Source organism: Oncorhynchus tshawytscha, linkage group LG19 (assembly GCF_018296145.1).
Source record: "Oncorhynchus tshawytscha isolate Ot180627B linkage group LG19, Otsh_v2.0, whole genome shotgun sequence".
Classification (NCBI taxonomy): domain Eukaryota; kingdom Metazoa; phylum Chordata; class Actinopteri; order Salmoniformes; family Salmonidae; genus Oncorhynchus; species Oncorhynchus tshawytscha.
This window is the reverse complement of record NC_056447.1, coordinates 34,579,924-34,724,102: the sequence shown is the minus strand read 5'-3', so window position 1 is coordinate 34,724,102 and position 144,179 is coordinate 34,579,924. Positions and strand designations below refer to the sequence as shown.

Here is a 144,179-nt window from a genome sequence, read left to right as displayed (position 1 = left end):
ACACTTTGTTTTTGCATTATTTAAACCAAATTGAACATGTTTCATTATTTATTTGAGGCTAAATTGTTATTGATGGATTATATTAAGTTAAAATAAGTGTTCATTCAGTATGGTTGTAATTGTAATTATTACAAATACATTTGAAAAATCGTCCGATTAATCGGTATCGGGTTTTTTGGTCCTCCAATAATCGGTATCGGCGTTGAAAAATCATAATCGGTCGACCTCAAGAGCATTCATCAACCCGTACGGCATGACGAGGTAATACTCATAATGCCCCGAGGTCGTACTGAACGCCGTCTTCCACTCGTCTCCCTCCCGGATACGCACCAGGTTGTAAGCACTCCTGAGATCTAATTTGGTGAAGAAGCATGCCCCTTGCATTGACTCAATCGCAGTGGTGATAAGAGGTAGCGGGTAACTGTACCTCACCTTTATCTGATTTAGGCCTCGGTAGTCAATACACGGGCACAGACCTCCCTCCTTCTTCTTCACAAAAAAGAAACTCGAGGAGGCGGGTGAAGTGGAGGACCGAATGTACCACTGAGGCAGGGATTCGGAGACATATGTTTCCATAGCCGCCGTCTCCACCTGTGACAGCGGATACACGTGGCTCCTGGGAAGTGCGGCGTCTACCAGTAGATTTATCGCACAATCCTCCAGTCGATAGGGTGGTAATTGAGTCTCCTTCTTTTTGGAGAAGGCGAGAGCCAAATCATCATATTCAGGGGGAATGCGCACGGTGGAGACCTGGTCTGGACTCTCTCCCTGAGCACTCTCGCGACCACCCCGTGAGAGCCCTCATGAGGAGCTAACCAGGGAAGGCCTAGTACCACCGGAAACGCAGGAGAGTCAATGAGGAAGAGACTGATTCTCTCCTCTTGACCCCCCTGCATCACCATGCCCAGTGGAATGGTGGCCTCGCGAATCAACCCGGACCCTAATGGTCGACTGTCCAGAGCGTGAACTGGGAAAGGCCTAACCACTGGAACAATAGGGTTCCCTTACCTAATGGCGAAATGCTCTGTCGATAAAATTCCCAGCTGCGCCGGAATCGGCCTTATACTGGGAATGCAGGTCCACCAGTTGTTCGAAGGTGAGGGTGGTATCCCAGCAGGCCAACTCCCAACGGACATCCTCGCGCAGGCTGCAGTGGTAGTGGTCGATAAGGGCCCTGTTGTTCCATTCCGCTCCTGCGGCCAGGGTCCGAAATTCCAGGGTGAAATCTTGGGTGCTCCTCGTCCCCTGCCTCAGCTGGAAGAGACGTTCACCCACTGCTCTACCCTCGGGAGGGTGGTCGAAGACTGCCCGGAAGCGGCGGGTGAACTCCTCGAAGTCGTCCAACGCCGCATCTCCTTCTCCCCAAATGGCGTTAGCCCACTCCAGAGCTCTCCCCGAGAGGCACGAGACAAGGGCGGACACCCTCTCTTTTACCTAGGGAGCCGGGAAACAGTGCCCAGGTATAGGTCCAGCTGAAGCAGGGACCCCTGGAAGCGTGCCGCTGTCCCATCATACTCCCTGGGAATGGTGAGACGCATCCCACTGGGACCAGTAACAGAAAGGATGAGTAATGGTAACCCCTGTTGTGCTGGTGGAGGCGCTGTCTTCTCCAGCGGTCCATGGTCTGAACGACGATGTCCATTCCGACGCCGAGATGTTGTAGCATCACCGCGTGTTCTCTGACTCGCTCCTCGACTCCTATAACTGGGGTACCTGCTCCTGCTGACTCCATGGTCGGGTGTGGAATTCTGTTAGATATGCGTAACTGGCTGTAAGGAGTCAGGCGCAGGAGAGCAGAAGTTGGGTAGCCAAAGGAGACTTTTATTTCGGCGAACAAAACACACGGCACTAAGAACCCTAAACACAATATGGGTTGACATAACCCAGCGCAAACCAGTCTATCATGCACATAAATGAAACAACAAACAATTACACACAGACACATGGGGGTAACAGCGGGTTATATACACATCTAATACTGAGGGAATTGAAACCAGGTCTGTAGGAAAACAAGACAAGACAAATGGAAAAATGAAAGGTAGATCGGCGATGACTAGAAAGCCGGTGACGTCGACCACCGAACGCCTCCGTATAAGGAGAGGAACCGACTTCGGTGGAAGTCGTGACAGTGTGTGTATGTGACCAGGAGTGTCTTGGAGCCTAACAGAATGGAGAGGTTTGAGTACAGACCCAACGGGGAACATGCAGGTGAGGCAGGCTACTTATTCACTGTTGTGTGGGCAGTGGAGGAGGAAGGGTGGGAGGTATTGATTCAAAATTCTGACTGGAAGGAGGGTGAGAGAGAGGGGTACAAACTCCTTCACTCTACTCAATACTGCCCTACCCCATCCCTCTCTCTTCCTCTGCCTTACTCCTCCTTGTCCCTCACCCATTGAACTTTATCAAGGCAGTGAACCATACATTCCTATCTTAAAAGCCCAGTGCAGTCAAAAATGTGATGTCCCTGTGTTTTATATACAGTCAGAGGCCACTTTATTAGGTACGCCCAATAAGCTCCTGGTCAGACACCCCTCTGACTCCAGAACAGCCTGAATTATTTGGGGAATGGATTCTGCAAGGTGTGGTGTTCAAACATTGCTCAATTGGTTTCAAGGCACCTACCGTGTGCCAGGATAACGTGCTAGGTTTATATAAACCTTTAATATCAGGAGGTCCACTCTAGGTTTATCCAAACCTATAATATCAGGAGGCCCATGCTAGGTTTATAAAAACCTATAATATCAGGAGGCCCACGCTACGTTTATAAAAACCTATAATATCAGCAGGTCCACGCCACATTTATATAACCCTATAATATCAGAGGCCCACACTAGGTGTATATAACCCTATAATATCAGGAGGCCCACGCTAGGTTTATATAACCCTTTAATATCAGAGGCCCATGCTAGGTTTACATAACCCTGTAATATCAGGAGACCCACACTAGGTTTATATAAACCTATAATATCAGGAGGCACACGCTAGGTTTATATAAACCTAAAATATCAGGAGGCCCATGCTAGGTTTATTTGAAGCTGTAATATCAGGAGGCCCACGCTAGGTTTATATAACCCTATAATATCAGGAGGCCCATGCTAGGTTTAAATAAACCTACAATATCAGGATGCCCACGCTACGTTTATACAAACCTATAATATCAGAGGCCATTAAAACCAGACAACGGAACAGTTCGTTGTAATATTGGCAGGTTTGCTAGCAACAAACTATTTAGCTAGATCCTAGCCTAGTGTTTGATATGCAATCTCCTCATAATTAATAATCATTGTTGACGAGTAGGCAACTTTTTCAATCTTACATACCACAGTTGCCACAGAAAACAATATGAAAGAACGCATTTATCAGTAAAAAAATTGTAATATTTAAAATTTGCCAGAGTCGTGTCCATACATATAGAACTAATCCAACGAGCGATATTGCCTATATTGTTTTTGTTTTCAAATTGTTTGCTTAGACATCTTTTGTAGCCAGCTCGCTCTGTCTCACACACACACACACACACACACACACACACACACACACACACACACACACACACACACACACACACACACACACACACACACACACACACACACACACACACACACACACACACACACACACACACACACACACACACTCCTCTGGATGAGCAGGCTTTGTGAATGATCATCAGACTTGGTAAAAGGCCAACTCCCATTCACACTCACGCTCACGTTTATTTAACCATTGTGGACAGGATTTCCTCTGCCCTCCCCCCACTACTTCTGCTTCCTTAAAAAAAAACACTTCCCTTTCTATATTGGTGTGTCCCTTCTTAGTAATTTCTTTGTACAGTCCCCTCAACCATACCATTTCCTTATTCATTGGTAGTGGATGGGAGGGTTTCTGGTTTGGTGGCTCCAAAGGTACAGTGGCATTTAAGCGCTATACCACTGCACCTGTGGGCTTACCTGTCATGACTCACTAAGTCTGACAAAAGCACATTGTGCCCAAATATTGTTGCGATTGGTTCACCTGTGCATCAAATAGGAGTGTAACAGTGAGTGACTTTCTTTGTTTTCCTCTGAGTATGTACTGTATGGCCCAGAGGTGAATGACACCGGGACATTCCAGCTGGTCATACAGGAGACTCACCTGGCTGCCCGAACCGAACCGTCCCATCACCCAAACACCAGCCAAGCCCCTCGCTCTCTCTGTTTATTGTAGAGCAAAGCCAGGCTTTTTGAAGCAGCCCAGTCATGCTCCCATGATGCTCTGCCCAGTCGGTTCATTCTGGCTCTGACCCTGCTGCGTCAACTGAGCAGGGGTGAGGTAGGTTGACCTATCCCATTCTCACACACAGAGGTACACACACACAAAGACAGAGGGCCGCATGTACACACACACACATATACACACATACTGTATACAAACATATACACACATATACACACACACACAGAGGTACGCACGTACACTCACAGATACACATACACACACAAACACACACACACACACACCATTCTGGCTCATTCTGTAAACATCACATCATGTTTAAGTGGTTGTAGAGAGAGGTTAACCAATCCCCACAGGAAACTGCGCCACTGCAACCAACATGGTTCCATTTCCTCACCATCGTCCTTAAAGCTCACATTTTTACCAGAAAGAGAAAATACAGATCAAATGATAAGTTTGCTTTGATGGTTTTTAGATATAACAGAATCCGAGCTCTTGATGGTATTTTCTAAAGAGTTGATCTCACTGAGGCTTGTCTAGGTCATGTCCTCCTTACTTATTCCCTCTAACTGATTAAATGATACCTGTTTAATGAAATCAAATGTATTTATATAGCCCTTCTTACATCAGCTGATATGTCAAAGTGCTGTACAGAAACCCAGCCTAAAACCCCTAACAGCAAGCAAGGCAGGTGTAGAAGCACGGGTATGAGTAGCCTGTTTAAATCACCACAAGGGCGAATATCATCTGCCCATACACTACTGACAATGTGACAGAGGTATAGTCCACTACTCGAACTCTAACTTACAGTTCATCCTCACCAGAGTCTTTGCCCTCATAGTTTAATGATTTTTGAAACCAGCTTTCTCATCCCTCTGCACATATATGGACATCTTGCAATCGTGTCAAGCCACATTCCTCTCAATGCGCTGCTCCAAGGGAAAAAGGCACGTTGCTGGAGAAGAATGCTGAGGAAGTGCCATTAGTCGGCCAGGCCGTTACCACAAGCAGTTTTGACCACGAGGGTGGGTGGGTGTGTGTGTGTCTGTCTGTGTCTGTGTGTGTGTGTGCGTGCGTGTGCGTGCTTGTGAGCAAACCAATGAGAGCGGTGGAAACTCTTACTGGGTGTGTACTGGCTGACTCAGCCAGTACATTTTGTGGGTTTAGGCTTGCCTGCCACACACCAGTTAACCTCCTGTGCTCCTATTCTACTCATACTTACGTCATGTGGAGAGCCAGAACAGAACCATGTTGGATTTGTTGGGCTATTGGTTAAATTATTGAGAATGCTCACAGACAGCTCAATACATTTTTCTTTGTCTCTGATTGTCTGCTTCTCCCTCCTATATCGCTCTCTGTGTTCTCTCTCTCTAGTTCTATTGACTGGCTGTCTGTCAACCTGTCTCTCATTATTCCTTAAGGGTTTATATCCCAGACATCATTGAAATGAAACTGACCCCTTTTAAATAAATATTATCCTCTCAGTCAAAGGCCATGTTCACTCTTGAGCAAGTTCCTGTGTATTTTTGACTAAGAAACAGGTAAGCACAAGTGAAATGGTTTGCTGTTTGAGCATCTGAAGTATTCCATTGTGCTACGCTGTTGACATTTTGTCAGACATTTTTGTCTCTGCTACATTTGGCCATGACAGTCGCTGTGTGCCTAAGTGCTTTAAAAGACCTTAGTTGACAACAGCAAATATGACACAAAAGGCCCAGCGCGCCCATGAAGGACAGGACCGTCTTTTCCGTGTGGGTCACTGTTGTCTCCCCACAGAAAGAAACTAGGACAGCCATTGTTCTCTGGAGGGTAACTCAACTAGGCTTGGTGGTCTAGAGCTCAGCCTAGCTCGCTCTCCCTCTTTGTCTTTGTTTCTGTCTCTCTCTATCTCCGATACATATTCAACACTACATGCTAGTTTATACAGATTGTATATTTAATCTTCATAATTCTTTGTCTTAACTCCAGTCCTGGGAGTCTTTTCATGCATGTAAGTGCACTTTCATTACCTCCAGCTCTTTTGATGAGAACACAAATGAGTGTTTTGTGTGGGCATGTGGGCGTCTCGTTATCTGCTTTTGCTTTGTACCCTGTCATTACCAGAGAAAACAAACAAAAACGTGTTGCCATGCCAACGGCTGAACAGGAAATAACATGTTGAGGAAGTGTGAGGTAAAGTATGATACAGAGAAAGAGGGAGTGGTGGAGACGGATGGAGACTGCTTTAGTCACTGTGGTTTATGCTAGTTCCTCTTTATCCTACAGCACAGTATGCCTCACTCAAGTTGATCCCATCATTAATCACACTTTATTCACTCTCTCACATCATCTTCTTGTGTATTACATCCAGGGGTTGGAACGGGAATTATTTTCCAATCAATATTTCAATATCAATATCAATTTTTTTCATTCCGTTCCACTGTTCCACCATGAAGGCCTGATTTACGCAGTCTCCTCTGAACAGTTGATGTTGAGATGTGTCTGTTACTTGAACTCATTTATTTGGGCTGCAGTGCTAACCGTGGCGGGCGTGGTACTGGTCAGGCACCGTGTTATGCGGTGGAACGCACGGTGTCCCCAGTACGCGTACTTAGCCCGGTACGCTACATCTCAGCTCCTCACATCTGCCGGGCTAGGGTGAAGATCCAGCCAGGGCGGTTGGTGCCAGCCCTACTCTCAAGATCTCCAGTATGCCTTCACGGTCCGGTCCATCCAGTGCCACCTCCACACATCAGCCCTCCGGTGGCAGCTCCCCGCACTCGCCCTGAGGTGCGTGTCCTCGGCCCAGTACCACCAGTGCCGGCACCACGCACCAGGCCTACAGTGCGCCTCGCCTGTCCAGCGCTGCCGGAGTCTTCCGCCTGTCCAGCGCTGCCGGAGTCTCCCGCCTGTCCAGCGCTGTTGGAGTCTCCCGCCTGTCCAGCGCTGCTGGAGTCTCCCACCTGTCATGAGCCGCCAAAGTCTCCCGCCTGTCATGAGCTGCCAGAGTCTCCCGCCTGTCATGAGCCGCCAGAGTCTCCCGCCTGTCATGAGCCGCCAGAGTCTCCCGCCTGTCATGAGCCGCCAGAGTCTCCCGCCTGCCATGAGCCGCCAGAGTCTCCCGCCTGCCATGAGCCGCCAGATTCTCCCGCCTGCCATGAGCCGCAAGAGTCTCCCGCCTGCCATGAGCCGCCAGAGTCTCCCGCCTGCCATGAGCCGCCAGAGTCTCCCGCCTGTCATGAGCCGCCAGAGTCTCCCGTCAGCATGGATCCGCCAGAGTCTCCCGTCAGCATGGATCCGCCAGAGTCTCCCGTCAGCATGGATCCGCCAGAGTCTCCCGTCAGCATGGATCCGCCAGAGTCTCCCGTCAGCATGGATCTGCCAGAGCCGCCAGTCAGCCAGGATCTACCAGAGCCGCCAGTCAGCCAGGATCTGCCAGAGCCGCCAGTCAGCCTGGATCCGCCAGTCAGCCAGGATCTGCCAGAACCGCCATTCAGCCAGGATCTGCCAGAGCCGTCAACCTGCCTGAGCTTCCTCTCAGTCCTGAGCTTCCTCTCAGTCTTGAGCTACCCCTCAGTCTTGAGCTACCCCTCAGTCTTGAGCTACCCCTCAGTCCCGAGCTACCCCTCAGTTGCACCAGATAGGGCTGTTTCGGTTTTTCAAGTTTCTTGTTTTTGTATATTGTTCATTTTTCATCTTTCATTAAAGATGTATAAAGATAACCACGCTGCATTTTGGTCCTCCTCTCTTTCACCAGAAGAAAACTGTAACACTACCATGTCACAACACAACTGGTTGGCTCAAACATATTAAGGAAAGAAATTCCACAAATTAACTTTTAACAAGGCACGCCGGTTAATTTAAATGCATTCCAGGTGACTACCTCATGAAGCTGGTTGAGAGAGTGCCACGAGTTTGCAAAGCTGTCATCAAGGCAAAGAGTGGCTACTTTGAAGAATCTAAAATCAAAAATGGATTCAGATTTGTTTAACACTTTTTTGGTTACTACATGATTCCATATGTGTTAATTTCATAGTTTTGATAGAAAATAGTACAAATTAAGGAAAAGCCTTGAATGAGTAGATGTTGACTGGTACTGTGTACATACTTAAGCAATAAGGCCCGAGGTGGTGTGGTATATGGTTAATATACCACGGCTACGGGCTATTCTTATGAACGAGGCAACGTGGGGTGCCTGGAGACAGCCCTTAGCCGTGGTATATTGGCCATATACCACAAACCCCCGAGGTGCCTTATTGCTATTACCAATGTAATTAGAGCAGTAAAAATAGATGTTCTGTCTTACCCGTGGTATACCGTCTGATACACCACGGCTGTCAGCCAATCAACATTCAGTGCTCGAACCACCCAGTTTATAGATATATTTCCCAAGATATTATTATATATAATTTTCCCATCACCCTACCACCCCTCCCCTAATTGGAGACAACTAATGAACAACAACACTTAGGCTTCTACTTCCATCTTATACAGTACATACTTTACGCACACAATGTATTTTTACAATAGTTATTTTTTTTCTTTTTTGTTCATCCTTCAACTTCCATCAACCCCCTCGATCTATCTCTGAAGACCATCAAGTTTGATTTCTATTTTGCCATATATATTTTTAACTGTGCTGTTTCACAAAAGTTCTGAACATATATATACATATTGTACAGACACAGAATATTTTACATTACTTATCCTGTTGTTTTTAATCCCACCCTTCAGCTCCACTCAACCCCTCCTTTTTAGTAGGCTCATTTTCCATCTGTGTGACAAGAAATCAAAGCCTTATTCAAACCCTTTGTTATGGCAAGCCTAAATAAGTTCAGGAGTAAAAATGTGCTTAATAACAAGTCACATAAGTTGCATAGACTATCTCTGTGTGCAATAAGTGTTTAACATGATTTTTTAATGGCTACCTCATCTCTGTACCCCACAAATACAAGTATCTGTAAATTGAGCAGTGAATTTGAAACACAGATTCAACCAGGGGGGTTTTCCATTGCCTCAGAAAAAAGGGCACCTATTGGTAGATGGGTAAAAATTTTAAAAAGCAGACATTGAATATCCCTTTGAGCATGGTGAAGTTATTACTTACATGTTGGATGTTGTATCACAATACAACCACGTCTTTACAAAGACACAGGCACCCTTCCTAACTCAGATGCCAGAGGGGAAGGAAACCACTCAGGGATTTCACCATGAGGCCAACGATTACAGTTACAGAGTTTAATAGCCGTCATAGGACAAAACAGAGGATGGGTGAACAAGTTACTCCACAATACTAACCTAATTGACAGAATGAAAAGAAGGAAGCACTAAAGTTATACTGCAAAAAATGTGGCAAAGGGATTCACTTTTTGTCCTGAATAGAAAGTGTTATGTTTAAGGCAAATCCAATACAACACATTACTGAGTAACTCTCTCCATATTTTCAAACATAGTGGTGGCTGCATCATGTTATGGGTATGCTTGTAACCGTTAAGGACTGGGGAGTTTTTCAAGATAAAAAAGAAACTGAATGAAGCTAAGCACAGGAGAAATCGTAGTGGAAAACCTGGTTCAGTCTGCTTTCCACCAGACACTGTGAGATTAAAACACAAGGCCAAATCTACACTGGAGTTCCTTACCAAGAACACAGTGAATGTTCCTGAATGGCCAAGTTACAGTTTTGACTTAAATCTCTTTGAAAATATATTGCAAGACCAGAAAACGGTTGCCAAGCAATGATCAACAATTATTTATTTTTTTAACAATAATGGGCAACAGCAATCCAGGTGTGGAAATCTCTTTGAGACATACCCAGAAAGACATCTGTAATAGCTGCCAAAGATGCTTCTACAAAGTATTGACTCAGGGGTGTAAATTAGATATTTTTGTATTTCACTTTCAAGAAATTAGCAAAGATTTCTATAAACATGTTTTCTGTTTTCATTATGGGGTATGGTGTGTAGACGGGTGATAAATAAAATCAGTTTAATCCATGTCGAATTCAGGCTGTAATACAACAATATGTGGAATAAGTCAAAGGGTATTAATACTTTCTGAAGGCACTGTATTCACTGTGTAATGCAACACCTTGCACACTTTGTTTTATTGCCATATTATTGCTCTACACAGTCCTGACTGTTTTACTGTTAGCATGTCAAAACGTTAGCTTTTTACACAGCAAATACCTAGAGGGCGATTTGCCATTCACAACACTCCCACGCTGTTTCCTCTCACTGTAACATCGCCAATCCTCTAGAGCTGTCATCAAGATGGTGGGAGTTCCAGCCATATTTCTCTGTACCATCATATTTTATTTGGTGTGATAAAGATAAGCCATAACAATGCTCTCTTTATCTCTCCCCTAATGAACTGAACACAGTGGTTTATTTCTCACTCGTTCCCTCTATTGCCTCACATAGATAGATTATGTATTGTATATAGGATAAACGAAATAGAGATATAACAAATCATACCTCACCTAAAATGCTACCCTCCAACGTTATTGGCAATGGTGAGAGATTAGCATATTTTCGGGGCATGATCTTTGTGCATCTGTAACTTTCTCACTCAACATAATTCACGATTCAGTAATGATTATCTGTAATCATGGAGGCATCCACATTAATGTAGAAGTGTTCAGAAACATATTGTATTCTTATTTACAATAAAAGTGACTCCAAAATTACACAATACATAATTTACCGTCAATTTCTATTGGGTACAACATAATCTGAAGCACAACCAAAACAAACTGCAAATGCATCCAACAAGTTTGTGAGTCACAAGCTTGATGTAGTCATTGAATGCTAGGAATATGGGACCAAATACTAAACATTTTACTATATTTAATACACTATAAGTACATTTGTATCAACACTTATGACACATTGAATAGGTCGTCTAGATACATAATTTGCATTAATTTCTAAACAGATATGTATGAAAATACCCTAAAATAAAAGGTGACATTCTGTACTGTCGCCACATATAAAACATTTGATCTCAAATCCAAAATGCTGTAGTATAGAGCCAAATTAAACATTTTATTTTCACTGTCCAAATAAATACACAGGGGAATGTACCTCATATGAATGTAGAATCACATTTTCAAGGTGTTTCACATAACCTACTTTATATACACGTGTTTAGTTGATTATCTTGAAAGGTGCAATGGATTACTGGAAATTATCGGCTGCGCCATTACAGCAGTCTCTATACGTGTTTGGTTGAGAAGCAGAAAACAAGACAACTACAATAGGTCCTCCACCTTTCATGTTGTTGACCTGCTGTAGGTACTTACTTGGAAATGTACAAAGATTTTGCCAGAGTACTTTCCTTTAGAACTGAAAGGACCAAGGACTTGAACATGAACAAAGATTTTGTCTGATTTCTTATCTTTAGACCTGAAAAAACCTGGGTCTTTTCAGTTAGACGCTAAATATGAACATAGTGATAATATTACTCCCATTGACAGGTTCCTTAATCATCGCATAGATGCCATCTAAATTCCATCTAACATGAGGTCAAAGCTATTTTTGGCCCTTCACAGCTGAGACTAGAGCTGGAACAAATCTTCATGAACATCAATGTAGTTTCCTTCATGCTTATTTAGTCAGTCAGTTCATGGTTCTGTCTCATTAGGCTCTCCTTGAATTCTCATTGACCACTGATCTATAGGACTTTGCTAGGTGAAAGCAATATGAATATGGCTGAAATACCTCCAGTTCACCTACCAGTGAAAAGAGACTAGGATAGGTAGGGGCTTGAAATAAAGCCCCTAGTAAGAGTAGAAGTGATCTATATTTAATCCGATGACATAGTGGCACTCAATATATCATTCTGGTTGTTGAGATTGGAGGGGGGGGGGCTGCTTTTTTTTGAGAGAGGAGAGGGGAGGAGGATATTCATTGAAAGCAGAGCAGGGAGAAAACAAAAGACCAGATGCGCTCTCAGCAACTGTTGCTGTCATAGACAGAATGAGAGAAAGGTAGAACATGGATAGAAGGGGGAGCGGAAAGAGGATAGTTAGCAAAACACAAGAGGGGCACCTTCCAAGCTCATAAAAAACTGAAGAAGCAGACAGTGACAGGAAAGAGAAAAAAGAGCGATTGAGAGAGACAAAATGGAGAGAGAGGCTGCGCAAGGTAGGGTGGGAGGGAGCAAGAGAGGGAGAGGCAGAAGGGTGTGTACACACATGCACCACCCTCTTCACCATTCTGCCTGTCACAAGGCTCAGAAACCCTCTCTCGCAGAGAATAGAAAAAAGTTGGGCAAAGTCTGTCTCAGCTCCAATAGCTACCAGACACCCACTCCCTTTAGAGGACCGGACTCTCCCTCTCTCTCTCTTTATCTCTCTCTCACACACACTCACTCACTCACTCACTCACTCACACACACACACACACACACACACACACACACACACACACACACACACACACACACACACACACACACACACACACACACACACTCACTCCTGACACAGAGAAGATAGGATAACTGGAGAGACCATACACACTTCCTACTCATCCAGTAACTCACCCAGCCATCGCCAGACGCTAAGACCAAGATGTGGACTCTGCTCTTGGGGGTTACCTTTGGATTACTGGCCTCCTCCAGGTTGGAACCGGCTCAAGGTGAGGCTGTGCATCTCTCTCTGCCCAGCAGACACCTCTTTGTCTGGGGCTTTTTTTCTCTGCTTTCAACCTGGAAACACTCTCCTTTGTTGGTAGATTTTATGGCGAGACAGTGTAGTTTTTTTCATTATCAGCACTTGATGAGCATGTATAGTGTGTGTATGTGTGTGCGTGTGTAAGAAGAGAGTAGGATAGGCTGAGGCAGTGCCTGTGGAATGGATGAGTAGACGCCAGTAAAGCAGCGTGTGCTAGGCTACACTATTACAGACAGGCTTATGTCTGGCAGTCTGAGACTCATGACAGCACAGACACAAAGGAGAAAGTCCCTCTCTCTCTCTCTCTCTCTTTCTCTCACACACATGCTCACATACACACTCACCACTGAGTGTGTTAGGGAGGAGAACAATGAGCCCATGCCGGGCAGCTGCTCATTTCTCATTCCTTCAGCCGGTTATCTTGGTATTGTATGGCCACTGTAGCCTTCAGAAAGCATCTATCTGCACTTCAATCAATGTGAGGATACGAAAGAGCTCTATTCAATTGTCTGACCACAGCTGAGAGCTATGCTGCCGTGCTTTTACGCTGCATTTTCTAAGGATATTCATTAATTCCTCTACCTTTCTCTCTCTTTCTCTCTCTCTTTCTCTCTCTCTGTTTCTCTCTCGCTGTCTTTCATTTTCTTTGTCTCTCGCTCCCTCATGCTTTCAGTAAAGGCTCTTGATTGGATTTGTGTCTCAGAGCGGCATCTTTCTGACAAGGGGAAGTTGGTGCTGAATCAAACAGGTCTGGGTTAGTCTTGCTCTCTTTGATTTGGCTGGGGGGGGGGGATCTCGCTGTGCCTCCTCTCTGGCTCTGTGCCAAAGCACAGCCAGCGTGGAGCTGTAAATCTGACCGGTTTAAAAACAAACAAAGAGGAGCTATAGTATGTGTGTTCACATTTCCCCTGTGTATTCCTACAAGTTTATGCCTCTTGGTTTAACCTTAGGGAATGAAGGGTTGTGTGACGATAATAGCTGTGTGTGTGTGCATCTATGTGTGTGTTCACAGTAATTGGGTGTCTGGTGAGTTGAGTCCTGGGGTAGTTACAGCTCATCCTGCCCAGTCTTTGAACCCTAAATGTGCTGCAGTCCAGACATCAATGTAAACCAATAACCCATTAACAAGGCCTCTCCCATGACTGGAGATCCAATCCACATATGGTTCTGTAAATGACCAAAGCAATAGGATCCTGAAATTTGACCTTCAGAAAATACTTGCTCTCCTAGCCCCTCTGGCTAATGCGGCCGTCCAATGGATATACTTTTTCAAAAGCAGGTTTTGCTTTAGACACACTCGCTCACAAATACATATGCACATAACGACATCCATGCATAATGCTTACGTTACAGAAATAAGAGCTAGGCATTAATACGGCTGTTCCCATTGCTGGGTTGTTTGCTCAGGGTGTCTTGGCAGTTGGCCAGCTTCACTCCGCTCCTTAGAGCACGTTAGACAAGGCCTGATTGATCAGATGGCTACAGGTATGCACAGGGCCAGAGCAGGCTGTGTCCGTCCAGGCTGGACACATGCATGCACGCACACACACCTCACAGAGACTAGCCCATGCCAGTGGCTGTATTTGCTCCCCTGGCGTAAAGACCCCTCCCGTACCTCTGGGTGTCCATTTCCAAGGTGAGGGGTTCCTGTGGACCAGCACTAGGGCCTCACAAAGAGGCCTTGTGCCCATGCACGCTTGGACTACCGTCACCTGCCATCTGATCTGCGTGGGCACTTGTTTGGCCCCTGTCCAATACCCTTCTACCCTCCTATTCCCTTCTCTACCCTTCTCTACCAACCAATCACACATAGGCCTTACAGCCGGCCACCACTAAGTTGAGCCGTTCCTCTCCTCCTTCTCTCCCTTTCTCTGCAGTACTTTTGGTGGCCCCTTCACTCAGTCAAAAGCTGATTGGCTTTTAAACTGATCTTAAACGGGGGGTACCTCGTATTTCAGCACTACTGTATTTCAAGAATGCTGTTTAACCTATTGATTATGATTTAAAGCCTCTCTGTGAGTCTTAGGTTCCCCAGTAGCCAAGCTGTACCCCCGCCCCCTTCCTTCTCTTCACTGTTCATATACACTGAAGTCTTTGTAGCCAAGGGAAAGCTGCTCCAAAGGCCTCTTTCTGTAATGTATACAGACCCTTACTGCATGAGGCAAGCCTGACCATCTCTATTACCCAACCAGACTACATTTTGTATCTGGGACCAATACAGCGGCTGTAACTAAGTCTATTTTTTCACAGAGATGTCTGTGAGCTTTCACTGCAAGTCGATAATCATGTAAGTGTTCAGAGGTTAGGATAGACACATTTAAAAGGTCATATTGTGGATTTATCCACTAAAAGGTTCTCTCAATTTTGATGTAAGATTTGTGAGCCTTTAAGCTAAAAGTCTTTGAAAGACATAAGGGGGAAATGAATGGGTGACTGAGAGAGAGACAGAGAAAGGGGGGAAAGAGGGGCAGGAGTTAGCCTGGAGCTAGGCCCATCTCCCAGCTAGCTGAAGAGATCCATCAGACAATTCCTGGGCTTCAATATCTCTTTTGCCAATTGGCCTGGACCCTTTGCTGCCGACACAGAGCCCCACGAATCAATCTCGACTAGTCTGCCGACGTAACCATCCGAGGGGGTTTCTACAGGCTCTTCCATTGCGACGTCCCTCTGAGGCCCATCTGCTAGCCTGCTAGCCCCGGCCTGCTAGCTGTCTGAATCTCTGTGCCTCCAGCTCGCCTAGCTACTCACTGGATCCTATGATCACTCGGCTACACATGGCTCTCCCTAATGTCAATATGCCTTGTCTATTGCTGTTTTGGTTAGTGATTTTTGTCTTATTTCACTGTAGAGCATCCAGCCCTGCTCAATATGCCTTACCTAGCCGTTTTGACCTCACTTGGCTTAAATGGTGCCTCTAGAGACAAAACCTCTCTCATCGTCACTCAACGCCTAGGCTTACCTCCACTATACTCACATCCTACCATACCCTTGTCTGTACATTATGCCTTGAATCTATTCTTCCATGCCCAGAAATCTGCTCCTTTTACTCTCTGTTCCGAATGCAGTAGACAACCAGTTCCTATAGCCTTTAGCCATACCCTTATACTACTCCTCCTCTGTTCCTCTGGTGATGTAGAGGTTAACCCAGGCCCTGCAGCCCCCAGCATCACTCCCATTCCCCAGGCGCTCTCATTGGTTGACTTACGTAACCATAAAAGCCTTGGTTTCATGCATGTTAACATTAGAAGACTCCCTAAGTTTGTTTAATTCACTGCTTGATTCATCTGCCAACCCGGATGTCCTAGCCGTGTCTGAATCCTGGCTTAGGAAGGCCACCTAAAATCCTGCAATTTCCAACCCTAACTATAACATTTTCAGACAAGATAGAACTGCCAAAGGCGAAGGAGTTGCAATCTACTGAGGCCTGCAGAGTCCTGTCATACTTTCCAGGTCTGTGCGCAAACAATTTGAGTTTCTACTTAAAAAAAATCACTTTTCCAGAAACAATTCTCTCACTTTTGCCGCTTGTTATAGACCCCCTGCAGCCCCCAGCTGTGCCCTGGACACCATATGTGAATTGATCGCCGCCCTCTATCTTCAGAGTTCGTACTGTTAGGTGACCTAAACTGGGACATGCTTAACACCCAGGTCCTACAATCTAAGCTAGATGCCTTCAATCTCACACAAATTATCAAGGAACCTACCAGGTACGACCCTAAATCTGTAACCATGGGCACCCTCTTAGATATCATCCCGACCAACTTGCCCTCTAAATACACCTCTGCTGTCTTCAACCAGGATCTCAGAAATCACTGCCTCATTGCCCGCGTGCGTTATGGGTCTGCAGTCAAACGACCAGCCCTCATGACTGTCAAAACGCTGCCTAAAACACTTCAGCGAGCAGGCCTTTCTAATCGACTTGGCCCAGGTATCCTGGAAAGATATTGACCTCATCCCGTCAGTAGAGGATGCCTGTTTGGTCTTCAAAAGTGTTTTCTTCTCCATCTTAAATAAACACGCCCCATTCAAAAAATGTATAACTAAGAACAGATATACGCATTGCTTCACCCCAGACTTGACTGCCCTTGACCAGCACAAAAACATCCTGTGGCATTTTGCATTAACATCGAATAGCCCCCACGATATGCAACTTTTCAAGGAAGTCAGGAACCAATATACTCAGTCAGTTAGGAAAGCTAAGGCTAGCTTTTTCAAACAGAAAATTGCTTCCTGTAGCACTAATTCCAAAATAAGTTGTCCATGGAGAATAAGATCACCTCCTCCCAGCTACCCACAGCACTGAGTATAGGAAGCACTGTCACCACCAATATATCTGCGATAATCGTTAATTTCAATAAGCATTTCTTCTATGGCTGGCCCTGCTTTCCACCTGGTTACCCTTACCATGGCCAACATCTCAGCACCCCCTGCAGCAACTTGCCCAAGCCCCCTGCTTCTCCTTCACACAAATCCAGACAGCTAATGTTCTGAAAGAGCTGAAAAATCTGGATCCCTACAAATCAGCTGGGCTAGACAATCTGGACCATCTCTTTCTGAAATTGCTGCAAACCCTATTACTAGCCTATTCAACCTCTCTTTCGTATCATCTGAGATCCCCAAAGATTGGAAAGCAGCCGCGGTCATCCACCTCTTCAAAGGGGGAGAAACTCTAGACCCAAACTGTTGTAGACTTAAATCCATCCTTCCCTGTCCTCCTAAAATCTTTGAAAGCCAAGTTAACAAACAGATCACCGACCATTTCGAATCCCACCGTACCTGCTCCACTATGCAATCTGGTTTCTGAGCTGGTCATGGGTGCACCTCAGCCATGCTCAAGGTCATAAACGATATCATAACCGCCATCGATAAAAGACAGTACTGTGCAGCCGTCTTCATCGACCTTGCCAAGGCTTTTGACTCTGTCAATCACCATATTCTTATCTGCAGACTCAATAGCCTTTGCTTCTCAAATGACTGCCTCGCCTGGTTCACCAACTACTTCTCAGATAGAGTTAAGTGTGTCAAATCGGAGGGCCTGCTGTCCTGACCTCTGGCAGTCTCTATGGGGGTGCCACAGGGTTCAATTTTCAGGCCGACTCTCTTCTCTGTACATATCAATGATTTCGCTCTTGCTGTGTTGATTCTCTGATCCACCTCTACGTAGACAACACCATTCTGTATACATCTGCCCTTCTTGGGACACTGTGCTAACAAACCTCCAAACAAATCAAATCAAATCAAATCAAATGTATTTATATAGCCCTTCGTACATCAGCTGATATCTCAAAGTGCTGTACAGAAACCCAGCCTAAAACCCCAAACAGCAAGCAATGCAGGTGTAGAAGCACGGTGGCTAGGAATAACTCCCTAGAAAGGCCAAAACCTAGGAAGAAACTTAGAGAGGAACCGGGCTATGTGGGGTGGCCAGTCCTCTTCTGGCTGTGCCGGGTGGAGATTATAACAGAACATGGCCAAGATGTTCAAATGTTCATAAATGACCAGCATGGTCGAATAATAATAAGGCAGAACAGTTGAAACTGGAGCAGCAGCACAGTCAGGTGGAAGTTGAAACTGGAGCAGCAGCATGGCCAGGTGGACTGGGGACAGCAAGGAGTCATCATGTCAGGTAGTCCTGGGGCATGGTCCTAGGGCTCAGGTCAGTTGAAACTGGAACAGCAGCATGGCCAGGTGGACTGGGGACAGCAAGGAGTCATCATGTCAGGTAGTCCTGGGGCATGGTCCTAGGGCTCAGGTCCTCCGAGAGAGAGAAAGAAAGAGAGAAGGAGAGAATTAGAGAACGCACACTTAGATTCACACAGGACACCGAATAGGACAGGAGAAGTACTCCAGATATAACAAACTGACCCCAGCCCCCCGACACATAAACTACTGCAGCATAAATACTGGAGGCTGAGAGCTTCAACGCCATACAACACTCCTTCTGTGGCCTCCAACTGCTTTTAAATGCTAGTAAAACTAAGTGCATGCTCTTCAAACGATTGCGGCCCGCACCCTCCCGCCCGACTAGCATCACTACTCTGGACGGTTCTGACTTAGAATATGTGGACAACTACAAATACCTAGGTGTCTGGTTAGACTGTAAACTCTCCTTCCCAGACTCACATTAAGCATCTCCAATACAAAATTAAATCTAGAATCGGCTTCCTGTTTCGCAACAAAGCCTCCTTCACTCACGTTGCCAAACATACCCTCGTAAAACGGACAATGCTACCGATCCTTGACTTCGGCCATGTCATTTATAAAATAGCCCCCAACAACCTACTCAGCAAACTGGATGTAGTCTATCACAGTGCCATCCGTTTTGTCACCAAAGCCCCATATACTACCCACCACTGTGACCTGTATGCTCTCGTTGGCTGGCCCTCACTACATATCAGTCGCCAAACCCACTGGCTCCAGGTCATCTATAAGTATTTGCTAGGTAAAGCCCCACCTTTTCTCAGCTCACTAGTCACCATAGCAACACCCACCTGTAGTAGGTGCTCTAGCATGTATATTGCACTGGTCATCCCCAAATCCAACACTTGCTTTAGCCGCATTTCCTTCCAGTTCTCTGCTGCCAATGACTGGAACAAATTGCAAAAATCACTGAAGCTGGAGTCTTATATCTCCCTCTCTAAATTTAAGCATCAGCTGTCAGAGCAGTTTAACGATCACTGTATCTGTACACAGCCAATCTGTAAATAGCACACCCAACTACCTCATCCCCATATTATTACTTACCCTTATGCTCTTTTGCACCCCGGTAGCTCTACTTGCACATCATCATCTGCACATCTATCACTCCAGTATCAATGCTAAACTGTAATTATTTCACCTCTATGGCCTATTTATTGACTACCTCCCTACTACTCTACATTTGCAGACACTGCACATAGATTTTGATATTTTTATTTTCTATTGACTGTATGTTTGTTTATGTGTAACACTGTGTTGTTGTTTTTGTCACACTGCTTTGCTTGATCTTGTCCAGGTCGCAGTTGTAAATGAGAACGTGTTCTCAACTGGCCAACCTGGTTCAATAAAGATGAAATAAAACTAAATTAAAAGGAGAAACAGTCCTTCAGGTGACTTTGCCTGGGTGAGTTTTGTTTGAGGGGGATCTCATGTTTCACCTGTACCACCGGTCTATTGGCTCTGTGGATCTTGTGACCAGCAGAGTGAGGGCAAGCCATAACAAACATGCTGGCTCTGCACTATCTTGACAGAGAGCGAGAAAGAGAGAGATTTTGCAGAAATGTATGGTGACAGTCTATATTTGTGGCTGTGGCATTGTTTCTCAGAGAGAGTTTAATAAACACATACATCACACAGAGAGAGAGAGAGAGAGAGACAGAGAGAGAGAGAGAGAGAGAGAGGGGTGTGTGAGAGGGAGAAAGATAGTAAGAGAGAGATTTGCGTCTGAGAAAATCAGACATAGGTGATAAAGAGCAAGCTGTTTGGCTTACAGGCCTGATAAGATGTACGTAGCTAGACAGAGCACAGACTGCAAATTGACTGATGTCTTGGATTTGAGGCCAGTGTATCAGTTTGTGTGGTAGTCGTGGTGGTGGCTAGTGTTTGGATGCCAGTGTATTAGTGTGTGTTGGTTGGAGGCCAGTCTATCAGTGTGTTTTGGTTTGGAGGCCAGTGTATCAATGTGTGTTGTTTGGAGGCCAGTGTATCGCAAAGTGCTGGTTTGGAGGCCAGTGTATCAATGTGTGTTGGTTTGGAGGCCAGTGTATCAATGTGTGTTGGTTTGGAGGCCAGTGTATCAGTGTGTTTTTGTTTGGAGGCCAGTGTATCAATGTGTGTTGGTTTGGAGGCCAGTGTATCAATGTGTGTTGGTTTGGAGGCCAGTGTATCAGTGTGTTTTTGTTTGGAGGCCAGTGTATCAATGTGTGTTGGTTTGGAGGACAGTGTATCAGTGTGTTTTTGTTTGGAGGCCAGTGTATCAATGTGTGTTGGTTTGGAGGCCAGTGTATCAATGTTTTATGGTTTGGAGGCCAGTGTATCACAATCTGTTGGTTTGGATTCCAGTGTATCAGTGTGCGTTGGTTTAGAGGCCACTGTATCAGTCTGTGTTGGTTTGGAGGCCAGTGTGTCATTGAGTGTGGTGTTGGAGGCCAAGTGTATCAGTGTGTATCAGTGTGTGTGGTGTAATTTGCTGTGTATAGCTACAGGAGAGAGACGAGAGAAGAGCCTGTCTGTTCCAGTCAGTGCAGCTGGAGATTCTGGCATGCACTGTGTAAAAGCTCCCTTTTCTCCCAACTAGTAGCCTCTGTATATCCAGACCCTCTGTGGTCTCTGGCCCTTTCAAGTCCATTAACTGACAATAGCATCTTTTCGAGAGTCACTGCCTTGGAATAACAGGATCTTGGAGTGACAAAGTTGTGCATGGCCACTCTCCCTGCATGCTAATGGTAACACCTCTGATTCATTGGTTACCCTCTCTCTTCTGCCATCCAAATGCTGTGTTCACTTTGATCCACTCTGGGCAGTGTATGTGCGGGTGCGTGTGCGTGTGCACGTGCATGCTTGTGTTTTCCTCTAATGCAGAGTTCCATGGTAAACACACAGCTACAGCTACACCCTCCGAGCCCAACCGTCACTAACGGTAAAGTAACTTCCTGCTCAACCTCCTCTCTCTGCCAGTACTATGGTATTCACCAAAGTGCTGGGTCAGGCAGTTTTACTGATGCCATAAATGTTTAATGTTCATTTTCAAAGTGTGATATGTCATCGGTTAACATTCCAGGTTGATAAGTGAACTACTTCAATACTATGACTCTCTACAACTCTGTGCTGTTGTCAAAGCAGACTGCAGTCAGACAGGTAGAAGATCAAAGCAAATTGTCAGACACACAAGTGGTGAATCATTGAGACATCAAAACATAGAGCAATGTCAAATAGTGTAGGCATTGAGACCATGTTACTCTGGTACACTTACTTGTCAGCAATTTGAAAACATAAAATATGCATGTGTCTTGTTCCGTTTATAGAGTTCTGTGTTAAAATCTTTAAGTGTGCGTCAGTCTAAGTAACATAATAAAAAAATCCCTATCAAAATCGCCAGCTGGACGGTGTCCTCCAACACATTGGTGAGGCTGGCTTCCGGGTTAAGCGAGAAGTGTATCAAGAAGCAGTGTAGCTTGGCAGGTTTGTGTTTCCGAGGATGTATGGGCTCTCGACCTTCGCCTCTCCCGAGTCTGTAGGGGATTTGCAGCGATGGGACAAGACTGTAACTAGCAATTGGATATCACGAAATTAGGGTAAAATGGGTAAAAGTAGAAATAAATCATAATAATAACAATCTGTCCGTTTAATCTAGAGATATGTTTTTTTGCATGGGATGCGCCTCAGTCCAATGCATCTGTTTGTCAGACCATGAAATATTCAGTATATCGACCACCACAAGCCCCAGGGGACTAGTCTGAAGTTAGTAGCGCTGATCTGCCAACTTCCGAACGGTTTCGCCTACACAGTAGTATGACCACACTATGGTAAGATGAGACTCACAAACATGATGGCGTTCTGCATTTTGTGTCACGGGACTCGTCAGAAGGTGTCGTGGAAATTTCCTGTATTACCAAATCACGAGAGAGCAATTAAGAGTTATTATAAAGTCCATCTTTAATTATATGAGCTTCACCATAACCCTGTGACTCTCAGATCAATTCAGTGTCTATAAATTAATTCTCTGAGAGTGCTTACAAAACAGTTCTTAGTATCATTTATAGCCAAGACACACCCATCAAAACTCAAAACATGACAAATAACAGATCTTAGGAACATTACACAAAGAACCTTTTACCAGAAAAAGGAGTATCCTATAGCCAGACAGCATTAGCTATAAATTATTGTTCAGTTTGCCCTCTTAGACGAGGTTCTACTTCTCGTTCTTGGTACCACTTAGGACCAAAACATTACCTCATCCAATGGCATATATCGATTGTCAATTCTAGATACTCCCATCAAAAATACAATTCCTCCTGGACTAGCTTACGGAGAGGAGTGACTGGCACACAGACATTGTGGAGCCAACTAACTGGTTCCCTATTATTCACACCATCCCTTCACATGGTTTAGGAATAGTTACAGACACATTCACAGATAAGACAACCTGACCTCTCCCCTCTCTGGGCCCCAAGTAACTTTCCGCATAAGCATACTTATGAACATTGACAAAAAAATCTTCTTTATCAATGTTACCTAAAGAATTCTGATTCTGCCACAACAAAGGTAAACGATACAAATGAATGGAAGTATAGAGATAGTTTTGTGCCAACAAAAAATAAGGGGTCAAAAGTTACAGGCGGAGTCAGAAAGATGGATGTCAGAGGTATTGCAATGTAATTGTAAATGTAATTTTAATTCCTCTGTCTGTATATTTCAAGACATAACATATGAGGGTGCAGTGAGATACTCGATGGGTTGGACGATACTCTTCTTACAAGGTATCTTTAAAAAACATATACTCAAACTGGAAATCAACCAATCCTCAATAGTTCACACAATGGAACGGTCAAATTCTTTATTATCTGAAAATTTCAAGAGCCTGTTAGACAGAGAGAAACAAAATGGTGCAGGTTGAGGCCATGTGAAGAAAGTGATATGGGTGCTGGAGATAGGGGTGGGGGCTAGTGGGTTTGGGAAGGTGTGATGTTTGTGTACTGATGTTTGTGTGATGTAGTAATTTGTATGTGTATGTTTTGCATACAATTCTAACTTAAATGAGTGTAAAGAAGGAAGCCTGTACAGAAAAAAAATATTCCAAAGCATGCATCCTGTTTGCAATAAGGCACCAAAGCCAACTTTAGGTCCTGAATACAAAGAGTTAGGTTTGGGGTAAAAACACAACACATCACAGCTTCATATTTACAGCTTCATATTTTCAAGCATAGTGATGGCTGCATCATGTTCTGGGTATGCTTGTCATCGGCAAGGTATACAGAATTTTCTACGCAATAGAGCTAAGTGCAGGCTAAATCCTAGAGGACACCTGTCTTAGTCTTCATTCCAACAATTATCGGGAGACAAATTCACCTTTCAGCAGGACAATAACGTAAAACACAATGACAAATATACACTGGAATTGCTTACCAAGATGAAATTTTAAAAATAAATGTGTATAATCCAGGTGTGCAAAGTTCTTATAGACTTACCAAGAAAGACTCACAGCTGCCATCACTGTCAAAGCTGATTCTAACATGTATTGACTCAGGGGGTTGAATACATTGGTTGTATCATTTGATTTACTCAATATGCCTACCACTTTGAAGATGCAAAATATTTTTTTATTGTGAAAAAAAACTTGAGCGTGCATAAATATTAACCCCCCAAAGTCAATACTTTGTAGAGCCACCTTTTCCAGCAATTACAGCTGCAAGTATCTTAGGGTATGTCTCTATAAGCTTGGTACGTCTAGCCACTGGGATTTTTGCCCATTCTTCAAAGCAAAACTGCTCCAGCTCCTTCAAGTTGGATGGGTTCCGCTGGTGTACAGGAATCTTTAAGTCATACCAGAGATTCTCAATTGGATTGAGGTCTGGGCTATGACTAGGCCATTCCAAGACATTTTCTTCCCCTTAAACCATTCAAGTGTTGCTTTAGCAGTATGCTTAGGGTCACTGTCCTGCTGGAAGGTGAACCTCTGTCCCAGTCTCAAATCTCTGGAAGACTGAAACAGGTTTCCCTCATGATTTTCCCTGTATTTAGCACCAGTCATCATTTCTTCAATTCTGACCAGTTTTCCAGTCCTTTCCGATGAAAAACATCCCCACAGCATGATGCTGCCACCACCATGCTTCACTATGGGGATGGTGTTCTTGGGTTTATGAGAGGTGTCGGGTTTGAGCCAGACAAAGTGTTTTCCTTGATGGCCAAAAAGCTCAATTTTAGTCTCATCGGACCAGAGTACCTTCTTCCAAATGTTTGGGGAGTCTCCCACATACCTTTTGGTGAACACCAAACATGTTTGCTTATTTTTTTCTGGCCACTCTTCCATAAAGCCCAGATCTGTGGTGTGTATGGCTTAAAGTGGTCCTATGTACAGATATTCCAATCTCCGCTGTGGAGCTTTGGTCTCTTTGTTGCCTCTCTAATTAATTAATGCCTTCCTTGCCTGGTCCGTGAGTTTTGGTGGGCAGCCATCTCTTGGCAGGTATGTTGTGGTGCCATATTCTTTACATTTTTTAATAATGGTTTTAATGGTACTCCGTGGGATGTTCAAAGTTTCTGATATTTTTTTGTAACCCAAACCTGATCTATGCTTCTCCTCAACTTTGTCCCTGACCTGTTTGGAGAGCTCCTTGGTCTTCATAGTGCCGCTTGCTTGGTGTTGCCTCTTGCTTAGACTCTGGGGCCTTTCAGAACAGGTGTACATATACTGAGGTGATGTGACAGATCATGTGACACTTGGATTGCACACAGGTGGACTTTATTTCTAATTGTGTAACTTATGAAGGTAATTGGTTGCACCAGATCTTATTTAGCGACTTCATAGCAAAGGGGAATACATATGCAAGCACCACTTTTCTTCTTTTTTTTTCATTTTCTTATTTTTGAAACAAGTTATTTTTTTCATTTCACTTCACCAATTTTGACTATTTTATGTAGGTCCATTACATGACATCCAAATAGAAATACATTTACATTACAGTAATGCAACAAAATAGGGAAAAAGCCCTGAGGGGTGAATACTTTTGCAAGGCACTGTATGTATCTAATCAAAATATATTTGTGTTTTACTTTACATTAATTAAAAGAACATTTAAGAATTTTTCTTCGACTTTGACATTACAGAATATTTTCTGTAGATATTTGACAAAAAAATAAATCCATTTTAATCACACAACAACATGCGGAAAAAGTCAAGAGGTATGAGTACTTTCTGAATGCCCTGTATGTTATAGCCCTGAAGCGACAATAAGCAATGACATGACAGATAATCAGAAACTTGTGCTCATGATTTATTTTATGGTTGTGTGCATTCGTGCATGTGCGTATGTGTGTGTGTGTTTACTCCAGTGAAACAAAATATTGTGAAACCGAACCATTTTGAGGTTAAAACACATTATACGAGTGATATATTACATGATATCTTACAGCACTTAGACTGCATCGAAAGCATTATGAAATGTAATAACTCATAGGAAAATGTATGAACATAACTAGCTTGAATACATTTGTAAGATGAGTTTTATTCGTCTGTATGCTGTCTATTGTTTAGGAGCATAGTCATATGTATGCTGAGCGACACAATGGCAATCAACGACCTCAAAAACTTTATAATGGCAGTTAGGGTTATTCAAATGTGCAAAATATGTTTAATTTCACAGTTAAACAGACTCAAAATAGGCCTCTACAAAGCCTTGTAAAACCAAGCATGAATGAACTGTAAAGAGACTATTAAAGGAAACTATTAAAGGAGACTATTAAAGGACAAAGCTAACAGACATGACTATTTCCTTTATTTCCATGACTATATCCGACGCTATCCGAAGCGGTGCAGCCAGCGGGTTTCTCCACGCATCGCGCCGACAGAAACAAACATCTTTCTGGTAAGAAGAGGGGCGGGGGCGTATGCCTTATGGCCAACGTGACATGGTGTGATGAAAGAAACATACAGGAACTCAAATCCTTCTGTTCACCTGATTTAGAATTCCTCACAATCAAATGTAGACCACATTATCTACCAAGAGAATTCTCTTCGATTATAATCACAGCCGTATATATCCCCCAAGCAGACACATCGATGGCTCTGAACGAACTTTATTTAACTCTCTGCAAACTGGAAACGATTTATCCGGAGGCTGCATTCATTGTAGCTGGGGATTTTAACAAGGCTAATCTGAAAACAAGACTCCCTAAATTTTATCAGCATATCGATTGCGCAACCAGGGGTGGAAAGACCTTGGATCATTGTTACTCTAACTTCCGCGACGCATATAAGGCCCTGCCCCGTTCCCCTTTCGGAAAAGCTGACCACGACTCCATCAAGCTAGTTATGTTCATACATTTTCCTATGAGTTATTACATTTCATAATGCTTTCGATGCAGTCTAAGTACTGTCAGATATCATGTAATATATCACTCGTATAATGTGTTTTAACCTCAAAATGGTTCGGTTTCACAATATTTTGTTTCACTGGAGTAAACACACACACACATACGCACATGCACGAATGCACACAACCATAAAATAAATCATGAGCACAAGTTTCTGATTATCTGTCATGTCATTGCTTATTGTCGCTTCAGGGCTATAACATACAGGGCATTCAGAAAGTACTCATACCTCTTGACTTTTTCCGCATGTTGTTGTGTGATTAAAATGGATTTATTTTTTTGTCAAATATCTACAGAAAATATTCTGTAATGTCAAAGTCGAAGAAAAATTCTTGTTGTTGTTGATCCCTGCCTACAGACAGAAACTAAAACAAGAAGCTCCCACGCTGAGGTCTGTCCAACGCTGGTCCAAGCTGACTCCACACTCCAAGACTGCTTCCATCACGTGGACTGGGAGATGTTTCGTATTGCGTCAGACAACAACATTGATGAATACGCTGATTCGGTGTGCGAGTTCATTAGAACGTGCGTTGAAGATGTCGTTCCCATAGCAACGATTAAAACATTCCCTAACCAGAAACCGTGGATTGATGGCAGCATTCGTGTGAAAATGAAAGCGCGAACCACTGCTTTTAATCAGGGCAAGGTGTCTGGTGACATGACTGAATACAAACAGTGCAGCTATTCCCTCCGCAAGGCTATTAAACAAGCTAAGCGTCAGTACAGAGACAAAGTAGAATCTCAATTCAACGGCTCAGACACAAGAGGCATGTGGCAGGGTCTACAGTCAATCACGGACTACAGGAAGAAATTCAGCCCAGTCACGGACCAGGATGTCTTGCTCCCAGGCAGACTAAATAACTTTTTGCCCGCTTTGAGGACAATACAGTGCCACTGACACGGCCTGCAATGAAAACATGCGGTCTCTCCTTCACTGCAGCCGAGGTGAGTAAGACATTTAAACGTGTTAACCCTCGCAAGGCTGCAGGCCCAGACGGCATCCCCAGCCGCGCCCTCAGAGCATGCGCAGACCATCTGGCCGGCGTGTTTACGGACATATTCAATCAATCCCTATACCAGTCTGCTGTTCCCACATGCTTCAAGAGGGCCACCATTGTTCCTGTTCCCAAGAAAGCTAAGGTAACTGAGCTAAACGACTACCGCCCCGTTGCACTCACATCCGTCATCATGAAGTGCTTTGAGAGACTAGTCAAGGACCATATCACCTCCACCCTACCTGACACCCTAGACCCACTCCAATTTGCTTACCGCCCAAATAGGTCCACAGACGATGCAATCTCAACCACACTGCACACTGCCCTAACCCATCTGGACAAGAGGAATACCTATGTGAGAATGCTGTTCATCGACTACAGCTCGGCATTCAACACCATAGTACCCTCCAAGCTCGTCATCAAGCTCGAGACCCTGGGTCTCGACCCCGCCCTGTGCAACTGGGTACTGGACTTCCTGACGGGCCGCCCCAGGTGGTGAGGGTAGGCAACAACATCTCCTCCCCGCTGATCCTCAACACTGGGGCCCCACAAGGGTGCGTTCTGAGCCCTCTCCTGTACTCCCTGTTCACCCACGACTGCGTGGCCACGCACGCCTCCAACTCAATCATCAAGTTTGCGGACGACACAACAGTGGTAGGCTTGATTACCAACAACGACGAGACGGCCTACAGGGAGGAGGTGAGGGCCCTCGGAGTGTGGTGTCAGGAAAATAACCTCACACTCAACGTCAACAAAACTAAGGAGATGATTGTGGACTTCAGGAAACAGCAGAGGGAACACCCCCCATCCACATCGATGGAACAGTAGTGGAGAGGGTAGCAAGTTTTAAGTTCCTCGGCATACACATCACAGACAAACTGAATTGGTCCACTCACACAGACAGCATCGTGAAGAAGGCGCAGCAGCGCCTCTTCAACCTCAGGAGGCTGAAGAAATTCGGCTTGTCACCAAAAGCACTCACAAACTTCTACAGATGCACAATCGAGAGCATCCTGGCGGGCTGTATCACCGCCTGGTACGGCAACTGCTCCGCCCTCAACCGTAAGGCTCTCCAGAGGGTAGTGAGGTCTGCACAACGCATCACCGGGGGCAAACTACCTGCCCTCCAGGACACCTACACCACCCGATGTTACAGGAAGGCCATAAAGATCATCAAGGACATCAACCACCCGAGCCACTGCCTGTTCACCCCGCTATCATCCAGAAGGCGAGGTCAGTACAGGTGCATCAAAGCTGGGACCGAGAGACTGCAAAACAGCTTCTATCTCAAGGCCATCAGACTGTTAAACAGCCACCACTAACATTGAGTGGCTGCTGCCAACACACTGACACTTTCACTGACTCAACTCCAGCCACTTTAATAATGGGAATTGATGGGAAATGATGTAAATATATCACTAGCCATTTTAAACAATGCTACCTTATATAATGTTTACATACCCTACATTATTCATCTCATATGCATACGTATATACTGTACTCTATATCATCGACTGCATCCTTATGTAATACATGTATCACTAGCCACTTTTTGGTCTTGTTGCTATGTACGTTGCTAGTAAATGCCTAGTTCTTTTCAAAACATATTGAAAAGTAACCTTTCTTCCACGTTGTGTTCTTTCATTTTCTTTGACGATGTCTAAATATTATACAGTTTTAAAATGTATAGTAAAAAAATGGCCGACATGCAGTCACAGTGTCTCACAGGCTGATTTCCTCAATACTAACCTCTCTCTCACCTTCTCTTCCTTTCCCCAGCTATAGTAAAGTCCCGTAGCTGCAGCCATGCTGGAGTGTTCCATGTGGAGGGAGAAGCTCGCTACTCGTTGACCTTTGGCCTGGCCAAGAACCTGTGTGAGAGCCTGGGCGGCACCATTGCCAGCAAGGAACAGGTCACCGAGGCCCACGCCCAAGGCCTAGAGACCTGTAGGTGAGGTCACACATCCATCTTTATGACTACACAGTGTCCTCTTAGGACTCACATGATGTGCTTTATCCATGGGTAAATAATTAAATGGAAATTAAATGGAAATCAGCAAAAGGACTCTGTAAGACTAAGTCACTGTTCCAATATCCACACGAGCGTACCATTTAGAATCAAGCAATCTATAGGACGTGTGTGATATGATAGCATGTATATTAAAATGGAAGTGTAAATCTTTCATGTGTTTTTTTATTTGTAGTAGACTCCTTACTCATTGAATGACCTACTCTAAATTAAAACCAAAACGGTAATGGTCAAGAAATTGTATTATTATGTAATCTTTAGTATGTTCCTTATCTCAACCTAAACACTTCTAGCAGTTTTGGTTGACTGTGTCAATATAAATGACTTTTTTACTACTTTACTGTTTAATCACCTATTTAGAAAAAGGACATCGCAAAAAGCAACAGCCGTGTGGTAGATTACACTGAACAAAAATATAAACGCAACATGTTAATTGTTGGTCCCATGTTTTGTGAGCTGAAATAAAAGATCCCAGAAATGTATCTTATGCACATAATTTTTATTTACCTCAAATTTTCAATTTGAATGTTCAAATATCAATAAGCTTACCTTTCTAGGGTAGGCGTTCCGCTAGCGCAACCCCTCAACAACATTCCATTGAAAAGGCAGCGTGTGAAATTCAAAAATATTTTTTTTCAATATGTAACTTTCACACATTAACAAGTCCAATACAGCAAATGAAAGATAAACATCTTTTAATCTACCCATCATGTCCGATTAAAAAAAATCTTTACAGTGAAAGCACAACATATGATTATGTTAGGTTATAGCCAAGTAAAAAAAACACAGACATTTTCCAGCCAAAGATAGGAGTCACAAAAAGCAGAAATAAATATAAAATGAATCACTAACCTTTGATGATCTTCATCAGATGACACTCATAGGACATCATGTTACACAATACATGTATGTTTTGTTCGATAATGTGCATATTTATATCCAAAAATCTCAGTTTACATTGGCGCGTTACGTGCAGTAATGTTTTGATTCCAAAAAATCCAGTGATTTTGCAGAAATACTCATAAGAAACATTGATAAAAGATTCAACTGTTATTCACTGTATTAAAGATAGACTTCTCCTTAATGCAACCGCTGTGTCAGATTTCAAATAAACTTTACGGAAAAAGCATAATCTGAGAACGGCGCTCAGAGCCCAATCCAGCCAAAGAAATATCCGCCATGTTGGAGTCAACAGAAGTTAGAGATAACACTATAAATATTCACTTACCTTTGATGATCTTAATCAGAAGGCACTCCCAGGAATCCAAGTTCAACAATAAATGACTGATTTGTTCCATAAAGTTCCATAAAGTCCATCATTTATGTCCAAATAGCCACTTGTTGTTAGCGTGTTCATCCCAGTAATCCATCTTCATGAGGCGCGAGCACTTCGTCCAGACAAAAACTAAAAAAATTCCATTACAGGTCGTAGAAACAAGTCAAACGATGTATGGAATCAATCTTTAGGATGTTTTTAACGTAAATCATCAATAAGGTTCCAACCGGAGAATTTTATTGTCTGAAGAAAAGCACTGGAACGAAAGCCCCAAATCCCAACTCTGTCGGGAGCGCGTGTCACGAGCCTGAGGCACTCTGCCATACCACTGACTCATTCAGCTCCCATTCACCCCTCCTTTATAGCAGAAGCCTGAAACAAGTTTCTAAAGACGGTTGACATCTAGTGGAAGCCGTAGGAAGTGAAACTTGACTCCATAGACATTGTGTATTTGGTAGGCCAAGCTTTGAAAAACTACAAACCTCAGATTTCCCACTTCCTGGTTGGATTTTTCTCAGGTTTTTGCCTGCCATATGAGTTCTGTTATACTCACAGACATCATTCAAACAGAGTGTTTTCTATCCAATACTAATTATAATATGCATATATTAGCATCTGTGACAGAGTCGGAGGCAGTTCACTCTGGGCACTCTATTCATCCAAAAGTGAAAATGCTGCCACCTATCCCAAAAAGGTTTTTATACAGCATGATCATTACACAGGTGCACCTTGTTTTGGGGACAACAAAATGCCACTCGAAAATGTGCAGTTTTGTCTCACAACATAATACCACAGATGTCTCAAGTTTTGAGGGAGCGTGCAATTTGGCTTGCTGACTGCAGCAATGTCCACCAGAACTGTTGCCAAAGAATTTAATGTTATTTTTTCTACCATGAGCCTCCTCCAACCTCATTTTAGAATATTTAGCAGTATTTTCAATCGGCCTCACAACCGCAGACCACATGTATGGCGTTGTGTGGGAGAGTGGTTTGCTCATGTCAATGTTGTGAACAGATTGTTCCTTGGTAGCGGTGGGGTTATGGTACGGGCAGGCATAAGCTATGGACAACGAACACATTTGAATTTTTTCGATGTCAAGAGATACCGTGAAGAGATCTTGAGGCCAATTGTCATGCCATTCATCCCGCAACATAATTTCAGGGCTCCCAAGAGGTGCAGCGGTCTAAGGCATCTCATCTTAGTGTAAGAGGCGTCACTGCAGTCCCTGGTTCGAATCCAGGCTGCATCACATCCGGCCTTGATTGAGAGTCCCATAGGGCAGCACACAATTGGCCCAGCATTGTCCAGGTTTGGCCGGGGAAGTCCGTCATTGTAAATCAGAATGTGTTCCTAACTGACTCGCCTTGTTGAATAAAGGTTCAATAAAAAATAATGATCATGTTTCAGCATGATAATGCATGGTCCCATGTCCCAGTTCTTCCATGGCCTGCATACTCACCAGACATGTAACCTATTGAACATGTTTGGGATGCTCTCGGTCGACGAGTACGACAGCGTTTTCCAGTTCCCGCTAATATCCAGCAAATTTTCATAGACAATAAAGAGGAGTGGGACAACATTCCACAGGCCACAATCAACAGCATGATTAACTCTATGCAAAGGATATGTATTGTGCAGCATGAGGCAACTAGTGGTCACCATATAGTGACTAGTTTTCTGATCCATGCGCCTACATTTTAAAAAAAAAGTTATCTGTGACGAACAGTCGTGAAATCCAAATGCTAATCTTTGATTTTAGATATGGTTGGATCAGCAACGGAAATACCACTATCCTCAGACAGAAGGCCCATGTTAACTGTGCCAAGAACATGACAGGAGTCTTCTTCCACCATGACACTCCGGACCAACCCTTTGATGCCTTCTGTTTCAATGCATCAGGTGAGTTTTTCTTTTTCATAGTTCATATTGACCAGGTTTGGCATGAGAACAGAGCCCTTTGAGAGACAATCACTTAAACACTTGTACATCTTAATGGCTCTTGCAATTCTTAGAACTTGAACTGTAACAAATGCTGGAGACAATTACACATTTGTACTTCATTTCTGATCCTTGATTCCCCCATAGATTTGTCTATGAAGAACTGTGATTTGGCCATCAATCCTGATTCAACAGGACCAGAGAGTGTTCAGGTGACCGATGGATACCTTTCTTCTGATGCTGCAGGTCAGTCCCGTCTTTTTCACCATCTACATTATCAACCCCACAATCAATAGAATCAACAAAATCATGATATTTTCCATCTCCTCTGTATTTCATACAGTATGCCAGTCTGCGGCTACACTATCTAATAAGCAAGCCTTGTCCGAGCCCGTAGGGGCAGGAGCCTCCTGATTCTGTAGCATATGACAGCTTTCTAGTACAAGTACACCCCCTGGACAGGACGCTAGTCTGTCACAAGGTTTACACTATCGCTTAAGACCCGTGGATCTTTACAATACTCTCTTTTTGTTTACAAGGCCCTACATCATAAACTTCTGTCATATCTAACTTTGCTGTTGAAGTATAGACACCTGCGTTGCCTAACCCATTCACAGGATTGGTTAACTCTTGAGGTTCTTAGGGTCTCCGCCGAGGTAAGTAAATCTGCTTTTATTTTACATACTGTATTGCTAGATCAAAATTCTAAATACATTTCATATTGATGTTCTGATGCCGTTTGGGCAAGTTAAAGTATTGATCTGGGAATTATTTGTGGAGGAATATTATTACATATATTGGCATACTTATATATATATATATATATATATATATATACAGTGGGGCAAAAAAGTATTTAGTCAGCCACCAATTGTGCAAGCTAAAAAGATGAGAAAGGCCTGTAATTTTTATCATAGGTACACTTCAACCATGACAGACTAAATGAGAAAAAAAATCCAGAAAATCACATTGTAGGATTTTTAATGAATTTATTTGCAAATTATGGTGGAAAATAAGTATTTGGTCAATAACAATAGTTTATCTCAATACTTTGTTATATACCCTTTGTTGGCAATGACAGGGGTCAAACGTTTTCTGTAAGTCTTCACAAGGTTTTCACACAGGGTTGCTGGTATTTTGGCCCATTCCTCCATGCAGATCTCATCTAGAGCAGTGATGTTTTGGGGCTGTTGCTGGGCAACACAGACTTTCAACTCGCTCCAAATATTGTCTATGGGGTTGAGATCTGGAGACTGGCTAGGCCACTCCAGGACCTTGAAATGCTTCTTACGAAGCCACTCCTTCGTTGCCCGGGTGGTGTGTTTGGGATCATTGTCATGCTGAAAGACCCAGCCATGTTTCATCTTCAATGCCCTTGCTGATGGTAGGCTTTGTTACTTTGGTCCCAGCTCTCTGCAGGTCATTCACTAGGTCCCCCTTGTGGTTCTGGGATTTTTGCTCACCGTTCTTGTGATCATTTTGACCCCACGGGGTGAGATCTTGCGTGGAGCCCCAGATCGAGGGAGATTATCAGTGGTCTTATATGTCTTCCATTTCCTAATAATTGCTCACACAGTTGATTTCTTCAAACCAAGCTGCTTACCTATTGCAGATTCAGATTCTTCTTCCCAGCCTGGTGCAGGTCTACAATTTTGTTTCTGGTGTCCTTTTACAGCTCTTTGGTCTTGGCCATAGTGGAGTTTGGAGTGTGACTGTTTGAGGTTGTGGACAGGTGTCTTTTATACTGATAACAAGTTCAAACAGGTGCCATTAATACAGGTAACGAGTGGAGGACAGAGGAGCCTCTTAAAGAAGAAGTTACAGGTCTGTGATCATTTAGCAGTATGTCCAATCGGAACCTGTCTAGGACACAGGTTCCGCTAACGGAATCCCCCCCAAATCCAATACAGCAAATGAAAGATAAACATCTTGTTAATCTACCCATCGTGTCCGATTTTTAAAATGTTTTACAGCGAAAACACAACATATATTTGTGTTAGATCTCCACCAAACCCCAAAAAACACACAGCCATTTTTCCCAGCCAAAGATAGAGTCACAAAAGCAGAATTAGAGATAAAATGAATCACTAACCTTTGATAATCTTCATCAGATGACACTCATATGACATCATGTTACACAATACATTTATGTTTTGTTCGATAATATGAATATTTATATCCACAAATCCTCGGTTTACATTGGCGCCATGTTCAGAAATGCCTCCAAAATATCCGGAGTAATTACAGAGAGCTACGTCAGATAACAGAAATACTCATCATAAACTTTGACGAAAGATACATGTTTTACATATAATTAAAGATACACTGGTTCTTAATGCAACCGCTGTATCAGATTTTTAAATACGTTACTGTCACACTCTGATCTTAGAATTCTTTGTTTTCTTTATTATTTTGGTTAGGTCAGGGTGTGACATGGGTGACGTATGTGTTTTTGTACTGTCTAGGGGTTTTGTATGTTTATGGGGTTGTTTACCATCTAGGTGTTTGTGTATGTCTATGGTTGCCTAGATTGGTTCTCAGTTAGAGGAAGCTGTTTATCGTTGTCTCTGATTGGGAACCATATTTAGGCAGCCATCTTCTTTGGGTATTTCGTGGGTTATTTTCTATGTCTAGTTGCCTGTGTCTGCACTGGTATTATATAGCTTCACGTTCGGGTTGTTGTTTTTGTATAGGTTGTTAAGTGTTCTTCGTCTTCATTAAAATCATGAATTCATATCACGCTGCACCTTGGTCTCCTCCATTCAACGAACGTGACAGTTATGAAAAAAGCATACCATGCAATAATCTGAGACTGCGCTCAGAAGTAAATATATTTCTCCGCCATGTTGGAGTCAACAGAGATACGAAATGACATCATAAATATTCCCTTACCTTTGATGATCTTTCATCAGAATGTAGTGCAAGGAATCCTAGTTTCGCAATAAATCATTGTTTTGTTCCATAATGCTCATTACTAGTGTCCAATTAGATACTTTTGCTAGCACGTTTAGTTCACATGTCCAAAAGCTGGCGCTGGTCCAGGCGAACTCGGACGAAAACTTCAAAGTTATATTCCAGGTCGAATAAACTGGTCAAACTAAGTAGAGAATCAATCTTCAGGATGCTATTGTCATATATATCCAATAACTTTCCAACCGGAGCATTCGTTTTGTCTACAGAGTAATGGAACGCAAGGCGATATAATGACAACTGCGAACAGATCCATATCATATTTGGATGTGAATAGGCGATGATTTGAAAATCAACCAGCCCCAGAATTTCCACTTCCTGTTTGGAAGTTTGCCTGCCCTATGAGTTCTGTTATACTCAAAGACATAATTCAAACAGTTTTAGAAACTTCAGAGTGTTTTCTATCCAATAGTAATAATAATATGCATATATTAGCATCTTGGACAGAGTAGGAGGCAGTTCACTATGGGCACGCAATTCATCCAAAGTGAAAATGCTGCCCCCTATCCCTAAAAGGTTAATATAACTGCACTGTCCAATTTACAGTAGTTATTACTGAGAAAAAATGCCATGCTATTGTTTGAGGAGAGCTCCTATCAACAAAACACTTTTTTCACCTCTATAGGTTTGATAAATTAACCTCTGAAGGTGAAATGTGTACTTACATTCTGAAATATTGCTCTGATTTATCATCCAAAGGGTCCCAGAGATATCATGAAGTGTTGTTTTGTTAGATAAAATCATTTTTCATATCCTAAAATGATCCATATACCATGCACGATCGATTTTGTATTTCCACTCGTTCAATTTGCAAAGAAAGGAATCTGAAAATCGAACCCTAAACATTGTTTCAACCAGTCAAATCACTGTTGTATCTATTCCTCAGAGATCCTAGAACGTAACCAGACTTCACTATATCAGTAGGGGTGTAGTATATCCTATAGGACACCAAATCTGGTCAGAGACCGGCGCCTTCATGGCACACCGATGACGCAGGTGGTCTTCACTTGATCGACTTTAACTTTTATCGACTTTTGTCAAATAATCACCAATCTGGGTCAAACAAAGCTAGCTAGATAGGCAATGAGCTGGGCTTTACGGAAGTATCCGGAAACCCTGTATCTGGTCGCAAAATGTATTCATGGTTATGAAGTTATGAAAACTGGTTGTTTTGCAAATGTTGAACTTATAATACGGCTACTAATACTGGAAAAGCTCAATCAAAGTACAAGTATATAGATTATACGATATTCTTGCAGAAAAATAGCATATGAATGCAAATGTCTTCTCCACGATTTGCCCAAATGTACCTGGGTGACTTCACACTAAATGTCATGTAGTTCGCTCATACTGGAAGTTATCCATCTGAAACATTGCACATACACTGCTTCCATCTTGTGGACACTATCGGAATTACCAGAGTGATGGCTATAACAGTGATCTCTCTCTTGCATTTCAAAGATGGAGGTAAAAAAAAACACTGGTTGTTTTTTTCTTTGTATTTTCTTCTACCAGATCTAATGTGTTATATTCTCCTACATTCAAATTGACATTTCAACAAATTTCAGTGTTTCCTTTCAGATGGTACCAAGAATATGCATATCCTTGCTTCAGGGCCTGAGCTACAGGCAGTTACATTTGGGTATGTAATTTAGGCGTAAAAAAAGGGGGGCTATCAAATCAAATCAAATCAAATGTATTTATATAGCCCTTCTTTCATCAGCTGATATCTCAAAGTGCTGTACAGAAACCCAGCCTAAAACCCAAAACAGTAAGCAATGCAGGTGTAGAAGCACTGTGGCTAGGAAAAACTCCCTAGAAAGGCCAAAACCTTAAGAAGTTTTAAAACATTGAGGTCAGTCAATGCGGACATTTCAAGAACTTTGACAGTTCCTTCAAGTGCAGTGGAAAAACAATCAAGCGCTATGATGAAACTGGCTCTCATGAAGACCGCCACAGGAAAGGAAGACCCAGTGTTATCTCTGTTGCAGAGGATAAGTTCATTAGAGTTAACTGCACCTGAGAATACAGCCCAAATAAATGTTTCACAGGGTTCAAGTAACAGACACAACTGTTCAGAATAGAATGTGTGAATCAGGCCTTCATGGTCAAATTGCTGCAAAGAAACCACTACTTACATTTTTTTTAATTTAACCTTATTTTAATCTTTATTTAACTAGGCAAATCAGTTAAAAATACATTCTTATTTACAATGACGGCCTACACTGGCCAAACACAGACAACTCCCTATGGGCGCCTACTAAAGTTCACCAATAATAAGAAGAGACTTGCTTGGGCCAAGAAACACAAGCAATGGACATTGGACCAGTGGAAATTGGTCTGGTGTCCTAACTAGATGTTTTTGTTTCTTTGTGAGACGCAGTGTAGGTGAACAGATGATCTACGCATGTGTAGTTCCCACCGTGAAGCATGAAGGAGGAGGTGTGATGATGTGGGGATGCTTTGCTTGTGACAGTGTTAGTGATTTATTTAGAATTCAAGGCACACTTAACCAGTATGGCTACAATAGCATTCAGGCGATACTCCATCACATCTGGTTTTGGCTTAGTGGGACTGTAATTTGTTTTTCAACAGGACAATGACCCAACACAACAGTCAGGAAGTTAAAACTTGGTCGCAAATGGGTCTTCCAAATGGTCAATGACCCCAAGCCATATTTCAAAAGTTGTGGCAAAATGGCTTAAGGACAAGAAAGTCAAGGTATTGGAGTGGCCATCACAAAGCCCTGACCTCAATTCTATAGAAAATTAGTGGACAGAACTGAAAAAGCGTGTGCGAGCAAGGAGGCCTACAAACCTGACTCAGTTACACCAGCTCTGTCAGGAGGAATGGGACAAAATTCACCCAACTTATTGTGGGAAGCTTGTGGAAGGCTACCCAAAACATTTGACCCAAGTTATTAAACAATTTAAAGGCAGTGCTACCAAATACTAATTGAGTGTATGTAAACTTCTGACCCACTGGGAATGTGATGAAAGAAATGAAAGCTGAAATAAATCTGTAACGATTCTCGTCCTCTTCTTCTGACGAGGAGTAGCAAGGATCGGACCAAATGCAGGGTGGTATGTATCCACAAGCTTTAATGAGAATGAATACAAAATACATAAGAACAAGAGAATTACAATGAAAACCGAAACAATCCGGAATGGTGCAGACACTGAAACAGAAAAATAAACACCCACGAAACACAAGTGGGAAAAGGCTACCTAAGTATGATTCCCAATCAGAGACAACTAACGACACCTGCCTCTGATTGAGAAGCATACCAGGCCAAATGCAAAAACACAACATTGAAAACAGAACATAGACAACCCACCCAACTCACGCCCTGACCATACTAAAACAAAGACATAACAAAGGAACTAAGGTCAGAACGTGAAAAAATCATTATCTCTTCAATTATTCCGACATTTCACATTTTTTAAATAAAGTGGTGATCCTAACTGACCTAAGACGAAATTTCTACTAGGATTAAATGTCAGGAATTGTGAAAAATGAGTTTAATTGAATTTGGCTAAGGTATAAGTAAACTTCTGTCTTCAACTGTATGTTGACTTTGTGACAGTTGTGTTGTATGGGGAGGATGCTACGACACGTGACAAGTGCACAAGGTAGGTGTTCACTACAATGAACCAACATAGCCTGGGCCTACACATTAACTTTCCCTCTCCACTGTCAGTCCTTCCTTCCAGTTACTAGAGACCATGGAACTGGATGCCACATGCCAGGAGGCCATTCAACAGGCAAAATGCCATCTGGAAATTATTGCAGTGCATTGTCCTCATATGTACCTATTTTGCTACCAACAATGGCTGGCCAGCCCATGTGGCACCTGAACTGGACTCACGTGAATCATGCATTGGTCTGGGAACCTGCAGTAATCCCAACATCCATATAAGAATTGACTGTGGCAGTGGATTGACTGTGAGATAGTGGTCTTTGTGCACCATGTTTGACAAGCTCCACCTCCTCTGCAACCCTTTTACTGGCCATCAAAGCCAAAGGATCACCTTCAAATGTACACTACCATGCAAAAGTTTGGGATGCTGACCTTCTAGGCAGAGTTCCTCTGCCCAGTGTCTGTGTTCCTTTGCCCATCTAATCTTTTATTTTTATTGGCCAGTCTGAGATATGGCCTTTTCTTTGCAACTCTGCCTAGAAGGCCAGCATCCCAGAGTCGCTTCTTCACTGTTGACGTTGAGACTGGTGTTTTGCTGCCAGTTGAGGACTTGTCTGGTGTCTGTTTCTCAAACTAGACACTCTAATGTACTTGTCCTCTTGCTCAGTTGTGCACCGGGGCCTCCCACTCCTCTTTCTATTCTGGTTAGAGCCAGTTTGCTCTATTCTGTGAAGGGAGTAGTACACAGCGTGGTACGAGATCTTCAGTTTCTTGGCATTCTTGGCACATGGAATAGCCTTCATTTCTCAGAACATGAATAGACTGACGAGTTTCAGAAGAAAGTTATTGGTTTCTGGCCATTTTGAGCCTGTAATCGAACCCACAAATGCTGATGCTCCAGATACTCAACTAGTCTAAAGAAGGAGAGTTGTATTGCTTCTTTAATCAGAACAGCAGTTTGCAACTGTGCTAACAGAATTGCAGAAGGGTTTTTAAATGATCAGTTATCCTTTTAAAATGATCAACTTGGATTAGCAAACACAACATGCCATTGGAACACAGGACTGATTCTTGCTGATAATGGGCCTATGTAGATGATAATGTACATCTATGTAGATATTCCATTAAAAGTCTGTCGTTTCCATCTACAATAGTCATTTACAACATTAACAATGCCTAGACTGTATTTCTGATCAATTTGATGTTATTTTAATGGACAAAAAATTAGCTTTTCTAAAACAAGGACATTTCTTACTGACCCCACACTTTTGAATGGTAGTGTATATGTGTGTGGAGCTGTGCTATGTCCCTCACAACCAACACTTTTTAGTCATAGTCTATGACCTAGCTACACTTTGACTAACCTCTAAGTAACCTGAGGTCACCCTCATGTCACTCTCCACATCTCCTGCTGGGCTTGCCCCAGTCTGTAATCAATGCCAACCACCCACAGTTAATATCGACAAAATTATAATCATACCTGACATCCAAAGTAATATAAAATAAAAATGTGGGACGTGACCTGTAGGACCTTTTGCCACATTAAACTTTAAAAAACTCCCTCCAGAGGCCAACTATGCATTGGGAAGATCTAAAGGCAAGTCTGTTTGTGACAGCCCTTTCACAGACTGTCCTTCACAACCAGAAAACCAACCATTCCACTACTGGAGTATCCCCAGCATCATTCAGACTGAGATAACATTCCAGTTAGTCAAAGGGTCTCTTTGGTATGCAAGCAAACTGTAGAAATGGAAACGGATCACTCCACAACCCCAATATCCCGCCAGTCATACAGGAAGGATACTACCCTTGTCGCTGTAGCTTGCTCAGAATGACCAGTTAGCTGTGCAAGCTGGTCAGGCCTGAGAACTACAAACACCACTGGCTACCTTGTCTCCTTACCCATTGAAGGACACACTCATGTTTATGTGGCCTACCCCCTCCACCCAGGCATTATTCTACACTGTTTGAGTTCAAGGGGTGTGTCACAATATCTATCAATTTAACCACTTTTGCAGTCAAATTGTTTTACTCAACCATCCATTTCATATATGGGAGACATTAAAGATATTGAAAAACATGGTTGTGTTTTGTTATACCTCGGGGGGCCTTGCTACTAGCCTATTCCTCTCAATGGTGAATAAGGTGTTGTGAGGCAGAGAGGCACAGAGTGACCCAAGATTATCTGATTGTCCCCAGTGGAAAACAGGTCTAATTTGGATGAAAACAAGATGGCTGACATTAGCTAGCAACCTGCCCATGGTAATTGCAGATAACTGCACAACAGACTCACTCTGAATGTGCTTTACAACCACCTGAAATTAACTGAATTTGGGTCTGTCAATTAGCAAATATGTATTCAACTGCCGACTGTCCTCCAAAAGTAGCTTAATATCTCTTACACATCCAGGGCAGCAGGTATCCTAGTCGCTAGGGCGTTGGGAAAAATCTGTCAAAGTGCCCTTGAGCAAGGCACTTAACCCTACTGGCTCCAGGGTTGCTGTTGATAATGGCCTTGCTGTGATCGACGAGGTTGTCTCCGGGGGAGTGGGATATGCAAAAAACAAATGTACAATTCACATATGCATATTAATATACACATTCACATGTGTGAAATAGGACAAATATACTGTAACCACAGTCTTAATAAAAGGGAGATAGATATGAATTGCTGTCTCAACAGACATCTTTTATATGATATGATTTATTGGTAATTCGATCTTCCATGTTCTCATTTCCTACGGAAACAGTACAGTAAACGCATGTGGAAATCACTGTGTAACTCGTTGTAATGACCGGTAAACAGATCATTACACTCTGGTACACAACAGATGATGTCATAGGTTACATAATGGATGTCAAAAGATAGGCGTGAGATCGCTTATCACCGTGATGATATCCACTTGGAAACTTTCACTGGCCAGGCAGTCTTGGCAGACACAAACAAAAGCTATCAATCACCTACCTGGCAGGCTATTCATCTCCAGGTCAATTACAGGGCTGTCTCTCTAGTCTCCACAAGCTTCCATCTCTTCTCCATTCCTATATGGTAATCAAATCAAATCAAATCAAATTTTATTTTATTTATTTTATTTATTAATCACTGCTTCTTACAGTAGGTGATTGGAGAGATGAAAGCATGTCTACCCCCCCATTGCTTTCACCAATCCAACCTTGACAGATTTGGGATAACCTTTTGGAATGAGGGGATGTGTTTTGTGAATAATAGTTTTATATAGTTATAATTTGATATAGTTACAGTTTTACAACAGTTTTAATATCAGAACTGGGCTCATGCATCTATCTTTCTGGTCTGTTTTCCCACAGGTGAAGCCACAGAGCAGCCTAAGACAGAGGAGGTCCCAGAGGAGAAGACAGACATCCAGACATATGCCCCAGCAGTGGTGGAGGACCAGGATGAGGTACAGCCAGAGGCCACAGAGGTAACCCCAGAGGACAGGGCCCAGCCTGAGGACAGAGCAAGCACAGAGCCTGACACAGTGGATACCACCTCTGCACCTGAGAAACAGGGAGCCGAGAGCACCACTGAGGTAGTTGAGGAAGTGGACCCGACCCAACCTGCATCCACTGAGGCTAGCCCAGAGGAACCAACATCTGGGGCTGGGGGTGAGGGCTCAGAGGGGGCAGCCACAGAGAGCCCTGGTGGGGAGGAAGAGCAGACTGAGGGGGATGAGACCCAGTCAGCCGGCCGCACTGGGGTGCTGGCCACTGAGATGGAGGACACCACCGGGTCTGGGATGCAACCGACTGGCGCTGAGGAGGGGGCCTCTTCTATTGCACCACCTGTTGGACAGCCAGGAGAACCACAGGGCTCAGCCAGCGAGGAGGATGTGCAGGAGATAGTGCTAGAGCAGGAGGAGGAGGAGGGGGTAGAGGGTAAGCAATTACTCTGTTTGTTACATTCATAATATCACATACAGAGTACTGTTTTTTGCTTTGCTTTGTCACTAAGTTTGGTATCATGAACATAATTATAATGACAATGTATTTAATTTAAATAGCACACTTTAAAATACAAATACATCTCAAGTAAATCATATATCATGTCAGAACAGAGAAACATAAGAGGTACAAAACAAGTGCCTGGCATTACCCTGCAACAGTCATACTTTTCATAGATGATTTCTGTGACAGGATGAATGAAAAGCTTTCCCTGAGCCTAAAAATAGCAGTTGTGATACTCAAGGGCAGGATGTCCCCCTGTACATTTTGGTCCTAATGCAGATGCCAATCATTCTGCTGCTGCTGCAAAATGTTGAACCAGCAACCTTTTCCAGTGAGTGTGGTATGTATAAACGTTTGCATGAGGTGTTCCTCTTTAGACCCCTGGTTACACCCCAGAGAGAGGAAATTGGTGGAATGTGGTTAGGAAGCCTAAACTAAAGATACATTCTGTGTTTATCTCAAAGATGTATTTAGCTACGTTTTTGTAAACAAAAGTATAAGCACCACCAAAACAACTTGACACATCTCCATGATGAAACGTTTGATACTATGACCTTCATCTATAATGACAGAAAAGGTTTTAAAAGTTTTACAAAATGTTTAAAGATGTATCAACTGATGTGTACATCTTCAGTCGTATCATTAATCAAAGCCATTTAATAACTGGCTGAGTCTAGCCAGAATCACGACAACACATATCTATATAACATCACTGCCCTCTGGCTATACTGTACAACTGTTTCCAAGGCGACTCAAAAATCTGTGCTTTCAAGGTGATTAATTTAATCATATCAATCTCTAAATATACATCTCCGTGCTCGTCGTTCTCCTCAACACTTTTGTCAAGACACATTATTATGCAATCTCTAATACAGTCTTCTCTGACTGTAATAACTAGCACCATCTTTACCTGTTTTTATCTTTACATAAATAGTAAGTATCCTTTACATTTTCTTGAAAGTGCTTAGTCAGAACTCAGAGAAGGATACTTAGAACAGATAGCCTACCACCCACACACAGCAAAGTTTGGTCTGACTCTGGGAAGTTAAAGAACTAACTTCGCCCCCTGGTGTTGGGGTGTGAAAAAGATTGTGGATTAAACCTCCAATTTCCACTCTTGTTTGGATTGTAATATCTGTGTGCATTTAGAGTTATATAAGAAGACATGTGGCACTAGGTATAAAAGCTATATCCAACTTTATATTAAAATATTCAAGTGCAAGGAATCATTTGCATAGTCAGCTCTATGGTAAAGTGTCACGCCCTGACCATAGAGAGCCCTTGTTTCTCTATGGTGTCGTAGATCAGGGCGTGACTAGAGGGTATTCTAGTTGATCAATTCTATGTTGTGTTCTAGTTTATATTTTCTATGTTGGTGTTTTGTATGATTCCCAATTAGAGGCAGCTGGTAATCATTGTCTCTAATTGGGGATTATATTTAAGTAGCTATTTTTTCCCACCTGTGTTTGTGGGATATTGTTTTATGTTTGTGCATGTGCACCACATAGTCGCGTTTAGTTTCTCTTTGAATTAAATATGTGGAACTTAACATCCGCTGCACTTTGGTCCCGTTCTTACGACAGCCGTGACATAAAGTTGTAGTTTGATGAAACTTTCAAATAAAATAAGCACTCAGATTGACCACCATTCATGAAGAAATATTCCATGGAGGCTTGAAAGTTTTTCTTTCTCTGTGTGTCCTCTCCTCTGTGGAGTTTGTTTGAAGAAGGCTCCCCCTCTTGTGACCGGATGAGGGAGAGTGTGAAAGAGAGGAGAGAAAGAGAGGAGCACTAGTACACCACTGACTGTGCCTCAGCATGATTCTTCCTCTCAACTCCCCATCTGTCCTGACTCAAATTCTCAATACAAGAACTCTATATAAACAATCTCTGCATCCAATGATTTAATGTAATACACAGACCCTTTCAACACAGTAGCTAATATTTGGGTCCAATTCTCCTATAGTGTATTCATATGGGGCATCAACTTGTATTTTGATGCACTGAATCATTCAGTCAAATCTATCTTAATAATGGTGTGTTTGTGCACTACTGTGCACCACTGAGATTCACGTTAGTCTTGAATAGTGAATAGTGTAAGCAAGAGGTCCCCCAAGTTGTGTTATAATATAACAACTGCTGGCCCACAGCCTTTTATTATTCATTACATTATAATTGGATTCTTAGTCATTAGATGTATTTCTGTATTTAGATTATTTAATGCAGGGGTGTCAAACTCATTCCACGGAGGGCAGAGTGTCTGCGGGTTTTTGTTTTTTTCTTTCAGTTAAGACCTACTATAAACAACCAGGTGAGGGGAGTTCCTTACTAATTAGCTACCATAATTCATCAATCAAATACAAGGGTGAGCGAAAACCTGTAGACGCCCGTATCCTCCTTGGAATGAGTTTGACACCTGTGATCCAATGAGACAGTTTAGAAGTAGAGGGGGAGGCAAGGAGGGATAGGACAGGAGACACAGTAGTAAGTGTGGACGTAGGGATAGGACAGGAGACACAGTAGGAAGTGTGGACGTAGGGATACGACAGGAGACACAGTAGGAAGTGTGGACGTAGGGATAGGACAGGAGACACAGTAGGAAGTGTGGAAGTAGGGATAGGACAGGAGACACAGTAGGAAGTGTAGACGTAGGGATAGGACAGGAGACACAGTAGGAAGTGTGGACTTAGTGATAGGACAGGAGACACAGTAGGAAGTGTGGACGTAGGGATAGGACAGGAAACATAGTAGGAAGTGTGGACGTAGGGATAGGACAGGAGACACAGTAGGAAGTGTGGACGTAGGGATAGGACAGGAGACACAGTAGGAAGTGTGGAAGTAGGGATAGGACATTAGACACAGTAGGACGTGTGGACGTAGGGATACGACAGGAGACACAGTAGGAAGTGTAGACATAGGGATAGGACAGGAGACACAGTAGAAAGTGTGGACGTAGGGATAGATCTGGTAGAGGATGTATTGCTATGGGGGGAATGACACCCCAAAATGGGCACTACTTTCCACCAGGCCTGTGTGAGAAATAGGGAGGCATTGATTTACCCTATGAGATACTAATCAGATAAACTGTTCTGTTCTGTGCTAAGGTTATGAGGAGTTTACCATATTGTTCTCATTATAACACTTGGCACAATGTCACTTTAATAACAGCAATAACTCATCAATTACTTTGCAATGAAATGTTGGCCTTCGCTCTCAGGTGCCAACTCTGCCCCAACGAGAGTTCCACATTCCTTAGTAGGTTCAGTTCATTCCACAGCTATAACATCAGCCCTGTTGTAGCACATGATTCCTGGTCATCACATGATAGTGTTATACATCATCACATGACATTGCACAAAATCACAGTCTGTCAGTGCTCATACCCAGGCAGTCTGTCTGATTGACAAGATGAACACAGGTCTTCATCACACTTTAGTGTGATAACCAAGCACTATTATTTGGGGTCTACTGCACTCTCTCAAGGGGCTCTGTGTGTGTTACCTGGGTGGACGTGTATGGCATCTGATGACACCAGTTGACATCCATGTGTAATTCATTTGTGAGGCATGAGAGATGTTTGTTTAACACTGTATCTCATTGTTCTCCCCATCTATTCCCAGATCAGCCCATTCCTAGGGGGAGGATGAATCCAGGTGAGGGAGTAGCCCCCCCTCCAGCCGGGAAGGAGAATAGTAGCACACCCGGTGAGTGGCCCACTACCCCTAATATCTCTACCAGTAGTATTAATACTATTATTGTACATGTCATGAGTGATTAGTTGAATCATGGCCATGTAATTACAATGTATTATATGGTTTAATGCAGCGATTCTCAATTGGTGGGTCGTAAACCAAATTTGGGTCGCGGGAGGTTTTGTGTGGGTCGCGGGTGTCTGAGTTTTTTTTAATGAAAAGAAAACCCAGTCTGCACTTGACATGACTTAAACCAGGTAGAATGTGTGTAGAAATGATAAAGAACTTACATGTTTAAACAATTTATCTTCAATCACAGTATTTTCAGTACAGAGCTATTAGCAGCGCTATGGTTGATTGTGTGGTCTTAAACCAGTGAGTTTATTAACAGTCAACATCAAGAATATGGGCAAAATGTAATTATTGACAATGAAAGAGGTGGGAATGTTGTTTCCTTGTCATACAGTTGGTACATTTAATATCAATATAGCATTACAAATAATTTTCCAGATTGTATTTTGCCGATTCTTTTTAGCAATGCGAATATTGTGTCATGACTGAGACCACCTGGTTTAATTTGGGTCCCTAGGCAAAACCAGTTGAGAACCACTGGTTTAATGGATTCATAATGTATTAATAATTGTGCAAACAATTTAATTTATACAGCACTTTTCAAAGCACTTTGCATTGTAAAGGGGCATATGCTACACCTCCAAGTGAGAGACATTATAGACATGAATTATTCATGTTATTCAACCTTTCTCATTTCTTTCCTTTGTGCAGATTGGCTGATCATTGTGGGAGTGGTTGCGGCAGTGGGCGCTATTCTCCTCGTGTGTGCTGCTGTGGCAAAGCGGAAGAGGTAGGTCTCATTTCACCAATTGGAATTCTGATCAATAATTAACTGTGTGCATTACTCCCTCTCTCTGTCTTTTAGGTGATGACAGTATCCTAATGTGTTCGCTGCTTCCTTTCTCTGTCTGTTAGCTGATGACAGTATCCTAATGTGTTCGCTGCTTCCTTTCTCTGTCTGTTAGCTGATGACAGTATCCTAATGTGTTCGCTGCTTCCTTTCTCTGTCTGTTAGCTGATGACAGTATCCTAATGTGTTCACTGCTTCCTTTCACTGTCTGTTAGCTGATGACAGTATCCTAATGTGTTCACTGCTTCCTTTCTCTGTCTGTTAGCTGATGACAGTATCCTAATGTGTTCGCTGCTTCCTTTCTCTGTCTGTTAGGTGGTGACAGTATCCTAATGTGTTCACTGCTTCCTTTCTCTGTCTGTTAGCTGATGACAGTATCCTAATGTGTTCACTGATCCCTTTCTCTGTCTGTTAGCTGATGACAGTATCCTAATGTGTTCACTGCTTCCTTTCTCTGTCTGTTAGCTGATGACAGTATCCTAATGTGTTCACTGCTTCCTTTCTCTGTCTGTTAGCTGATGACAGTATCCTAATGTGTTCACTGCTTCCTTTCTCTGTCTGTTAGCTGGTGACAGTATCCTAATGTGTTCGCTGCTTCCTTTCTCTGTCTGTTAGGTGGTGACAGTATCCTAATGTGTTCACTGCTTCCTTTCTCTGTCTGTTAGCTGATGACAGTATCCTAATGTGTTCACTGATCCCTTTCTCTGTCTGTTAGCTGATGACAGTATCCTAATGTGTTCACTGCTTCCTTTCTCTGTCTTTTAGCTGATGACAGTATCCTAATGTGTTCACTGATCCCTTTCTCTGTCTGTTAGCTGATGACAGTATCCTAATGTGTTCACTGCTTCCTTTCACTGTCTTTTAGTCTGATGACAGTATCCTAATGTGTTCACTGATCCCTTTCTCTGTCTGTTAGCTGATGACAGTATCCTAATGTGTTCACTGATCCCTTTCTCTGTCTGTTAGGTGGTGACAGTATCCTAATGTGTTCACTGCTTCCTTTCTCTGTCTTTTAGCTGATGACAGTATCCTAATGTGTTCACTGATCCCTTTCTCTGTCTGTTAGCTGATGACAGTATCCTAATGTGTTCGCTGCTTCCTTTCTCTGTCTGTTAGCTGATGACAGTATCCTAATGTGTTCACTGATCCCTTTCTCTGTCTGTTAGCTGATGACAGTATCCTAATGTGTTCACTGCTTCCTTTCACTGTCTTTTAGCTGATGACAGTATCCTAATGTGTTCACTGATCCCTTTCTCTGTCTGTTAGGTGGTGACAGTATCCTAATGTGTTCACTGATCCCTTTCTCTGTCTGTTAGCTGATGACAGTATCCTAATGTGTTCACTGATCCCTTTCTCTGTCTGTTAGGTGGTGACAGTATCCTAATGTGTTCACTGCTTCCTTTCTCTGTCTGTTAGCTGATGACAGTATCCTAATGTGTTCACTGATCCCTTTCTCTGTCTGTTAGCTGATGACAGTATCCTAATGTGTTCACTGATCCCTTTCTCTGTCTGTTAGCTGATGACAGTATCCTAATGTGTTCACTGCTTCCTTTCTCTGTCTGTTAGCTGATGACAGTATCCTAATGTGTTCGCTGCTTCCTTTCTCTGTCTGTTAGGTGGTGACAATATCCTAATGTGTTCACTGATCCCTTTCTCTGTCTGTTAGCTGATGACAGTATCCTAATGTGTTCACTGATCCCTTTCTCTGTCTGTTAGGTGGTGACAGTATCCTAATGTGTTCACTGATCCCTTTCTCTGTCTGTTAGGTGGTGACAGTATCCTAATGTGTTCACTGCTTCCTTTCTCTGTCTGTTAGCTGATGACAGTATCCTAATGTGTTCACTGCTTCCTTTCTCTGTCTGTTAGCTGATGACAGTATCCTAATGTGTTCGCTGCTTCCTTTCTCTGTCTGTTAGGTGGTGACAATATCCTAATGTGTTCACTGATCCCTTTCTCTGTCTGTTAGCTGATGACAGTATCCTAATGTGTTCACTGATCCCTTTCTCTGTCTGTTAGGTGGTGACAGTATCCTAATGTGTTCACTGATCCCTTTCTCTGTCTGTTAGGTGGTGACAGTATCCTAATGTGTTCACTGATCCCTTTCTCTGTCTGTTAGCTGGTGACAGTATCCTAATGTGTTCACTGATCCCTTTCTCTGTCTGTTAGGTGGTGACAGTATCCTAATGTGTTCACTGATCCCTTTCTCTGTATGTTAGGTGGTGACAGTATCCTAATGTGTTCACTGATCCCTTTCTCTGTCTGTTAGCTGGTGACAGTATCCTAATGCTAATGTTTTCACTGATTCCTCTCTGCCTGTTAGCTGGTGACAGTATCCTAATGCTAATGTGTTCACTGATTCCTCTCTCTGTCTGTTAGGTGATGACAGTATCCTAATGCTAATGTGTTCACTGATTCCTCTCTGGCTGTTAGCTGGTGGGAGTATCCTAATGTGTTCACTGATTCCTCTCTGTCTGTTAGGTGGTGACAGTATCCTAATGTGTTCACTGATTCCTCTCTGCCTGTTAGCTGGTGACAGTATCCTAATGCTAATGTGTTCACTGATTCCTCTCTCTGTCTGTTAGGTGATGACAGTATCCTAATGCTAATGTGTTCACTGATTCCTCTCTGGCTGTTAGCTGGTGGGAGTATCCTAATGTGTTCACTGCTCTCTCTCTCTCTCTCTCTCTCTCTCTCTCTCTCTCTCTCTCTCTCTCGCTCTCTCTCTGGCTGTTAGCTGGTGCGGTCAGCAGCAGACCCTGATGATCACCAACAAGGATGGTAGTGACGGGAATGGGGCGGTGGCGTCTGTGGCTAGCTCCCGCGCCCAGGAGAGAGAGCAGGAGATGGTGACCCTGATGAACAAAGAGAAGATCCAGGAAAACGGCAACACAGAGGAGTTCACCGTCATCACACTGGATGAGTCCCCAGAGAAAGGACAGCTGGCATGAGAGAGGAGAGGAGGAGGACAAGGAGGAGAAGAGAGAGGAGACAGAAGGATAGAGAAAGATGAGTAGCTATGGGGGTGCTGACACTGGGGCAGGACTAGAGAAGGTCTGGCTGGGGGTGGAGATGGACACTTTGGCCTGCTACCAAGAAGACAGACACATTGAACATGCCAGCTGGGTTTGGGTGGGGGATTTGTAAATTTAAGGGATGGTTAATACTCTATTGATTCTGTTGTTGTATTCTGGGGAGAATGGCTGGTTTGTCCCACCTTGCTACTAAGGTGCAACATCGGAAACTGGCCCTGTCCTTTGCCTGTCTCTCAGATGGGCTAGCTAGACTGTTAAAGCCAAGATGAGCAGAATGCTACTTTCTACCCTGTTATGTCAGGTATGTGGTTAGGATTGGATAGTTCCCAGGCCTAGGGTTTGGACTGAGTCGCTACATCTGGGGTGTCAAGCCAGGCTTCATACACACATGCTGATATTCACCCCTGCCTTTCAATCAGTGTCTAATCTAAATCTGAGAAAATCAGTCTGGCTTCTCTAGTCAATCAGTAACATTAATTTAATAATAATAACAGGTTGAAATATAACCCTACAGACCCTGTGACAGTGGGGGACTGGAGGTTGACATCCCTGCTCTATGCCGGGATCTGAGTGGAGATGTTGAAGAGGTGTGTGTGTGTGTGTGTGTGTGTGTGTGTGTGTGTGTGTGTGTGTGTGTGTGTGTGTGTGTGTGTGTGTGTGTGTGTGTGTGTGTGTGTGTGTGTGTGTGTGTGTGTGTGTGTGTGTGTGTGTGTGTGTTTGTGTGTCTGTGTGTGTGTCTGTGTGTGTATGAACAGTATGTAACGTATGTATGTGTGAGGGGAGAGAAGAAGGGTGTTGATAAAGGCACAGGGGTGTGGGTGGGAGTTTTTAAAAGTGGGGGGTGGGGGTCTTGGTTTGCCCACCAAGACCAGTCGGGGGTTGAGGTTGAGGGGAAGGACATTGTTGATAATGTGTCACTTGAAGCTTTTGAGGCATTGAGTTGGAAAAACAGGCGTGCAGAAATGTTAAAACTAAACAGACGTCGTCAAATAATTTGGCTGGATGTTCATGGGATTAATATTGTTTATTATGGATAGGTAAATGTGGGACGTTGTGGCCCAATGATGTCTATGCTCTTTATCATTCCTCTGTTTTCTTTCAATATTAACCCTCTGTATATTTCAGTTGTTTCCTGTGGATTGGGATTTTGTTTTTACAAGAAAACACAACGAGATGTTAGTATTTTAATTAATGCAGTTTGGATTTTTCTTGCTATTTTTGCTTCTGTATATAATGTACACGTATTTTCCAAATGCCTTAGCAACAGTTGTCATTCGTCTTTTTTGGCATGCAATGCCCTTTAATGAATAAATTAAAGCTGTCATATTTGAGAATTATTTAATCAAATTCAGAACCTATGGTCTTCAATTGTGATAGAACATTTGCAATAGTCAGAGTAGATATTGTATGAATCAACTTCATGTATAATATTCAAGACTGTGCATTTTAAAAACCTTTTTTTATGATGTCTATTAACATGGTCTGTATAAATAATACATTCGTGTTGAGTAGCGCATAGGATTATATGGAATATCAACAGCTTTCGGAGAATAGATGCAATGGTCAGATGTGGATGTTGGAGTACACGTATCACATGTACTTACCATATAAGTCACCTTATATGCTATATTGACAGAAATGTGCCATTTACAATGACCTAGCATTGTGTAGTAATGCATTACACTGTGATGGAACCTAATAACTGTTGTTAACGGCCAACATGAAAATCAATGTACAATCCTGAGGAGTGACCGCGTCCCTCACTGACAAAATAATTGATTTGGCTGGACACACTGACAACAACACATGATCTGGACACAGATATTACAGTAATGGGCAGAACAGTAGAACTCCAAGCACAACTCTGGATTCTACTTCTCTGGGCTCCTTTGTAACAAAGCAGTAGAGGCCATCATATTTCTGTGGCTTTCCCTGTTATGTGCACCAGAGAGAGGGAGGTTGATGAATTCATGTGTCTCTGGCTAGGAGCTCTGTGTCTCCATACTGATCCAGGTCCCAATGTCCCCATTGCTCCACACCTCCATCTGATTACATTATAATCTTTATGCTGTCTCTTTCTTTCATAGGCAAATCACTTTTATGTGTGATTGTCCGTGGATATTATGTGGATATTATGAATCCTCTCATATCAGTTTGACAGTACATTTGTCATGCCTTTTGAGTAAGCGGCATGACAAATGTGTGTCCCAGCTTTTTTCTGTGGCTTTTTGCCTCTGCTTTTATTCCTCTCCGATCTTGCTCTCATTTGATTCACTTTGAGGAAAATTAGAAAATGTATTAGGGTAGGAGTGTGTAATGACGAATTAATAAAACATTGTTAATGAGAAAATATGTGTAAAGTCATGGATTAAATAAATGTGTATAGAGGACATTTTTGATTGTGGTGTTCATTCAGCGGGCAGGAGGGAGGGAGGGAATGGAGAGAAAAGGGGTTGCTCGGGAGAAGGAGAAAGTATGGTTGCCATGGTATCCCAGTCATGATGCAAGAGTATGTTTTTACCCAGGCAAGACAGAGAGACAGTAAGACAAAGAAAGCCATTTTGAAAGCTGGAAAGGCCATGTTCTTGTAGATGTAATCACAGACACTGTGATTACATCTTGAAAGGTTAAACCAGTCTCATATAGCGACTTCAGCTAAGTCATCTAATATTCTAAAATAGTATCAGTGTCTTGAGAAATGATTAACACCCTTTGACTTACTTTTTTTTGTCTTACAAATGTGGGATTAAAACGGACTAAATTGTCAAAGATCTACACAAAATACTTTCATGTCAAAGTGGAAGAAACATTTTATATTTTAATAAAACACAAATACATGTTGATTAGATATGTATTCAACCCCCTGAGTCAATAAATGTTAGAATCACCTTTGGCAGCGATTACAGCTTTGAGTCTTTCTGGGTAAGTCTTTAAGAGCTTTGCACGCCTGGATTGAACAATTATTTGCCCATTTTTCTTTTTTAAAAATCATCAAGCTCTGTCAAATTGACTGTTGATCATTGCTGGACAGCCATTTTCAAGTCTTGCCATAGAGTTTCAAGCCGGCTTAAATCTAAACTGTAGCTATACCCCTCAGGAACATTCAATGTCATCTAGGTAAGCAACTACAGGGGGGTAGATTTAGCCTTGTGTTTTAGGTTATTGTTGAAAAGTAGACTGAACCAGATTTTCGTCTAGGATTTTGCCTGTGCTTAGCTATATTCCATTTATTTTAGTTGTAAAAGAACTCCCTAGGCCTTGCCGATGACAAGCATACCCATAACAGGATGCTGCCACCACCATTCATTTTTTGCAGTATTGCTTTAGTGCCTTATTACAAACAGGATGCATATATTCTGTACAGGCTTCCTTCTTTTCACTTTGTCATTTATGTTGTTGATACATCCTCAGTTAATTCCTATCTCAGCAATTATACTCTGTAACTGTTTTAAACTCATGGTGAAATCACTGAGCGGTTTCCTTCCTATCAGGCAGCTGATTTAGGAAGGGCGTCTGTATCTTTTTTTTCTCCTTCTTTTTTTATTAGAGGGAGGATCAGCTTAATATTGAGGAAAGAATGTTGCTTCTAATGTAATATTCTGCATCATTTCCAATCCGCCATATTTTTTTGGTAAATATATATATCCATACCCGTGTAACGGTTGTCTTGGAAGGAAGAAGGAGAGGACCAAAGCGCAGCGTGGTTAGTGTTCAATCAAAACTGAACACTGAATAACAAAAACAACAAAGAAACAACCGAAACAGTTCTGTCTGGTGCAGACACACAAAGACTGAAAATAACCACCCACAAAACACAAAGGAAAACAGGCTACCTAAATATGGTTCTCAATCAGGGACAACGAAAGATAGCCGCCTCTGATTGAGAACCATATCAGGCCAAACATAGAAATAGAAAATATAGAAAAACTAACAGACTGCCCACCCCAACTCACGCCCTGACCATACTAAATAAAGACAAAACAAAGTTATAAAGGTCAGAACGTGACAACACGCATGCATACATATACACATATATACATACACATACTGTACCTATATAGACATACATAGTTTTTTAAAGAATATACCTTTATTATTATTCCCCGCAGACCCTACCGCCGATCCCCCAATTGGAGTAAACTAATGAACACTTCTGCTTTTACCTTCAATTTATACATCTTATACACATTTTACAGACACAGTCTACTTTACAATAGTTCCCTCTTGTTTGTTCTTAGTCCTTCCTCTATTTCTGATGTCCATCCAGTTTGATTTCTATTTGTAACTATGCTATTTCACAGAAGTTCCGAACCTATATACATTTTTCAGACTCCATATGTTTTACATTGGTTATCTTGTTATTAGTCCCACCCTTCAGCTCCATTCAACCCCTCCCATCTATCTCTCAACATCATCCATTTCAGATTTCTATTTTCCATATATTTTTCAACTGTAATGTGATGCTTCACAAAATAATTGAACCTTCCTGTTCTCATAGCTTCTACAGATTGTAAATTAAAAATTTAAAATGTTGCTAAAATAATTATTATATTACTGATTGATTGACTATGGCTTTTCAAATCACCCAGTATTGGTATCTGTAGCGTTAGTTCTACGTAGGCAAATGTTGCAATTCTTCAGCCATTCCTGGACCTGTGACCAAAAACGAGCTACATATGGACAATACCAAAATAAATGATCTAATGACTCTGCCTCCTCACAGCAGAATCTGCAGAGATGGGAAGATTGTATCCCCCATATATATAACATTCTATTAGTTGCAAGAATTTTGTATAGTATTTTATATTGAAAAATGAGAAGTTTTGAATCCGGTGTTGTTTTGCGTATCAATTCATAAAAGATGTGGGTACATCGAAAATCTCTTCCCAACTATTTTGCAATTTATATGGCACAGCTGTAAGTTTTTGGTCCTTAAATGAAATTGGTATATGTTTTTATTTATCACACTTTTCTTTAACCATTTATGTTCTTTAATACAGGGCCGACATACAAGTTCCTTACTTTTTCCCCTTCTACTTGCCTCTTCCATTTTTGTGGTAATGCTGCAATTAATTGGTTGTAATTTTGGGTAGAGCAGACATTTCCATATGTCTGTGTTAGCTGCATGTGTGACATAACTCCACCAGTCATATTTATGATATCATTCACTAAAATTAAACCTTTTTTAAACATTTCTTCGATAAATACAGTTTTTTAATCAATTAGTATATTTTAATTTAACCACAACATTTGTTGTACTATTTGTTCCGTCCTTTCAGGTGGATTAAACTGAAATTGCAACAAACTTTCTAAGGCTTGTCTGTATTTTTGTAATGACTGGGTGTATTGATATACTGTACCATCCAAAGTTTAAAATGAATAACTGCACCATGTTGAAGGGGATATTCAATGTCTTTGCAAACCATAGGAAAACCTTACTGGTCTTTGTGGTTGAACCTGTGCTTGAAAAACACTGCTCGACTTAGGGACCTTACAGATAATTGTATGTGTGGGGTACAGATATGGGGTAGTCATTTAAAAATCATGTCAAACATTAGGGTGGCTTGGGGTGAAATGTCCCCCCAGGGTTAAACCATATTTTCACCAATATTTTGGGTTTAACAGTTTCCCTGGATGCCAGTAGTCTTGCTCGATTCAAAGTGTCATCTGTCTCATATCAACATTTTAAGTAACTCCAGCAAAATATGTTAAGATACATTGATCTAATATTTTATCTTCTAGCAAAAGTTACAGTATATACAGTGGGGCAAAAAAGTATTTAGTCAGCCACCAATTGTGCAAGTTCTCCCACTTAAAAAAGATGAGAGAGGCCTATAATTTTCATCATAGGTACACTTCAACTATGACAGACAAAATGAGAAAGAAAAATCCAGAAAATCACATTGTAGGATTTTTTATGAATTTATTTGCAAATGATTGTGCTGAAGCTGTATTATCTTCTTCTGTGCACGATTATTAGCTGTGATTCATCAACATTTGTATTGGTCATACTTGCCGACATTTACTGGTGACATAAACTACAGTATATTTAGCTCTTTAGAACAGACAGTACATGCCTGAGCAAAAGAAGGAGCATTCTTGGTGTCATACTAAGCAAAGTGCTGATATAAATAGTAATGTGCTGTAGATATGAATCTACAGACTGAGTTCCTCTTGGTCCCCTCACAGCATGTGTATCTACCATCCTGGTAACTCTTCTCATGCTCCAGACAGTTGGCATTGACCTGGGCCACCTCCTCTCGAAAGTGTCCCTTGCAATGTTCCATAGAGCTCAAGGATCTCCACAGTAAGGAGTTCAGTGGTGATGTCCTCTGTTCCTAGCAGGTGGGACACCTCGTGGATGAGGGTGCCTGGTTTAGAATCCTGGCACAGGTCATCTGGTGCTGACCAGAATTCCTTGCACAATAGACCAAGTTGTTCCCGTCTTCGGGACAGATGTAGGCAAAGGTTTCACACTCTCGAGGGTCTGAGTCCTCTCTGAAGCTCATCTCCTTCATCAACTGCAGAAGGTCCCTGAGGAGCATGCAGAACTGGTCCCTGAGGGATGCAGCAGAACTGGTAGGAGTCCAAGGGCTCTGAGCAGCTCTAGCCAAAGCTGACTGGAAAGCCATAGAAGCACTTCTCCAAAGCATCCTCCAGTATCTCTTAGGTTGCCCTCCTAGCCTGCTCAGAAACCATCAACTTCTTCCACTCAGCTCTGTGATGTAGGAAGACTTCTGCAGGGCAGAGAATACTAATATTTCTGCCATGGTGTTAATATTAATCTCTCTGGGATATGTGGGACGCTAGCGTCCCACCTGGCCAAACGCCAGGGAAAATGCAGAGCGCCAAATTCAAATAAATTACTACAAAAATCAAACTTTCATTAAATCACACATGCAAGAAAGCAAATTAAAGCTACAATTGTTGTGAATCCAGCCAACATGTCAGATTTCAGGCATTTCTGTGAAAGCAAACGGTGCTATTATCTGAGCACAGCACCTCCGTAAACAAAGAGAGAAAAGCATATTTCAACCCTGCAGGCGCGACACAAAACGCATGCCTTACCTTTGACGAGCTTCTTTTGTTGGCACTCCAATATGTCCCATAAACATCACAAATGGTCCTTTTGTTCGATTAATTCCGTCGATATATATCCAAAATGTCCATTTATTTTGCGAGTTTGATCCAGAAAAACACCGGTTCCAACTTCCGCAACGTGACTACAAAATATCTCAAAAGTTACCTGTAAACTTTGCCAAAACATTTCAAACTACTTTTGTAATACAACTTTAGGTATTTTTTTACGTAAATAATCGATAAAATTGAAGGCGGGATGATCTGTGTTCAATACAGGAGGAAAACAAACCTACAGTTTGCTAGCTTTCTGGTCACTCGCCTCTATCTAACAGTACACTACAAGTGACCCTCGTTCTGAACAGGGCTACTTCTTCATTACACAAAGGAAAAACCTTAACCAATTTCTAAAGACTGGTGACATCCAGTGGAAGCGGTATGAACTGCAAGAAGGTCCCTTAGAAATCTGGATTCCCAATAAAACCCATTGAAAAGAGAGTGACATCAAAAAAATAATATTTTGCCTGCTAAATAAGTTATGTTATACTCACAGACATGATTCAAACCGTTTTAGAAACTTCAGTGTTTTCTATCCAAATCTACTAATAATATGCATATCTTATCTTCTGGGGATGAGTAGCAGGCAGTTGAATATGGGCATGCATTTCATCTGGACGTGAAAATACTGCCCCCTGTCACCAAGAAGTTAAAGTACAGCTTGTCTGTAAGTCTAAACTATTCTGCTCAGGTTTACCAGGTTCTGTCTATCCTATCTTTCAACTCCTCATTGATGATCAGCCTTTTATACACACACACACACACACACACACACACACACACACACACACACACTTTCCCTTTAGGGGAGTTGTGAGACATAAGCAAAAGTGAAAGTACACATGGCTGAAATTCCATTCACATTGTGCAACACACACATACCGACAGTACACAAGACTAAGGATTTTCTCTAAGTAGTTTGGAAACGGATCTTTTGGTTCTCACCTGCAATCTGTAATTCCTTCATCACGTGCTTTAAACTATAAGTATTGTGTGTGTCATGATGTTGGTTTGACTTCTGTTGTTTGCACTGCAATTTTATGGTTAAGCAATAACACCCGAGGAGGTGTGGTATTTGGTCAATATACCACGTCTAAGGGCTGTTCTTCTGTACAACGCAACACGGAGTGCCTGGACACAGCCCTTAGCTGTGGTATATTGGCCATATATCACAAACCCCAGGTACCTTATTGCTATTATAAACTGTTTACCAACGGAATTGGAGCAGTAAAAATAAGTCTACCAAAATGTATAATTGTGTACCTTAGTTGCGCTTCCCTTCCTCTTCTTTCTACCAGTAAAAATAAGTGTTTTGTCATACCCTTGGAATACAATCTGATATACCACGGCTGTCAGCCAATCAGCATTCAGTGCTTGAACCACCCCGTTTATAATTAAACTTAACATGGTGGATGTGTGAGGCAGGTGTGTCCTATCCTTATAGAGTGTCTGGATCTCTTTACACCAGGTGTGCTCACCTATTATTATTTTTTCTGTTACTCCTCCATTTTGTGTGTTTGGTGTCCAGTTTGTTATAGAAATGCAGAGTAATACAGTACTGTACATGAAGTAAATGTGTCCATACAATTGATCAATTTTCATCAATATAATATGAATTAATCACCTTTGTAATGCTGGTGTTAGGTTTGTTCCCCCTGTCAATCTATTTCTCTCTATTTGGCTGTCTATTTCTCTCTCTCTCTGAGATGTGGGGAAAGGGCACATGATTACTGAAGTTTAATTGGAGAAGCAACACAGAGACAGGGGTCTAATAGAGCCAAAGCAGAAGGCTGCAGTGAATTATTCATTGTGTGTGTGTGTGTGTGTGTGTGTGTGTGTGTGTGTGTGTGTGTGTGTGTGTGTGTGTGTGTGTGTGTGTGTGTGTGTGTGTGTGTGTGTGTGTGTGTGTGTGTGTGTGTCAATCAACTGACCTTAAGTCAATCCTCAGAGTACAGTACAGTATGCCATGACAAGTGATCACTTGATAGTCAAGAAGACTGAATGAAGGTAGCACATATACAGTTCAATGTGTCAGCATTGTAAATTGTGTTCATCAAAAAATCTAAAAGGACAGACCACATTTAGTTATGAATCAACATTTATTAGTTATCATAATCGTATGTACACCAATGGTACAACACTTATTGATATGTATGAACATACTTTTATACCACAGATCTGGTAAAGAAAATAATTCAGATATTTTTTTGTCTTTATTTTGTAATATTCTGTCCCCCAGACATAATCTCTCCCTTTACATCAAAATTACAGCAACAGCTTTACAAATAAGGGATATCCTAGAACAGTAAGCGAGGGAGTGAAAGGTAGGGCAGGAGTGAGAAAGGTTATCAGGTCTACTCAGGAGGAGCCTATCAGGTTATCAGGTCTACTCAGGAGGAGCCTATCAGGTTATCAGGTCTACTCAGGAGGAGCCTATCAGGTTATCAGGTCTACTCAGGAGGAGCCTATCAGAAACACAGAGACTTCTGCAGAATACAGACTTGAAGATATACTGGCTCATCTTAGAAATACTGTGCCAACCCATTTCCATTTGAGCATCCTCTTCACTCAATATTGGGTTTGTTTGTGTGTGTGCAAACAATTGTGATGAAAATGAAGAAAGGCAAAAAGGCAAATTTACCAATATGTGTGTGGATAGGTTTATGAAATGGTGCTGGTGGGTTGATAGTTCTGGATAGACAGAGGCTAGTGTATGGATATGGCACTGGGGCTCGTTACAGTTACTGTCTCTTTCTGTGAGGAATAATCTAAACATGAAATCTGACTGTTTGGTGTATTTAATTATGTCTTGTAGTTACCACAATATGATGCATAAAGCACAAGACAGGAGGCGGACACTGATGGTGAGTGTGGTGTTCTCTGGTAGAAAGTCTAGATGATTCCTGGAACAGGATCAGGGTGACCACGAGGAGCTATATGTTGTTAGATGCTAGGCCAGACATTCTGATCAGATTTGCTATTTTAGTCATAATGAACAAGCTAAGCTGTACTTGTTTCACTAGTTAATAGTAAATTTGAGCTTTTCCTATTCCTCTGGAGACCTAGTCATGATAACATCCACATCTCACCAACTTAGAAACAGCACATCACCCCACATGGACTCCTTTTTTTAATCAGATAGTTTCTCCTCTTTCTATTTGTCTTTCCAGTTCAACATTGTGCACGTCAGAATCATTGTTATCTCTGGGACATGTATGCACAATGAAAATGAATGTACACAACTTATATCTCCATGGAACAACCATTCAAAATGCTTACATTAGATACAAAAAAAGATATGCATATATTGATGTGTGGCAGCAAAGTGAGAACTAGTTAACAGCTATTAACAAATAAAAATAAGCAATTTATTACACATTATTTTCTAGAAATTTTGACTAATCTATTTTTATTCAGAACATAGATAATATTTCTCTAGAGGATTACAAAAAACTGTCACAGCAATTAATCTCTATTCCTACATACCATGTCAAACCCCCCCCCCCTCCCAAAAATAAAACAAAATATTTGTTACCCTCAATATGTACACAAAGTGCAAGGAGGCACTTCAATATCATGCTTTTAAGATAGTGGTGCAAAACAAATATCCTAATTTTTAACTTCATGCTCCTACAACAGTGAGTTTGGACAGAATAGTGTTCAAACACTCAATCCCTATGGTCCTAGTGCCATCAGGAGTTTTAGTGCTGTGCTCAGCATCTCACTCATTGCATGTTAGAATGTGTGTGGTGACATTCCAGGTTTAATTGTGTGCGTGTGTGCATGCAAGTGTCGGATGTGTGTATGTGTTGTGTGCGTCTGTGCATGTATGCGAGTGTGCATACGTGTGTGTGCATATGTGTGTGTGCGGGCATGGGTGTGTGTGTGTGTCTGTGCATTGTGTCTGTGTGTGATGGCAGTGTCCATGCAGCTCTTACAACAGAACACCATTGTGTGCTGTGGCGTAGAGAAGAACACTTTGTTATACAAGCTCAAAAGCAACGTGGCATTGATATTCTGACTGAGAAAGTTTTTTAGGTAACTAAATGACTGTGTGCTGCACTATGAATGCTTGTTAAGTTTTCTAGTGTGACTTTATAACGGTCAAACTGACTGCACAGTTTTGAGTTATCTTCAAAGCAAGGTTGTCATTGAACAAAATAAACAAAACTAGACCATAGAGCAGGACATGACACAGATAAAGAAATCCACACCTGCAGAACGCCTCACCTGCACAAAATGTCTCTCATACAATCACATACATGCATTAATGATTAGCAGCCAGTGGTCAAACTTTGTGTGGGTTTATCTTTTTAGCCAGTTTGGTTCCATTAGGGGGATAGAATTCTCCTACCTGATTGTTGCCATGTTTGTAGTGGCCATTTTCAGGCAGCAAGATGACTGCTATACATTAGTAACAGTCGTCATCGTCTGTGGTAATAGGTTGTTTACTCACAAAGGAGACCCCACTCTTGGGGTGGATAAAAATAGTTGGGATGTAAATACTGCCAACTGGCCAGTAGTTGTGCAGTGAGTTATCAACCTGTTGAAACTTGCAGTCGTATTACTTTTTTCACTTCTATGGTTGTTCTGTGGCATCTTTGATAATATATGTGTGTTTGTACTTTCAGGCACTAAGGGAAGCCAAGAAAATTGGAGTCACTGGAATGGTAAAGTTGGAAAAATGTGAAAATTTGTGGGCTAAAAATAAAGTATTAAAGTATCTTACTTAGTAATAGTTGTAAAGGGAAACTTTGTCTCTGTCATATAGCAAGATATACAAAAAATGTTTCTCTTTAAAAAATATCAAGGTGTTAAACAGTCGGTGTTCAAAGTCAAAGCTTTCATATTTAAGTTGTGCTATATAAAGGCAAGTGTCAATATCCTATTTTCTTTCAGGAGCAGGTAAACATGTTGAGGGCTTGGTGAAAGTGTATCTTTCCCTGCCAAGGAGTTGATGCTACAGCCTGAGTATAGTTTCCCTTTATTGGGTTCTTTGAATTACAAATGTCAAATGTGAAAAGAGACCCGTGTCAAAAAGGGATAAAAAATGATCTATAACTCTTTTATCCTCAAAGCTGCAATTGTGCTATTTGTACTTCTCAGTATTACATTTATTTTCAGTTTTAGAACAACTTGATTTTTTACTTGTCATATTTATCAAGATATTTATCGTATCTTGCTAGATCCTTCACAATTTACACTTGATTCTCATTATTTTTAGCCTCAGATAATCAAATTGATAGCTTCAGTGGAAGGGAGAGGGGTCTGATAAATACCTCCTACACTTCAGTACTTGGACTAATTTATATGAAAAACATCCCTGAACTGAAGCTATTGATATATTGGTATCTGGGGACAAATTTCACCTTTACGTTTCTGTTTGAGGCATTGCAGTAATTGCATGAAGAGATCTTTATGCACCTCTTGGTATATAATTTGCAGGAGTTAAAATGAGTAATGAGACACCTTCTTCACTTGGAGATAGCTACAAATAGATTGTGTACAAAGTAAGAAACCCCGAAAGACCATATAAATGACCGTCAATAAGTCATGGAGGTTTTTCAAAGCCTTCTGGCTTGATTGATTATATGCCTGTTTGGTCCCTATTAGTAACTGGGGAGATATGTCATGTTCTCACCCCCAACCCATCCACACATACACACACACCCAAATCACACAGATACAGTATATAATCTCACACTAGAAGCTAGAAGCGACATTTAAGAAGTCCCTTTCCCTTACAGTAGAAAAAGAACATATTACAATAAAAAAGGGAAGGAGAGGTTCCATGTTTCGTTTGTGTTTTGTGCTTTTGAATTCCAGAGAACATGTGCTTGTGGAGTAAGGCTCAGGTTGCAGACCCTGCCCTTATAGGTATGTGTCTCTCTATTCTACAGTATCACCACCCTAATTCCCCCTGGGGATTGTGGGTAATATCAGGTAATAAAGACACTCAGATAGGTCACATGGGCTCTGTCAGGTATAGGTCAAAGGTTAACTTGTGAGGAAAAAGGGGCCAGGGCTCAACAGATGCCTACTGTGGTATCATTGGTAATAGTAATGACGTGTGTAATAATGTCAAGTTTGATACAGGCATTCCTTCAGTCTAGCATGACTCACACTCTTATCTTCCACACATTGTCTGTTGTTAGACTGCCAAATTGCCAGTACCAAACTCACAGCTACAATCACATTCTGGAGGACTGTTGTTCCATTGTTACTCCCCCAAACTCTGACCCTCCCCCTGCTTTCCCCCTGCTTTGAATGCAGTACTCTTATAGATGCATATATTTATAGGAATAATTTATGCTGTGCAAATGTTTGCTATGAAGCACACATTAGTGCTCTAACAGGTAAAACATACCTTTGTTATCATCTCACTGATAAGTGAATTAGTATTAGTCCTCTTAGTCAGTCAGATAGACAGTTAGAAACACTGTAGGAACTAATACAAACATTTCAAAAAAGAAATAAAACTACATTAAAAAAAGACAATTAGTAGTTGTGTTCGCATGACTCTTTTTTTCACCAGATAGGAAAGCATGTGGAACTGGGGATCTGTGTGCTGGCTTTATTCACGTTTCTGGGGTTCCTCCTCAACAAGCATGCACTCTGCCGTGGTCGCCGCAGCGGTAGAGCCATTTGTGGTCGAGGTTACCTGAAAGCAATCACCATGGACATCTAAACAGCAGGTTTACACATCTATGTAAACAGGCACAGTGCATGCTTCATGACCTGGACTGAATTACTTGTAGCAAAGACAGCAGAAGAACTGTAGAACTACTCTGATCATTTGGTTTGCATTTGGTTGCACATACATTATATACTTAAAGGCTTTTACTTTCAAATTGTACTTTTCTAATTGTTTTAAGTGTCAAAATATCAACGAAAGACTATCATAATGAAACAATTGGTTCTGTGCTCCAATGATATGAATGATCACAATATAACAGATAGGTGTATACTGAAGGTATCAGGAAGACCTGGACAATCACTGAGGATCATGCTGATGGAATCACGGTGGTCTGTCTTAACAACGAGCACCAGACCTTTTTACTGACCTGAGAACAATCAACATATAATCACAAATTTAACATGCAGTGAAATACAGAGGATCTTAATTTGACCCTGCTTCTCACAGCAGGAAAATAATGATTCAGCCGCAGGAAATGTGAATTATTATGCGGATTATAATGAATAGACATTTTTGTAGGGGTTGATACATTCAGGGGTTGGAAAACCGAATAAATAAATAAATAATAATAACTGAGGAAAATAATCAGAACCGGGAACTAAAGTGCTCTGTTCCAGAACAGAACCGTTATTTTAAAAGCATGGGAACTGGTTAATAAGGTAGTTACAGTCTTGTCCCATTGCTAAAACTCCCATATGGACTCGGGAGGCGCAAATATCGAGAGCAATGTGTCCTCCGAATCACGACCCCGACTAGCCACACTGCTTCATGACACACTGCTTGCTTAACCCAAAAACCAGCTGCACCATTGTGTTGGACGAAACACAGTACAGCTGGCAACCAAAGTCAGCATGCATGTGCCTGGCCTGCCACAAGGAGTCACTAGAGCGTGATGGGACAAGGCCAAGACGCTGGGCCAATTGTGCGCTACCTCATGGGTCTCCCGTTCACAGCCACCTGCGACACAGCCTGGAATCGAACCCGGGTCTGTAGTGACGTCTCTAGCACTCCAGTGCAGTGCCTTAGAACGCTGCGCAACCTGGAAACTTTTCCATGCTAGTTACAGATAATATAGTTATCATTCTTCACATTGGATTTATTAACTAAGTATTTTTAATTCTGGTGCCGCTCTGCACACACAAGCTTGTTAGCTAGCTAGCTCTGGTCCAACATTAAGCCAACTCTCGAAAGTTCAAAGACATTCAAAGTTCCTCCATAGAAGCCGCTCCACCATATGTATAATTCTATGGGCCTAATTTAGATAATGCATGTCATAACAAGATGCCCAGCACTTAAAGCCAAGCCTCCTCCTCCACCCTCTCTCACTCTCTCCCCAATCGCAAAATTCCAGTTGCATCTCACACCCTACACTTGTTATCGAGCATGTAAACAAGTCTATAGGTTGCCCGCTCTATTGCAAGCTGATCTATTTGCACTGATTGATGAAGTAATTCAATGTAGAGCTAACGTTAAAAAAAAATACAGGTTTAAAAAGTAACAGAAAGGAACGCTATAAACCGATACTTTATTTGGTTTTGAACTGGTTCAGAACTTTATTTTGCAGGTCATAAGAGTGGAACAGAACGAAACAAATAATGGTTCTGTTCATAACTAAACGATTGGAAAATTATTTTGGTTCCAACCCCTGGAAACATTAATCAAATCCAGTCTGAAATGTTCAAGTTGAAATTACAAACGTTTTTAACCTTGCCTACGCTACAATGTGTGTTTCTTGCTGTACAGGAAAATGCTCTGCGAAAACAGAGTGATTAAATTAAAATAGAAGATCGGTATATAAAATGTTATAAATACAAAAACAGATACAAATTAAACAATGTACAAAATACTACAAAATGAGTGCAATGTTATATTTTAGTCTGTACAAGTTATTTTGCAAGGCGTTCTACAATGGTTTGTGTCTTTGGTTAAATGTTAGAAAAGTTATTTGAGTTAGTTAATGTACACCCAACACACACAAGAAAATAAAGAGAGAAAACATTGGAAGAAAACAGCCTTTGTACCATGCTTCGCTAGCTTAATGGATGGATACAAAACTGTCAGAATACAGTATATTGTTGTGGTCAGACCATTGGAGTGCAAGGGCCTCCGTGTTGCTAGGCAACACCCTTGATCCTGTAATAAATGAATGGGTTCATCAGTAGGCCCTTTGAAAGCAAGGCCCGCTGCTCTACAAAATAAGCAGCCCAAATTCTACCACATCATAGCAGTGGAGGGTGCCAGGGCTCAGTCATAAAATGTAGTGCTAATGAAGCACTGTATCACTCTCACTGCAATTATATGACATCCCTTTAAAATGATCCAGTTAGACAGAGGAATTTAAGTCATTTTAATGGATATAACAGAGTACGAAGAGAATGCACATCTACAGTGTTTTCTCATAAACCCTATGAAGTCTAATTTGATCACAAATTCAATAACGAAGCCTAGAAAGCAGCAGGAATAATCCAGCACGGCCTCTGAAGTAGACGGGAGAAAGAGCCTAAACCACATCATTTGACAAGGGATTTGGGGAAGGAGATAGTGGTGAAACCTGCATGCGCAGCTTAGATGGCTTTCCCTCTCTCTCAGATCCAACCCCAGCAGGTTGAAAGAGAGGGAATGAGGCCGGGTGGTGAGTGGGGGAGGTGGTGGCGGAAGGGGGGTGATGAGTGGGGGAGGTGGTGGCGGAAGGGGGTGATGAGTGGGGGAGGTGGTGGCGGGAGGGGCATTAGGGTAAGCCCACTGATTTGGATTTGCACTTGAGAGAGACACTGTCTCATATTTGTGGGTGCATGTTTTCTGGTTTGCAATTATTTGGGTATTTATGGTATTGGCCGTTTGGCCGTTTGTGGTATTTACAAAAACAGAAAAAAATGCTGCAAGTTTAGAATGTATTCTTATAAATATTGCACAAAAGCTGATATTCCAAGCGAATTCACACGGAAATATATACACATGTATTTTTTTATATTTTTCTGTTTCTTCTTAAAATAACTGTGTATGTATTTACAATGGCATCAAACAAACATGCAAAATGAAAGAGAGAAAAGAAAATTTGCAGTGCAGCATGCAGCATGTTAGGCAGCTATATACCAGTCTCTATGTCAGCAAGCATGAATTGTACCTTGCACTCATCTACCACTACTGAATTGTGAGCGGCATATTGGACGCACTGGTTGGAGTTGTTTTCGTGGTGGTTCTTGAGGTCATCATAGTAGGACGAGGTCTTGTTCATCATCTCAATGTCATCTGACTTGCCATGTGTAGCGTCCAGCTCGTCCAGCTCAGCCTTGGACAGGTGGTACACGATGCCCGCGCCGTATGAGTCTCCCACCACGTTCACTGAGGTACGGAACCGGTCCCTGGGATAGGAAAAAAAGGAATGGGTGGGAATACACCAAAGTGTTGTGTGGAGATCAGAAAACGGGATGGATAGGGGTAAGAAAAAAATCAGCTTTAACTGAGAGCATGGTATATATCCTGTATACACACTTTTATTTTACTAGGCAAGCCAGTTAAGAACAAATTCTTATTTTCAATGACAGCCTAGGAACAGTGGGTTAAATGCCTTGTTAAGGGGTAGAACAACAGATTTTTACCTTGTCAGGTTGGGGATTTGATCTTGCAACCTTTCAGTTACAGTCCAACGCTTTAATCACTAGGCTACCTGCCATCCCCACAATCAGCTCCTTGACTTTGAATACATATGACTACATTAACTTGGTTCTGAATCACTAGCAATGCAGATCCACTCACAGGAGCCAGTCAACAGCAACCAGCAGGCTGATGTCCTGAGTTGGCAGGCCCACTGCAGTGAGGATCAGAAGCATAGTCACCAGTCCAGCACTGGGAATACTGGCTGCACCAACACTGGCCAGGGTAGCTGTCAGACTGCATGGGGAGAAAGAGAGACAGGAGAGAAACCAGTTCATGGTTAAAACTGCTCTACAGATTCAATTTAAAAGTCCAAAGGTCAAGGACTGTGTCTATTAACCAAACTGCACTTGAGGCTAATGGGTACAGTTACTGTAATAATAATATGGGGATTCAGGATATTTTGGACTGGCATCCCTGAGGATGAGTACTCAATTCCTGCCTAATCCACAAACACATAACTATGTATGGTAACCATAAGTGTCTTTGAATAACAGTGTCCCCTAAATTTGCTGAAATTTACATCACTACTTATTAAATTGATAAGGTAGGCAGTGAAATTCCCACCCTGATCAGAAAAGTATTCACAGTCACATTTTGTTATGTTACAGCCTCAATTTAATGTGATATTATGTCACTGGCCTACACACAATACTCTATAATGTCAAAGTAGAATTATGTTTTTAGAATTGTTATAAATTAACAAAAAAATGAAATAAGTACTTAAACCCTTTGTTATGGCAAAAGCCTAAAAAAGTTCAGGAGTAGAAATGTGCTTAACAAGTCACATAATAAGTCGCATGGATTCACTCTGTGTGCAATAATAGTGTTTAACATGATGACTACCTCATCTCTGACTATGATGACTACCTCACCACACATTCAATTATCTGTAAGGTCCCACAGTCGAGCAGTGAATTTCAAACACAGATTCAACCACAAAGACCAGGGAGGTTTTCCAATGCCTCGCAAAGAAAGGCACTTATTGGTAGATGGGTAAAAACATTTTTTTTAAAGCAGACACTGAATATCCCTTTGAGTATGTTGAAGTTATTAATTACACTTTGTTTGTTGTTTCAATACACGCAGTCAATACAAAGATACAGGTGTCTTTCCTAACTCAGTTGCCGGAGAGGAAGGAAACCACTCAGGGATTTCTCCATGAATGAATACAAATATTCCCAAATATGCATCCCGTTTGCAATACGGCACTAAAGTAAAACTGAAAAAATTTAGCAAATATATGAACTTTATGTCCTGAATACAACACGTTACGTTTGGGGCAAATCCAACATAATACATCACTGAGTACCACTCTTCATATATTTAAGCATGGTGTTTTCTGCATCATGTTATGGGTATCCTTGTCATCGGCAAGGACTAGGGAGTTTTTTAGGATAAAAAGAAACACAATAGAGCTAAGCACTGGCAAAATCATAGAGGAAACCCTGGTTCAGTCTTCTTTCCAACAGACACTGGGAGACAAATTCACCTTTTAGCAGGACAATAACCTAAAACATAAGGTCAAATATACACTGGAGTTGCTTACCAAGACGACATTGAATGTTCCTGGGTGGCCTAGTTAACATTTTGACTTATATTGGCTTGAAAAAATCTATGTCAAGACTTGAAAATGGTTGTCTAGCAATGATCACCAACCAACTTGACAGAGTGAAGAATTTAAAACAAAATAATGTGCAAATATTGTACAATCCAGGTGTGCATTGCTCTTAGAGACTTACAGAGAAAGACTCACAGCTGTAATCGCTACCAAATGTGATTCTAACATGTATTGACCCATGGGTGTGAATACTTATGTAAATGAGATATTTCTGGTTTTAATTTTCAATAAATTAGCAAAAATGTATTAAATCATGTTTTCACTTCGTCATTATGGGATATTGTGTGTAGTTGGGTGAGAAAGAAATATATTTAATCCATCTTAAATTCAGGCTGTAACACGACAGAACGTGGAATAAGTCAAGGGGTATGAATACATTCTGAAGGCACTGTATGTTTTATGGCAGTCTGTACCTGACAGTGACGATCTGACCAGCATCCAGATAGATGTTGTTCATCTGGGCAATAAAGATGGCCGCCACGGCCTCATAGAGGGCGGTTCCGTCCATGTTGATGGTGGCCCCGACTGGGAGCACGAAACGGGTGACTCTCTTATCGATTCCCAAGTTTTCCTCCAGGCAACGGAAGGTGACAGGCAGTGTCCCAGCACTGACAGAGACAAACACAGCTACAGTATGAGAGAGTCACGGTGTTGCATTCATTATTCCACAATGTTCAGCCTGCATATGTAATATGAAAGATATTACTAATTGTATAATATTTCTATGAAAAGTTACCTGTACATTTAGTGACAGCAGTTAGATGTAAATAGTGTAAATAGTTTGATGCGTCCAACGTTGTGGCCCTTACCTGGAGGCTGTCCCTAGGGCAGTGATCCAGGCCTGGAAGATGCCCATGAAGAAGGTGTAGGGGTTTTTCCTGACAATGGCAAAGTAGATGGCGGGCAGGAAGATGGCTCCGTGGATGATCAAGCCCACAATTACAGTCACCATGTACATCCCCAATTGCCTAGCAACAACCTCCAGGTCATCGATGGAGATGATCTTACCACAGATCAGGCAGCAGATACCGAAGGGAGAGTACCTAGGGGCAGAGGAGAGGTTTAACACCACAGGCGGCCAGTGGCACCATAATTGGGGAGGACGTGCTCACAGTAATGTCTAGAACGGAGTAAATGGAATGGTATCAAACACATCAAACACATGGTTTCCATCTGTTTGATACCATTCCATTCACTCCATTCCTGACATTATTATGAGCCGTCCTTCCCTCAGCAACCTCCTGTGTTTAACACTGTATACACTCTGAAGAGAAAGAGGTATCCTTCTCAGTCAACGTCTACAATATATACCGGATTACCAAACGCAATCATAAAAATACTCATGTTTCTATCAGAGGAGCCTGGTGGGAGGACCTATATGAGGACGGTCTCGTTGTATTGTCTGGAAAGGAATAAATGGAACGGTAACAAACACATGAAACATGCTTGTCTCCGTTCTATTGATTCCATTCCAGCCATTACAATAAAAAAGACATGTTTATTTGTCACATACACCAAATAGGTGCAATGAAATGTGTTGTTTTAGTAGCACGGCACCCCTGGAGCAAATAAGGGGATAAGTGCCTTACTCAAGAACACATCAACATATTTGTCACCTTGATGGCTCAGGTATTCGAATCAGCAATCTTTCGGTTACTGGCCCAACACTCTAACCGCTATGCTACCTGCCACCCAATGAACTATCTGCCACCCAATGAGCCTATCCTCCAATAACTCCTCCCATCAGCTTCCTCTCGTTTTTATGGCTACCGTAGGTCCATATAGAATGGGCTTGAAAGGCTAAAGATCTCTTACCACATGATCATGATGACCAGGTTCATAACAATCTCGTTGAGGATGTTGAAGAACTCCAGCATGAGCTTGGCCCTCTCTCCCATCTTCCCCATGCAAATGCCAAAGGCAATGAAGAAGCCAATCACACCTGCATCACACAGTCAGGATAGGGAATCACAGCTGGGAATGAGTGGAGTAAATTGGGCTCACAGAGAGATATGAAGACAGAAGATCATAGTGAATGGAGAAGTTGTTTTTATGATGAATAAAAATCTGCTGCAGTTAGTGAGACAGAATTAGCTCCACCCAGGGATCACTTAAAGTGTGATACTGTATGTTATGCACTGGTTTATTCTCAGACAAATAAGTAAAGACAATTTTAAAAGTGTTATATGAACAATTCCTTTCAGTTGGGCGGTTGTAGAAACAATTGCAGCCTGGTCCAAAAGAGAAGCCACCATACCTAACACGTTCATGCCACTCTTAAACTGGAGGGTCTTCTTGATGATGAACTCAGGTTCCTTGGTGGCGTTGGACAGGAGCCCCTCCAGGGTGGTGGTGGCATTGACGTCCTCCTCAATCACCTTCTCCACCTTCTTAGTGACTGTCTGGATCTGAGGTGGGACAAGAGAACACAGACAAGTCCTTAATATCTTACATCTCAACCCATCTTAACTTTTGGTAACAAGGGGCTAAGGATGTAAATACAAAAACATTTAAGTCATTGTGGTCTTCATAAGACTTGTTCAGGGGTTGCCTCATCCAGGCCCTTATTGACTCTTTCATCCAGGCCCTTATTGACTCTCTCATCCAGGCCATTGTTGTTAAAAACATTTGCTAAAAATTGACTCACCTCGTTAAATAAATGTGGGTGTTGTAGTGTATTTTACCTGTTGGAAGCAGGCCTGTACCAGGTTCTCAGGAAATAGGTTCCTGATGAGGTCAAAGAAGGCATCCAGGCTGGACACATCATCATGTTTTTGGCCATCTCCCAGCTGCTCTTTCATCTTGGGGTTTCCGGGGTGGATGGCCAGTACCAGGATGACTCCCAGCACAGCAGCAATCACCGTGGTGGACATGTAGTAGACCATAGCCCTTGTTCCCAGGCGACCGCTAGACTTAGCATCTAGACCAGCCAGACCTACAGCCAAAAACAAGCACTTCTAAACCTGGCATTTTTCCTCTTTCAGATTGAATATGTGTTGTTATACCAGTATGGAATAAGTATAGGCCTATTAAGTTACTTTGAAGTGCTAAAAGGGAAAGATGATGATTGATACTAATAAATAATAAACTGAACAAACTATATTTAAAAACAGTAGTTCTCTCTCCTATGTTGAACCTATGACTGTACCATACCATACCTGTGATTAAACTGGAGATGATGAGAGGCAGGATCAACATCTTCAGCATCCTCATCAGGATGTCTCCAGGGAAAGCGATCACCATGACAATGTCTGGGTGGATGGGAGAGGCATAACGAAGCAGCATCCCAGACACAGCCCCCAGAATCACACCTGGAGAATGAGAGGGGGGAAGGGTGTGAAAGAATACTAATAGATACGGAGGGAATCCCCTATGTCTGCAGCCAGAGGAATGAGAGAGACACCATAAGAGGAGAGGGGAACCAATACTACATCGTGACCAGAGACAGAGACCAGTGCAGAGGGAGAGAAAGCAGTAGTGAGGAGGTTGTGTGCCACAGTGTTCATGATTACCCTAGTGCAGGGAAGGCAATAGGTCCCTAACTCAGGGGCCAAGGAGTTAAGAACAGGTGGGATTTGGAAGTGACCCAAGAGTGCTGTGTCTGGCTCCCTTGTGAGAAGGTCCGGGGTGATAAGGACTTTCTCCATTTAGAAAACATGCTGTAAAACTGTGCAGAGAGATTTTGGCGATAATGAGAATAATTTCCAAATAAGACTTGCTTATGATATAAAGGCATCTATAGGAATATTAACAAACAATAACAATATTTAATTTCCATAGGTCTGCCTTAAATTGCTGCTTCTCGTTGCGTATTAATTTATCAGTCTGCATCTGGTTATGAGAGGCTGTGGATTGCATGTGTAGGGGACAATGGGTAGGTGTGGATGGGGGAGACAGATTTGAGTCCCAGTGTGAGACAGGCTGATAGAGTCTGATAGAGGATTAAGAGCGGGTCTCTTTGAAGACAGAGGAGGAGTCAGAGCTTCAGACAGGGAGAGGAGCATCTCTATTCCCTCTGAATCAGGTTTTCTAGGAACACTCAGTTAGCATCAGGGTATGATAATATCACTCTCACTATACTCCACTATATGGAGTAGGCCTATAAGCAAGGGGAGTCCTGAGGAAAACAATAACACACTCCTCTGATCCTACAATGGCCCTGACTTTATCGCCATGTGCCCTCAACCCCATCAGACCTCCTTTGCTTCCCATGGTTCAACCTTGGAAAACATCCCTAACCCACTTCCCAAATCCAATCTACATGTATCCTAGATAGAAAACTAGACCCTGGTCCCCCAACACCCCAAACTCTCTATCCGTGTCCTTCCACCCCAACCCCCTCCTCCCCCTGTGCCCCAGAGAGAGAGCTGAACTCTGAATGCTCCTGCCCCCTGCAGTCCCGTCTGCACACTGGCCCTGTAGTCAGTCCCTGTCCCTGTCCCCGGTTCTGTCTCTCTCTCTGTCCTGCTCAAGCTTGACAAGGCTAGGCCCAGTCCCAAGCCCCCACCCCTCACCCCCTGTAGGTTGCACTTCCTCTGCTGCTAGATCCCTGCCAAAGATCACAGGCCCTGAGAGGGGCAATTCAAGCCTTTTAATCTCACAGATATCTGTCAGCTGTTTTACATTCACGCACAGCTTCAGAAACGTAACCTCACCCTACTGGTGCTGCACACCTGCTGGATGAGGAAGGCATTTGTTTTCCTGTGCATGGAGCATCCTACATCTCTAACCCCATCCCAACCCCTCATCCAAGCCCTTATGCAACTTCCATAATGGCAGATTATTGATGCCACTAAGGGAGCCGCTATGAAAGTGTTCTGCCAAATGGTCTGTTGTATATATTATGAATAAACATGCGCGCACGCACGCACATACTTACAGACACACCCACACACACACACACACACTCATTTATTTTCACACACGTGTTCATTTGAACACACATAAAACCACGGAATGCAAACAAAACCGCTGTGACCTGAAACAAAAAGGGTATTTTTAGCGTCACTACCACTCTGCCCATCATTCCATTATAGTAAATGACTATCATATCCTTCCCTGCTATGTCCTCACATTACACATGACTAGGGCCAGGAGTTGTTCCTGACCACATGACCTGAACTGCAGATAAATCCATAATCAGAGTCTATTTCTATCTATGGCTCACTCTACACATAAGGGAAGGGAGGGTGCCAGGTGGTGGTGGTGAGGGGGCACCAGGTGGTACTGAGCTAGGGAAGATCAGGGCACCTGCCACCTGGCTTGCTGGGCCAGCACAGATGGCTGCTCCTCTCCTCTCGATTGCCCTGGCCACTAACATAACAGGACAGAGCACATCTGGCCAGAATACTGAACCGTGTCATCTGTCGGAATTGCCTTGTGTTTAACCCACCCCATGCTTGTCTTTTTCTCTGCCTCAACGTTAAACCGTTGGTGTCTCAAGAGGTGTTTGAGACACATGATGGGCTCTGATATATCAATTAAGAAATTCATCTTTGTCATTAAACATTATATGGATAGGCAGACATGCAGGCAAACAGGAAGACACAAACAGACAGAAGAGAGAGAGAGAGAGAGAGAAGAAGAGAGAGAGAGAGAGAAAGAGAGAGAGAGAGAGATTGTGATTGTGTGCTTGGTAAAACAGCTGACAATAGTACTGACCGAGCACGGTGAGTGTGAGCAGCAGGTTCTTGAAGAGAGAAGAGAAGCAGCTGATACATTTGTTCCTGGGCCTGGCCTCTATGGGCTCCAGATGACTCTCATGCATCCTCACCTCCACTTGCTTAGGCATGATGCCGGCACTGTGTAAGAGAGAGAGACAGACAGAGCCACAGACAGAGGGAGTGAGAATTAGTTACTTTAATATGCATAACCTGCGTCTGACATGCCAATGCAGTCACATGTTTGGAGAAGCCATAGATGTACATTATATGATCAGCACATGTGCCATTGCGACTGTCCTCATATTGTGAGGGTGAGGAAGGAGGCTGGATTAGATTGAGTCTCTAGAGTTAAATATGAGATATGGGGTGGCAGGTAGCCTAGTGGTTAGCGTGTTGGGCCAGTAACCAAAAGGTTGCAAGATCAAATCCCTGAGCTGACAAAGTAAAAATATGTTGTTCTGCCACAGAACAAGGCAGTTTCCCCACAGTTAAAAATTTGTTCTTAACTGACTTGCCTAATGTGAGATGATCAGTTGCTAAATACATAGAGGACATTAGAAGTGCAGGTCATGCAATAAGTGCTCTGGTATCTCTGTAGTGATGCTTGTTGCCTAGCAGGTTGTCATGACAAGGTGGCCCAGGGTTACTTCGACAGCTGTGAGATGGTGATTAAAAAACTTAATTCCCTCAGAGGCAGGGAATTCAAAGTCTGTTTAATCAGAACAGATGGTGTATTTTGGAGACTTAGATCGGTTGTTGACAGGGTCTTGTTATCTGAGGCAGCATTTTAAGTCAAGTCCCAGAGCTGTCAGATAAAGTCAATAATTGTATTCACTTGGCTGTCCAGTCTATGGAGTATTTAAACTTTATCCCACCCCTTTTTTGACTGTGAACTTGAGGCAAATGTTAACTAAATGTTAACTACATTTTGTGTGCCATCACTACATACTTAGAAAAGAGGGTTCCCTTAACTGCTTAATCTGACTATCCCATTAGAGATGATGAGATAAGAATAGAGTAGGGATAAAGGCAAGAAAGAGAAACAGAGAGCGAGAGAAAGAGAAAGAGAGCGAGAGAGCAATAGAGAGAGAGAAAGAAAGAGAGAGAGAAATAGCCTGGATTTAAGTGCCTGTAACTGTATACTGTAACTATTACTGTACTTTGTATGTTGCTCTAATTTGTTATTCTGCTGAATCAGAGGGTTCTTTTCTGTGCGTTTTAGATCACATCTTGTATTGGCTAGCACTATGACAGGAGAACTAATGTGAGTGCCATTCATAGTTAATCATATCAGAATAGCCAATGGGCACAGATGTCAATTTAACGTCTATTCAATGTTGGTTCAACATAACTTCCTTGAAATGAGGTGGAAACAGCGTTGATTCAGCCAGTGTGTGCCCAGTGGGTAATCTCCTGCCTCCTTGACACCGCTCCCCACTCCCCCCTCGCCCTCGGTCTAAATGTCATGAAAAAAGAGGAAAAAGGAAAATTCTACAAAGAGCATTCATGCAGTAGCTCTCTCAAAATTACATTGTCAAATAAATGCCATTTTTATTACACTTCCTTCTATGTTAATATGACTTCTCCTCCAACAAACAAAAGCAATACTTTTTTGTGACTAACTTTTTATTTAGTTCTGTCATTTAAAAAAAAACGATAATAACAGCCGTGATGATGACTAATGTGTGCCTGTGCATGGTGTTGACATGTCCTTTCTGCATTTCACACGTATGCAATAGGAAATGAATAAGTGGAAGTGTTTGCTCCATCTGTGTGCCTGGGAGCAGGCCAGCTGCTTTATCCTGTAGCCAAGCCTTATACACATCATTATACAGGCTGAGATTGCCTTTCTCCAGTCTTCTCCTTGGCGTGTGTTGTTGTGTGTGTACGTATACTGTATGCATGCCTGTGTGTCCAATTAGGGCTCTACTCAATCAGATCCGCTTTAGCCGACATCCGCATAATGGTTGTGTTGACGGTGCTGGAGGTGGAACTGTGTTAGAGCTGTCAAATCCACAAGCAGCTCTTGTCATTATACCTAAAGCGGACATTAAGTCGCATTATACCTAAAGCGGACGTTAAGTCGCATTAAGAAAAACACCATTCAGCTTTGTTTACAAGTTTGAACACTGGAATGTGAGATGTAATCTACACCTTGATTAGGCTGACCTTAAATCATTTTAATTTTGAACATTATTATTTCTATATAGCCTACACTTTCTTGTTCTGAACTTCTAACGCAAGTGGGTCAGGTGTGGCTTCGTGACAATGATCAAGAGCAGCTTCTCACCAATTTGAAAGCTCCAACACAGTTACACCTCCGACATCGCCAAAACATCAGCTATGTGGGTGTCGGCTATCACCGGTTAACACTTGATCTGATTCAATCTAATACCCGAGTGGCACAGCGGTCTAAGGCACTGCATCTCAGTGCTTGAAGTGTCACAACAGACACCCAGGTTCAATTCCAGGCTGTATCACAAAGAGGCCATGACTGGGAGTCCCATCAGGTGGTGCACAATTGGCACAGGGTCGTCTGGGTTTGGGTGGTGTAGGCTGTCATTGTAAATAAGAATTTGTTCTTACCCGACTTGTCTAGTGAAATAAAAAATCTCTAATGTTGTCCTATTGTGCGACATTGAACCTATAAGGTAGTTTAGAAAAATCAATCCGTCAATACTTTGGCTTCGTCCTACAAGAGAATAAAGAATCTTAGCTACATTGCTCTCTTTCTGTGTTCTGTTCTTCTTTCTCTCTACAATTCTGAAAATACTTAAGAAATGATGATGATGTGGAAGTCTATCAAGTACTTTCAGCCATTACTGTCCATGAGGGTAAGGATGTGAGGAACAGAGGTCTATTGTGGCATCTGGGACACACTCAGTGTATTTGTGACTGTGGTACTGCTAACCCCAGGGGTGCGGTCAAAGTTTGTTTTCTCTTTGTCCTTTTTTGTCATCTATTAACTGTCACACTTCCTTAATAGAGTCAATGATAACAAGTGAAACAATCATCCCAGCAAACCGGGAACATTCCCAGAACATTAGCTCAGATTTCCATTAAGTTCTAGTTAGGTTCTAGTTTTATCTAACATTAGGATGATAACATCCCCAAAACATTCAGAGAATGGGAATTCAGAGAATGTTTTTGATAACAAAATGTTTTTATTTCAATTGTTTTATTTGAAATGAAATATCTTTGGAATGTTCTCCTAACATACACTAAAATGTTGAGCACAACATCTGTAACTACCACAGCACATTCCCCAAAAGTTCACATTAGGATTTCAGGTAATGTAAATGCACAATATACAATTAATGTTTTACCAGCAAACCAAAATTGGTTATGTGAAAGTTCCCAGAACATTTCTTAAGGTCACAACAAATGTTCTCATAAAACAAGAACGGTCCATTCGTGGTGATGATTATAGAATGTTTGTATAAAACATTCACCTGACGTTGCTAGAACGTGTGTTGAAAGTGTTATGAAATGTGATTTTGAAATTGAGAAAAGGTTTTCTGATTTGAAGTTTCTGAGTCTGTATTTAAGAAGCACATGAATACACAAGAATACAAGTTATTTAAAGGAAGCCATATCCAACTAAAATCACATTTCATGAGACTTTCAACACGTGATGAAGAAAGAAAATCATAAATTACAATGTTACAAGTACACAATATATGAAGAGGATGGGAACATTTTAATAACCCAGAAATTATATTCTGTGTCCTGATTGATCATATCTGTCTGAAAAAAGCACACAAGGCCACAGCTTGGCGCAGAGGCTTAAAGAACAGATTAAATGTGTTCTAGGAACATTCTAGAAACATCAGGTGAATGTTTTATACAAACACTCTATAAGCATCACCCCAACTGGACAGTTTTTGTGTTATGAGAACATTGGCCGTGACCGAACAAATGTTCTGGGACCTTTCCCAGTACCAATTTTGGTTGTCTCTAGTCTCTGTATGTAAAATAATCGACTGATGTTTTAAAACATTGCTGGGACAGTGGATTGAGAATGACATAATACAGATGTATGAAGTGAGATACAAAGACATGTCACTCTCCGCAACAGAGGCATCATGCATCCATTATTTTAGAGTTGGCACAAAGTACATGACGATGGGGGGGAGGGGGGTCATGAGGGAGGCAGTTAGAAACATTTAGCATTTATCATACACCTGAAACAGCTTTGTCCTGCAATCTAAAGCCATAATCATTACGCCTAATTCTATGTATATATTTTTTTCTGAATAGGTTATCTGAGAACACCTCAAACTGTTCAATTGTCATAATTAATTAAATATGTACAATGATACTTTGCGGCACAAACAACGACACAGAGTTGCACATGGAATAAACAAATGTACAGTCAATAACACAACAGAAAAACAATTACAAGTAATTACAATTTCGCAATTAAACACTGGAGTGATAGATATGCAGAAGATGAATGTGCAAGTAGAGATACTGGGGTGCAGAGGAGCAAAAAAAACAAAAAAACAATATGGGGATAGGGTAGTTGGATGGGCTATTTACAGATGGGCTATGTACAGGTGCAATGCTCTGTGAGCTGCTAAGACAGCCGATGCTCAAAGTTAGTTAGGGCGATATGAGACTCCAGCTTCAGTGATTTTTGCAGTTTGTTCCAGTCATTGGCAGCAGAGAACTGGAAGGAAAGGCGGCCAAAGCATGAATTGGCTTTGGGGGTGTCCAGTGAAATATACCTGCTGAAGCGTGTGCTACGGGTGGGTGCTGCTATGGTGACCAGTGAGCTGAGATACCTAGCAAAGACTTATAGATGACCTGGAGCCAGTGGGTTTGGCGACGAATATGAAGCGAGGGCCAGCCAACGAGAGCATACAGGTCGCAGTGGTGGGTAGTATATGGGGCTTTGGTGACAAAACGGATGACACTGTAATAGACTTCATCCAATTTGCTGAGTAGAGTGTTGGAGGCTATTTTGTAAATGACATCTCCGAAGTCAAGGATCGGTAGGATAGTCAGTTTTACGAGGGTATGTTTGGTAGCATGAGTGAAGGATGCTTTGTTGCGAAATAGGAAGCAGATTCTAGGTTACATTTTGGATTGGAGATGCTTAATGTGAGTTAATGTGAGTTAATCTGAAATTGCTACAATAGGTGGCTAGTACTACAGTAAAACAACAAAACATTTTCATTATATTTGTTAATCAATAAGTAAATCAATATGCTGCATAGCTTGATAAACTTAATTTACAAACATACCTCCTGCGAGTCCTGCCTATCACCTGCAGCAAAATTGCAATCAAATGCTGTGTGTGTCACGCAACACTCGCTCACCTCCTTCACTGACGATACTGTTTGCATGAACTAGAGTACCTAGCGTCCTGTCTTGCATATCTGTGCTCTGTGGTGCACCTTGGAAGGAACAACTTACTAGAGAGAATAGTATACATACACTGAACAAAAATATAACCGAACATGCAACAATTTCAAAATGTTTACTGAGTTACAGTTGAATTGAAATAAATCTTTGGATTTCACATGACTGGGAATACAGATATACATATGTTGGCCACAGAGATCTTTAAAAAAAGTATGGGTGTGGATTATATAACCAGTCAGTACCTGGTGTGACCGCCATTTGCCTTCGCATAGAGTTGAGTAGGCTGTTGATTGTGGCCTGTGGAATGCTGCCCCAGTGCTCTTCAATTGCTGTGCAAAGTTGCTGGATATTGGCGGGAACTGGAACATGCTGTTGTACTCATCAATCCAGAGCATCCCAAACATGCTCAATGGGTGACATGTCTGGTGAGTTTGCAGGCCATGGAGGAACTGAGACATTTTCAGCTTCCAGAAATTGTGTACAGATTCTTGTGATATGGGGCTGTGCATTATCATACTGAATCATGAAGTAAAGGCTGCGGATGAATGGCACGACAATGGGCCTCAGGATCTCATCACAGTATCTCTGTGCATTCAAATTCCCATTGATAAAATACAATTGTGTTTGGTGTCTGTATGCCTGCCCATACCCTAACCCCACTGCCACTATGGGGCACTCTGTTCACAACGTTGAAATCAGAAAACCGCTCGCCCACACGACGTGGCATACACACGCTGTCTGCCATCTGCCCGGTACAGTTGAAACCGGGATTCATCTGTGAGGAACAGACTTCTCCAGCGTGCCAGTGGCCATCGAAGGTGGGCATTTTCCCACTGAAGTCGGTTGTGACGCCAAACTGCAATCAGGTCAAGACCCTGGTGAGGACAACGAGCATGCAGATAAGCTTCCCTGAGATAGTTTCTGACAGTTTGTACTGGTCTCATACGATCCGCAGGTGAAGAAGCCAGATGTAGAGGTCCTGGGCTGACATGGTTACATCTGGTCTGCGGTTATTGGCTGGTTGGACATTACAAAAATTATATTTAAAAAAATCTGAGTGTGTACATGCCCTTGTGCTCCAGCCATCTAATCATTCTCTTTCCCAACATGTCATCACCATTCTCTTCAATCCCTGAGCAAGTGTTGTGTGACAGCCACAGCTGCCTCTCCTCTACTCTCATTTTTCCAATTAGCACACTCACAACTCAACAGAAATAGACTCAACTTGTATAGACTGGTCAAATGAGCAATCACTTCCCATTCAATTAGTTAGGATACTTAAAACATCTACATGATTCGCCCCTGCTTTCCTCCCATCTGCTACTGTTTGTGACCACAATAGTATTGCAGAGTATAGACAGACTGGTAATTACTGGTCAAAAGCCCCATTTCAGTTCCATTTAAGTTCCTGTAGGCCATACTGAGTGGAACCTCAGGACATACAATTGAGAAATATTGAAAATATGAGGTAGAGAGAAAGAGGAGTAAGGATGGTGTTGAGAAAGAATGTGTGATATAAAGAAAGGAAGAGAGATCCTGTATATGGTCAAGATGAGATCAAACTGTCAGTCAGTCTGTCTGTTACCCTTGTACCCTTCCCCGTCATCTCCAATAGGCCCTATTATAGACTGTCTCCTCCACCTCTCTACATCCACTCTTTCCCTATATCTTCTCTCAGTGAAGGCTCACCGTGGCACACCGCAAGGGGAACCTGTGTTTTCCTCTGGGCTGCTGGAGAAGTCAGCTGAAATCAGTTCACCATTAAAGTCCCCCCTCCCATTACCTCACTGGGAACCTCCCTGGAGAGTTTTGTCTCAAGTTGGCATTTCCCTGGCCTCTGGCTAATTTTGTTTGCATTATAGAGTATTTGTGTGCATTTGACTGCTGGTGTTTAGGATGAGAGTTCCTAATGTTCCAATTTTCTTCTGACTCTAAACGAGGGGCTTATTTCAAAGCTTTTTAGAGACTTTAAAAGCAGAATGAATGATGAACCACAACATTAGATCTAAACCCGTCATTGCTTCAATTTTTTTTTACCTTTATTTAACTAGGCAAGTCAGTTAAGAACAAATTCTTATTTTCAATGACGGCCTAGGAACAGTGGGTTAACTGCCTGTTCAGGGGCAGAACGACAGATTTGTACCTTGTCAGCTCAGGGGTTTTGAACTTCCAATCTTCCGGTTACTAGTCCAACGCTACTAGTCCAACGCTCTAACCACTAGGCTACCATAAATTAGATTGTATTACATGACAACTTTATCTCTGTAAAAATAGGGTTGCATAATGTTTATGTAGGTGGTAAACTGGACCAATCGATAGGAACACACACTTAAAACAAATTGTTCTATATAGTGCCAAATAAGGGTTATTTGACTCATAATAATAGCAGTTCCATTTTTGGTGCTATATCGAATGCTTTTTTGAAGGTTCTATAAAAAAAACATGCTCATAAGGTTCTGAATGAAACCTTTATGGTGCTATAATGAACCATTTCCCGAGGTTCTATAAAGAACCATTAAAAAGAGGTTATATCACCAAAAAGGGTTCTGCTATCATTACCAAAAAGTGTTCTGCTATCATTACAACCCTTTTTGGTGCTACAGTATATTGAAACCTTTTTCATGTTTTTTTACATAACATTTATCTTTACATAACATGTATCTTTCTCAATCTCAAAGGTTCTACAAATAATATTATGAAAAACACGTTTTGTTATTCTGGTTAGCCACATTATATTGTTACAATTCCATATGAGTTATTATTGTGTTAATAGACAAGTTGAATCAAACTCTCTAACGGCTGGGGGTCCATGAGGAGAGAACTGAGAAACACAGATTTGGACAACAGTTCTCAATTTAGTCTAAATCTATTTTTGGACAGAAATGTCTCCTGGAACATGTGAACTTTCATGTGCCTTAATTACAAACATGTATGCCATCTGTAAATACAAATACAATTGTTAAATTACAAGCCTAGTTGGTTTAGCCACGGAAAAAGTCAGCAAACATCCCACTAGCCATGATTGGCTGAGATAATGAGTGGGCTGGATATGCCGAGAGATGAGTTCGGATTGTTCTGCCATTTAGCCCACTTTAGTCTCCAATATGAGCTGGTTTGTATGTGTAGGTAATCCTTTCTAACGTGTTTTTTTTTGTTGAAAGATGTCACGTAGTAGAACTGCAGTAGTGTTGCTCTCCACTTTCTGGAGGACAGAGTTTTGAAATCAGTGTAATTAGAGTATGATAGCTAAGGAGATGGAGAAAATTCTGGCGTTTGATTGCAAATATGCAGGAGTCGAAAAGAGAACAAACAGAAGGCTGTTGTATAAAACACCCGTCTCCGGACTAAATCTCCAAACTAAGGGCAACCATGGCATCCGTGACATAGAGAGAGAAGCGTCCATCCATGTATATAAGAGTCTAGCTAGCTACATTTTCAGATAATACACATTTATAATTTTGTCAGAAAGTTGTTTAATTTCAAGGTAAAGTGTACAGTTAGCTAGGTAGCTAACGTTAGCTGGCTGGATACCTAGCTAATGTTACATGTATGATCTGTGTAGGAATATTATTTGCATCTCAGAGCCATTTGCATTGCTATTTACAATCTAATGTTAGCTAGCTAACATTGAACCTGGTTGGTTAGCTACCTGCAGATTCATGCAGGGTAGTAATGTTATGAGTTGGGATTATGGTTCATTGTTTAGCTAGCTAGCTACTTGTCTAAACAAAAGACTCCACCATGAAAGTAACTATTTCAATAGAATGTTTATGTCACTGCGACAACTGTTGATAGAAATAGCTGGTAAATTCACTCTGGTTATCTACTCTGATTTCAGAGCACTCTCTTCTGAGTGTGCCAGAGCGCAGAATAACTGACGAATTTACGAACGCTCAGCACCCGTTGAAAAATACCGGTGTCAGTAAACGTTGGCAAAAAAGCATAATACATTTTTTTCAAGCAACAAAGTTGTAGTCACCAACACCAAGTTAGCTTGGGTGCTTGACTGCTGTTGTTAGGTCAGACCGCTACTCAACTCTACTACCCTACGCTCAGATCAACCCTACGCTCCAAGAGCAAAACGCTCGGAATTTACGAACTGACAATCTGACAAAACTCTGAGTTTAGGAACCTGCAGAGCATACTCTGGCACTTCAGATTAAATTTACGAACACACCAGTAGTATAAGACAGCCTTTAGTCTTGAAATCTGTCACGACTCCTACCGAAGGTGGCTCCCCTTCCCGTTCGGGTGGCGCTCGGTGGTCGTCGTCACCGGCCTACTTGCTGCCACTGATTTTTTTCCTCCTCCTCCTTGTCTGTTTATTAGTTACACCTGTTGTCAATTAGGTTATTAGTTGGGCTTTATTAGCCAGCCGGACCGCATGTACTCGTTGTACACGCATGTATGTCACGGTTGTTCGTGTACGTGAGCTGTTTTTGTTATACTGTTTCGTTCCCTGTGTTTTGGGGTATTTGTTTTGAGTGGCGTCGGTTTTCACCTGGTCGGTGTATAAAGAAGTGCCTACTTGAACTCTCCTGTGTCTCCTGCGTCTGACTCCTTCCTCCACTACACCCCGGGCATAACATAATCCTCCACTACACCCCGGGCATAAATCGTAGGCTGTTTAGTACATTTTTATCAAAAGTGAGGTTACAAGTTTATCAACTTTCAAAGCAGAATTACCTTCACATCGTTCCTCAACTGTAGTGCATGATATACCATTTTCTAGCTCTGAGTCTCTACTTTTGTCCAATGTAAAAAACACAATTTCAAATTTTGCTACATAAGACTGAATCGAATCAGTCGGTCACATATTACCTCAACTACCTCGACTAACCTGGATCCCCGCACATTGACTTGAAACCGGTACACCCTGTATATAGGCATGTTATTGTTATTTTATTGTGTTACTTTTTTACTTTAGTTTATTCATTAACAAAATAAAATCTTACTTACTTACTTTTTAAAAAACTCTGCATTGTTGGTTAAAACCTCTATGGGATCGGTGTCCCTATACCGGGACGGTTGTTGATAACATGCGCTAATGTGACTAGAATGACGTTGCAAGTAACAGTCAACTTTCCAGGACATAGACATGTCTTATAAGGGCAGAAAGCTTAAATTCTTGTTGATCTAACTGAAGTGTCCAATTTATTGTAGCTATTAAATACCATGCTGTTGTGTGAGGAGAGTGCACAACAACAAAACACTTTTATCTGGTGTGATACATTCACATCTGAAGGTAAATAATGTACTTGCATTCAGTAATCTTGCTCTGATTTGTCATCATGAGGGTCCCAGAGATAAAATGTAGCACAGTTTTGTTTGATAAAATCCATTTTTATATTCAAATGTACGAACTGGGTTCTACAGTTTGAGCCCCTGCTGTGTCTAGCCCCGCACCCACCCCTCCCGGCCATCTTGATGTGTGAAGGTTAGTGTCTTTTCTGTAGGGAAGCTAATTATCTATCGTTTATGACATTCTTGGGAGTGTGTAAATGTACATGTTTTATTACCATATAATTTTTGTATGTTCTCTATAATTATGAACTTTAAAATGTATAAATTGACCAATTTGTCACATTTGAGCAGAGTTGATACAACATTTTGTGCAGTAATGCAATTCTTTATTGGATCAGTCGGAAACTTTGTACATACACTGCTGACATCTGATGGCCAAAATCTAAATTGCACCTAAACTACTATGTGATTTAATGGCCTTTCTCTTGCATTTCAAAGATGATGAAAAAAATGTAGAAATAAAATGCATGTTTTTTTGTTTGTATTATCTTTGACCAGATCGAATGTGTAAAATTATCCTACAGTCATTTCAATTTTCCACAAACTTCAAAATGTTTCCTTTCAAATGGTATCAATAATATGCATATCCTTCCTTCAGGTCCTGAGCTACAGGCAGTTAGGTTTGGGTGTGTCATTTTAGATGAAAATTGAAAAAAAAGGGTCCTTCCATTTAAGGGCTCGCAAGTAAGCATTTCTACACCTGTTGTATTCGTCGCATTTGACAAATAACATTTAATTTGATTTCATTTAATTTAATTGGAGGCCTCAGAGGCCTGGTCAGTGTATTTGAGTTCAGAACAGTAGCTATTGGCTGCTGGCCCAGGTGATGTGAAGGTGTCAGTCACTAAGCTAAGGCATGTATCCACTCACTGTGATACAGTAGGGCATGGCGGATGCCTGTATATCAGTGAACACTTCCCATCACTTTCACTTCTTTACCATGACAATGACGTATCCCTGGAAATATCAGGTTGAACGACAGCTTCATTATCCTCCATTGGTGGCAAATTCATTTTGCAGCAGAAAACACCCTGTCTGTCCATATCCATATATTTTTTGGCACATCTAACTTCACATTGGTGTCATCAGAACACATGGGGAAAGGTGACATTTCAGTGTGACAGTAGGCTGTCTATCATTTTACTGCCACATAGAATATACACTGTAGGTGCATTGTCACACATAAATGCTGGTATTATTAATCATGAAAAGGACATTGGGTTTCTTAGTAGGTGCACTTCTCACTAGGCCATTAAAGGCTTGATCCCCAGTAGGTGAGAGGTGACATGTATTTGTATTTATTATGGATCCCCATAAGCTGCTGCCAAGGCAATACATTCACAGATTTCACAACACACTGTGTGCCCTCAGGCCCCTACTCCACCACTACCACATATCTACAGAACAAAATCCATGTGTAGATGTGTGTATAGTGCGTATGTTAAGTTGTGTGTGTGTGTGTGTGTCTGTGCCTATGCTTGTGTTGCTTCACAGTCCTGGCTGTTCCATAAGGTGTATTTATATCTGTTTTTTAAATCTAATTTTACTGCTTGCCTCAGTTACTTGATGTGGAATAGCGTTCCATGTAGTCATGGCTCTATGTAGTACTGTGCGCCGCCCATAGGCTGTTCTAGACTTGGGGACTGTGAAGAGACCTCTTGTGGCATGTCTTCTCGGGTATACATGTGTCATCTGTTTCACCTGTCCTTGTGATTGTCTCCACTCACCTCCAGGTGTCTCCTGTTTTCCCCATTAGTCCCCGGTGTATTTATCCCTGTGTTTCCCATCTCTCTGTGCCAGTTTGTCTTGTTTTGCCAAGTCAACCAGCGTTTCTCCTATTTTTCGCAGTCTCTGCTTTTTCCTATCCCTCCTGGTTTTGACCCTTGCCTGTCCTGACGCCGAATACACCTGCGTGACCACTCTGCCTGTTCTGACCTCGAGCCTCCCTATCCCCTTGTACTGTTTGGACTCGGACCTGATCACTGAACCCCTGACTGTCCTGACCTCGACCCTGCCTATCGCCTGGTACTGTTTGGACTCTGACCTGGTTTATGAACTCTCGCCTGTCCCCGACCTGCCTTTTGCCTACACCTTTTGGTATAATAAATATCGGAGCTCAACCATCTGCCTCCTGTGTCTGCATTTGGGTCTCGCCTTGTGCCCTTATAGTATGGGTGTCTGAGCTGTGTGCCATTAGTTCAAACAGACAATTCGGTGCATTCAACATGTCAATACCTCTCATAAATACCAGTAATGATTACGTCAATCTCTCCTCCACTTTGAGCCAGGAGAGATTGCATATTATTAATATTAGCTCTCTGTGTACATGGGGACAGTAGCCATAAAAACCTGAACATCCCCTTTCTGTTTTTCTTTAGTTCCCTGTAATGGAATTAAGGTCGAACCACCCTGGCCAGACATATTTCCAGGCACAGACAGTACCGTCACATTATGCATAATGATTTAGAACACTAGGTCACAGGTCTGATCTTTCCATGCAAAAATATATTTCTGTTTCCTGGACTTGATTTTTGTACCAGTTAGCATCAATTGTTATGACAATAATCCCTATCAGGTGAGTATAAACAGCCTATAGAAAATGTACTAGACACATTGAAACCTCTGCATGTTCCCACAGAGCAGGTTTTCTCTGCTCATTTGAGGCACCAGCCCACAAAAGCCCTTTCAATGATCAAGAAGAGGATCAATGTGCCAGAGATGAAAAGAGATCAGCAGAGGACTACAGGAATGCACTTCATCTCTGGTGTAGTGAGTGCCCAGCTAGCACATTTGGTTCCTTGGAAGTTCTGGGAATGTATGTTTTTGTTTTCCCATTTGTTCTGGGAATATATGTTTTTGTTTTCCCATTGGTTCTGGGAATGTATGTTTTTGTTTTCCCATTGGTTCTGGGAATGTATGTTTTTGTTTTCCCATTGGTTCTGGGAATGTATGTTTTTGTTTTCCCATTGGTTCTGGAATGTATGTTTTTGTTTTCCCATTGGTTCTGGGAATGAAGAAATAGGTTTCCTGACCAGTGAAACTGAATTTTTTTTTCTTTCTGAGAACGTAAGTGAACATTTTTCCTGTTCTAGAAACATACATTTTTCGGTTGCCGGGAGCTTCTGAGAGCGTTTTACTATGGTTCCTTGAAAGTCTTCCTGGGAGGTTTTATTAATGTTCTGAGAATGGAAATTATAGCTTATTTGAAGGTAATTAACCCTCCTATTACATTGTGGGTCAATTTGAACCATTTCCACTTTTGAGTTGTCTAAAATACCAGTTAACCTCTTTTTCTCCATGAAATTAAATTATTCAATTAAATTAAATGTTGTGGAATGTCTGTGTAGATTTTGTATACAAACATGATGTTGTGGATCCTTTTGACCAGGAAGCTTTCATGCGTATAGATTTATTTATTTATTTTTATTTCACCTTTATTTAACCAGGTAGGCTAGTTGAGAACAAGTTCTCATTTGCAATTGCGACCTGGCCAAGATAAAGCATAGTAGTGTGAACAGACAACAACACAGAGTTACACATGGAGTAAACAATAAACAAGTCAATAACATAGTAGAATAAAAAGAATGTATATACATTGTGTGCAAAAGGCATGAGGAGGTAGGCAATGAATAGGCCATAGGAGTGAATGATTACAATTTAGCAGATTAACACTGGAATGATAAATGATCAGATGAGCATGTGCAGGTAGAGATACTGGTGTGCAAAAGAGCAGAAAAAGTAAATAAAATAAAAACAGTATGGGGATGAGGTAGGTAAATTGGGTGGGCTATATACCGATGGACTATGTACAGCTGCAGCGATCGGTTAGAGTCTCAGATAGCAGATGTTTAAAGTTGGTGAGGGAGATAAAAGTCTCCAACTTCAACGATTTTTGCAATTCGTTCCAGTCGCAGGCAGCAGAGAACTGGAAGGAAAGGCGGCCAAATTAGGTTTTGGCTTTAAGGATGATCAGTGAGATACACCTGCTGGAGCGCGTGCCACAGGTGGGTGTTGCCATCGTGCCCAGTGAACTGAGATAAGGCGGAGCTTTACCTAGCATAGACTTGTAGATGACCTGGAGCCAGTGGGTCTGGCGACGAATATGTAGCGAGGGCCAGCCGACTAGAGCATACAGGTCGCAGTGGTGGGTGGTATAAGGTGCTTTAGTAACAAAACGGATGGCACTGTGATAAACTGCATCCAGTTTGCTGAGTAGAGTATTGGAAGCTATTTTGTAGATGACATCGGCGAAGTCGAGGATCGGTAGGATAGTCAGTTTTATTAGGGTAAGTTTTGCGGCGTGAGTGAAGGAGTCTTTGTTGCGAAATAGAAAGCCGACTCTAGATTTGATTTTAGATTGGAGATGTTTGATATGAGTCTGGAAGGAGAGTTTGCAGTCTAGCCAGACACCTTGGTACTTATAGATGTCCACATATTCTAGGTCGGAACCATCCAGGGTGGTGATGCTAGTCGGGCGTGCGGGTGCAGGCAGCGAACGGTTGAAAAGCATGCATTTGGTTTTACTAGCATTTAAGAGCAGTTGGGGGCCACGGAAGGAGTGTTGAATGGCATTGTATGGCATTGTATGGCATTGTATGACATTGTATGGCATTGAAGCTCGATATTTGCGACAGTATATTTGATGTATTTTGTTTAGACTGGTTCTGGCTGCACTCTTATAATTATGTTTGGGTGAAAAGGAGCTTTCCCAAGCTTCACCTTCTCAGTGTGAGAGCAGCAGATCTCTGACACAGACTCAAAAATGAGCTCCAAACAGAAAATGCTTGTTTTTGAGAAAGGAAATATGTTTAACAAATAGTTCTTAAATATTTTTTAAAATAAAATGTTATTGTATTTCTTCTTTCTGAAAGGTTTGACAAGACAAAATAAAGTCTTGGCTGTTTTAACATGATTCTTTGACTGCCTTGAGTGTGTTTAAACTGTGCGGGTCAATCTGACCCATACCACAATGGACATCATTTTTCTTCAGCAAAGCACAAGGGTTAAATAACATTCTGAGAACATGCTTCAATATGACTATTTATAACAATGCTGGCTTAGCTGAACTGTTTTGACACAAAAAAGTTCATTTTAGTCTATTCAAACAGATTAAGAGCAGGTGTGGCCAATTAGTGGAAATAGCGAACCCACCTGGCAACACTTAACAAGATAGAGGATAGAGAGAGTTTTGTTGACACTGAGAATGGAATGTAAATGTTATTATATTACATTCTTAGAACGTTCTTTGAATGTTACTAATGTTTTCTTATGGTTTTTATGGAAAGTTTTCTTAATGTTCTGAGAACATCACTTTAAATAAAACAATGAGGAAACCTGTAGAAAACGTTATGCTGAGGTACTGGAATTCCCACTATAGAAACATATGGTTCTCACAGCGGTACGTGCTAGCTGGATGCTGTGTACATTGACCAAGGTTAGATAATATTCTGCCTCATGCTATGCTGTACAGAAAGTGTCAATCAGCCAGTAGAAAGACAAGGTGGAAACACTGGTGCTCCCGACATTGTCGTAAGTACATCCGAAGACAACACACCTCAGCATATTGAGCTCTGTGTAATTCAACTGGATCTTCCAAAAACTCAGCTACAGTTCATAGTAGGCCAGCAGCATTTTGTTAGCATCCAGAGAGAGACAAGCATCCCACCTCAGCAACACTGCCCAAAGCTTCGCAGTCTGTCCTGATGTCTGTCACTACCATTGAAGTGGACCAGGCTTCTGTGCACATGAACTACACACAATCTCTCACACACACAGACTCACACACACCACACAGGGGGCTAGAGGGAGGAGTCAACACTCCAGTTTAGGGAAGGGGGGTTGCTCCATCTATTCCGCATTGGCTGGTTTTAGCTGTAACCCCTCCGGGTTATCAAGTTCTCGTCTGGGCTTCATATCCTCTGGATGGGCCAGTGAGAGAGACTGAGAGAAAGGAGAGCTCTCTAATTGTATGGCATGGTCAGTGCTTCTTAAGCTTCTTAATGTTTAACTGAAGATTTGATGTATATAATGCTGACATTGACGTCATGGTCAGAGGATGAGACGTTAATGGGAAGCAGTGTCCAGCTATGTCATCAGACCATATACGGTGTACGTCAACCAGCGTCCTCAATACTGGTGCAGGGGGAAATGTTGCATCAGCTGTCCTCAGCTTCCTGGTAATGCGGAGGTCAAAGGGATGAACTTTATGCAGGAAAATAGTGGTCAATATACAATATAGAGGGAATAAGTCCCATCATGATGGTTACTGATCAACTTTTAATCCTAAAATATATCTGTATATGCGTCAGAATGTTGCCATGTACATGAGATGAAGAACTGTATATATCAAATCAAATTGTATTGGTCGCATACACATATTTAGCAGATGTTATTGCGGGTGTAGTGAAATTATTGTGTTCCTAGCTCCAACAATGCAGTAATATCTAACAATAAACAACAATACACACACATCTAAAAAGTAAAAGAATGGAATTAAGAAATATATAAATATTAGGACGAGCAATGTCGGTCCAGAGTATAAATAAATATAATATTAATAAATTATGGACAGTATATGGATATTTCAGGTATAGGTAATATGTCTGTAGAATACATAGGATAGAATAGTACATGTACAGCAATAGTTAAATATAGGCCTTGACTAGAGTACAGTATATACATATGAAATTAGTAAAACAACATGTAAACATGATTAAAGTGACCAGTGTTCCATTTCTATGTACATAGCCAGCAGCCTTTAAGGTGCAGGTTTGAGTAACCAGGTGGTAGCTGGCTAGTGACAGAGACTATAGTTCAGGGTAGGATACTGGGCAGAGGCCGGCTAGTGTTGACTAGCTAACAGTCTGATGGCTTTGAGATAGAAGCTGTTTTTCAGTCTCTGTATATTTATCTTCTAATGTTATATAATAGTTTATCCATCAGATTGATATAAAGATAGAAACCATGTTTCCATATGTGACAGACAGTATCTACTGTCAGGGAAACTTTAGGCCATATGGAACATTAGGAGGACAATATCAAAAACGGATTTATTACTGCATTCAGACTGAAAGTCGATTTCACAGACTAAGGAGAAAAGCTCTAGAGTTGGGTGTCATACTGATTTGTCCCCTGTCTCACAGCAGCATGGGATTACACAACCTATAGAGCAGTACCACATCATTCATACCTCCTCAGGAGGCTGAAGAAATTCGGCTTGTCACCAAAAGCACTCACAAACTTCTACAGATGCACAATCGAGAGCATCCTGGCGGGCTGTATCACCGCCTGGTATGGCAACTGCACCGCCCTCAACCGTAAGGCTCTCCAGAGGGTAGTGAGGTCTGCACAACGCATCACCGGGGGCAAACTACCTGCCCTCCAGGACACCTACACCACCCGATGCTACAGGAAGGCCATAAAGATCATCAAGGACATCAACCACCCGAGCCACTGCCTGTTCACCCCGCTGTCATCCAGAAGGCGAGGTCAGTACAGGTGCATCAAAGCTGGGACCGAGAGACTGAAAAACAGCTTCTATCTCAAGGCCATCAGACTGTTAAACAGCCACCACTAACATTGAGTGGCTACTGCCAACACACTGTCAATGACACTGACTCTACTCCAGCCACTTTAATCATGGGAATTGATGGGAAATGATGTAAATATATCACTAGCCACTTTAAAAATGCTACCTTATATAATGTTACTTACCCTACATTATTCATCTCATATGCATACGTTGATACTGTACTCTATATCATCGACTGCATCCTTATGTAATACATGTATCACTAGCCACTTTAACTATGCCACTTGGTTTACATACTTATCTCATATGTATATACTGTACTCGATATCATCTACTGTATCTTGCCTATGCTGCTCTGTACCATCACTCATTCATATATCCTTATGTACATATTCTTTATCCCCTTACACTGTGTTATAAGACAGTAGTTTTTTTGGAATTGTTAGTTAGATTACTTGTTCGTTATTACTGCATTGTCGGAACTAGAAGCACAAGCATTTCGCTACACTCGCATTAACATCTGCTAACCATGTGTATGTGACAAATAAAATTTGATTTGATTTGATTTGATTTTGATTTTCTAGATCTAATGAAGGAAATGTGTTGGAAAGCTATTTCCTCTCCCAGACAAATGCCCATCAGCCCAACAAAAGCCAGGGGAATGCAATCACTGTCATTAGAGGTTGTGGCATGAGAAATCACTCATCCCAAATCCCTTAACATGTCATACTCTTTCAAAGAGCTCTAGTTCAGAGAGGAAAGAGACCATTTTGGGGATGAGGTAGGAGGGGGAGAGGACGATAAAGGCATACGGGAGTCACACCACCACCACCAAGCCAAAGGAGAGGCCTGCTAGGAGGAGAGCAGAGGGAGGCAGCCATCCCTGCTTTTGGCTGGGACCATGTGAAGCACTCCGCTTCCCCTCTTCTCCCTCCGAGGGGCTTTTGTCTCTCACGCAAACAGTGGTGTTGGCCCCAACTCACCCAGCCAAGCACTGGGTCCAAGCTGGCAGGGGCAAGAAAGGGAGGGAGTGGAGGAAGGGGGGTATGGAGGGTTGGAAGGGGGCAGCGGGCAGCGGGCAGCGGGCAGCAGGCATGTCCAGAAAGCCAGTCCCATTGAGGGCCGCTGATGTCATGCCTATGCCCACCGTGGGAGAGCAAAGAAGAGGAGCGGAGAGGGGAGTGAGGTGCCCCTTTCTCGCCACCCCTTGGCCTCCCCCTCCCTCCACAGTTCTATTTTTCCGGAATGAATGAATCTTTCAGAAGCAGCAGGCCATTGTGTACCATAATCGACAGCGATTATTCCAATTTTATGCTGCGTTCCCGGGGCGAGGAGGTTCCCCAAGCTCCGGCTTTGAGAGAGACGTAGCGATGCAGCCAGCACCCAGAGGAGTTGTCCTAGCAACGCACCACGCACCACAGAGAAGTGGAAGAGAGACTAGAGAGGAAGCTCTTTGGCTGCTGCTGCACACACACACACACACAAACACACACACACACAAACACACACTTGATAGATTAACCGAGGCAGTAGGCACCTTGAATTCTCATTTCAACTAAAGAAAGTAAAACCTCAAGGCGCAGTGAGTAATAGAGCCATCAGATATACCCAGAGACTATGGCAGCAGCCTTTTAAACAGCTTTAAACACACAGCTTAACAAGCCTTTTCCCACACCACCTCTCTCACACACCAAAGAACTATCCCAATTCAAAACAGCACATTACATCGTACAACAGTACTCCACACCGTACAATGCAGTCAAATGTCTGTATATTACGCAAGGCAAGGCTCGTGTGAATCTAACTACATTGTGAGTTTTTGCTTTAGACTTCTTCTTTAGACTTTCCAGTGTGCTGCTGGTTATATTGCATGTGGTGCCAGAGAGGGCAGGGAGGGCCAGGGAGATGTAAATGGAACTGCAGTTTCCCAGTGTGTTCCAAGGAGTCCGATGACGGTTCTCATGACTGGAGCATCACAATGTAGCTGTGAGGTAGAGATAATTGGAGCTGGGCCATGTAGGCCCCGGATATCTGTTCACCCCTCGGGGGCCTCCCTGCCTACCAGCCTCTTAGCCACTTGCCATGTAGAGGGAATGGGAGATGGGATCACACACTGGCCTGGATGACTGTAAAAGAACACGCTTAAATGTACCTCTTAGCAAACACTTGAGGTTGTACCATGCCTAGGAATAGGGAGATACAGCCTACAAAGTGGAGGAAAGGTGTTACAGAGTCTTGATGACCTATTCCATGAAGTGGATAGGGCGAATAGATTCTCTAACATGTAAATGGTCGGTCAAGCATAGATTGCCTCTTGGTTACGGTTGAGGAAACAACTAAATTACTGTCTCAAAACCGCTCAGAGAGATGCTGATAATGATGTGGAAAAGAAAACATCTGATATTACAGTTTAAAATTGTACCTCTGAGTGGGCGAATCCTCATACACTCAAATGTAAAATGATATCTAGCTAGTTGATCAAAGTTCTCATAATAACATATTCTTATGAACAATGCCTTTCTTCTCTACCCTCACTCAAGCAATTGTGCCAAACAAAACTACTGACTGTATTGAGATAGAGCAAGTAGAGATGCTATGAGATGCTAGTGCCATCCGTTTTGTCAACAAAGCCCCATATACTACCAACCACTGCGACCTGTACTCTCTCGTTGGCTGGCCCTCGCTTCATACTCGTCGCCAAACCCACTGGCTCCAGGTCATCTACAAGTCTTTGCTAGGTAAAGCCCTGCCTTATCTCAGCTCACTGGTCATCATAGCAGCACCCACCCGTAGCACGCGCTCCAGCAGGTATATTTCACTGGTCACCCCCAAAGACAATTCCTCCTTTGGCCGCCTTTCCTTCCAGTTCTCTGCTGCCAATGACTGGAACAAACTGCAAAAATCACTGAAGCTGGAGACTCATATCTCACCCACTAGCTTTAAGCACCAGCTGTCAGAGCAGCTCACAGATCACTGCACCTGTACATAGCCCATCTGTAAATAGCCCATCCAACTACCTCATCCCCATACTGTATGTATTTATTTATCTTGCTCCTTTGTACCCCAGTATCTCTACTTGCACATTCATCTTCTGCACATCTACCATTCCAGTGTTTAATTGCTATATTGTAATTACTTTGCCACCATGGCCTATTTATTGCCTGACCTCCCTTATCTTTCCTCATTTGCACACACAGTATATATACTTTTTCTACTGTATTATTGACCGTATGTTTGTTTATTCCATGTATAAGTCTGTGTTGTTGTATGTGTCAAACTACTTTGCTTTATCTTGGCCAGGTCGCAGTTGTAAATGAGAACTTGTTCTCAACTAGCCTACCTGGTTAAATAAAGTTTAAATAAAAAAGTAAAAAATAAAATATGTAATAATTATTTGGCATCCCTGTACAAAATTAAATTAAAATGGCAGAGTAAGTTTGCAACTAATGTGTTTGTGAAATGTCCATGCTTATGTAAAGAAGCAGACATAATGGTTTCTAAGTAGCCAACCAGAGCAAATTGAACTCTGGATTCCTGAACATTTCACCCTGTTTGTGGCCTCCGGCTCCTTCATATTATCAGAGCTAGAGCAAGATCACACACACACAGCAGATTAGCCAGCAGGTGGCTGTGATTATGAAATCTCATCAGCGCTCATCTTCTAAACACCTCTAGACAGGCAGTCCCAGACCCAGGTGAGAACCACTGACTTGCCTCTTTGCTAACTAGTTTTATGGCCTATGAAAATCCTCTGAGATAATTGCCACATAGGGGATCACTTCAAGCCAATCAAAGCCACCGGTTCTCCAAAAGTGAAGTCTTGCAGCTACTGTATGCAACAGAGCCTTCAAAGCCTCAAAGGGAAAGTTGCCCACTAATGAAATACATGTCAGAAATATGTGTGTGTGTGTGTTTGACACTAGCAACTTATCTAGGGTTACTGCTGGTCAAGATGTTCCACTGCACTGGACAAAGAGGACAGTCAACATCAGCAATACCAAGGCCACGCACAAAGACACACACATTCTCTCACTCTCTCTCTTTCTCTCTCTCTCTCTCTCTGTCACACACACACACACACACACAGATTCTCTCTCTGTAGTTCACATGACGGACTGCATATCATCCCCATTGTGAACCCTGTCAAATTCTCCTGGATGTACACATATGAGATGTCTTCAACATTGACTTATTGCAAAAATCACTGAAGCTGGAGACTTATATCTCCCTCTCTAACATTAATCATCAGCTGTCAGAGCAGTTTACCAATCCCTGTACCTGTACACAGCCAATCTGTAAATAGCACACCGAACTACCTCATCCCCATTTTGTTATTTATATTCTTGCTCTTTTGCACCCCAGTATAATTACTTGCACATCATCATCTGCACATCTATCACTTCAGTGTTAATGCTAAATTGTAATTATTTCGCCTCTATGGCCTATTTATTGCCTTACCTCCCTAATCTTCTATATGTGCACACACAGTACATAGATGTTTCTATTGTGTTACTGACTGTACGTTTGTTTATGTGTAACTCTGTGTTGTTTTTGTCGCACTGCTTTGCTCTATCTTGGCCAGGTCACAGTTGTAAATGAGAACTTGTTCTCAAGCCTAACTGGTTAAATAAAGGTGAAATAAAAATGTCAAAAAATAAAACATTTCAGTCAACATCTCTTAACTGACAGGTTGACAGCCTTATTACCACATTAGGTCCTGTGACATGGCCTGTGATGTGTGATAAGGCTAAGTCCTGTCAAAAAGCTTTGCCATGGCCCTGTTCCAAAACTCACATTTATAAACACACAGTAATTCCATTAGGATGTAGTTCGGTGCTAAATACAGTGACATGCAGAGGCAACTTACACACACTTGTCTATGTGAGAGCAAATCCTGCCCTGATTCTTCTGATGAAAACAGGATACTGTAGGCCTGTCCAAGTGGAACACAATACAGTGTGACAATTCTTTCTCTATTACGTTCTCAGTTAAACAATCAATCATCAAATTCTCCTTTCTAAGCTGACATCAGATGGGTGGGTTAAGGTTCTCTCTCTTAAGAATAAGGTGAGATACTGTAACTCATTGTGCTGTTTCACATCAGACCCTCTCTCTCTGTTTTATGCTACAATAACCTTTCACTTCAGTGCGATGAATCAGGGTCACACAGAGTGTTTATTGGTAGTCTTAAACAAATCTACCTTGCAACAAAAGTATACACCTCACTCACGTGGTTATGGGCTTTAAAAAAGAAGATACCTGTACCATGTCAGATATGGAGTTGACATTTATTACATTTTCAGTTTGCATCCCAATACTACACTCTATATACATCACAGAAAACTGAAATATAATGAAACCGTTTGACATAGACACACCAGATTTTCGATGTAAAAAAAGTATGTCTATTAATTATGAAGTTGTAAAAAATATGAATAATATTCCACCCATGAGGGAATTTTGGTAATTTGACTGCAGGAAAAATAACCCAGGGAAGCATAATCAGCATCCTGGTAACAAGGCATGATTGAACCATACGTACCTCTCTGTGTGCGTCCCAGCACAGCGCGGAGGTTAGGCCTTTGTTTGGGCCACCTCTTTGTACCCATAATGAGAAACTCCTGGGAATCCTGAGGCCCCCTGCTGTTACTTAACTCTATGTCTGTGTGTGAGGGATGGTCAGAAAGACAGAGGCAAAGCTGGCTGAGATAAAGACAAAGAGAGTGAGTAAGGGTGAGTTAGAGTGAGTGAGTTACAATCCCCTCGCATCCTCCCTCCTCTTTCCTCGCCTCCTTCTCAAAAACTATTGGATGAGAAGCCAGAGGTCCGTCCACTCTGACCTTTTCCTCCAATGGATGTTGAGACGGAAGCGAGGAGAGAGGAGTATGCAATTGAGATTCTCCCAGTGAGTGAGTGAGTGAGTGAGTGAGTGAGTGAGTGAGTGAGTGAGTGAGTGAGTGAGTGAGTGAGTGAGTGAGTGAGTGAGTGAGTGAGTGAGTGAGTGAGTGAGTGAGTGAAAGAAAGAGAGAGAGATAGAGGATGAGTGAATGAATCTCTCTTTTTTTCTCCTGTTTCCCTTTTACTATGCTCTCCCTCGAACTGCAATTCTCTCTCTATCCACCTCCTATTCCTTCTCCTATATTCTTCTCTCCTCTTTATTTCTCTCTCTCCGTTTCCCATAGATCCTAATTAACAATAAACTCTCTCCATTTCCATCTCTCATGCTTCTCTCCCAGTCTTTTATGGTCTGATGCTGCTGTCAGCTTGTGGTTTTGTTAGCTCTCACAAAGACACCAGGAGGATTTAGTGTCTGGGCTGTCCACCTACTATACCTCCATCCCTCTTAATCTCTACCCCAATCTCCCTCCACCTCTTCACTTCCCTACACCTATCTCCCTCCCCCCAAACCACCTGTCCACCTCCCTCCAATTCTCTTCAAGCATTTCGCTACACTCGCATTACATCAAATCAAATGTTATTTGTCACATACACATGGTTAGCAGATGTTAATGTGAGTGTAGCGTAATGCTTGTGCTTCTAGTTCCGACAATGCAGTAATAACCAACGATCTAACCTAATAATTCCACAACAACTACCTTATACACACAAGTGTAAAGGGATGAAGAATATGTACATAAAGATATATGAATGAGTGATGGTACAGAACGGCATAGGCAAGACGCAGTAGAGGGTATCGAGTACAGTATATAGATATGAGATGAGTATTGTAGGGTATGTAAACATTATATGAAGTGGCATTGTTTAAAGTGGCTACTGATACATTTTTTACATCAATTTTTCTGTTATTAAAGTGGCTGGAGTTGAGTCAGTATTTTGGCAGCAGCCATTCAATGTTAGTGGTGGCTGTTTAACAGTCTGATGGCCTTGAGATCGAAGCTGTTTTTCAGTCTCTCGGCCCCTGCTTTGATGCACCTGTACTGACCTCTCCTTTGTTTTGTTGATGTTGAGTGTGAGGTTATTTTCCTGACACCACACTCCGAGGGCCCTCACCTCCTCCCTGCAGGCCATCTCGTCGTTGTTGGTGATTAATCAAGCCTACCACTGTAGTGTCATCTGCAAACTTGATGATTGAGTTGGAGGCGTGCGTGGCCACGCAGTTGTGGGTGAACAGGGAGCATTAACATCTGCTAACCATGTGTATGTGACAAATAAAATTGTATTTTATTTGATCTCTCCCCAAATCTCCCAACACCTCTTCACCTCCTCTCTCCATCTCTCCCCCAATCTCCCTCCACCTCCCTCCAAATGTATTCTCTCCTCTCTCACCCCAGGTAATCTGTAATCTAGGAGATTTCCCTTATCGCACCTCCCTTTTCCCCCTCCTCTCCTCTCACTCATTCCCTCCACTTAATCAGAGAAGAGCTTTGTTTCTACGCTAGAGCGCCTCTCCTCCCCTTTTCTCACCTCTCCCTCTTTCCTCTTGTTTCTCTCCTGTTCCCCATCCCTGCATTCACACATGCTGGGTATGAGACAGTGCTGCTATCATTAACGCCAGCACATCTGTTTAACACAGCTGTCTGTATGGCAGAGAGGAGAGGAGTGCAACTTTTGATGGCTTCAGTCCAATCCCTATAGGAACTCATTAAATCAGGAAGGCAGATAGGCGGGAAGGCAGGCCCACCCCCTCCTACACCCGCTACACTGCACAGATCAGCTGGAATGAGAGGGAGAGAGGGAGGGGACGAAGGAGGTAGCGAACGAGAGAGTGAAGGAGGGATGTAGAGATAGACGGCTTGAGGAGAAGAGAGGTTAGGAGACAGAGATATAGAGGGGAAGAAGAAATTAGGGAAGGGAGGGGAATGGGTGTGGATGGTTCAAGTGTACCGGTAGAGAGGCCAGATTAAAGCAATCAATTAAAGTGGAGAATGAGTATTTATGTGTATGTTTATTTGAATCTGAGGGATCCAGCATGGAATTACATCTGTTGGTTACAGAAGAGGCTGACATCTGTGTTAGTAGGCTCACCCCGTGAAATTTGATTATTGCGCTTACAAAACAATTTCTATTTCATACATCACTAGGCTCACCTGCCACACTCTCAAATGTGCACAACTTATGCGGGGACACACACACACGCACACAATCATACTGTCAGCGGCATACATATTGCCATAAATGTCCTTCTGTCAGGTCCTGGGCATACAAGTAGGGGTGAAGGGATTGCAATCTCTAATTAAACACTACAGACCCAGCTCAGCTCTCCTCTACACTTCTCACCCCACAGACTTACTCTCCTCTCCTTTTGTTCTCTTCACAGTTATACATATTATACATTTTGTATTGTAGATATGTAGTGGTGTAATAATGTTATATGATGTACTGTGTTATCCTTTGTTTTATGTCTAATGTAAGTGCCTTAATATGTTTGGATCCCAGGAAGAGTAGCAGCTAATGGGGATCCCTAATACATACAAATACAATCACACTACCTCAGAGTCAAGCGAGACACAGCAGTCCTCCACACTGACATACAGTATATATACACACAAGTGCAGGCACATAAATAGACATGCACATTACATCATATGCTGGCAGCAATATGCTATATCTTAGCATACATACTGTAATAGCCAGTACATCCAACTCCATCTGAAACCACTCATAAACAGTCTTCACAATGCCCCAGAGATGTTCACATATTATACACATTGTGTCTATACAAACCTTTTACAGGATGTGCTTCATTAGTGCAGACAGTTTCTGTCATCTACCAGCTGCTCTGTATCTGCAGACTGTACTACAGATTCCTCCAGACACAACGTATATCATACTACTACCATTACATTACTCTAGAGATACATACCTACAGAAGCACCATATGTCTCCTACCGACAGAAATGTAATGCCCACTAAATAGCAAGTACCACAGTAGTTGTACAACACTATGTGGAAACTGAGCATGCAGTACTGTGAACTACTTGTGTAAACTCTATGGTGCCAACCAGGCTAATAGATGCTGGCAGTAAGGGCATCAAGTATTCATTCATCGTTTTGTCTCAAATTGTGACACTGTGTCTGTGTTGGATAATACTTTTGAACCAGGATGCAGATCAATGCCTGCTAGCACTGTGGGGAGAGAGGGATGGAGGGGAGGGCTGGTATCAGGGAGGCAGAAAAGTGTGACGGATCTGTCAGTGGAGTAGCAAGACTCAGCTCCTGAGACTTCTCTCCTCTCTTTCTTCCTTCCATTCTCATTCTCTAATCTCTACACATAGGCTATCTCTCCATTTATCTTATCTGCTTCTATGTCTATTTGATAAGTACCAGATATGCTGCTGACCATTGTCTTGCTTGTGCTGATATGTCTGAACAAATAAGAAATCAATTTTCTTAGTAAAGATCAGGTTGGCCAAAAATCTGGACCACTCAACTGGTTTCTGAGCAAAACAGTTGAGAGCATACTAATAAAGCTATTGAATTTAGGGGGAAAAGTCTAGCTGGACGAGACCCAAATGTTTTCCTAATGACTAGCCTAGCACTGCGACATTCAATCAACAATTTTAAAAAACATGGGGGACATATGTAACATATGAAATGAGAAATTGCAACTTTGTCTAGCCTTTTGTAGTAGTACATAGGCCAGGGCCTACGGGGTAAGCTCGGTTTGCTTGGCGTTTGCAAGCCTGAGCCAACATGCATATCAAACTTTTTGTTGTGATGGAGACTGGGAAGCCTTTTGTCGCCTGCTGCACCTTGTGAAATGCCCTGAGGTGGCTGGCACCCAGTTCATTTTTTTTCTTTCCACATCATTTTTTGCTGCATGTTTTTTCAAACTATCCAAATATTTCTTCAGCAGTATTAGAATGCTTTTAAGAGAAAGAGAGAGAGAGAAAGAAAGAGAAATAGAGAGAAGGGGCTTGGGGTGGGGAGCTTCTTCCCGCCTGTTTATGTCAACTACAACCAGTGTGAGTCAATTGTAATTACTTACATTTAAGCTACATGTATTTTTCCCCTGTCAAGTGTCTGATACTCGAGTACGTAATCTCTACACCCAGGGAATCCTCTCAGAGAGTGTTAAACCCTCAATCTGAGAGTTAAGGCACACAACAGAAATTCCGCCAAAAACATCAGCCTAAAGTAATCCCATTTTACAACAGAACTGTGTGTGATTCCCTGCGCTGTTCCATGTTCTGTCAAATATAGCTTTCTATGGAAATGTCCAGCTGTTCTCCAACAACACAGTGTATAATTGATTTCTATCTTAACATATATGCAATCTGAGTCAAGCACTTTAGCTTCCACTATGTCCCAATGCAACAATGCGGTTGAAGGTTCTGTTGCGAGACGACTGTCATACTTAGAAGTTTTTCAAACTCTGGGGTTTTTTTCAGTCCAGTTTTGACTAGGTGGTAGAAGTGATGACAGGAAGTTACTTTTCCATAGCAGGTTAGGATAATATACGCAGCAGATTAGGGAATTAACACAGCAGATTAGGAAAATGAATGTAGCAGGTTAGGATAATTAGATTAAGGTTAGGAAAAGGGATAGTGTTAATGTTAGGGTTATCTAAAACGCTATCCTAACCTGCTACGAAAAGTCACTGCCAGTCGTAGCTGTACTCCATCTAGTCACAACCCTTCAGTCCGGACAAAATTCATAGGACAGGAAGTTACCAAACCACAGAAGAAGATGAAAATATGTGGATAGCTAGTAACTTGTAAACAATTACTCATTCCTAAAAGTGAATACAATTCTACTAGTATGTTAAATAATACAGATTGGCTGTTAAGCCAATTATACTTTATGACTGTTTCCTCCTGTTTTAGTTCATTGAGATGTTATTGACACATGTTTTTGATGATAATTATTAGGTGGAGGTTGCTAGCGCTAGTATAGACTAGCCTTCCGCTAACAAGTAAAAAGTAACTAAATGAAACCTATTTTATTATTAACTGAAACAATATTTGTCTCCTGTATTGAATCAAAAGGTCATATTTTGCAATCTCCCCCAAAAAGGAGATCTCTGACAAGAGACTAGACTATCTTCCATTTTGTCTTGCTTTGTGAAACCCTATGCACGCCGTCCAGTGGCAGAACGATATCGCATGAAGATAACGTACACCATAATGAAATACATCACGATGTAAACTGTTTTGGATCTGGGGACTGTGAAGAGACCTCTGGTTGCATGTTTTGTGTTGTACCAAAGACTGTTCGAACTGTGTGCCAAATGCTTGAACAGACAGTTCGGTACCCTCAACACATCAATACCTCACACAAAGACTCAACTCAACTCTCCTCAACTTTGAGCCAGGATAGATTGACATGCATGTTACTGACACTTGTCCACCGTGTACATACATGTGTGATATGTGCTGCTTTGTTCTGGACCAACTGCAATTTACCTATGTCCCCCTTTCTCGCACATGACCACACAGCTGAACAGTAGTCCAGGTGCAACAAAACTAGGGTCGGTAGGACCTGTCTGGTTGAATGAGATGTCAAGAAGGCAGAGCAACGCCCTATCATGAAAATACCTTTTCCCATTTTAGCAACCATTAGTTTTTTAGGATATGGGAATGGAATAGAGCTAAGGGCTGGCAAAATCCTAGAGGAAAACCTGGTCCAGTCTGCTTTCCACCAGACACTGAGAAACTAATTCACCTTTCAGCAGGACAATAACCTAAAACACAAGGCCAGATCTACCCTGGAGTTGCTTACCAAGAAGACAGTGAATGGCCGAGTTTCAGTTTTGAATTAAATCTACTTGAAAATCTATGGCAAGACCTGAAAATGGTTGTCTAGCAATGATCAACAACCAATTTGACAGAGCATGACATAAAAAAATTAAAAAAATAATAAGAATCAGCAAATATTGCACAATCCAGGTGTGGAAAATTCTAAAATACTTACCCAGAAAGTCTCACAGCTCTAATTGCTGCCAAAGGTGCTTCTACAGAGTATTGACCCAGGTGTGTGGATACTTATGTAAATGAGATTTATTTTCAATACATTTGCTAAAATTTCCAAAAACATGTTTTCACTATGTCATTATGGAATATTGTGTGTAGATGGGTGAGGAAAAAACATTTAATATATTTTGAATTCAGGCTGTAACATAACACAATGTAGAATAAGTCAAGGGGTAAATATTCTTTCTGAAGGCACTGTATATGGTTGCAAGCACACTCCATACATTTACTTAAAAGGATTGATAAGGTATCAATCAATACAATAACATGGATAGCATACATTTTTACAGCTGTCATGTCAACTCCCAGAGTTTATAACAGCCTTCAGTGTATGCAGTGTATACTGTATGAAAACCTTTACATCTGCACATTAAAGGTGATTATGAGAAAACAATTCACACCCCATAAGTGGGCCATCTACACTCAAACCATCCAACCATAAGAAGGCCAAGAGCAGGACTCATCAACTACTGTAGATTCAGCCGCAGGACGATTTTTTTCTTGAGCGCATGGTAGGGGGGCTGGAACATAATTACAAATCATTTATAGACTGCAAATTGAATGCAAGAAGCCCAAACAGATATAATATTTGACTAAAACATAACTTTAAACCTAAAATCACTTGGAGCTGATTTCCTAGTGTTTTTACAATCTTGTATGTCCAACAATGAAGAACATCTTGTATGTCCAACAATGAAGAACATGGGGGCCAAATAAAACCACTGCCAGTTGGGGTATCCTGGCCTAGAGCCTATACTGTAGAAAACTGTGCATCCCTCTCATCAAAGACTGGCTGTTAGCTATTGTATTAGCATGAGAAAAAAGTCCTCACCCGCTGTGGAACAGATACACAGGAAAATGCACATCACAGAAGGCTAGCACTTGGAGGGTCCCTGAGGGCCACACACATTTCAACATGAAGTTGAGTTCAGGACTGTTGCGGTTCCCATATTACCGCCAAACGGGCAGTCACTGTATTCTCCTGTTATGCCCTCTGGACATGCTTTGGTAGTACACAACTTGCTAACAACCATCAGGTCCTAATGACTTGGTACTCAGGGCTCTATTGTCTCTCTAACCACTCTGACATCAATGCAAATGCATTCAAAAATCACATCAAACACATATCATCAAAACAGTATATGGCTTTTAAAACTCACATCACTGTGATGATCAGTTTGAAGAAAGAAGTTCAACAGCAAGTTGAAACTGAGTGTAAAACATGGTCGTTGTGGATTTAGTTTCCAAGCCTAACACAACGAAATGGACAGCACTTTCTAAGGTGATGATTCATTCAAAACACCCATATGAATATTAAAGCTTATGCCTATGCATAGGCTAATATGAGCCCAAGCCCGAAGAAACCCCTGAATTAAAACTATATTTGTACTGTTATACAATATGTAGCCTACTGCATATTATGCATGCCAGAAAAACATAAAATAAAACTGATTGAAGATGTCTTTGGTACCCTCTACTCCAAAATTAAACGAATTGGAGTAATCATCTTTGAGTGTGGACTGCATTATTATGCATACTGGATGGACTGGTTACCTTATGCTACGCTCCAAATGTTCTATCCATGAGTCAGAGAGAGAACGTATAGGCCTAGGCCATGCTGATGGTTCATTGATTGTGCAGGGCTACATAGTTAGCCTAACATTATATTGCATTTGTATTTGATTTTGAAAAGCCTGCTAATAGGGCATTTTTTAATATAATTAATAGGCTGACACAATACCTTTAGAGGCAGAATATCTCACCACTGTGCATTTCCATCGCCTCCTCTCTCTTCTTTATTTTTTTTCTCAAGTAGGCTGTCAATAGTTTGTGAAAACATGTTACTACATCAATGTTCCCGAACAGATTTCACCTGGTTTCCATAATAAACACTGGGTACCTGCAGGAATAGGGTTGGAGAGCCCATGGCATATAGATTTTGGTTGGAATATCACCTTGAACGCAGAGAGAGCATGCTGCTAAAACATTGGTTGATGCTAGGAGTGAAGTGTTGTTCTATGTATTTCTCAGCTGCTAATATTAAGCACATGCTCCGCTATAAAACTGAAGTAGTCTAACCAGCATAATTGAAAAATGGACCTTCGGGAAAGCGTGCGTCCTCCATTCGCTATTGGAGTGCATTCCCCTGCACCTATTCCTTCCCATTTGACCATTCTAAATCTAAACTAATTTGATATATTAGTAAAGACAAGTTTAAATTAAGAATAGTCTGATGGGTGAAAATATGATCACTTGATGAGAGAACAGCTGTGCAGCCTAAGGCAAGCAACAGAGCACAACCTTTTTTGCGACTTTCTCAAATCATCATTAAGTCGCACCATGCAGCCCATATATGTGTTGATTTCTAAGACATTCAAAAGTTTGTATCTTTCAAAACTAAAGTTGCCAAATAACTTGAAATCTAGCATATACTGTAGGACCTGTTTTAAGTGATCACTTTTACGCTCAACATAGCCACTTCATATGCACACTCGCTCCAGAATGGGAAAAATATCCTTTCTCTTTTATTCAGCTAAGCTTAATTACATTATTTTTTACTATAAAGCATATCTTGTCAGCTAAATGAAAAATCTTACAGCCTATGGCATGGAGCATAGCCAGATACAGTAGCATGCAGTAGGCCAACTCATATTCTGTTCTTCTGAAATACATTTTCTTCATATGATGTTTCCAATAATGTATATATTGTGATGGAGTATTTTAAAATGATTTATTAGACTTATTGAAATGTAGATGTTCCAAAGGCCTGTATCAGTGGCTTCTATGCAGCTTGTATGATGGAGGGCTGGAGATGCAAAATGTATTTACGTTAACTAACGTTCAATTACCGTGAGACCGGCAGGCTTTTGCATGACAATAACCGGCTGACAAAATTTCATGACCACAACAGCCCTAGTTGACTTGCAGTTCAACTATGGAGACAACACATTCAGTTGACTCCTTTGCCTCTCCCTACTCCGATACTATACAATACCCACGGCAGCACACGATACACAATTCCAAATGTGTCTAACAAAAATTACAGGTGGAGTGGGCAAGGTTTAGACAGAGACAGTAGTGGAGTAACAGGGCCTACTGTAGGTGGACAGATGGGTAGATACATTAATGCAGGTCCTAATTAACCAGTGCATGGTGTGGTGAGCCAAGAAGCCTGGAACAAAACCCCCTCTGTGTTGGTCAGCGATTGAGGAGAGGCGCTCTTGGAACACGCCAGCCCTGCTGGCATAATGGACCACTTTAGAGGCCTCCAAGTTAGTTCACAGGCCCCAGGGCTGGGAAACCGCTATATTGCAGGGTTCACAAGAGGTTTTTAATTGTTTCTTCTGTTTTTTTGTGTATTTTTTCTCTCTCGCCCTCTCTTTCCCTCACTCTTGTCTTTTAGTTCTGAAAAGGGGTCTGACAAACAGGCAATGAAGGGGATTGTTGTGTGTTCCGCTGGAAAAGCAGTGAGGTAAACAAAATGGGGCTGTATGCTCCATCGGCTCGGTTTGGGGATAGGCTGAGGTATGGGGGTGGGAAGGGGAGAGGGGAGTACACGAGGGAGGTTGGGGGCTATGGGGTAGGGATGATAGGGAAGCATTGGGAGTTCGGGGGGAGAGGAGTAGGGGTAAAAAGATGGAAAGGGGGAACCTCCGGAAGGAGAGCGAGGTGAGCCCAGGGTGTCGTGGATACTCTTCAGAGTGTGGCCATTGTCCTTGGTGCTGAAGTTCTCATGCATGTCCCCCTTTTGGCTCCCGGAGTGTCTGAAAGTGATGGAGCTCTCTGCAATTAAGCAGACAAGTGGCAGCTCAGCTCTGTGCTCCCACAGCCCTGGCTATTTACATAGTCAAGAGGGATATTAATGCCCACTGATCCCCCTGAGCTGCACAAAACAGCACACAAACCTGCCTCACAGGACCATTATGGCACTAAATTGAGGATTTGGGGGAGAGAGAAAAGGGAGGAAAGCAAGGAAGGAGGGGAGAGATGGAGGGAGGGGGCGTTGATGGAGGAGGAGAGGAGGTGTGTGTTTTCATGATCCGCTTGCTACCGACTTGGACCACAGTGCTTGAGAGTGGTCAGATATTGTTTGTCAGATTATTTTTGTACAGCTCCCAAGTGGCTGTGGAGACACCTCTTGTGTTCCCTGCTGAGTGGTTTCACTGGAGGGAGAGAAACAGGATGGCCTAGTGGGACGGGGTTCCTACTGTCTACAATAACAGTTACATATGTAGGATGTTAATTTGACCAGTTTCCCACTGCAGGAAAATAATCCTGCAGCAACAGGACATGTGAACTATTGTGTGGATTATCATTAATGGATATTTGTGTAGGTTTTGATACATTTTTAAGTGAAAATGAAAAACTTTAGAAACCTTTTTAAACCTCAAATACACTGCTGTTCAGGACATTTCCTGCAAAAACAGGGAGATCAAATTAAAATACTACATCTGTATATGCTGAATAGTATAATTTTTTATTCATGGCATAAAACTCCAACCAATCTTATCACCAACAAGATATGGTACTCACCAACAGCTTGGTTTATGTGCAAAGTGCAAAGTGAGTGCCAAAAAACAACGCCCATTCTCAATGCTGTGTCCATCTGATGGCCGCTCGGAGTCTGGTGTGCTACATATTGGGACAATTGTTCGGATGAGCTCTTCCATTTGTTTTTAATGATTCCTTAATGTGCATTAATAATGATGATTCTTTTGTTTACCCACAATGGGGGATTGTTCTCAGTGGCATGGGCTTTGGTGCCAAGAGAAGGAACAAAAAGAGTGCACCCTCCCTGCTGACCTGAATTCCGCTGGAGCGGGTGCCAAGGGGATCGTGGGTGGTTTGGGTTTGAAGAGAGAGAGGGGGGCAAGCCATTCACATTGCTTCTGTGAATACTGACCACTATAACCCATCCCTGGTCTGTACTAGCCCCCCCAGCCCACCCCTGCCACCCCCTCCATACAAATATTAATCTTGGGCTTCCGTCCTTGATATTTCTTTATTTTATTTATTTCACCTTTATTTAACCAGGTAGGCTAGATGAGAACAAGTTCTCATTTACAACTGCAACCTGGCCAAGATAAAGCAAAGCAGTCCGACACAAACAACAACACAGAGTTACACATGGAATAAACAAACATACAGTCAATAATACAATAGAAAAAGTCTATATACAATGTGTGCAAATTAGGTAGGATAAGGGTGTCACGCCCTGACCTTAGAGATCCTGTTTATGCCTCTATTTTGGTTTGGTCATGGTGTGAGTTGGGGTGGGTATTCTATATTCTATTATTTGTATTTCTATGTTTTGGCCGGGTAGGGTTCTCAATCAGGGACAGCTGTCTATCATGGTCTCTGATTGAGAACCATATTTAGGTAGCTCTTTTTCCACCGGTCTTTGTGGGAAGTTGACTTTGTTTATGGTCTTTCATCCTAAATAAAGAGGAATATGTGCACTCACCACACTGCACCTTGGACCACACTGCACCTTGGTCCAGTTCTTTCAACAGCCGTGACAGTAAGGCAATAAATAGGCCATTGTGGCGAAATAATTACAATTTAGCAATTAAGCATTGGAGTGATAGATGTGCAGAAGATGAGTGTGCAAGTAGAGAAGGAGCAAAGGAGTAAAATAAATAACAGTATGGGGATGAGGTAGTTGGATGGGCTATTTACAGATGAGCTATGTACAGGTGCAGTGATCTGTGTGCTGCTCTGACAGCTGGTGCTTAAAGCTAGTGAGGGAGATATGAGTCTCCAGTTTCAGTGATTTCTGCAGTTCGTTCCAGTCATTGGCAGCAGAGAACTGGAAGGAAAGGCGGCCGAAAGAGGAATTGGTTTTGGGGGTGACCAGTGAAATATACCTGCTGGAGCGCGTGCTACGGGTGGGTGCTGCTATGGTGACCAGTGAGCTGAGATAAGGTGGGGCTTTACCCAGCAAAGACCTGGAGCCAGTGGGTTTGGCGACGAATATGAAGCGAGGGCCAGCCAACGAGAGCATACAGGTCGCAGTGGTGGGTAGTATATGGGGCTTCGATGGGTATCTATGTCATACGACAGGATGCCTTTCAAGAGAAGCGCACTTCAAATCTTGAAACCATTCAGAGAGCAGTAAGATTCCACTAAAACTATAGAATATTGAACAATACACAAGTACTGTTGGATCTGACGCAAACATTCTATGTGAGGAAAATGCATGGATTTCTGTGAGTTGGAGTCTATTCTATACACTTTGCAAGAGTTTGTCACATATCCTTACAGATATTGATTTAGATGGCTATATCAATGTTTGTAAGGGACATTCTAGACTGACATTTGATCTGACCTCAGTGTTGGCCTACTTTGCAACTGTAACTTCCTACCTTTTTTGGGCTTTTACCGTTATCAGCTAGCCTACAAATTGTAAGTCAATTCAAATTCACTAGCCATTACTATAACATTCAGCTAAGGCAGACTACTGTAAAATATATGCATAAGGGAATCATGTCTATTTTTCTGTAAAAGGAAAGAATACACAACATTTCAGCTACAGTGCTGTAATGTTCTACAGTAAGACATGTTCTTATGTGACACCTGTCCACCTGTGCACTTTGCCCCTCTCCTGAACACCAAACCAGGGAAGATAAAACCAAAATAGCTTGTTTGTGTTAGCGATAGCTTTATCACACCATATTTCGAAGAATTGTGAGCTGTAATGCCATTCATCTTTCCTAGAAGCACAGTTTAGGATAATTAGGAAAAACTTGAATGCAAGTCTCAAGGGATTCATTATTCAAAACAGAATCAAACTGCTGAGAGAAGGTGAGGAAACAGCAAACAGTTATGAAAAACACAATTGGGACTAGATTCTTTCCTACACAGGCTATCCGCAGGGACCCAGAATAATAGATATTCTAAATTAGAGGAAATGTTTTTGCCTATGACCAGCGGAGATCTATTAGTGTGCCGACCATGTGCAGGCAGGCAGGTGAGTAGGCAGGCAGGCGAGTAGGCAGGCAGGCCGGTAGACAGGAAGGCGGGTAGGCAGGCTGGTGAATGCCTGTGTGTCTGTTGTGGTGCAGTCATACAGAGGGAAAAGGAGCAAGGAAAGGGGCTTTTGTTTGTGCAACCCTTGGGAAAGGGCTATAATTTTTTCTCAGGGAGGACTACAGCTGCAAAAATAGCAAGTATCCTTTAGAAAAGGGAGAGTCATATAAAGCAGACAGGAAGAATAGTAGTGTAGAGTGCCAGCGATAATGGGAAGAAAGGTGTCAGTGAGGGAAAAGGAAGAAAGTAAAAGAGAGGGAGAAAAAAGGAAAGAGATGGATTGATGAAATTGAAGGACCAGGGGAAGAGTGAGAAAGACAGAGAAGGAGATGAGGAGAGAATGAGAGAGGCAAAAAACAGATGGGATGATGAAACAGGGTGACCAGGGAGAAAGAGAAAGCGACAGGAGAGATGAGACAGAGAGTAGAGGGAGAGACAGAGGGATATACAGGGGAGATTAGAGGAAGAGACAGGGATATACAGGGGAGATTAGAGAGAGAGACAGAGGGATATACAGGGGAGATTAGAGGAAGAGACAGAGGGATATACAGGGGAGATTAGAGGGAGAGACAGGGAGACAGGAGAGATTAGAGGAAGAGACAGGGATATACAGGGGAGATTAGAGAGAGAGACAGAGGGATATACAGGGGAGATAAGAGGGAGAGAAAGGGAGACAGGAGAGATTAGAGGAAGAGACAGAGATAGGCAGGGAAGATTAGAGGTAGAGACAGAGAGATGAGAAAGGGGAGATTAGAGGGAGAGACAGAGATAGACGAGAGATTACAGAGATAGACGAGAGATTAGAGAGAAAGACAGAGGGATAGACATGGGAGATAAGAGGGAGAGACAGGGGAGATTAGAGGAAGAGAGAGAGATAGACAGGGGAGAGTAGAGGAAGAAACACAGGGTTTGACGGGACAGGGGAGGGAGTGTGATACAGTATATGCAGGGGAGAGTAAAGGGAGATGTAGAGAGAAGAGGGTGGTGAACGGTGAAAAGGGAGTTGGATTATACTTTGGCAGTTTCTGCATGTTCCCAGGAGGATTACTCAAGAGCTAGATGCTACAGAATGCCAGCGAGCCCACAGTGAAGCCCTATGAATGGAAACACACACACACACATAAATGCACACTCTAATTTCTCATCTCTGCTTGCCTTCCCTCTCTCATCTCAACCTATACTGCATATTTTTCTATCTCTTCCTTTCTATTCTTCCCTACCCCCCACACCCTCTCTCTCGCTATCTCTCTTTCAGTAGCACTCTTTCCCAGGTCTGGCTATCTCAGAGAAGCAGCAAAGAGAGAGAGAGAGGTTGACTACCCCTGGCAGGTGACAGGTAACAGATGCCTAATGTCTAGGAGGATGGCACTGCCCTGCAACCCCCTTATGGCCTCACCCTCTCAGCACACAGAGCTACGCTTAGCATCAAACAGTGTCCCACTGTCTCTCTACCTCCACCAACCTCCAACCCACCACCACCAACACCACTGTCACCCCTCTGCCCATTTATCTCCTCTCCTCCAAATAAAATACCTGATAGATCACTCTATGTACCCTCTTCCTCCCTATCGCTCTCCCTTTCATCATCTCCCTCTCTCTCTCTCCCTCCCTCTCTCACTTTCACTCTCGCCCTCTCTAACTTTCTCTCACTTTCACACCATCTCTCTCACTGTCTCTCTCTCACTCTCTCCCTTTCTCTTTCTCTCTCATATATACATTTCTCTCCTCTGCTGCCAGAAAATGAAAGTGTATCACTTCCCTCCATTCTACCTGAGCTCTATTACCAAGTGAACACACACACACTCAAATGTGAGTAATCTTTGTGCCATGTGAACGAGCCTGGTTGTTATAACAATAAGAACACTTTGTTGTCTACCCCATGTGGAGAACCTAGTGTTGATGTTAATGTATAGTCTTTCTTTAACAACATCTGACCCAGCGTGAAGGCCGTTTCATTTATTTGAGTTATTTCTTGTTTATTGGTTAACTCCAATCCACCATCTGGCCTTTCCCAGTCTATCAGCCCTTAATTTTCCTCCCCTCCCACTTCCACAGCATCACAGGGGAAGGCACCCTCTTTCAATTAGAGTGGAAAATATTAGTTGGATAACTGCTATATTACATATCTATGTTCTCGCTATATATTAACGAGTGATCAATTAGGGCAAAAAAAACATATAGGATCGTATGTTTTGGCAAATTTGAGCAGCTACTCCCTATTCCTCCCATATTCCCAATGTGCCTTCATGAGCTCATTTTATATCTCCCTTGTCCCCCACACGTGTTTTTTCCCTCTCAGAAGCAGAGACCCCACCCCCGCCCGCACACATACTGTACGTAAACATGCCTTCAAAGATGTTTGAGATAATAGATTCTGTTTAATATTGTTTTGGCTTTGTCCACTTAGATCAGCACCACTCCAGGGTTTAACCTAGTGTGTGGGTGTGGTTGCGTGGGCGGGCGGGCGGGCGTGCGTGATCTTGTATTACTATCCTTGTCGGTACCTGAACTACCAATGTTCCCACTAGGACAGTTTAAGGGTTAGGTTTAGGGTTACAATTAGGGTTAGAATTAGCATTCGGTGTATATGTATCTTATTGCGTTTTCTGTTTTTCCTCTACAGAGGCAATGCATAGCGTAATCTAGGAAGGATTCTGGATAATCTCCCATAGACTAATAATCTCCCATAGTAATCCAGATCCTTTTCCCAGGTTAACAGACTAGCCTCAGACACCCCAATCAGACCAAGAGAGCCCTCTAGAAAATCACAAGATCCATAAGGACTGGACAGCTCCTTCTCATCCTCTGGTTTTTCACATGGAGTCACCAATATAGGCAATACAAAACAACAAGGAGATTAGATATGGATTTTGCAATTCCATGAAGTCTATTTCTGCATTCAGGGAGTACAAATACTGGAGAATACTATGACAAACATAATGTGAGCCTCGTCCTTAGAATCATTCTCACAGAAACACATTCATATAGATTATTGTAAATGGCTGTTGACACTTGAGACAGTCCCTTGCGAGATACACACACGTTTGTGTGCACCCTTTCCAGATACACATACAGTATACATGAAATGGCACACTGTGCCCTTGAGCCTGCATTAAGCTCCCCCTGAATGTCTGCAGTGTATTCATTCATGTATGGCAGCAGCCAGCGAGTGCTGCAGTCTACGGGTGCAGCCTCCAGGCTCAGGACAAAACATATTAGACGCATGGACCCTTTGCACTTTCCCCTCCATATTCTCCCTAAAATTACGCGGCCACAATTTTATCAGGTCCTGGCCTGAAGACACAAGCTCCAGCAAGCCACTGTCCCTACAGACTGACTCCCACTGGAGGATGAAACATTAACTCATAATCTTCTACATGCATTTATCAAAGCCCCTGAAGGCCTGACAGACACCTCCACTCTGTCCGGCTTCGACCACCAATATCACCCAAGTGGGGATTGATGTTGCATCTGGAAACATGTCCTCTGGTTGTGTTCAAACGAAAGGCTGTCAGAGTAATGTGAACGCAATCAAGTGCCAAGAGAGTATGTTTCCATGGAGAAGAGTGTGTGTGTGTGTGTATGTGTGTGTGGACCCCCGCGGCCGCATTGATTTTGTTCGTCAATGTCACTCAGATATTATATAAATATGGCATAAGTAATAGCAAAATGTGTAGAATTGCAGGAATTAGCTTTAAAAATGCTAAAATGTCTCTCCACCCCATGGCAAAATGGGTAGAATTGCAGGAATTAGCTTTAAAAATGCTAAAATGTCTCTCCACCCCATGGCAAAATGGGCAGAATTGCATGAAATGTGTTATGCAATTGCACAATTTTCTCTCCACCCCATGGCAAAATGAATTCAATTGCAGAAAACTTTATTTCCAGATGCACCATGGCAACATGTGTATAATTCCAGGATATGTACTTTAAAACGTTGTTTCTCTCCACTGTTAAGAAGCGGGGTGTCACTAAAATGTTTTGCCCATGAGGTGGGGGGGCCCCCAACCAAATCTTGTGTGCATGAGTATGCAATTGAATGAGGGGAGGAGGTGCGAAGTGATTGGTTCAAGGAAGGGGAGGTAAATTGTAAATATATAGCACTTTCGTGTGTGTGTGAAAACCCTGAAGAATCTCAAATATAAAATATATTTTGACTTGTTTAACACTTTTTTGATTACTACATGATTCCATGTGTTATTTCATAGTTATGATGAATTCACTATTATTCTACAATGTAGAAAACAGTAAAAATTAAGAAAAACCCCAGAATGAGTAGATGTGTTCAAACATTTGACTAGTACTGTATATATATATACTTATTGATTTGATGGCCGCCAGTTTTCCATCCTTTGGCTACAGTAACAACAGACCAGGTAGGCTCCGAGAAACCAAAGCCTTTATAACTCATAGTCAATGCAAGATAACTCTGCTTACCAAACATAACGGATATGGCCATGTAGAAGACTAGTATTAGCTCATTGACAACTGATAAGATACTGAACACCGATAAGATACTGAATGACCGCTAGAAGAGCTCGGACATACAACACTAAAACAAACTTCCAATCAATGATCTCTCTTCATTGTTCTCTCTGTCTCGGGTTGAGTAAGACCTGGCAGGCTACCTGCCACACACGTGGGAATGCTGCGCGGGGCAACAGATATGATGCAGTTCGTGCAAGACGCGCGATTTGGCACAGAGGTATGGAGCTGTGGAGACGTTTGGTAGAAGGATTATATCAACGCAATTTGAAGCCCGGATGCACGATATACCGTGACGTAATTACCACACATTGTCTGCAAACATTGGCGACTCACTATTATACTAGATGAGAGTGTTTTATGGCAGAAACACATCTTGAATTATAGCTTTTAGTTGCAGGTTAATCCTTTATTAGGTTTATATAAAACAATGTGAAGACAATGTAATGTAACAATTGGCAGATGTTTTTTGGATTCTAGAGGGAGTGCAGATTGATGTGCTGCCTAAAATGGACTCCCCGTGCACCTGTTTAGCCCACGCGCGTAATCTGAAGTGCAGACCATTGTTTAAGGGAGGAGCGCTCCAACACTGTTCCTGACCATGACATTATAAATGCAGTATATGGGCGTTTGGACCATATGATGGCTGACCACATTAAGACTACTTTAAGTTGGTGTAAAGAAGCATGGACATAATAAGAAGAATAAGAAGAATAATGATAGTGACAATAATTATAATAATGATAGTAATTAGCCTATAATCAAATAATCATTCATTATCGTGGGCTGATCATCATAATTATAATTTGTCATTCATGTATTACTAGTACTGCAAATGTATTATTATTATTATTATCCCCTTTAAAGGCAAAAGCTCATGTCCTGTAAACATGTAATGTACATGCATAATAATCGCCTCTCACCTTTATTTTCAATCACGGAGTTATTGGAAAATAAGTTTCAGTCTCTTCTTTCCCTTCTCGGGGTCTCGCGCATCCGCTTCAGAGACGTTCGACCACTGAAATGCCGAGCCGAGCCGTCAGTGCGCCCAGGGCATGAGCGAGCGCAGCAGCAGAAACCAAACAGACGGATTTCTATCACAGTAATCCGTGGAGCTCCGGTGCTCAACAGTCCGACTGAACGAGCTCTGCCTCACTTCGCTCTCTCGCGCGTTCACTTCCCCCACCTCCCCTCCTCCTGTTCACCCCTTTTCTTCTCTGTCTCGTGCTTTGGAATGCTGCTCCTCGTTGGTTGACGATGCAACCTCGACGCCCCCCCACCTATATATCTATTTAAATGTTAAACAAGTTTACCTTCATATAACACACTCACAAGCTATTGTGCATGTGTTTGTTCGTGTGTTTGTTGAATGGGTGTCATTATCTGGTCAGGTGTAGTCATTGTGGGTTTAACAACAAGTTCACTATTTTCTGTTGAAGTAGTAAAGGTTATATTGGGTGTTTAGAATGACTAGCGGTTATTTGGTGAACACTGCTCATGAAAAAAGTAGCCTTGCCTGAGATCTAAAAACTCCCAAAGCCACTGCCTTCTTTAACTCAGCAGGCTAATTCGACCAAATTCAAATTCGTCACCAATTTCAGTGGGTCCCGTTGTTGCCTTAATCAGAAATGTCAGTTAATGTATCAATTTCTGTGGTAGTTGTGGAGAGATGGAGTAGCCTAAATCAAAAGGTGATCGCAGTGTAGCAGAGGCGGTTGGGTGAACCAGTCATAACATTGCCTGAAACCTGACTAACTCTCCGTTACTGCTTGAAAACTCCAAGTGTCACACTTATTATATGGTATGTTTGTCTGTATTAGAACATTTGTTAACACTTATTTCTCTTAAAACTGGTTAAGGGCTTGTAAGTAAGCATTTCACTGTAATGTGAATGTGACAAAAAAAATGATTTGATTTGACCAATGATATCCACCTGTCATGAATCGTTACTTTATGTCTGAGTGAAGACCAGATGTCCCCCGTGGGACAGTTGAGCTAAAGTAGGCTAATATGATTAGCATGAGGTTTTAACTAACAATAACATTTCCCAGGACAGACATATCTGATATTGGCAAAAAGCTTAAATTCTTGTTAATCTAACTACACTGTCCAATTTACAGTAGCTATTACAGTGAAATAATACCATGCTATTGTTTGAGAAGAGTGCAAACACATGTTTTTTCATTGTATTATCTTTTACCATATCTAATGTGTTATATGCTCCTACATAAATTTCACATTTCCACAAACTTCAAACTGTTTCCTTTTAAATGGTATCGAGAATATGCATATCCATGCTTCAGGTAATGAGCTACAGGCAGTTAGATTTTTGTCATTTTTGTCAGCAATTGAAAAAAAGGGTGGGTTCTTAAGTAAAAAAAATAGATAAGTAAAACATTTAAATAACAAATTAAAGAGCAGCAGTAAAATAACAGTAGCAAGACTATGTACAGGGGGTACCGGTACATATTAGCTGTTCAGGAGTCTTATGGCTTGGGGGTAGAAGCTTTAAGAAGCCTTTTGGACCTAGACTTGGTGCGTCGGTACCGCTTGCTATGCGGTAGCAGAGAAAACAGTCTATGACTAGGGTGGCTGGAGTCTTTGACAATTTTTAGGGCCTTCCTCTGACACAGCCTGGTATAGAGGTCCTGGATGGCAGGAAGCTTGGCCCCAGTTATGTACTGGGCCTTACACACTACCCTCTGTAGTGCCTTGCAGTCGGAGGCCGAGCAGTTGCCATACCAGGCAGTGATGCAACCGTGATGCTCTTGATGGTGCAGCTGTAGAACTTTTTGAGGATCTGAGCACCCATGCCAATTCTTTTCAGTCTCCTGAGGGGGAATAGGGTTTGTTGTGCCATCTTCACGACTGTCTTGGTGTGTTTGGACCATAATAGTTTGTTGGTGATGTGGACACCAAGGAACTTGAAGCTCTCAACCTGCTTCAATACTGCCCTGTCGATGAGAATGTCCTCCTTTTTGGTCTTCCTTTTCCTGTTGTCCACAATCATCTCCTTTGGCTTGATCACATTGAGGGAGAGGTTGTTATCCTGGCACCACAAGGCCAGGTTTCTGACCTCCTCCCTATCGGCTGTCTCATCATTGTCAGTGATCAGGCTGTTGTGTCGTCGGCAAACTTAATGATGGTGTTGGAGTCATGCTTGGCTATGCAGTCTTGAGTGAACAGGGAGTGCAGGAGGGGACTGAGCACGCACCCCTGAGGGGCACCAGTGTTAAGGATCAGCGTGGCGGATGTGTTGTTACCTACGGTTGCCACCTGGGGGCGGCCCATTTGGATGTCCTGGAGCCAATTGCAGAGGGAGGTGTTAAGTGCTAGGGTCTTTAGCTTAGTGATGAGCTTTGAGGGCACTATGGAGTTAAATGCTGAGCTGTAGTCAATGAATAGCATTCTCACGTAGGTTTTCCTTTTGTCCAGGTGGGAAAGGGAAGTGTGGAGTGCAATAGAAATTGTATCATCTGTGAATCTGTTGGGGAGTTATGGAAATTGGAGTGGGTCTAGGTTTCTGGGATAATGGTGTTGATGTGAGCCATTACCAGCCTTTCAAAGCACTTCATGGCTACAGACATGAGCGCTACGGGTCAGTAGTCATTTAGGCAGGTTACCTTAGTGTTCTTGGGCACAGGGACTATGGTGGTCAGCTTGAAACATGTTGGTATTACAGACTCAGTCAGGGACATGTTGAAAAAAGACACTTGCCAGTTGGTCAGCGCATGCTCGGAGTACATGTCCCTGTAATCCGTTTGGCCCTGCGGCCTTGTGAATGTTGACCTGTTTAACGTTCTTACTCACATCAACTACGGAGAGCGTGATCACACAGTCATCTGGAACTGCTGATGCTGTCATGAATGCTTCATTGTTGCTTGCCTCGAAGCGAGCATAGAAGTAATTTAGCTCGTCTGGTAGGCTCGTTTCACTGGGCAGCTCTCGACTGTGCTTCCCTTTGTTGTCTGTAATAGTTTGCAAGCCCTGCCACATCCAACAAGTGTCGAAGCCGGTGTAGTACGATTTAATCTTAGTCCTCTATTGATGCTTTGCCTGTTTGATGGTCCGTCAAAGGGCATAGCAGGATTTCTTGTAAGCTTCCTGGTTGAAGTCCTGCTCCTTGAATGCGGTAGCTCTACCCATTAGCTCAGTGTGGATGTTGTTTGTAATCCATGGCTTCTGGTTGGGATATGTATGTACAGTCACTGTAGGGACGATGTCATCGATTAACTTATTGATGAAGCCAGTGACTTATGTGGTGTACTCATCAATGCCTTCAGAAGACTACAGGAACATATTCTCTCTGTACTAGTAAAACATTCCTGTAGCTTAGCGTCTGTCATCTGACCACTTCTTTATTGACCGAGTGGCTGGTGCTTCCTGCTTTAGTTTTTGCTTGTAAGCAGGAATCAGGAGGATAGAATTGTGGACAGATTTGTCAAATGGAAGGAGAGGGAGAGCTTTGTATTCGTCTCTGTGTGTGGAGTAACAGTGGTCTAGAGTTGTTTTCCTCTGGGTGCACATTAAACATGCTGGTAGAAATGAGGTAAAATGGATTTAAGTTTCCCTGCATTAAAGTCCCCGGGCCACTAGGAGCGCCGCCTCTGGATGAGCTTATGTTTCCTGTTTGCTTATGGTGGTATACAGCTCATTGAGTGCTGTCTTAGTGCCAGCATCGGTTTGTGGTGGTAAATAGACAGCCACGAAGAATTTAGATGAAAACTTGGTAAATAGTGTGGTCTACAGTTTATCATGAGATACTCTACCTCAGGCGAGCAAAACCTTCCTTATTGTTAGATTTCGTGCACCAACTGTTGTTTACAATTATACACAGACGATCACCCCTTGTCTTACCGGAGGCGGCTGTTCAATCTTGCTGATGCAGCATAAACCCCACCAGCTGTATGTTACTCATGTTGTCGTTCAGCCACGACTCAGTGAAGCATAAGATATTACAGTTTTTAATGTCCAGTTGGTAGGTTATTCGTGATCGTAGTTCGTCTATTTTGTAATCCAATGATTGTACGTTGGCTAATAGGACAGAGGGTAGAGGCAGACCTACATCCCCGATATCTCCGTATCTTTCTCATGCGAATCACTGGGATTTGTGCGTTGATGGGTGTCTGAAGTAAATCCTTTGCATCCGACTCATTAAATAAAAAAAGCTTTGTTCAGTACGAGGTGAGTAATCACTGTCCTGATTTCTAGAAGCTATTTTCGGTCATAGGAGACGGTGGCAGAAACATCACAAAATAAGTTACAAATAACGCGAAAAACATACAGAATAGCACAATTGGTTATGAGACTATCTTCTGTACCATACCATGTGGATTCAGTTACAGTCGTAGCACAACAACATCGACATGGCCTATTACCATACTGTTTTGGCCTATCCTCATTTTTAAATGTTTTGTCATTTAGCAGACGCTCTTCTCCAGAGCAACTTAAAGGAGTAATTAGGGTTAAGTGCCTTGCTGAAGGGCACAGTGCCAGATTTTTCACCTATTCACCTCGGGGATTCAAACCAGTAACCTTTCAGTTACTGACCCAATGGTCTTAATAACCACTAGGCTACCTGTCAAACCTCTATTTATGATCCATGACCATAGAGGAATGCACGGGAGCAGTTACCAGCCACACACAATGAACCTCATGTGGATTGTGTAATAACTCAAAGGTGTACTTGAATGCTTTTGCAGTTTTACAATACCTCGCCCTTCTTTGCGAGGCCTTGTAAAACCTCCCTGGACTTTGTCATTGACTCTGTGCTTGAAATGTACTACTCGACTGAGGGACCTTACAGATAATTGTGTATGTGGTGTACAGAGATGGGGTAGTCATCAAAAAAATATATATTAACCTCTCTGGGATATTCGGGACGGTAGCATCCCAACCGGACAACAGCCAGTGAAAGTGCAGGGCGCCAAATTCAAAACAACAAAAATCTCAATTAAAATTCCTCAAGCATACAAGTATTTTTACACCATTTCAAAGATAAAATTCTCGTTAATCCAGCCACAGTGTCTGATTTCATAAAGGCTTTACAGCGAAAGCACCACAAACGATTATGTTAGGTCACCACCAAGTCACAGAAAAACACAGCCATTTTTCCAGCCAAAGAGAGGAGTCACAAAAAGCAGAAATATAGATAAAATGAATCACTAACCTTTCATCCTATGACACTCATAGGACTTTATGTTACACAATACATGTATGTTTTGTTCAATAAAGTGCATATTTATATCCAAAAATCAAATTTTACATTGGTGTGTTATGGTCAGTAGTTCCAAAACATGCAGTGATTTTGCAGAGAGCCACATCAATTTACAGAAATACTCATAATAAACATTGATAAAAGATACAACTATTGTACATAGAACTTTAGATAAACTTCTCCTTAATGCAACCGCTGTGTCAGATTTCAAAAAAACTTTACGGAAAATGCATTGCATGCAATAATCTGAGTACGGCGCCCAGAGACCAAACAAGCCAAAAAGATATCCGCCATATTGTGCAGTCAACAGAAGTCAGAAGTAACATTATAAATATTCACTTACCTTTGATGATCTTCCTCAGAATGCACTCCCAGGAATCCCAGTTCCACAGTAAATTTTTGATTTGTTCGATAAAGTTCATAATAGCTCCTTTTGTTAGGGCGTTTGGTAAACAAATCCAAAGCCCCGCTTCACAGTAGAAGCATCAAACAAGGTTCAAAAGACTGTTGACGTCTACTGGAAGCCTTAGGAAGTGCAACATGACCAATATCCCACTGTATCTTCGATAGGCTATGAGTTGAAAACCTACAAACCTCAGATTTCCCACTTCCTGGTTGGATTTTTCTCAGGTTTTCGCCTGCCGTTTTTCTCAGGTTTTCGCCTTCTGTTATACTCACAGACATCATTCAAACAGTTTTAGAAACTTCAGAGTGTTTTCTATCCAAATATACTAATTATATGCATATTATAGCTTTTATGGCTGAGTAGCAGGCAGTTTACTCTGGACACCTTATTCATCCAAGCTACTCAATACTGCCCCCCAGTCACCAAGTAGTTAAACACCATTACAACACACAGAGTGAGTCCATGCAACTTATCTGAGTTGCTAAGCAAATTTTGGGACCCCTTTTGTTAAAACAAATTCATCACTAAAAAGCTGTAAAGTTGAAGCGTTACAGATTTCATGATAGAAATATAAAAGACATTTCCTATTGAGCCGACAATGCAGCTTTTACCGTGAATGCAGCCTCTTCTAAAGCGGGAATGTTACCTTTAAATTTCAATCACGCTGTAAGGCTGAACTATCGCAATGCGGACTGAACAGAGCCCATGGAGTGCGATACAAAAAGCATACAAGCAGTATTACTATGACTTCTGCATTGCACAGCCGGACTAATCAAGTCTCAGGCACTGGGAAATAACACTTTAAAGGCCCTCCTCTTGGCATCAGAGAGACAATGTTGCAGTTTTAAAGCAAGTTTCCGACAATTCTACACATTTTGCCATGGGGAAGAGTATGCCATTTGCAGTTTTAAAGCTTAAATGACAGTGTATTTATGTTCAAAACAACATTTTGGGGGAACTGTGATACTGTGGATACCAATATCCCTGTGAGCCTCCCAGGCCCATGTTGTGCATCTAAAGGTTAAGAACATTCATTGTGGATTTATAATATTACATTGTACCATCTAAACTTTTTCCACAGATTCTAGAATGAACAAAGCTGTAGGCTAATTGCTAGTGGAACATTTGTAAGGGGTGTGCTGGTGCCAATTTCACCTCTCTCTACCCCTTCGACAAGAGTGGTAGTTGCAAATTTGCCTCCGTTTATTACGGATGATCAAATCAGGAAGGAGCTGAGTTGTTTTGGTAAGTTTGCTAGCGGTTTTCGTGTACTGTCGGCAGGTTTTCAGGCAGATGCCGTTAAGCGCATTGTTTCGTTCCGGAGGCAAGTGTTTACGTTTCTGAATAACAATGAGCAACAGCTAAATGTGCATTTTTAAGTGAGGCATGGGGAGGGGCTCTATGCAGGGTTTGCCAGCACAAATATTCTACAGTGTTTTGAGTGTGGGGATTTGAGCTTCGCGTGCCCACATAAAGGCCGTAGACAAGGTAAGGGTACAAGCGCCAGTGGGGGAAATCAAGGTCAATGTGCAGGGAGTAATGAGATGCAGACAGCAGAAGCTCGGCCTAGTCATGCCAGGGATGGTGGTGTAGATGAGGCTGGGCCTAGTCATGCCAGGGATGGTGGTGTAGATGAGGCTGGGCCTAGTCATGCAAGAGACGGTGGTGGGCCTAGTCATGCAAGTGACGGTGGGGTAGCTGAGGCTGGGCCTAGTCAGGCTAGAGATGGTGGGGTAGCTGAGGCTGGGTCTAGTCATGCTATGAATGGTGGGGTAGATGAGGCTAGGTCTAGTCAGGCTATGGATGGTGGTGTAGCGGAGGCTGGGTCTAGTCAGGCTAGAGATGGTGGGGTAGCGGAGGCTGGGTCTAGTCAGGCTAGTGATGGTGGGGTAGCGGAGGCGGAGCCTAGTCAGGCTAGAGATGATGGGGTAGCTGAGGCTGGGCCACGTTATGCTATGTATGGTGGTGTAGATGATGCTGGGCCTAGTCATGCTATGGAGCGTGGTGTAGATGAGGCTGGGTCTAGTCAGGTTATACTAGTGGATGAGGAGAGTATAGTGGGGAAGTGTTAGAGACTAGGGGGGTAGGAGGAGGGTGTCAAGCGGAAAAGGAAAAAGGGTGTGGTCAAAGGAACCATGGAAACTTTGCCTGTTGCTGTGGGGGATGCCCTGACCAGAGAGGTTGGGCAGGTGGTCAGGATGGGAGATAGAGATGAGGAGGAAAGTGAGTGTGAGGAAGAGGATGATGAGTTATTGTTTTCAAACTCCTCTTCAATGGGCCCGGAGCTGACAGCCAGTCAAGCAGAGGGGTCAAAGTACCGGTTGAGAGAACTGACAAGGTTCCTGAATGAGACCAAGGGGAAAAAAGTTAATCTTGAGGCTTTTTTTTCTGATCCGAGAAAGTTTGTAAGATCAGTACAACATGCTATGAAAAATGAGGGGCATGGTGTCCTCTCACCCAGGAAACGGTTTAAGTTGAGGAAGTAGGTCTCAACAGTGCGTAAAGGTTTACCTTCAGACACTGTTTAGATTTATTTTATTTCTGACACTGGGGCTTTTTGAGATTTGCTATTGGTCTGTTTCTTTGCTGGCTTTTCTCCCACTTCTTATGGAGACTCGTCAGGTAGGCTCGCTCAATACAAATGGTGCCAGAGATGAGGGAAAGAGGAGTGTGTTGGGTGAATATGAAAACAAAAAAAGTTCAGGTGTTTCTGCATAGTGATGATGTGTTGAATAAAGTCGATTAGGGGCTCTGGTGGAAAGGGGCAAGTGTGTTAAGCCATGGGACATTTGCTCCTCAAAGGAGGTGTGTAAGCGTAGGCTGCTTGTTGTAAAAGCAGAAATTAACTACAGTACATGTCTAGGAATTGGAACAATAGGCTGTTAGGCGCTACCATTCTCCCGGTGGGGTTTTCGGATCACCACATAACTATGGCTCGGCTGTCTATTTCACCAGGGCCCCGGCAAGCATCCTATTGGAAGTTCAATGTAAAGCTCTTACAAGATGCCACTTTTTGCTCAGATTTCGGAAAGGTGGGGCAGCGAAGAGAGGAGTATGAGTCTCTGAGTCAATGGTGGGATGTGGGGAAAGTCCAAATTCAGCTTTTCTGTCAACAGTACACAGCTCTTTCATCCTCAGAGGCTAGGAGAGTATTGGGGGAACTAGAGTGTTGTATTAGTGAGATGGAGATAGAGAAGGTGGGGCAAGGCAATGTAGGCCTTCAGGGTAATTTAGCTGAATTACGTAGGGACCTGGGTAGTTTTTTCCAGGTTAAAGCAAAGGGAGTACTTGTAAGAGCTAGGTTCTCCATGCTCAAGGAGATGGATGCTCCTAGCTCCTTCTTCTTTGGTTTGGAAAGACAGATCGGTGAAGCCAAGGGTACGCATTGTCTGCGGTTGTCAATTGGGCGGGTGACCTCTGTGATGGGGAGATGCGGGAGCGGTATAGGGCAGAAGTGTGTGATCCTATGTGTGCTCAGGTCTTGTTCGCAGGTCTCCCTAAGCTCTCTCTGGCACAGAGGGATGAAATTGGCATTCCTCTGTGATGGTGTGATGGTCAGGATATGCAGGCACTAGAGACTAGTCTGAAGGTGTACGAGGGAGTTTCTTCAGCTATGGTGAACTGTGGCAAGAGCAAAACTCTTATGTGGGGCATGGGTGGATAGGGCCCGTCCTCTGCTTCCCGGGGGTTTGCAGTGGGGCTGTGAAGGGCTTAAATTGTTGAGGGTGTACCTGGGCTCGGAGAAGTGGGTCAGGAAGAACTGGGATGGGCTGTCACAGGCAATGGTGTCAAGACTGGCCAGGTGGAAGTGGCTACTGTCCAAAGTGTCATATAGAGGGAGGGTGCTGATAAACAACAACCTGGTGGCATCTTCCCTGTGGCATAAACTGGCTGTCCTCTACCCACCCGCCGGTCTGCTCGCAGACGCCAGCTGGTAGATTTTTTCTGGTCGGGCCATCACTGGCTGAGGGCGGCAATGTTGTACATGACTGTCCACGAAGGAGGGCAGGGCCTGGTGGAACTGGAGAGCAGGATGGCTGCTTTCCAGCTAAAGGTGATGCAGAGACTTCTGTACCATACTGATGTTGGCTGGAGGGAACCAGCATGTGTGCTGCTGAGGAGAGCTGGCGGATTAGGATTGGACCGGCAGCTGTTCCTCATGAAGCTGGAGAAGCTGAGTACAGCAGGTCTATCAGATTTTTACTCTGCAGTGCTGAGGGCCTGGCAGCTGCTAAGGCTCACACGAGAAGGGTGTGTGGCGTGGGCTGTGGGTGTGGGAGGAGCCTATCTTCAACCACCCAGCCATCCCTTTGAGATCGGTTCAGTCGGCCACCCTGCAGAGGCAACTGATGGCGGCGGTTTTACAAAGGCTGGGTGACCTGAGACTGCTGGGAGAGGAGGGGTGGAAAACCCTGGAAGTCTTGGCACAACAAACAGGAATAACGTCTCTTAGGCTGCTGGAGAGATTCCTGGAGGAGGTCCAGGAGGCACTGTCTGAGCCGGTAAGGGGGGGGTGTTTGAGTGGACAAAGGGGGAGGGGCCACCAATGTTCCACCACTACAGGTGACGGCAGAGACTGGAGACTGGCAAGGGGGTCTGGAGGACTTGTTAGATTTTAATACTCCAATCCTGGGAGGGGTGGGAGGTAAAGCCCTCTACAACCTCTGCGTTAATAAGGAACATTAGGAGCCTAACAGGAGTGAAGGCACATCAGTGGCATGGGGTATGTGGGGTGGAGAGTATGGTGGGTTTTTAGATGGAGGGGGCTCAACAAACCCCCAGTACCAAAGAGGTCAGGGGACCTCCAGTTAAGGGTTCTTCTTGGAGCCCTGGCCACTAACAGCTGGTTGGCACGGGTTGAACCAGGAATCGAGCAGGGGTGTCCTTTCTGTGTAATGAAAGAAACTGTGATTCATGTGTTTTCTGTGTGCACCAGGTTAATGCCATTAACTTCTTTTGGCTGGGGGGCAGTATTGAGTAGCTTGGATGAATAAGTTGTCCAAAGTAAACAGCCTGCTCCTCAGTCTCAGTTGCTAATATATGCATATTATTATTATTATTGGATAGAAAACACTCTAAAGTTTCTTAAACTGTTTGAATGATGTCAGTGAGTATAAAAGAACTCATATGGCAAGCAAAATCCTGAGGAGAAATCAAAACAGGAAGTGATAAATCTGAGCTTTGTATGTATTCACCAGAGTCCCCAATGAAATCCCCTTGAGATATTAATGATGTTGCACTGCCTAGGGGTTCCACTAGATGTCAACCATCAATATAAATTTTAATGAGACTTCTATGGTGTTGTGAGAGTGAATGATAGCAGAATCTTTCAGGTGTCTGGCAGTCAGCCATTTTCTGGATATTCTTATTCCTCATGGTACCCACTTGCGTTCCATTGCTCATGAAGACAAGAAGGAATACTCCGGTTGGAACTTTATTGAAGCTACATGTTAAAAATATCCAAATGATTGATTCTGTACTTAGTTTGAAATGTTTCTTCGACCTGTAATATCATTTTTTAAAGTTTTTGTCAGATGTAACTATGACCAGAATGAGCGTTTGGATATGTATACCAAACGCGCTAACAAAAGAAGGTATTTGGACATAAAAACGGACATTATCGAACAAAACAAACATTTATTGTGGACCTGGGATTTCTGATATAGATCATCAAAGGTAAGGGAATATGTATCATGTAATTTCTTGTTTATGTTTACGTCAACATGGTGGCTAATTGTGACAAATTTTTCTGAGCGCCGTCTCAGATTATTGCATGGCTGGCTTATTCCATAACGTTTAAAAAAAATAATCAGACACAGCGGTTGCATTAAGGAGAGGTATATCTATAATTCCAAGTGTATAACTTGTATTATCATCTACATTTATGATGAGTATTTCTGTTGAATGATGTGGCTATGCAAAATCACTGGATGTTTTTGGAACTAGTGAATGTAACGTGCCAATGTAAACCATATTTTGATAAATATGAACCTTATCAAACAAAACATACATGTATTGTGTAACATGAAGTCCTATTAGTGTCATCTGATGAAGATCATCAAAGGTTAGTGATTAATTCTATCTCTATTTGTGCTTTTCGCTGGAAAAGAAATGGCTGTGTTTTTCTGTGGCTATATGTGGTGACCTAACATAATCGTTTGTGGTGCTTCTGCTGTAAAGCATATTTGAAATCGGACACTGTGGTGGGATTAACAACAAGAATAGCTTTAAAATGAGATGCATGTATGTTTGAGGAATTTTAATTTTGAGATTCTTGATGTTTTGAAAATGGTGCCCTGCACGTTCACTGGCTGTTGTCATATTGCTCCCGTTAACGGGATTGCAGCCATAAGAAGTAATGTCTCTGTTGGAATGTCTGTGTGATTGGTTAGGGGTGGTTTTTACTGTTGGGATGTTTATAATGGGATACAGGTATTCGATTAAGGAGGCCAAATGTGTTTTGTTGAATGTTCTGTTTGCTCATGCGAACTTGGCTATTTGGCTAACAAGGCTAACAAACTGAATCCCTATTTTTTATTTATTTTTTATTATTAGTGGATATTGGCCTAATTCTGCCCTGCATGCATTGTTTGTAGTTTTCCCCTGGACATGTGGGAGAATCTTACAGAACTCTGCATGCAGGGTTTCAATGGGGTGTTTGTCCCATTTGATTAAATCTTGTTTTGCATGTGGACCCCACACCTTGCTGCCATAAAGTGCAATTGGTTCAATGGCACATTCAATTAATTTTAGCCAAATTTTAATAGGTATTTCAATTATTTTTTTAATGGCGTAGAATGCCCTGTGTGCTTTCTCTCTCAGTTCATTCACTGCCTCATTAAGGTGTCAAGTTGAGCTTATTTTTAAACCTAAGTAATTGTAGTAGTGGAAGTGGAAGTGGATGGCTGCAAACTTTCTACTTTTAAACTCGGACAAAACAGAGATGCTTGTTCTAGGTCCCAAGAAACAAAGAGATCTTCTGTTGAATCTGACAATTAATCTTAATGGTTGTACAGTCGTCTCAAATAAAACTGTGAAGGACCTCGGCGTTACTCTGGACCCTGATCTCTCTTTTGAAGAACATATCAAGACCATTTCAAGGACCGCTTTTTTCCATCTACGTAACATTGCAAAAATCTGAAACTTTCTGTCCAAAAATGATGCAGAAAAATGTATCCATTCTTTTTTCACTTCTAGGTTAGACTACTGCAATGCTCTACTTTCCGGCTACCCGGATAAAGCACTAAATAAACTTCAGTTGGTGCTAAATACGGCTGCTAGAATCCTGACTAGAACCAAAAAATTTGATCATATTACTCCAGTACTAGCCTCTCTACACTGGCTTCCTGTCAAAGCAAGGGCTGATTTCAAGGTTTTACTGCTAACCTACAAAGCATTACATGGGCTTGCTCCTACCTATCTCTCTGATTTGTCCCTAGAATTTCTAAGCAAACAGCTGGAGGCAGGGCTTTCTCCTATAGAGCTCCATTTTTATGGAACGGTCTGCCTACCCATGTCAGAGACGCAAACTCGGTCTCAACCTTTAAGTCTTTACTGAAGACTCATCTCTTCAGTGGGTCATATGATTGAGTGTAGTCTGGCCCAGGAGTGGGAAGGTGAACGGAAAGGCTCTGGAGCAACGAACCGCCCTTGCTGTCTCTGCCTGGCCGGTTCCCCTCTTTCCACTGGGATTCTCTGTCTCTAACCCTATTATAGGGGCTGAGTCACTGGCTTACTGGGGCTCTCTCAAGCCGTCCCTGGAAGGGGTGCGTCACCTGAGTGGGTTGATTCACTGATGTGGTCATCCTGTCTGGGTTGGCGCCCCCTTGGGTTGTGCCATGGCGGAGATCTTTGTGGGCTATACTCGGCCCTGTCTCAGGATGGTAAGTTGGTGGTTGAAGATATCCCTCTAGTGGTGTGGGGGCTGTGCTTTGGCAAAGTGGGTGGGGTTATATCCTTCCTGTTTGGCCCTGTCCGGGGGTGTCCTCGGATGGGTCCACAGTGTCTCCAGACCCCTCCTGTCTCAGCCTCCAGTATTTATGCTGCAGTAGTTTATGTGTCGGGGGGCTAGGGTCAGTTTGTTATATCTGGAGTACTTCTCCTGTCCTATTCGGTGTCCTGTGTGAATCTAAGTGTGCGTTCTCTAATTCTCTCCTTCTCTCTTTCTTTCTCTCTCTCGGAGGACCTGAGCCCTAGGACCATGCCCCAGGATTACCTGACATGATGACTCCTTGCTGTCCCCAGTCCATCTGACCGTGCTGCTGCTCCAGTTTCAACTGTTCTGCCTTATTATTATTGGACCATGCTGGTCATTTATGAACATTTGAACATCTTGGCCATGTTCTGTTATAATCTCCACTCGGCACAGCCAGAAGAGGACTGGCCACCCCACATAGCCTGGTTCCTCTCTAGGTTTCTTCCTAGGTTTTGGCCTTTCTAGGGAGTTTTTCCTAGCCACCGTGCTTCTACACCTGCATTGCTTGCTGTTTGGGGTTTTAGGCTGGGTTTCTGTACAGCACTTTGAGATATCAGCTGATGTACGAAGGGCTATATAAATACATTTGATTTGATTTGATTTAGTGTGTGCAGTACTCTGTATATGTTGTACCAATTGAGAACTTTGGTCTAATTCCCTGAGATCTGGATCTTCTCTGGAAAATCATTATTTTAGTATTTTTGGGGTTTACTGCCAGGGCCCAGGTCTTGCAGTACTGCTCTAGCAGATTCAGGCTCTGCTGTAGGCCATGTGCTGTGGGTGACAGCAGGCATAGGTAATCTGTGAAGAGTAGGCATTTAACCTCTAAATTGTGGAGATTAACACCAAGGGCTGAGGATTTTTCGAGAATAGTGGCCAATTTGTTGATGTAAATATTGAAGAGTGCAGGGCTCAGATTGCAATCCTGGCGAAGGCCCCGCCCCTGGTTAAAAGATTGTTATTTTCTTGCCAATTTTAATGCTGCACGTATTGCCAATATACATTGATTTAATTATGTCAAATGTTTTACCCCCTACACCACTTTCAATAACTTTGTAGAACAGTCACATATGCCAAAAAGAATCAAATGCTTTTTGGAAGTCGATAAAACAAGGATATATTTTGGTATTATTCTGGTAGACATGTTTATCTATCAGGGTGTGTAGGGTGTAAATATGATCAGTCGGGCGATGTTTTGGTATACATCCAATTTGGCTTTCACTCAAGACATTGTGCTTATTAACAAAAGGCTAAGTTCTGTTTCGCTATAGTGCACTTGTGATTTCATGAATATGAATATTTTCTAGTAATATTATTTGACTGTTGCGCTATGCGATTCAGCGTTGCTGATGACAAATATACCGGATCCGGGATGGGTAGTTCTAAGAGGTTTTAAGGAAGTTTAGAACTCTTACATTTATAATAGTACAGAAAACCTTCCCCAGGTTACTGTTCACACAAATGCCTCTGTAATTGTTAGGGTCAAATTTGTCTCCGCTCTTAAAGATTGGGGTTATGAGTTCTTGATTCCAGATGTCAGAGTAATAACCTACACTCAGGATCAAATTAAACAGTTTTAATATAGCCAATTGATATTTTGCACTCATGAGTTTGAACATCTCATTTAGGATGCCATCAGGTACGCATGCTTTTTTAAATTGAAGGGCCTGAAGTTTCTTATAGAGCTCCTGGTCAGTAATTGGGGAGACCAAAGGATTGTCCTTTATAGCATTTTCTAATCCATTCAACTTCTCATGAATTTGGCGTTATTCTGCGTTTGTGTCAATTTTAACGGTGTTGTAGAGTGTTTTAAAATGGGTTGTCCATATGTCACCATTTTGAATCGCTAACTCTTGTTTTGATTTTTTTGTGTTTATGGACTCTTCAATTAGTGTCAGCTGCTTGCTGTTGTACTGTGTTTTTTTTTGGTTCTGAGTGTATGTTTATAGAGTTTTAAAGTCTCACAGTAATGAAAACGTAATTCACCATTATTTGAGTCTCTGTGCTTTTGGTTGGATAGTGTTCTAAGATTTTTCCTAATAATTTTACAATCTGCATCAAACCATCTGTGTTTTTTGTTTTTTTAATCAATTTCAATTGTGCTTCTTTTGCCATTTGCATGAATATATAGTTGATGTTTTTTACTGCTGTGAGTGAATGTGGTATCCAGAAAGTTATTTAAGATTGTTTGGATATTTTGGTTACAGGTTGTTTTCTGGTATTCTTCTGTGCTGTTTTGGGCCCATCTGTATGAATTTCTGATGTTGTACAGCTTACTGGGCTGTGAATGTGTGGTTTCCATGTCTGTTCTTTCTGTTCTTTTGAGGAACAACGTCATTTGGCTGTGATCAGACAGAGGTGTTAGTGGCTAGACAGTGAATGAGCTGAGAGAGAAAGTGTCAATGTCTGTAATCATATAGTCTACTGTACTGTGGCAAAGAGGTGAGCAGTAGGTGAATCTCCCCAAAGAGTCCCCCCATAACCTACCATTGACAATGTACAGACCCAGGCTTCTATAGAACTGCAACATATCCCTTCCGTTTTTGTTGACGGTGCTGTCACTGTTGTTTCTATGGGGAGATGAAGACAGTTAGAAACAGTATGGCCTGTAATAAAGCTGTCCCCTAGTGTGGTTGTTAGATCAGGTAGTGTTCCTGTGCATGCATTTGTGTACCCAAAGATTAGCACATTTCTCTGGGCCTGGAAATGGCACGTCTCTTCCTCAAGGGTGGAGAAGGTCTCCTCTGAGTAATATGGGGATTCTGAGGGGGGGATATATATTGCGCAAAGGAACACATATTTTTCTGTCAGTACAAGTTATTTTTTCAGTTTTAACCAAATGTGATATTTACCAATTTTGAGGGGATCAATTAGATTTTGTAGTTCGGACTTGTAGATTAAAAAAATTAGCTGGTGCACACCCAGAATAATAGTTTGTGTGGAGGTACTGACTAGCGGCAAATAAACTATAAACTATCAAAATAAAGAAAGTTGCACTCTCCATGTATAATCTCCCAGCAATTTAATGGGTATTTACCAACATTTCGGCATCACTGTGCCTTCCTTTCCTCAAGGTAATGTCATGAATACTTGAACCAGGTTATGTAGACGCACAGTGCAATTAGTGTAACCAATGACAGTGGTGAGGGGTGTGTCATAATGATTAAGTTCATTAAAATGAATTAGTGAAACTGTTAAAAAATAGTATATGGCATATTAAATATATTATGCTATTGTTATCTTATAGAAACATAATGGAATATTGTATACATTGTTTCATTCAATTTCACATAATAATTTCGTATTTTATTTTTGTTAACTGTAATATTGGTTCAACCTTAATATATAATGAACATCATCAACAGGGGGAACATATTGGGTATACACTAATAAACTGTAAAAAATGGTTTCAATTTATAAGACTTGTTCATAAAGGAAAATGTGTTCATAAGGGCCTGAGATCAAAGTCAATATTCAAACCACCAGGCGTCAATGTTTTTAGATAGGATATCCAGTAAGCCTCCCTTTGCAGTCCAAATCAAATCAAATCAAATCAAATCTTATTTGTCACATACACATGGTTAGCAGATGTTAATGCGAGTGTAGCGAAATGCTTGTTGTAGGATCTCCATGTTACCTCCTCTTCTTGGTAGAGCAACATGCTCAATGCCTGTGTATTTGAGCGAGGAGATGGGATGGATAGCTTCAACAAAGTGAGCTGCTACTGGATAGACAATGTTCTTATATCTGATTGAGCTGCGGTTTTCAGATATGCGTTGTTTTAATTGTTTTTTTCATTTGTCCTACATAGGCTTTTCCACATGAGCAGGTGATGAGAGATTACTCCCTTGATCTTGCATGAGATGATAACCCTAACAGGGATCTTTCGACCCATATGTGGGTGTCTGAAGAAAGACATTTTTATGGTGCTATTGCACTGTGCGCATGAGCCACATTTATAGCTCCCATTTGGGATAGGTGTCAAAAGTGTCTGAGTGGGCTCAGGGGGCATGTCCGATCTCACCAAACTATCTCCAATATTGCGACCATGCTTCTAGACCACCAGTGGGGGTTCCTTGAAGAGGTGTGCGATTTCTTTGTTGTTGTCTGATTGCAGAATATGCCAGTGCTTTGTCAGGATTGCTTTCATTTTCTCCGAACCATTGGTGTACTTACTGCAAAATACGGTTGCGTTGTTTTTCTTCTTTGGTTGAGTTTTTAGTAATTCCGCTCTTGGTTTTTGAGATATTTTCATCATTGCAGCATCAAGAGTTTTGTCCTTGTAGCCTCTCATTTTGAATTTATCTGTCATTTTTTGCATTGCTGTCAAAATCTGACTGGTGGCCACAGATTAGTTTAACCCTGCATAACTTCTTGCGTCGAGCCATCCCGGATCCGGGATCGTGAATACGGCCTCAAGCTCATTACCATAACGCAACGTTAACTATTCATGAAAATCGCAAATGAAATGAAATTAATATGCTAGCTCTCAAGCTTAGCCTTTTGTTAACAACACTGTCATCTTAGATTTTCAAAATATGCTTCTCAACCATAGCAAAACAAGCATTTGTGTAACAGCTAGCGCAGCTAGCGTAGCATTTAGTATTAGCATTAGCAGGCAACATTTTCACAAAAACCAGAAAATCATTCAAATAAAATCATTACCTTTGAAGAACTTCGGATGTTTTCAATGAGGAGACTCTCAGTTAGATAGCAAATGCTCAGTTTTTCCTGAAAGATTATTTGTTTATGAGAAATTGCTCCGTTTGGTGCGTCACGTTTGGCTACCAAAAAAAAACGAAAATTCAGTCTTCAAAACGCCTAACTTTTTCCAAATTAACTCCATAATATCAACTGAAACATGGTAAACGTTGTTTAGAATCAATCCTCAAGGTGTTTTTCACATATCTCTTCATGATATATCGTTCGTTGAAAGCCTCCTCTCTCCTCTCAATCACTGGATGACTGCGTGCAGCTTGTAGATTACGCACCTATTTAGACAAAGGACACTGGGCGGACCCCTGGTAAATGTAGTCTCTTATGGCCAATCTTCCAATGATATGCCTACAAATACGTCACAATGCTGCAGACACCTTGTAGAAACGATAGAAAGGGCAGGCTCATTCCCGCGCATTCACAGCCATATAAGGAGACAATGGAAAACAGAGCTTCAAAAATTCTGCCCATTTCCTGGTTGAAGTTTCATCTTCATTTCGCCTGTAGCATGAGTTCTGTGGCACTCACAGATAATATCTTTGCAGTTTTGGAAACCTTAGAGTGTTTTCTTTCCAAAGCTGCCAATTATATGCATAGTCGAGCATCTTTTCGTGACAAAATATTGCGCTTAAAACGGGCACGTTTTTTTATCCATAAATTAAAAGAGCGCCCCCTATATCCAAGAAGATAACTGGCTATATGGTAGACCCTTCTTGAGGGGAAGGGGATGCATACTATCCACACATAGCAGGATATTGTGGTCTGTGGGCGTTGTGTATACATCTGTGTGTAAATCATCATTCTCTTTGATTATCCATAAATCCAGGTAGATTATTTTTCTCTCATCAGTCTGCATGGTGAATTTGAGGTATTCAGAGCTCTCGTTTAGTAGAGTTTGGAATTCATTTAGTTCCTGCTGACTTCCTGCCCAGAGCACAAAGACATTGTCTATGTATCTCTTCCATAGAAGTATTTTAGAAAGTAAGGGGTGTGTCTCTGATTTAAAAAGGGAGCCCATGGCTACACCCCGACTCAAAGACAAAGTAGTTATGGGATAATAGCAGTTCAGTATGTTGTAAGATGCAATCATTGGATGGAGCAAGGGTAGTCGAACTTCCGGCGCCGACAGAGTTGGCCGCCTCGCTTCGCGTTCCTAGGAAACTATGCAGTTTTTTGTTTTTTTACGTGTTATTTCTTACATTAGTACCCCAGGTCATCTTAGGTTTCATTACATACAGTCGAGAAGAACTACTGAATATAAGATCAGCGTCAACTCACCATCAGTACGACCAAGAATATGATTTTCACGAAGCGGATCCTGTGTTCTGCCTTTCAACCACGACAACGGAATGGATCCCAGCCGGTGACCCAAAAAAACGACGCCGTAAAAGAGGGAAACGAGGCGGTCTTCTGGTCAGACTCCGGAGACGGGCACATCGTGCACCACTCCCTAGCATTCTTCTCGCCAATGTCCAGTCTCTTGACAACAAGGTTGATGAAATCCGAGCAAGGGTAGCATTCCAGAGGGACATCAGAGACTGTAACGTTCTTTGCCTCACGGAAACATGGCTCACTGGAGAGATGCTATCGGAGGCGGTGCAGCCAGCGGGTTTCTCCACGCATCACGCCGACAGAAACAAACATCTTTCTGGTAAGAAGAGGGGTGGGGGCGTATGCCTTATGGCTAACGAGACGTGGTGTGATCACAGAAATATACAGGAAGTCAAATCCTTCTGTTCACCTGATATAGAATTCCTCACAATCAAATGTCGACCGCATTATCTACCAAGAGAATTCTCTTCGATTATAATCACAGCCGTATATATTCCCCCCCAAGCAGACACATCGATGGCTCTGGACGAACTTTATTTGACTCTTTGCAAACTGGAATCTCTACATCCTGAGGCTGCATTCATTGTAGCTGGGGATTTTAACAAGGCTAATCTGAAAACAAGACTCCCTAAATTGTATCAGCATATCGATTGCGCAACTAGGGCTGAAAAAACCTTGGATCATTGTTACTCTAACTTCCACGACGCATATAAGGCCCTGCCCTGCCCTCCTTTCGGAAAAGCTGACCACGACTCCATTTTGCTAATCCCCGCCTACAGACAGAAACTAAAACAAGAAGCTCCCACGCTGAGGTCTGTCCAACGCTGGTCCGACCAAGCTGATTCCACACTCCAAGACTGCTTCCATCACGTGGACTGGGATATGTTTCGTATTACGTCAGACAACAACATTGACGAATACGCTGATTCGGTGTGCGAGTTCATTAGAACGTGCGTTGAAGATGTCGTTCCCATAGCAACGATTAAAACATTCCCTAACCAGAAACCGTGGATTGATGGCAGCATTCGCATGACACTGAAAGCGCGAACCACTGCTTTTAATCAGGGCAAGGTGACTGGTAACATGACCGAATACAAACAGTGCAGATATTCCCTCCGCAAGGCTATCAAACAAGCAAACGTCAGCATAGAGACAAAGTAGAATCTCAATTCAACGGCTCAGACGCAAGAGGTATGTGGCAGGGTCTACAGTCAATCACGGACTACAAGAAGAAAACCAGCCCAGTCACGGACCAGGATGTCTTGCTCCCAGGCAGACTAAATAACTTTTTTGCCCGCTTTGAGGACAATACAGTGCCACTGACACGGCCTGCAACGAAAACATGCGAACTCTCCTTCACTGCAGCCGAGGTGAGAAAAACATTTAAACGTGTTAACCCTCGCAAGGCTGCAGGCCCAGACGGCATCCCCAGCCGCGCCCTCAGAGCATGCGCAGACCAGCTGGCCGGTGTGTTCACGGATATATTCAATCAATCCCTATACCAGTCTGCTGTTCCCACATGCTTCAAGAGGGCCACCATTGTTCCTGTTCCCAAGAAAGCTAAGGTAACTGAGCTAAACGACTACCGCCCGTAGCACTCACTTCCGTCATCATGAAGTGCTTTGAGAGACTAGTCAAGGACCATATCACCTCCACCCTACCTGACACCCTAGACCCACTCCAATTTGCTTACCGCCCAAATAGGTCCACAGACGATGCAATCTCAACCACACTGCACACTGCCCTAACCCATCTGGACAAGAGGAATACCTATGTGAGAATGCTGTTCATCGACTACAGCTCGGCATTCAACACCATAGTACCCTCCAAGCTCGTCATCAAGCTCGAGACCCTGGGTCTCGACCCCGCCCTGTGCAACTGGGTACTGGACTTCCTGACGGGCCGCCCCCAGGTGGTGAGGGTAGGCAACAACATCTCCACCCCGCTGATCCTCAACACTGGGGCCCCACAAGGGTGCGTTCTGAGCCCTCTCCTGTACTCCCTGTTCACCCACGACTGCGTGGCCACACACGCCTCCAACTCAATCATCAAGTTTGCGGACGACACACCAGTGGTAGGCTTGATTACCAACAACGACAAGACGGCCTACAGGGAGGAGGTGAGGGCCCTCGGAGTGTGGTGTCAGGAAAATAACCTCACACTCAACGTCAACAAAACTAAGGAGATGATTGTGGACTTCAGGAAACAGCAGAGGGAACACCCCCCTATCCACATCGATGGAACAGTAGTGGAGAGGGTAGTAAGTTTTAAGTTCCTCGGCATACACATCACAAACAAACTGAATTGGTCCACTCACACAGACAGCATCGTGAAGAAGGCGCAGCAGCACCTCTTCAACCTCAGGAGGCTGAAGAAATTCGGCTTGTCACCAAAAGAACTCACAAACTTCTACAGATGCACAATCGAGAGCATCCTGGCGGGCTGTATCACCGCCTGGTACAGCAACTGCTCCGCCCACAACCGTAAGGCTCTCCAGAGGGTAGTGAGGTCTGCACAACGCATCACCGGGGGCAAACTACCTGCCCTCCAGGACACCTACACCACCCGATGTTACAGGAAGGCCATAAAGATCATCAAGGACAACAACCACCCGAGCCACTGCCTGTTCACCCCGCTATCATCCAGAAGGCGAAGTCAGTACAGGTGCATCAAAGCTGGGACCGAGAGACTGAAAAACAGCTTCTATCTCAAGGCCATCAGACTGTTAAACAGCCACCACTAACATTGAGTGGCTGCTGCCAACACACTGACTCAACTCCAGCCACTTTAATAATGGGAATTGATGGGAAATGATGTCAAATATATCACTAGCCACTTTAAACAATGCTACCTAATATAATGTTTACATACCCTACATTATTCATCTCATATGTATACGTATATACTGTACTCTATATCATCGACTGCATCCTTATGTAATACATGTATCACTAGCCACTTTAACTATACCACTTTGTTTACATACTCATCTAATATGTATATACTGTACTCGATAACATCTACTGTATCTTGCCTAAGCTGCTCTGTACCATCACTCATTCATATATCTTTATGTACATATTCTTTATCCCCTTACACTGTGTATAAGACAGTAGTTTTTTTTGTGGAATTGTTAGTTAGATTACTTGTTGGATTATTACTGCATTGTCGGAACTAGAAGCACAAGCATTTCGCTACACTCGCATTAACATCTGCTAACCATGTGTATGTGACAAATAAAATTTGATTTGATTTTGATTTGGGTAGAATCTCTCTGCTGAAGTAAGTGTTGTAGTGCCTGAAAGCCTCCAGTGTGTGGGAAACTCTCCACATCAAGTGTCCATCAGAATGCCCTATGATATCCTTCCTATGCCCTCTATCAATGAGATCATATTACTAGTGTCTTTGACATAAGATTTGAGATTCTCAACCATCGGTTTAATGTGGTAATCCACAAATGTAGAAATGTTGGATGTCACAGAGTCGATTGCTGCTACAATGGGTCTACCTGGAGGAGGAGACAATGGGTCTACCTGGAGGAGGAGACAATGGGTCTACCTGGAGGAGGAGACACTTGTTTGTGTAATTTAGCGACTGTATAGAAAGTTGATATCTTGGGAGATTTCACACATAGAAATTCAACTTCTTTTTTAGTGATTTGTCCTGACTCCAAACAGGTTTCCACTGTGGATGAGATATTATGCTGGAATTCCAGGGTAGGGTCACAATTCAGTTTGCGATAGAAGTCACCTTCAGATAGTTGTCGGCGACATTCATTCACATTGTCACATTTGTTTTGTATACAAATTCATTCTCCTTTGTCACTTTTTTTCTAATAATTGAAGGATCTCACTTTAAGTCCTTAAGAACCATTCTCTCGTCTTTACTCAGGTTATTATAGGATTTGTGCTTCTGTCTGTCTTTCAGTAAGTCACTTACTTAATGGCGCCATCTCCTCCTCGACTCACGGTAGGACAAGTAAGTCTATTGATTAGCATGGTAGACCTATGTCTACATTTCACTGAGGCGGACATTTCAAGTCATGTAAGTTTCACTCTTATCAAAGAGCTCACACAATCTCAGATTACGGAAAAACTTGAATAGATCTATCTGGACATCAAAGTCATTCATGTATACAGTGGGTACAAATGTTAACCCCTAATAGAGAACACTGAGGTGAGTGGATGTCAGGGTCTTACTTGATAAGTTGAAGACATTTAGCTCCTGTTGGACTGTGGGCCCGTCCTGGGTCTCAATTGATAGGTGTCGCGGGGTAGTAGTGGATTTCTTCTTCCCCCGACGTATGTGTCGAACCCTCTTACGTGCTGGGAGTGTTGGCCTCGACGTTGTCCCCGCCCTCTGTTGTAGAAAAAACGCTCACCGGTAGTATAGGAGCCAGAGATAGCGCTGTCTGTGGATAGTCGGTCTGACAGAGGCACTCGGTGTCTGTCATCGGCTTGTCTCTTCCTGTTTTTTGGTTTCTTGTGCTTAGAATCTCTACAGAGATATATTAGTCCATTGTTCTTATCTTCCAAATCACATTTATACTTCTTGATTTTCCTCTCCTTCAGTTTAGTTGTAATCTTAGTCTGAAGGTCAGCGTTACTCTTAATGAGATCATCCAGTTTAATAGGGTCACTAAGCTCATCTCATAGAGCTTGCTGTGAATTTTCAACTGAGGTTGCGATATCAATAATATCCTTTTTAAGTTGTTCAATGATCAGTCATCAGGTCCAATGAACACTTATTTAGTATAGCACACTATCATTCACAAAACTCTTCAGTGCTTTGGCCAAGTGAAGGCTCTTTTTGCCAACGTAGGGTCACATACCCATGGTTAGCAGATGTTAATGCGAGTGGAGTGAAATGCTTGTGCTTCTAGTTCTGACCAAGCAGTAATATCTTAACGAGTAATGTAACGATTTCACAACAACTACCTTTTACACACAAGTGTAAAGGAATGAATAAGAATATGTAGGTATAAATATATGGATGTGCGATGGCCAAACGGCATAGGCCAGATGCAGTAGATGGTATAGAGTACAGTATATACATATGAGATGAGCAGTGTAGGGTATGTAAACATTATTTAAAGTGGCACTGTTTAAAGTGACTAGTGATACATTTATTATATCCAATTTTTAATTACTAAAGTGGCTAGAGTCAGTGTGTTGGCAGCAGCCACTCAATGTTAGTGATGGCTGTTTAACAGTCAGATATTTGTTTTTCAGTCTCTCTGTCCCAGCTTTGATGCACCTGTACTGACCTCGCCTTCTGGATGATAGTGAGGTGAACAGGCATTGGCTCGGGTGGTTGATGTCTTTGATGATCTTTATGGCCTTCCTGTGACATCCGGTGGTGTAGGTGTCCTGGAGGGCAGGTAGTTTGCCCCCGGTGATGTGTTGTGCAGTACTCATTACCCTCTGGAGAGCCTTATGGTTGTGGGCGGAGCAATTACCGTACCAGGCGGTGATACAGCCCGACAGGATGCTCTCGATTGTGCATCTGTATATGTTTGAGTGTTTTTTGTGACATGCCAAATTGCTTCAGCCTCCTGAGGTTGAAGTGGTGCTGTTACGCCTTCTTCACCACGCTTTCTGTGTGGGTGGACCATTTCAGTTTGTCCATGATGTGTACACCGAGGAACTTAAAGCTTTCCACCTTCTCCACTACTGTCCTGTCGATGTGGATAGGGGGGTGCTCCCTCTGCTG

At 42.4% G+C, this 144,179-nt stretch overlaps 2 protein-coding genes across 4 annotated transcripts; one reads left to right on the top strand and one right to left on the bottom strand.

Annotated features, from left to right (window-relative positions):
• The first annotated feature begins 12,417 nt into the window (after window positions 1-12,417).
• On the top strand, window positions 12,418-53,790 carry LOC112218679 (CD44 antigen). The gene is made up of 8 exons (XM_042301624.1): window positions 12,418-12,836; window positions 29,716-29,887; window positions 33,001-33,140; window positions 33,327-33,425; window positions 43,117-43,686; window positions 47,375-47,458; window positions 48,230-48,308; window positions 51,103-53,790. Exons 1-8 carry the CDS (start codon window positions 12,770-12,772, stop codon window positions 51,314-51,316), a joined length of 1,425 nt encoding a protein of 474 aa, XP_042157558.1. The 5' UTR covers window positions 12,418-12,769; the 3' UTR covers window positions 51,317-53,790.
• A 6,824-nt stretch (window positions 53,791-60,614) lies between these two features.
• LOC112218678 (excitatory amino acid transporter 2) lies at window positions 60,615-142,736 on the bottom strand. Of its 3 annotated transcripts, XM_024379696.2 has the most exons (12): window positions 142,667-142,736; window positions 134,907-134,989; window positions 76,168-76,307; window positions 73,665-73,817; window positions 73,191-73,441; window positions 72,764-72,914; window positions 72,322-72,448; window positions 71,316-71,549; window positions 70,920-71,114; window positions 68,988-69,122; window positions 68,356-68,593; window positions 60,615-65,195 (listed from the first exon to the last, which is right to left on the bottom strand). In XM_024379696.2, the coding sequence occupies exons 3-12, from the start codon at window positions 76,295-76,297 to the stop codon at window positions 65,109-65,111; spliced, it is 1,701 nt and encodes a 566-aa protein (XP_024235464.1). In that variant the 5' UTR covers window positions 76,298-76,307; window positions 134,907-134,989; window positions 142,667-142,736; the 3' UTR covers window positions 60,615-65,108. The 3 variants fall into 3 exon arrangements, with proteins under 3 accessions (XP_024235464.1, XP_024235463.1, XP_024235467.1); XM_024379695.2 differs by lacking the exons at window positions 134,907-134,989; window positions 142,667-142,736 and adding an exon at window positions 118,745-119,010; XM_024379699.2 differs by lacking the exons at window positions 134,907-134,989; window positions 142,667-142,736 and adding an exon at window positions 118,745-119,008 and having other exon boundaries at window positions 68,405-68,593.
• Between the last annotated feature and the right edge of the window lie 1,443 nt (window positions 142,737-144,179).

Excerpts from the sequence above, each read along its gene's own strand:
- LOC112218678 (XM_024379696.2), bottom strand. The coding sequence starts at position 76,297 with ATGCCTAAGCAAGTGGAGGTGAGGATGCATGAGAGTCATCTGGAGCCC. Across the intron at positions 72,449-72,763 it reads GAGTGGCATGAACGTGTTAG|GTGTGATTGGCTTCTTCATT; the intron begins GTATGGTGGCTT and ends TGTGTGATGCAG. Across the intron at positions 71,550-72,321 it reads CTGGTCATCATGATCATGTG|GTACTCTCCCTTCGGTATCT; the intron begins GTAAGAGATCTT and ends CTCTGCCCCTAG.
- LOC112218679 (XM_042301624.1), top strand. The coding sequence starts at position 12,770 with ATGTGGACTCTGCTCTTGGGGGTTACCTTTGGATTACTGGCCTCCTCC. Across the intron at positions 33,141-33,326 it reads CTTCTGTTTCAATGCATCAG|ATTTGTCTATGAAGAACTGT; the intron begins GTGAGTTTTTCT and ends ATTCCCCCATAG. Across the intron at positions 43,687-47,374 it reads GGAGGAGGAGGGGGTAGAGG|ATCAGCCCATTCCTAGGGGG; the intron begins GTAAGCAATTAC and ends ATCTATTCCCAG.